We start from the raw sequence: 132,587 nt of genomic DNA on the forward strand, positions 1-132,587 counted from the left end.
TCACCTGAAAAATCCACTGCACAGGCCAGAAGGACACACCCACGTGGGCAGAGTCCTTCCCAAATCTTTGTTCACAAAGCCTAGCCACGATGACGATGACTTGGAGGATAAAATTATTCTTGTATTGCATGTGTTAGTGTCCTCTTGTGACATGGACATACATTGGAATCAGATCATATGCCATCTTTATGGTAATTTTTAAATTTTCAACAATTGCAAATGGCTTAAAATATATGGCAGTGAATTTATTTTTCTTGCTTATTGTTAGCAGTATAAAGGCATAAGATGTTGCTTGTTGCATTATTATATTGCAGCCCTTGTCTTTTTCAAAAATGATACTTCAAAATTGTCTGAACATTCCAGTATTTTTTTCCATGCTAAGAAGAACTGTTTCAATTATCTTGGTTAATTTTCCTCATAGTCCAGAACACCTGGTGGATGGCAGTAGCGTTGAAATAGAGCAGTCAATTTTAAGAGTTCTTAGGAATGAAGAGGCTGCCGTATTTCTCCCAAACCAACTCTCCCAACAGCTACATCATCCTCAGCACGTTTTCCTTTCCTACACTCACCTACCCACTGTAGGATAACACCATGCATTTATTGACCTCCCAAAGACAGTCAGCTTCAAGATAATTTATGCAGATACAAATTTTGGCCTTTTTTTCCTGCTGTGGTGTAGTCCATAGGCTTTTATTGTGATTCATCCTTTCCACCTTTCAGCATGACTCTGACACAAAATTTAATTTTTTTTTTCAAGATGGGCCAGAAGTGTACCAGAAGTATGTCATATTTTCATGAATACCATATTCTGTGTCTTGGAAAGGGCCATGATGACACCTCGGCGTGCAGAACCTACTTAAGAATATTACCTTGAGTTGTTAGAACTCAGCAGGAGGGACTGTGTAACCTTTTAGCTTACCCTGAAAAGCAGAAGGTTGTTTCTTCCCAGTAGTCTAGGGTCAAATGTTTGCTCAGGAGGGAGCAAGACATTTTCTGTATATTCTCCAGCTTCAAAAGAGAATTGGTTTGAGGCTTTGGAAATTTCTCCTGATAGACTAAGGGCCACAGTTTATCTCAAATTATTGTCAAGAGAGGGCAGAGATTCATAAGGGAAGTCTTGATAAGAAGTTCAAATTTAGGAACTGTGTCAAATCCTTAGGAATAGGTGTTTGGAAACATGTGTTGAGAACAGGGGAGGAATTTCTTCATTTAGCAAGTCTGCTGTTTGCTTAGGATAAACTTGGATTTTTATGCCTTCTGGACTGAGAGATGGGAGTATCTTCTGAAGGGTGTTTTGAAAGTGACAGAGCAAGTGGTACCTAGACATATAATTTCCAGGAATATAGAGGGTAAAATGAAAATCTGCGTTTTGTGTTAGGTTGTAGATTGCTTAGCATTAATTCGTAATGTATTTTAGTGTTCTAAGACTGCATCTATGTAAGGGTTGCAAGTTGAATGTCTGACAAAAAGAGAAGACTGATAGATATGAAAAATTGTTGATTTATGAGCATCAAGAAGATTATTGGGAAAATAGACAACCTGGAGCAACTGCGGGAGTGGTTTTTGAATTTTAACAGGAACTATCTTCAACCTATGTGTGTTGTAATAATAATAATAAGAGAAAGAGGAAAAAAGTTTTATTGCTATATTGATTATTGGACATTGTTGCTGCATTTGTAACCTTTATCCATTATTATAAGGTATGGACATCCTATTCTTAAAGTTTTGTGTTATCAGTGATGGGAGGCAACAAAGACATGTTGCCAAATTTTAACTCTTCAGATTTAATTTTTTTGTATTTACTGTCAGCTTCAGACAGAGTTCCAGCTGCAGCAGTCATGCTGCTTCTGAAAAGGGTCAGGGAAAACATCTTTGCTTGGCAAATGCGGGAAGACTGAGACTATTTCTTTGAGAAACACTGGTGCTCCCTGAGACTCGGGACTAGATCGCAAGCAGGATTTATGTCTCTATCCAGGATTTGCCTTTTGACAGAGTCCTGAACTTCCTCCTGAGTAAGAAATAATCAGTGCTTAGAGAATGATTAGGCAGCTAAACTCTTGGAGCTCCCTCCCTTGCATCCCCCAGAGCCTCCATCCCTGGGGCTGCCTGCCCAGGCAGTGCCGCAGTGGTGCAGGGCTGGCAGCCCACGGACTTGGGGCATATTAAGGTAGTATCTTATTATAGTTGTGAAGGACAGAGGAGGCTGAAGATGCTGCACAAGCACAGAAGCAACACAGGAAGTTACAGAGCTTCAGATCTGTTGCTACTCCTCTCCACTAGCTGAGACCTGGTCACATTTTCCCTTTCACCACACATCACCCAAATGCACAGAATTCCTTGCAGTGGTGTGCGTCAGACAGTTATGTGTTGTTATTGAGAGCTGAATTAACAGAAATGTTCCTCTTGATGTGGTCTATTCAAGTTAACCTTTGTATTTGATAGCATGTGGGGATTTTCCCCCTTGTTCTGAGCATAGGAAGGATGACAGTGTGTTACTTTCCCAATAAAAAGTTCAACTTGATAAAACTAGTAATACTAGGGAGTAGTAGGGAGAAGCTAGATCCAAGAGCTAGGAAAGAAGCAATTCACAAGAGAAAGAAGAGCGTATAAAATTCAGAAATGGATGTAAAGACTGCTGATGGCTTTTCAGCAGGACAAAGCACAATTTAGACAGTACCACAGAAAATGATCTGCTACAGTACTGGATAGAGTTTATAAACTCTTTCATGCTTTTGTTTAGATGCTTGGCAAATAAGTGGTCCTCTGAATGTGTTTGGGATGGCTCACTGGAAGTCAGACACTGAAATTTTTGTCAGGCTGAAGTGTTGTCCTCCAGCTTTTAAATCAGATTTAGTTACAAGGAAGCTTGCTGTTGCAGTCACGTTCAGTGCAAGCAAGAAGAAATTCAGCTTCTGTACAGCAAAGCATTTGAACACAGAAAAAGTTACATGTAAAGTGGTTAAATCTGAGTCTGGCTTTAACCCTAAGCATAGACTTAAGTACTTTGTCAGGTTCTATATATAATGCTTGAATCCTTTGCTTTGTCAGAAAGAAATCAGCTGAATTGTGTTGTGGTTTTTTTCCTTGCATCTAACATAAATTTTGAATGTAGCCAGTGTTTCTAATTATTATCCGGTTACTTTACACAGGTATGCATCTGATTTATAGAAAGCCCACTTAGCAGTATGACTGTCATTCAGGATTTGGCAGGAGCAGCCTTCTATTATTTGGTAGTGATTTGGTTTCTGAAGGGCAGGCTGTAGACACAAACAAGAGATGTAGCCCTCAGAAACATTCATGCAGCATCCTTCAGGAAGAGAGGGGAGGTTATCCAAGTCTCCATGCTGCTGTACTCATATAAATGCTCCCTTCTTTTGTTGCTGCTGGACTCCAAAGAATAAAACCAAAACACAAAGCGCAGGCAGCACCACTGAGCAAATGCCACAGTGTTCCCTTAATCCATGTGGATCAAAAAACATGAACGTTTTGATTCTGTAAAGAATCTTCCTCAGCATGCTGGATTAATCACATGGATTAATAAAACACTGTTGCACTCACTCAGTGGTGCCTCTTCTGCTTTGTGTTTTCTTTTATTATTCTTTGGAGCCCCAAAGGAACAAAAGACGGCGTGTTTATAAGAGTACCATAGGCACTGGGAATTCTATAAACCTCTCCCTCTATAAGGTATGCTGCTTGAATTTTTCCCCATGGATCAGATCATACACTGGATTTGTCTGCATACTAAGTCCTCTGCTAGTGCTCCTATCTGCCTGAAATACACAGAGTTTAAAACTGGTGCTTTTTTCTTTCACTGTGTTTCTCTTTAGTTCTGCAATGAGTGTGGCAGGGAGCACATGTGGAATGCTCTCATCTAGCTGCTTTTGTGTAGCAAATACTTTTGTGTATCATTTCAGTCACTGGCTGGAGAGTAAAGCCGGTGGGCAGGGGCCAACTTCAGAGAAATGTGTCACTCTAGCATCTTTCATGCACAGAAGTGACTTCGGAGTTACAGACTCACACTTTTCATTAATGTATACTCACACATGAAGATATATCCTAATGTCTGCCTTTGAGAAGCCATGTGATACACTGCCAGCATCTGGCACCTAGCTGTTCAACTCTCTCTCTGTACACTGATTCCAGCTCTCTATATTTTTTTATAACACTTGCTTTCTAAAAACCATTCTTTTATGCCTTGTAGATGAAGGCTGACCCCTTCCTCTGCTGCAGGCCCTCACTTCTTTTCATCAGTGCAGACAGTACTATGAATAGTGACCAGTCTTATAGCTAAGTTAAACATTTGAAATTCAGGGTTTAGCAGAGCTCATTTTGAAGATTTAACCCTTGCAAAGAATATACATTAGGGTCCCTGGATTCAAAGATGGTAAATAACTTCTTTTCCATTAGTAGAATGTGCTTGAAGATTTTTGATGTTTTTATGTTTATCAGCCATAAGGTTGGGTATACAGTAATAATAAAAAAAGTCCTAATGAAAATTAAAAAAATCTTGAAGACTTTCTAAAATATTCTGCTCATGACTTGCATATGCATGTTTTGTCTACATGCATGCCTGTGTTTATTGTTATCCACTGTAATTAGAGATTCCGGCCTTTGTCTGTTCGTTCAGTCTCAGTCACTCTGCCTTTCAGGACACCTGGGTTACATTGAACCTAACAAATTACAGTGTCATGGTCTGTTTTAGTAACTTAGCATGCATATGCACTGATATCCTCTATGCTAGGCCTTCTGAACACTGTTATCTATTCTGTAGATGAAGATCTGTTATAAAGGATGTAGGTGCCATAGCAAATCAGTCCAGGAGAGTAATTTTCTCAAACAGTGAGTTTCTGTATCCTCATGGAGATGGGCGTTTTTTCACATGGCTAGGGCAAACACCTTTCTTGCTAAATGCCTCATGATTTCTCAGGCTTTCGGAATTCTTTCTGTTCCTGCCTTCCTACCCACACCTTTGTCCCAACATGCTACGCAGTCATTGCTGCAGTGCTGGTTGGTGCCATGTTGCACCCACCACTTACAGAATGCTCCAGGGTCCAGCCACACTGATTTCAGTCCTGCAGCATCCCTTGAACTTCACAGGACACAGGCCTTCAGATTCCTTTTCTTTCTGTGCTGTTTGTGTTTGCCAAAACCAGCTTTCCTCCCCTCTGCCAGAGATGGGTACTTGATTGACTGTAGCATTAAACAACCAGTGACCTGACTTTTTCGTTTCAAATGCTGCTCCAAAAATGAATCTCTTTCAGGCTGATAAGGCCAATTTCAAGCAGCAGGACATCCTGCAGTGAGCTCCTCCTTTACTTTCATAGTATTTCTGATTTTCCTAGGATTCCCTTTTTTAAAGCCTACTTTATTCTTTGAGTTTGAGAAATTCTCCTGTGCCTCATATTGTACAATTGATTCATACTACTTCATATTCATTTTATGTATGGCAGAAATTGTGGCACTTTATTCTGTGATTTTAATTGTGCTGAACACTTTCTTCTGCTATCATGTTTTGTAGCCAATAGTGTTAAAATATTGAGACTATTATCTATTGATGATGAGTGATCCAGGGTTGTGCAGCATAATTTTCTATAGAAATTCTGAAAGGAAAAAGGGTAACAACATGGGAAGTATTGCTCAATAAACAGCATTTTAAACACATGGGCTATAAGCTCTTGCACGCTGTGGTAAATGCCTTTCATTAAAGATGAATGTAGAAAAATTTCCTCCTACAGGCTGGTATCATATAAGTATCCACTATAAAGCTTCTTACATCTTCCTTTCATCTCTTAGGTGCTGCCCAAGTCCTGTGGTGAAGGGAGAAGCAACATCCTTGACAATACGGTAAGGCTTACTGACATATCTGCTGTGTTGGAAGGGAATCACATGATATCCCAGTATGTGCTTTACTACTAGTGCCAACATGAACAACTGTAGAGTTACAGTTCCTGAAAGTGGGAGCAGTGACTTCCAGGTACTGCATTAATGTTTCTTTGTTTCAAGACATTTTTTGTCCACCAAAATTAAAAAAAACCCACTTCCTTCCCCCAGCTGTTTGTGTCATAAATGAAATGTGTATATTCCTTCCTATTGCCAGATGAGGAGTGTTGAGCTTTAGAGAGCACCTGATGTGACACTGTCCTGAGCAACTAGAGAATTATAGCCGAGGTTACTCAAGGATGGACTGGGTGCAAAACTGACTCCATGGCAACTGAGCCAGCTGAGCAGCTACAGTTTGAAGCGGTGGAGAGGATGACTTGATAATGTGGCAAACACTGGGCGGAGACTGTCTATATTACTCAGCCTTGGTCTCTAGAGTGTTTTGTTGACTTGGGTTGCAGATCTCAGAAGAGATATAGTACCTGCTTTGGAGCAGAAAAGATGATAAGACTCTTGGTGTATCAGGGAAGAGACTTCCAGAACATGAAAGGTTTTCGAAAAGAAGGAAGTAATATTTTTCTCCCTGTCCATGAATGATAGGGGAAGATACAGTAGTTTAAAACTACAGCTTCAGAATTTAGTTTGATTTTTTTAAATTGCAAGGATCTATACTTTGCGTGCTCATAATTTCTCAAAATAATTTTGATAGAAATCAGGACTAGGACATGTAAAGCTGGTCCTGCCTTGCAGCAGAGGATGGAATAAATGATGTCTGTCCTCCTGTGATCCTCTACAGATGCATTTAGCAGTGTTTCTCTTAATACTGTTGTCACATTTCCCACCAGTAATGGAGTAGGCATTCTGCCTGTCATCAGGCAAAGCCTCATAAATCCAAGGTTTAATGCTTTGTTAAACTAGGACTTCTTTAAGGACATGGGGTCTAAATAAAGTTACTTTCTTAAGTGACTGCCTTGGGTTAGGTTTTAAATCCATATTTCATCATCTGACTAAGACATCTTTCATAACTGTTGAGCGTTTACTAGTTAGTTCATATAGAGAAGACACAAAAGTTTTATTCTAACATCAAATATGTTTCTGGGTGAGCTGGCCAGTGGAGTGGTGAGATAATTTTGTTCAGTTTTTTTAATACTACTTTGATTCATCACTATAGCTGAAAGACCCAATAACAAAATCATTGCACCAGTGCATTTTTGTAGCATTTTAATTTGTTCTTCTTGCCTGAAGTTAAATGTTAATGTGATCAAGAACAGAAGGAACAATGCAAGCCAGCTTTAGCTCAGTTTAATCTCACAGAACTGAAAGGACAGTAAGTTTAGGCTGGCTTCACAGGTTTTCAAATTATTTCCTTAGTCTCAGACATATTACCTCCTAAATTTTAGATTTGAGGATCTTTTTTTTGTGTACTGCAGGGTTTTTCTCTGCTGGTCCAGGACATTTACATAGGGGTTATTTGTGCATTTTTAGTGTCCGTATGGTGAACATACAGATTTTGTACATAGTGACTAGAACCAAGGTTTGATCTGGCTATCCTGGTTACTTGTAAATGGAAGGATAACAACATATGTGCTTTTCATTCTGGCTGGGAAGGATTTGTGGAGCACCTTGTGGCAGAGAAGGAGCTGCTCCAGAGCTTAGGGCACTTGGGTCAGCAAAGGGAGAGCCCCAATGTACACTGCAGCAGCCCTGGCACACCGCCTTGCTCCACAGAAGACACAGCAAAAACACCAGTCCAACAAGGGGAGAAAAAAACCCAAGGAACTGTCTGTCTGCACAGGTATATCCAACAGTTGCAGGACACCAGTGTGGGTATGTGCCTATTCTTAGAGGAGTCCCACAGGAAAATGGGATAGCAGAAATTGGTAGTTGCTCTGTCTTGTTCCAGTAATTTCTCTAGATATTTTCTCTCTATGGATTTTAGCTGTCTAAAAGTCAGGCAATTAATTTGAACTAATCTACTTGTCCAAACTCTTTATATTACAGGCAGGAGAGAGAATGATATACACCTTCTCAGGTCATCCCAGCTCTCTGCTTTAGAAACCTACCTTAGAAGCAGGAGTACTGCTCTCTGACCCTACATGGCTGTCTTGTGCTTCACCATTGGGTCGGTTCTGAAATTACAGAAAAGTAGCAATGACTCTTGCAAGTAAACAAAGATTTGGATATCTGGTTAGGGGTAGATTAAAGCGATTGCAGATTGGAATATGGGAAAAAAGTAAGAAGATAGAGTGAAGAGCCTCAATCCAAGTCAGGGGTAAGAGAAGTGTTCCTGTAATAGAGAAGCCTCACACTCTCTGTAATACATGACAGAAAGTGTAAAATTGAGCATACTATAAATTACCCCCCTCTCTGGAGCAGCTACTGTTTTCAGTGTAACAGCCAGCTCTAGAAAAGATAATTGCAGCCAGGAAAGGAAGGGAAGAGCATGATTTTGTTGGGACTTTGCTCTGAGACAATGTGTGCTACAGGAGTAAGGAACCAACAAAACCTTTTGAAGGGAGGTAGCAAGTACAAACTGGCAATAAATAGAACTGGCTGATAATGGCAGTTCTGGTCACTCAGAATCACAGCCTGTGTCCTGCATTTGAGATTGTGTATGTAACTCTTGTGATATACTTGTGAGGGTTTTTGTATTTCTGGCAGTCAACCCACTATGGTGTGGGATGAGGCATAAGATGAAAACCTACTGCAAAGTGTCTTACATTGCAAGTCATAACAATACTACTTGAGTTATTAAAATGAGAAAGTATGTTAACACAGCAGTTAGACATCTTTTAGAAATCTTGAGAACAACATCAAGAGATTTTTTTATATGAAGAGCACGAAATTCTGTATGATCAAGCTAATAATAAACTGATGCACTATTTCAAGAGTGGTCCAGAGAAGACGTGCAAGGATCCTGTATCCAGCTTCATTGATTTATGTGGTCCTGAGCCATACTGCCATGTGTTGATGGTGAAAATAAGGAATGACTGGGAGGAGTTTTTTGACGCCCTGACTAAAGAATTTCTAAGTGCTTTTAAGGATGTGTTGAGTTGTATTCTTTTCCAGGGAAGTATTTGAACGGGATTTAATCCTATGCTCAAGCACTTTTTCTGAAAGTGGTTGTCTTCTGGAATCAACTTTCATTTCCATTTGTGGCCTAGTGACAGCCCCCACCTAGGTTTGCAGTGAGGTCATTTGGCCTAAAAGGTGGGGGTAAAGGTATCTAAGTAGCCTTCATAGAGACTTATTCTGTTGCCTATAGCTACTTTCATCTGAAATAAGGAAGTGTGGCATGTTTGTATTCACAAATCCTGTTGTGCAATATTCTGTCTCAATTGGGGCTGTCTGTGTCTCCATATTAATTCTCAGGGCAGCTGCAATTTCCTCCATTTCATGCAAATTAGCTTCAGCCTTAAAGCTTCTGGCAGGTCGCCAATAGAGCCCTCTTTGGCAAAATTTGGATTCATCGGTGGAAAGGTATTAGCCTTTTTTCTTAAAAGACCTTTGTTTAGGCAAATATTTCAGTATTTTAAAGACAAATACGCAAGAAAAATCTCCCTTTTAGACAGATGCATTCTTTAACCACTAGAATAGTCCTAAAGATAGATAAATAAAGCACAAATAACTAAAATAATGGTATACATTCTTGCTGCTTATCTTGAACATTACTATAAATGCCACTGCACCAGTGCCATTAAAATACATGTCAGGAATTTTCCTTGGCTGCTTCTATGCGGCCTTTTAAGATCATTTAACTACATAATGACTTTTAAAGATATGCTTTTTGAAATGGAAGGACTTTTTTCACAGCCTAGCTAAAAAAGGTATTCCACAGATTTCAAATGCAATATCTTAATTTCATCTCTCTGATTCTTTGAAAATAGTTAAACTTCCTAGACTGCAAAAATTATTTTTTATTTTTGTGTTTCCTGCAATTGTTCTGAGAGTATTTTTACCTTTTGCATCATTATGAATACTCTAGCAATTTTTTGGTTTATTCTGGGTATACGCTATTCTTTTTAAAAATTCAGATTTAATATTTTTTTTCTTTAAAGATAATAAAGGTACTTAATTCTTCCTCCATCTATTCTCTTCAGAAGGATGGCATTTCATATATTTCCCAGGAACCCAAAGTTTAAATTCTACTTCTACCTGTACGGTGCCGATAAAATAGCACAAGAGGTTCTGTGTTCATGGTGTCACATGGATTTTGAATTTAATTAGGTAGAAAATAAGATTTATCTTTTCCAGATATCACTGCCATCTAGTTCCTTGGCTGTTAAGAATCAAGATTTGTTTCTCCTGTATCATCAATAGAAGTAGAAATCCCGCAGGAGAAAAATGGATCTGTGGTTCCACTTGTGTAAAAGTGTCGTTTTTACCTGATAATCCATGTCTGTGAACCCTCTAAAGCACAGTGGAGCTCCACAGATATTGCTGAAACCACATCTCAAGACTCTGTTTGTCATTGTAATGAATAACTTTTCTCTTTCCTATTGCTATTGACATGCAAGATGATAAGACTCCAGGCTGTTTGTGGCATCTAAAATGTTTTCCAAAGCTGGTATTTAGAAAAGTATCACTATATGTGCATAGAGTAACGGGAGAAACTTTATGGTCTCCTTGTTCCTGTAGGTATGGAGCACACATTTGTAAAATCTCCCAGTTACTTTTATCTCCTTTCAGAGATAAACTATGCCAATCACTTCAGTTTTAAGAGCTCTTCTGTGGCCTTCTCTGGGTCTCTGTAGTTTCTCTCAGTGCTGGGTTAGCCATGGAGATCCCCCTGAGCACAGAGAGGTGAAGGCACATGGTCTGCCAAGAGGCTTTCCAGGGTGATACAAGGATTATTATTATGATGATGAATATATATTCATTCTTCAGGAGTAGATTGAAAAATTGAGAGTAATGCAGGAAAGCATTGGGTTTTGTTCAGCAAAGTATGGTTAGCTTTTGTAGCTGCTGTATCTGGTCTCCTGTTTAGATGCTTTTGGTGATTAGATATTTAGAAATATTTCTCTGACAGTGGACAGATAGATAGTAGTCTACTGTTTTATTCATGCTGGAAAATTGACAGTGTTACAAAGTGAAGAGATACCAGATTTTTAGGGACACTGAAATATCCACTGTGACCAGTCACAGCCAGTAGATGTGACATCCTCAAGGTGATGGATATCTCTCCTTGAACAATCTATAAAAAGCTGCAAATTTTTTTGTGATATTCAAAATCTTGTAACTCTGGGAAGCATACTTTTGCATGAACAAAAGATTGATTGGAACTTTGATTGGAAGTACTATCTCAACCACAGTTGTTCACCTTCTTTTAATAATAATGGGTATTTTAAAATGGACATTTGTTTACCTGGCAAAAAAACGTTACAGGGACTTAAGCAGTTGCATGAGTACAAACAGAATCACTTTGAACACAGAGAACCAAATTTTCATTTTAATAGCTTACAAAAGTTCTCAAACCTCACAAAGATATCTGTTGACATATTTTCACCATGTATTTTGTGTATGTAAAAATCCTGCTAACGCAAAGAATTGAATAATTGCCTAATGTTTGGCCAAATGTTGTCATTAGGCACGTGTATTGGTACAGCTAACCTTTATTTTGGATGCCAATAATTTCCATAGTGCAACTCTTTCCCCAGCAAATTACTGATTGGGGTGGAGTTCCAAGGCATTTTGGGGTTTTTGAAATTACTTTTTTAACACAGAGAAATTCTGTGATCAGGCACAGGAGAGGAAGTGGTAGAAGCACTTTGAAGGCAGTAGCACAGACAAGCACTGAGGACAGGAAAGTTTTAAACCAGATTTGCCTGCAAGTTTGAGAGTCACAAAACTGTATCCTGGAGTTATCAAACTTGATCTCAAACTGGACTGGCAACTGGACAAGAGTCCTGGCACTCCACTTCTTGTTTTGTAGAGGTAATTCTACTCAGTGCTCTTTGTATGTCATTGCTACCTGTTAGTCAGAATTAAAATACTGCCTTCAGAATGTTCAAACCACTCAGAAAGGTCCACTGAAAGAAGCTGGTCATGTCTGAATTAGGTGAGTGCTACATTGAGGTGCTACCAAGGATCTTATGGCATCAGATTAACTTTATAATTCTGCAGTCCTTTTCTCCTGTAAGCTTTAACTCCCACAGGTATTGAAGGAAAGAGAATGAAAAAGAATAATATAAAAAGAATGGGTACAGATGAGATCCACTTTTCAATAGGCAATGCTACTATTTGAACTAAACAGGGTGAACTCCTGCTTGTGCTTATGACTGTTATCAGCAAGATTTACTGAAGCATTCAGGTGTCAGATGATAATTTCTCCATTTGGTATTCTCACACAAATTAAACAGGACAATTGGTGCTCACACCAAATAAAGTTAAATGTGCAACCACCTTCTGTTAACAAAAATGTAAGAAAAACCCAAACCCGTCAGCACTGCCCATGAATGTTAGCTGTGTTCAAAATCTGGGAGAGCATTGGGAAAAAAAAATCTGACTAGTGGACAGGTTTAACACATGATAAAATAACAAGTGCAGATACAGATTCCAAGACCTGCCTGCTAGTCAGATCTGGAAGGTGAGGTCAGAACATGTGTACGGCTGCCCTCTGTGGTCCAAATGATTTCTGTTTGCTTCCAAGTTATTCATATAGCCAAAAAGATGCTTTGGGGAGACAGTTGGGCACCCTTAGTACAGTGGGCCAGCTGGGTCATGTGGTGCAGAAAGGGTGAATGACTTGCACAAAGTTTGCCAGTGACAGCAACAGGATCTGAACAGGGATCATGCTGTACACCTGGCTCTGTGCCTTTCACTACTGAATTTCCATGAAGGAAGCTGAGATGTCTTAGCTAGCTTACTGTCCCCTATCTTCTGAAGACAGGCTTTTGTCTAATATACCATAATTGCGATGCATATTAAAACAGCTGTATGATACAAAAAAGGTATATGCCAGTATGGCAGTTAAATGCCACCTTGAGTCCCAGTCCCATCAGATCTCGGAAGCTCAGCAGGGTCAGCCCCAGTTAGTACTTGGATGGGAGACCTCCTGGCAATACCGGTGGCTGTATGTTCCAGTCCTGAGGACTTCACTGACACCATCCAAGCTTTCTCGGCCGTGGCAGATGAACCTCGGGGGTTAAAGGGTGGGGCCAGTTCTGTGCACGCTGTGCCTCCTCTAAAAAATCCACTGTGCAGGCTCGAAGGACACACCCACATGGGGAGAGCCCTTCCCAGATCTTCGTTGGTGAAGCCTAGTCATGATGGTGATACGCCAGAGTTGTAGCTGTTTTCTAACAGGTCTGTTTCTAACTAGTCACTTTTATTTCAAAATATCTCTGGGCTACATTTGGTACTCTTGTAATGACAGCCAAGAGCCAACACCATCAGCTTTCCTGAGTGTGATCATCAGTTCACTATGCCTCCACAATATGGGGATATTTCATCCTGCACAAGAATGTAGGGAAGATCTCTTTTTAATTAGAGGGCTAGGAAAAAAAATCACTTCAGGGAGCAAAGTGTACTTAGAGGTCTTAGCTGAGCTTTTAAGTCCATTTGATGGAACCATCAGACATATTTACCAGCCTTGGTCCTTGGAGGTGAGTGTTTGCTCAGAGGACTGGGACTGACTCCTCGAGGGGCTTGCACACTGCAGGTATTCAGTATAAATTCATATGCATCAAGCCCTCAGACAAAAAGAAGTGTGGAGGAACCTGTGTCCCAGGTGTTTACACAATGCACCTCAATTGCCTGAGAACAGAAGTGGTCTGTTTGAGAGCTTTGCTTTGCCAATCTTTTACGTGGCTTGACTTGATCATTTTAAGAAAGGGAACAGCAAGATGAGAGGATTGGTGTGGTTTATTTCAAAGTTCCTGTAGTGTTTGAGAAATGAAGAAAATTGAATGAATTGTGTTTTTCAGCCATGACTTGCTGCCATCCATCTCTGAGTTCCTTAAGAGTAACTGGGATTTTTTGCAGTGAGTGCAGCTTACTGCCAGAAAACCTCAACTTTTGTTAATGTATAGGCATTCATCATCTGCTGTTCATTAACACACATATTGCTAATGCCTGGCAATGGGGCGAACATTTTTCTAGAGTGGGGTCGAAAAACTAATTATTCACCATATGGTGGCTGGCTCAGCAACAATTGCTGAAGCCATGGAAGCAAAAGGAAGTTGGCTGGTTGATTTCTTTGGACAGTTTGCACAGTGAAGACTCTCTTGACACATGCCATTCATGTGGCCGCTGCATAACAGATGGGCTAAGGCTGGGAACTGTGGAAAAATCATGGCAGAGATCTGGTGGCAGCCTCTGTCTTTTTATCCTTCAGAATGACTTTGGGTCACATGGACTGTGAAAATAACAAGTAGGGGATTGTGCTCTGAGGATTTCCCTGCTTCTTTCATAAAGTCAGAGCGTAATTTTGACTGCCTTTTCGTATTTTGTTTATTAAAGGGATCAGGGGTTTAGATGAAAGAGATTACTTGGTTTGTGGTAGGGGGCTGTGCTGTGCCCATGACACTCGGCTCATTGTTAGCAGGAAAAATGCTGGCAGTTTGATAAGGGATAAGAAAATGGAGGGGTTTTAAATTAAAATTTAAATTACTCCTTATTTGTTCTTTTCTCATTTGTAAATCTCACATAAGCAAGTTTAGATAAGAGCTGGTTTAGATTCAGAATACTCAAACCTGAAATGAGTTAGTGTTTTTTCCAGAGGAGCTTAGTAAGGGAGGGTAAGATTAATTTGAGCATGTTGCCTTTGCAACTTGTATGCTTTCTGGATTTCTTATCAACCTGACAGTGCCTGAATAGGGAAGGCACTGAAAGTTTTCAAGCAGAGATTTGTTGAGCTTTAGTGCCATTCAAAATTAAATCAGGTTGGTTTGAACTATCTGCAAATTAAATTTGAATTGATTACAGCAAATTGTGGCAGTTGAGAATTTTCTCATGTCTTTTTTCACAGGAGTTAGAAGAGTGGACAAGCAATGAAGGTATTGCCAGATCACTTCTGAAGCTGTGCAGCCTTCCCAGAGGGGTGCTGGTGAGACTGGATTCAGCAGACATAGAATGGAAAAGGAAAGGTGAAGTGAAAGCAGGACTGTGCATGAAGTTGCCCTGCAGAAGGGAGAACTTGCAGGTGAATGATTCACAATCATTTCAATTTGGGTCCTTCCTGTCAGGAACAGCACACTAAGTTTCTTAGGTGAAATGTGATGTGAGGTTCTGATTCAGAATTATAATTATTATTATTATTCCTTATTGTTGTATTTTGTCTAAACATACACAAGACCTCCCCCCCTGAGCCTTCCCTAAAAAAAAAAAAAACCAGAAAGAAATTAAAACAACTTACAAAGCAAACTTCAAGCAACAATTCACTGTTTTTGAAATTTCTCTTTATAAGCAAACAGGCACTTGTGGCTTGTTGTGGCATTACACTGTTGGCTGTTCACAAGCAGCACTGTCTTTTCTGTATCTGTGTGCCACAGAGATAGCATAGTGACATAGTGCAAGCTGTCAGCTGAAAGATCCTCACATCACACCTCATTTTTCAGTCTTACATCAAGACCAAGCCTGTGGATTTCAGAGGTGGGATCTGCTACTCTTGTGATTGTGCTCACAGGGAGCCTTTTCATGGTCGATGTAACAAGAGAGACTGTGTTTTTATCTTGGGTTCTCCTATTGCTATTTTCTGCAAGTGAGGGAACAAATAGCACTAGTTTTCATTAGGGCATGATGCTTTTCCCTAGGTGATCAGGGGAACAATTTTATTGGCTCTCTCTCCTCTGTGTGGAAGAAGTTCACTACCCCATAATGCTGCCAGCAGTGATTATTTCGTCTGGAGAAGGAGTAAACTGGTATGTTTTATTTGATGAACTTCCTAATCAGCTTTTTTCCCTGAGGTGATCTGAGCAAGCACAATGTGACGATATGCTGCATTCCCCTTAGTCCTGCTTCATCTGCATTTCTGAGCTCTTGTGATCAACTTGGTTCTTGATGGCTGATCTTTTGCTCAATCAGTGCATATCCCACCTTTACTCTGGTTTTCCTGTCAATGTTAAAGAGAGGAATACCTCTGTTTTTAGCAAGAAAGTCCAGCAGAAGATTAGGACCATTATCCAGCAGATACTGCAGAAAATCTATGTGCCTCTGTGCACTGCCAGAGTTAGACTGCTAGAGAGAGAGCTGGATTTTGAGATCACTTCTCTTTAGCCTTAGGAGGTAATGCCAAACCCAGTGCTTTTTCAGGTGTTCCTCCTTGTGTGCTCCACCTGCTGCTCATCTGAGGCCTCAGACTTCTCTGCTTATGTGGCTGGTAAATGTCCCTCAGATTTTGTGTAGAGATTTGAAAAGAATTCTACTAGTTGCAATTTATAAACTTGAATGCCTGCCAGATGTGATGGCTGTCTTTTTTCATGAGAAAATTCCAGAAGACGGTAAATAATTCTTAGGATAATTCAACAGAATTCTTAAGGCCTCAGGTTAGGTGTAAAGGCATTTTGCAGAACTGAAGAGAGGAGGAGGTGGCATGAAGGTGTGTCTGTATATACAATTATACTTAAAAAACAATGCATACACACTGCCATGACATTTTTCAAGACACATACATATACAGGAATAGCAAAATAATTTATTTCAAAAATAAAAGGTGCATGTTAAAAACACCATGTCACAAAGAGCAAACCAAAGAACCTGAATGTAAAGAGCAGTCTATTTTTGGAACATCAGATGTGGTCTTAAGACACTGATGGAAAAACATTGCAAACCAATTTCTTCATGAAGTGCTTCTAATCCAAAAGATGATTTTGAAGTGATTTCACTATAAGCAACTATTCCTGTCTTTGTCTGCTCTTAGACTCTTGTCTGAGTATTTTATTAAATGTATATAGTTTTTTTTAAAGTTCAATTTGGAAATTGTAATCTGTTCCTTGTCTGCTTTTGAAATACATTAAGATGCAAGGCAATATTTAGACTATAAAGTCTAAAAAAAGGTTTTGCAGGAAAGGGGTAAATAACCCAAGTTTCTGTGTCCTTCATTACATTTTGTCTTTTGTAATCAGCTGGAATACCACACATTGTGGAAAAGACAGGACTTAATATTTTGACTGTTTTGCTTGAAGTGCTTGAAAGACTGAAATTTGGCAGAATTGTTTCTCAAATCAAAATTCCCTATTGATTGCTCAGGTTCCCACATGAACTAGAGATGGGAAGGGGTTGTACAATGTTACTTTGTGTGAAAATTCATCTGTTGCTCTGTTTTGACCCTTCTGCTGATGGAACAGTTTTGGTTTTGAAGTTTGCCTCAAAAGAACCTTATCAAAGTGGTCAGATGATGCTAGATGAGCATAGTGGGGGTTTTTTATGAATGAAGATGAGTTGTAGGAAAATTTTTGTTTGGGGATTTATTTTTTTTGTTTTCAATTGAACTAAATTCCAAACATCCAGACATTGAAATGTAGGGTTTAAATTTAGATTTTGATTAGCTCCCCTTTATACAACTAACAAGAGAAGAGCTTTGAAGGCCCAGATATAATGAAAAGTTTTCTTATTGTGTCGAGGCACAAGATCTGCCAAAACCTTCATATTGCGATCTGGTGAATACTTGCCTGGAAAAAAAAAAAGTCTCTGTAAAGTGTCAGAAATTGTAGTTACAGAGCAATGCAGACAATTCTGGCTAAGCCCTGGAGCCCAGACTTTTCTACTTTATCCAGTTCTCCTAAACCATAGCACAGTCCTTTCCTGAGCTCATGGACTTTCCCATTTGGATAGGATATACTGTTTATTCTGTTGCTAGGATGAAATGCATTGTACTTTAAGAACAGCTGAATTGAGTTGCCCTCATCCTTGTTTGTAACCCATCTTATGTAGATTATATGAACCAAATTGGTTTAAATGGGAAATTAAGGGGGGGATGTGTGGTGGCTGTATGTGCCTCTAAGTGTTACGTTGGGTATTTAAACTTTTGCTGCACATATTTTTTCTAAGCCCATTAACATAGAGAGAAATAAGAATTCCCTACTCAGATTACAGGGATTTTTTTCAAAGAAGAGCATCTTACCTACTTTTTCAATTAGCCTTTTTTCAGCTTTGTCAAGCTTGTTTGCTGAATCATCACAAATGTTTACTGGATGTTTTGGCTGTGCTAACATCTCTAACTGGCTGAAGTGGGCCATTAACTCAATAGAGTTTGAGGAATACTCTACTGCCATTCTGTCACACCTTAGCAGTCTCAGGGTCACAAACACTGAAAACAGAAAAAAAGAACATGGTTATTTCTGTATTTCCCTTTATTTTATTTACAGTGTAAGATTTTTTTTCTCCAACAGTTACCTTCAAGCAGTTGGTTCAAATGGGAGATTAAGCAAAGACCGCACAGCCCCCTTTTTTTCCGAATCTGAGAAAAAAATTGTGTCCATCTCCCAGGAAGTAATTCAACCTGAATTTTATTTCAGTTAGATTAGGGTTGAGAGCAAACCTTCCTGCTGTTAGCTATCCTTATTCTCAGAAGAAAATTTATTGCAAAACTGATACTAACCACACCCTAAGGTCAGAGGGGAACTTAGGGTGTCTGGGAGCCCCCAACAAAGCAAGGATCAGCTATAGTTGTGTATGTTATTATATATATATATACACACACGCATTATATACACATATCATATGTAATATATTATGTATATAGTTGTATATTAGTCCTGAATAGTTTGTCTCACAGGCTTGTGAAGGCCTGCAGAGGTGGGGTCTCTGCAATCCCCTCAGGCGAAGTGACCCAGTTCCACGTGCCCTTCTTGGATGGGACTGTTTCATGGGTTGGCTGCTGCCCTTGAAAGTGGTTTAACCTGGAGTCCTGCAAGACTTTTGGGTTGCAGGCAGCAGTGTCTGGTGGTCAGAGTTCAAAGCAGGTTGCTTCAGATTAGCTGTAAATGGCCTAGCACAGTGGGGATGGTTTCTTTCAACACAAATAAGGTTAATCCCATTACCGTGCTGTCAATACTTCTGTGGTCTCATAAACCTATGCTCACCCTAATGCCAACAAATCACTTGCTTGTTATTTGAACTGGTCACCTTTGCACATATTTCATTTGATTTCTTTGTCAGCCTCAGCTTTTTGTATCACCTGGCAAATGTACCTAAAAAAGATTGATTGTGAACAGGTCTTGTAGTGCCATTCAATTTACAGTAACATTACCTGCATTTTACAAAGACTGTATGATGAATTATCTATGGATATGAGACCAACTTGTGCCATATGATGCTTTGTGATCATGTGATTTCACTGTTGCTGAAAGTTGGCAAAAACAAACAGGAAGACTGAGGAGCAGATTATTTTAGGATAAGAGAGAGAGATGTCAGAAAAAATGTCAAATGCTTGTAGAGATTGTAGGAGTCTAAATTATTCACCAATTAAATAGAAGAGACATTTATGGTAGGTTGATTTTATTGTGTGTATAAACTTGCTAAACACATAGTGGACACTGGGATTGACAAAAATGACAGAAGTGATAGTAATGACAAAACCAGAGGTGTATGAAGGGTCATAGTTTCCTAATGGTTTAAATGACAGTGGCACCTGTATGGCTCAGGAGAAAGAGAATATAAGTATTTGTTGTCTGCACATTTTCCATAGAAAAATGCAAAAAACCCCCTTGGTTTTGGTCCATCACAGTTCAGCCAAGAAACACTTTTTTTTCCTTCTTCATGTAGCTCTGTTCTTATACATACCTATAATAATCAGTCCTATAAACTTTACATGCATGGACACACACATGCATATAGTTACTATAAATCTCAATAAATTCTGAGCTTATTTGCATAACTCTGTGATATGGCTGTAGTTACAAGACAGGAATCTTATTTTCTCTGGTCACTTAGTGCAGTGACAGTTTTCCATAATCAAAAAGTGTATACTGTAGAAAAAAAATGAAGCAGAAGTTTAAAGAAAACCATGATTTTGAAGGGAGAAAGTACTTCTTCCCTATCCTACTAATGAAAACTTTACGTGTGTTTGGTTTTTGGTGTTTTGTTGCCTCCCCCCACCCCCATCCCCCCAAAACATGTGACTTTTTGGAATGGAGAAACTGATCTTTCTGAAGAACTTAGGATATTTATATTTATATTTATATTTTTATATTTATGCATATATATATGTTTGTGTATATATATATGTAGTGACAGCCTCAGAATTTGAACAAGAGCTGTTTTGCGGTCAATGCAGAAGCTGACCCCATTATTCTAATAATAATGAAAATATTTGTTGTGTGGAATGTCTGGGTTTGCATTGGGGTTTTCATTAATGGGACCTGAAACAAAACCTCTTATATGATTCTATGGTTGTAATTTGATTGGCAGAGGGGCGCTCACCTGAAATGGGAGCCGTGGTTGGTATGGCAGGGACTGATTGCTTGCTGATGTCCCCTGAATCTGTGGGTGCCCCTGAATCTCTCAGGGGCTGCCTGCTTGTAAGACAACACTGATCTTTAGCATTGACGCCCTTGTGGGGTCCACAGCAGAGGGTCTTTCCCACTTTGAGCAGGATCAGCGACACATATTGGCAGAGCTGCTGCTATTGCAGTAGGTTTACCTCCCACACACCAGTCCTTTCCCTGTGCCCCTCCAGTGGGGTAGTGCTGGTGCCCACCGACCTCTGCTTGCAGCCATGGAGCATGGGATGAGCTGTCACCAATGGTGGATTGAGAGGTTTATGACCAAACCTGTCCTTTGCTCCTGACAGGCACCTGGGGAGATAAGAACAGTAATGATCATGAGCAACATATCTGCCACTGGGTTTTAGGAGAGAGTTTTTGTGAGCAGAGAGCCATAAGAAAAGTCTCCGAGAAGCATTTCTGCACTCAGGGATCTCAGTCATGCTGCCAGGGGCTTTGTCACAAAGTAACAGCTTCTCTGCTGCTGCTGCCTCCAGGAGGGATGTGTTGTCTGTTGGCTGTGACCCCAGATCCTGCTGCATCTCCCTTGCTGGAGGGGCTCAGGGCATCAGTCAGTGTCAGCCCTGCTGAGGACACAGTGAAACCAAACTGGACTATCCTCAGAGCCAGAGTCTGCAGCTGAACAGGCACAAAAATGCTCTGTCAACCTCCAGTCAGAGAGCTTCTCGTGTTTTGGGGAATGGAACTTGAGAATCAATAGCTGTCTGCTCATCTTAAGGAATGTAGAGCTAAGAGGTGTATTTCTTGAGAATGTCTCAGGAAATTAATTCCCAATTTGTTCTGCTGTGGCTGTTGCCATTAAATTTTGCTTTCCTGTGGATGGTGGACTCCTTGCCCTTGTATTACAAGTATGAGAAAATACTATCTGTCAAATACTATTGTGCTTGGCATGCTGTCTGAATTTCATTACAAAATTCACTAACACTTGCTGAAAGAAGAAATTAACCAAAAATCTTGTTAACATGATTATGAACAGCATATAGGCTTGCAGTTGAGACAAGAAGACATAGAAATTGAATTATGATTAGGTTGTCTTCCAGACTCTGAGGTATGTAATACTTTTCTTAGTTCATATTCTTTCTGAATAAGCTGTGTATTTATGGTAAGTTAGGGCAGAGTTATAAGAGTTTTAATTGCCTATTAATCTCTGAACACAGGGATTAATTCAGCTAGACATCCCCTGAATATGAATCTCCTATTTGTAACATTTTGCTTAGACCTGCACTTTGCCTTTTTTGGGAGCACTGTTCCCTCAGAGCATATACTGAAATATTAGAGCAGAGGGCACCCACTTGAGAAGAGCCTTGATCAAAATTGCATGTACTCTCATGCCTGAGAAGGGACAAGCTGGGGCTGAATCTTTACTGTGGCAAGAAGGAAAGCAGTTTCCATCCAGTCCTCAGTCTCTCTGTGTGCTGCCAGAGGCACAACTGTGTGTTTTGCTGGGTGTGAGGCTGATGGAAACCCAACTGTGTCATTCTTGGTACCTGCCCAGGAACCCTCCTGGGCTGCCTGGTGTAAGGCTGTAAAACTGATCTGGAAGCAGAGCATTCCAGTGTCGTTCCTCTTCATTTTTTCATTGTTCGGTTAAACACCTTCCCAAATTTAAAAAGAAGAGGGAAAAAAAGAACACTTTACAGAAATGTGATATATTCAAATTTTTTCTTTTAGATATGTATCTGCTGTACATTGAAGAGCTGTTAGAACCAAAGTGACCAATAAATATTTCTGGCTTCTAGCTGTTTAGTGGGGCGGAAAATGATTGGGAAGCCAGTATTTGTTCAGTGAACAAAGGAGTCAAACTATTTAATTTAACTAAATGAATGAACACTGATAATGGAAAATTTTCCTGTTATCTATTAGTTTTACTAAAGAGACCTCTAAAATTATTGTAATGGTTTTGTCCCTTCCATGCCATCTGAGGGGCAGACTGTGAATGCCATCTATTGAAAACAGTTGCTGATATAAGTAATATAACTGACATTTAATTTGTGTAACCTCATTGGCATTATTTTCATGACTACTAAGGGATTAGTCAGAGATATTAGCCTGCTGCATTGTCTTTTTTATTTGGATTTGCACAAGTGAAAAGTGTAATAGAGAACCTCAAAACCAGATCATTGCTGCTGACTACTAGTTAGTCAATATGAGAGCTATTGTGGAACTCTAACTTACAGGAAGAACTGCTGTTAGACCTAATTATTGCAGATTATTGGATTAATTTTTTAATTGAGTAGTCTAATTAAAGTAGCCCCCCTACTAGCCAGTAGGAAGAATATATCTATTATCTTGTGCTCTTTCTCCACTGCTGCTGTGCATTCAGCCCCTTGGAGAATTGCCTCTGAGGAGGAGGAGAGGGAGGGGGAGGACTGTTCAAAGCGGTCACTGCACTTGTATTGGTTGCCAACTTTGAGACATATTCTGAAAATAACATGTTCTGACAGATTTTTTAAAGCATTTTGCTCCCCCTGTTCCAGGGCGATGATGAATGTGCCATACAGATGACCTGTACACAAGGCCACATGCTAATATTCAGAACGGTGCTTTTGTTGGGCTGCAACAATGGCTGTCAATAAAAAAGCTGAGTTGGCCAATATGCCCCCCTGTTCCGGCACCGCACCCTTCCTGATTGGGCACCGGGAGGCATCATGTGCCTTTGAGTGAAATGACACGTAAGATGTATGGTCTGAGTGCTGTCCTCAGCACCACTGCTGTGATGCGAAGAAAACCACGCTGACCCAAACAGACCCGTACTCAAACAATGGCACACCAAACCAAGACAACGTATTGGGAAGAAAAATGCTTGTAAATTCTGTGTGCTGGAAGATGTATTGGTCAGCCGGCCATAGGGCAATCTTTGAACTATTGAAATCTTTAGAAATATTGTTTAGTTCTTGAAGAATACTTACAAACCTAATTAATCAAGCATAGATGTTTATTTTCACTCTTTACATACTGCATCATTTTGGGACAAGAATAGGGCTGTCACATTTATTTTGCTGACCACTTCCCAGGTGCTTGCTGGCAAAACTAGAATTTGAACATACATTTCCACAGCAATCCCCAATTAACAGCTTTAAGAGAGTTCCTGGCCTTCTGCTAACCCTTAATATGATTCAAAACTTCCAGAGAGTTTCCATTTTTCTGTTCCTGCATGTCTTGGGCTACAACCTTTCATTATTTTCCAGTTTGACATCTCCAGAACAGTATTTTAAACGTGACATGAACTTAATGAATGATGGAGCAGCTAATGTTGTAATTTTAATGTCAATTCAGTTGAATATGTTCCTCTCAAGAGATGTGTGGATAAGAAGTTCAATATAAGACCTGTTATTACCTTTTTTTTTTCTTACTGCTTTTACTACAGTCTTGTAGGAGCTTTTGGAAAATACTCATGACATGAATTCCTCTTGAACTGCACATAAGCTGAGGACTTCAATCTCTAACCAAAACTCTGATTCTTTGGATCCATTGTCCTACTGATTTCCATGTTCTAGTATCTCTAATTTAGATTATTGTTATTGTAATAAATATTTACTTGTTTCAATTATTTTACATACACCATGTGGCCAAAAGTCTTCTGGGCTACTGAAAGTAAATAAGTTGTTATTTGTAATTACTTTAAAAAGTTATCATCGTGTTTAGTAAGGATTGAAACTAATTTGTACAGTAGGCAGTAAACAATTTATGAAAACATTAAGCTAAAAGAGCCATAAAATATTGTATCTTGCTCTAATTAAAATCACAGAAATAGCATTTTAATAGTTTAGTTCAATTGATTTATATCAATTTAATAGCAGTTATTAATCTATATGTATTATAATGTAATATATAGCAATGTATTTTATTGTATTGCAATATATTGTAGTAGCATTTTGTATCATATTAATCATGGTGTTATTTTTGGGGTTGTCCTGTGCAGGCCAAAGAAGTGGACTTTGATGATTCTTGTGAGTCACTTCCAGGTCAGGATATTATATGATTCTATCTAATGTATATTATTCTATATAATATAATTTAATATTAATTATTATTTTATATTCATTGTAATGTACTAATGACACTAATGTGTTCAGGTGGTCTGCTAAAATAAGCTATCATTCTAAAGAAAAGACGTTTTAAATCACTCTAATCTTGGACTTGACTTTAAATAAACAGTCAGTTAGAAGCATGTGTTTGAACTGCCTTCAGAGGCAATACTTTACTATAGGAATGGGAATCCTTAAGCACATGCCTCATTGTATGTGAAGGCATTGCAGGGAGATATGCCCAGAAAATATGGAACTGTTGAATGCACTCAGGAACTTTTCTGCAGTTCTAAGTGCACATATTAAAGAATATAAAGTGCATGTTTGCTACTCCCTTTTTTCAAAGCACTGTTTTTAGCCTAAGTCCCCAGTAACATCATATTTGTATATTTAATATAATAAACTATCCATAGAAGAGCATGTTCCTCCCAATCAGGCTTGAGGTGGTGTGGGAAAACGTTCAGCCGTTGATTTTCAAGATCTACTACACGGGAAACAGGCGGGTTCACTGCTAGAAATCTTCCTGTTTGTAGAAATGAAGTAAGCTGTACAAACCCCTTGTTTGAGTCAGGCTAGAAACACTGAACTCATGCAAAATTAAAAGCAATTAGAAGAAGAGATAGACTGGGCGGGGAATTAAACTATTGGCAGCAAAATGTCTGAATGAGAAGAAGGGAACTAAGTGAAGAATATACGTAATCTGTGATTCTTTGTGGATCTTCAGGATTTCTGCATACAACCTGATTATGAAGAAAGGGTAGCTGTGTGGATATATGGGCTAAGTTTAAGGATTATGAGCTGCTGGATTGAAGCCGATAGCACTTCTGTCTCCCAACACTAAGAAATCATGAGCTAAATTGTGTCTTAACTTTGCATTTAGAAATTCAGGATCTTTGGCTTTATTCTACAAGTATTGGAAAGGCAGTGTTTTCATGGAAAAGGAAAGAGAGTTGGTGGGTTAATATCTTTCGCTTGGTGCTTTCTGCCTCACTGTATAGTGTTTTACTTTTTTTTTTTCCCTCCATTTGTGTCAGTCTGTTTTAGAGAAGAGGAAGAATGGGTTGTGCCATCACAGCATTTCCAAGTCACCCATCATAGGAGGTCTTCCCTACCAGGCTGAGGGCAAGGAATGACCCAAATCTGCTTATATTTTGTAGGCCAACACAGGCATTGGATAAAAATTCTGCTATGCTAGGTGCACTAGCAAAGCTTCAGGAGACTGTGGCTTGACGAGAGAAGAGGTGAGCTGCTCCCTGTGGCTGTGGCAGGGCATTGCAGGGCAGCACTCACCTGTATGAGAGCATCTGCTGGGCCAGGGAGATACTACCTTTGTTGCACTTTCTCCTACCCTCTATGGACTCATTCCCTCAGTTTTTGTTTCATCTTTAGCAGCATCAAATCAAACCTGTTTGAGATTTCTTAATTTCAGCTAATATTCTGTAACATATTTCAGAAAACAGTTGCCCCATTCATCACATTTTAAATGCAAATATAAAAACTATCTTTAGCGTGCATTTTCCATAGCTTGGAGTTCCTCTCCCTTTCCTTCAAGACCAATCTAAATACTGATTACAGTGGAAAATGGGAATTTCTATTATAAGGAAGCTTATATTGAGGTTATGCAAAAGAAGAGGAACTGAGCCATAAACTTAAACAATTTAATTGTCAGACATTATTCTGATTGTTCAGTGACATAACATGTTTGGGTCTCTGATGACCTTATGGTGTTTTGGTCACTGTTTCAGTGACTTTCTGGCCCCACTATGGTAGGAAGGTAGTTTGCCTGTGTGTCAGGTGATCAACAGGCACCATTTCATCCACCTCCATCACTCACAAACCTTCTGCCAGTCCCAGAGGCACAGGTTTCATGTATTTCTGAACGCATACAGTGAGAATAATAAGTAAGTCTTTCTTTTTGTGTGTCTATATGTCCCAGCGGCTGAGTGAAATGCTCACTTATGGGTTTTTTTGTCCCATAAATTTGCTGAGCTTTTTCCACATCCACTAGTGTCCTCTCAGCCACATGCGAGGAAGGAGGCAGGAGCAACATCCGAACATGCCACTGTGCCCCCTATGCAGGCTGATGTGTCTGGGTGGCCAAGGGTGGTGGCAAGTCCTGGCAGCTCCAGAAGCCCCAGTTACCATGGCACTGAAGACATTCTCCAGGCTTTTCATATTCCACAAAAAAATGCTCGGGGCAAACACCTTCTTTTGCAGAAATTTGGCATGGCCATCTCTTTCGCTGCTGGCCTGTTCTTCCACCCATCTTCCCACAAAGAGGTTAATAAATGTTTACTTTTTGTCTTGTTTCCATATGGTTTGTTCACAGGCTTTTGCTTGTGTGTATGTGAATGCTCACTTGCATTGACTGCTGTGAGGGAATTGTTCTACTAATGCTGGCCATCTTCAAATCAATGCCTGCACATAACAACAGAAAGTGCCTCAGATGTAGTGGTTTCCACAGGACTATTGTTAGGCCTTTGTTAAGCATTTTTGAACCTAATAAATAATGTCAAAAGTCTCTATCCTAGCCAAAAATGTTCCCTTTGAAACAGTTCTAATAGTATTTTTGCTCTGCAATGTCTCCCAGTGTTGTGAAGAATTTGTGCCTCACAATAGGAATCTGGTATATCGCGTGCCGTTTTACTTGTTTGTTTTTTGTTTTTTGTTTTGGTGTTTTGATTTTTTTTAATGTATTTTAAGATGTGAACCTTTCTTTTCTGGGCAGGCATTCCTGTTCCTATTTATTTACATAAATGTTTTTTCTTGAATAACTGTATCTCTTGGAACTTCAGTGCTGTAAATGCTACTAAATTTCACAAACTACAGGAGGAAGAAATCTTAATAATGATGGAATGAAGGGGAGGAAGGCAAATCATTGAACATAATTATAGGCTATTTCAGTGAACCTCCTTTGTGTTTTGTTGCATAACTCATAATTAAATTATGTCTAAAGTAAGGTTTTAACAATTGATTTATGCACTGAAAAGCAATGATAACAATGGTCAAAGATGATCACAATAGTCCCCTCTGGCTGTAATATCTATTAATCTACACCATAATGACTATTTACTCTGGAAAAAGATTTAATTGGAGGCTGTGATTCATTATGCCTGATATAGTACATACTAACAATACATTTCCTATGCACATTATATGAAGTTTAATTTGTGGATAATATTCCCATTTCTGTGGTGCAATAGGGTGTAGCAAATCAAGCTAGGATGAAACATATTTGCTGGGCATATTTTATTTCTGTGCATTTTACTTCACTTAATTGGACTTTGGGGAAAAATGTTTAATCCCACATATGTGTGCATTCATTTTCTCAGTGGCACCAAAGCTGTTGGATGCTATCTGTATTTAAAAAGCTGTTTATACTGTGGGGTTTCATGTAGTTATTTCAGCTTAGAGCTAAAAGAGATATTGTAGCATGTTTTCTGGCTACAGTAGAAATAAATATTAGATCTACAGCTGGAACTGCTTGTTTACAGTGTTATGTGGAAGGGTCTAAACCAAATTTTGCTACTGCAATCATAGTAGAGAATGAAACTCCACTTGGGACTTGATAAATCAAGCTTTTAAAACTCCCAGTTATAGTTCAGTGGCCTTATGTCTGTGTGTAATGTCTTTTACACAGACATCAGCAGAACAGCTACCTTGGAGTTCCAGAGGGCAGTCTGTCCTGTTTAGGAGCCACACGCCTTTGAGAGGCAGTCATAGGACTCCAGGAAGGATGGACATTCTCCAAGAAGGAGATCCTAAAGTACATGAGCATGTCCCCGTGTGCTGGAAGACAAGCAGATGGGGAAAAAGACCAGCCTGGTTAACAGAAAGCTCTGGCTGGAACTGAGGGGAAAAAAGGAGAGTTCATGACTTTAGAAGAAAGGGTGGATAACTCAGCGGGACAACAGGGATGTTGTGAGGTTATACAGGGAGAAAATTAGAAGAATCAAAGCCCAAATAGAACTTAATCTGACTATTGCCATGAAAGATAATAAAAATGTTTGTATAAATGCATTAGCAACAAAAAGAGGACTAAAGAGAATCTCCATCCTTTATGGGTTGTGGGAGGAAACATAGTGGCAAAAGATGATGAAAAGCCAGAGGTACTTAATGTTCTCTTTCCCTTAGTCCTTAAGAGTAAGACCAATTGTTTGCTAGATTGTCCCACACTGCTCTGCACTGGTGTGGTCTCATCTTGAGCACTGTGTGCAGTTTTGGGCAGCACAACATAAAAAAGGCATTAGGCTATCAGAGAGCATCCAAAGGATGGCAATGAGGAAGGTGAAGGATCTGGAAGGGAAGCTGTATGGGAAGTGGCTGAGGTCACTTGCTTTGTTCAGCCTGGAGGAGACTGAGGGGAAACCTCATTTCAGTTACAACTTCCTCATGAGAGGAGAGGAGGGGCAGGCACTGATCTCTTCTCTCTTGTGACCAGTGACAGGACTCAAGGGAATGGCCTGAAGTCATGTCAGGGAAGATTTAGGTTGGATTTTAGAGAAAGGTTCTTCACACAGAGGGTGGTTGGGCACTGGAACAGCCTGCTTGAGGAATGGTCACAGCATCAAGCCTGACAGAGTTCAAGAAGCATTTGGACAATGCTTGCAGGCACATAGTGTGATTCTTGGGGTGTACAGGAGTTGGACTCAGTGATCCCATGGGATCCCTTCCAACTCAGAATCACATTCTATGATTCTCGGAAGGGGAAATGATCTGTGACTTGCCATCCCACTTAGAAACACACAAGTCTGTGGGGCCAGATGGAATCTACTCAAGGGTACTAAAGGAGCTGGTGGAATAGATCACCAAGCCATTTTGCATCATTTACCAGCAGTCCTGACTAACTGGGGAGGTTCCAGGTGACTGGAAGTTAGCTGATGTGATGCCAGCCTGCAAGAAGAGCTGGAGGGAGAATCTGGGAAACTATAAACCTGTCAGCCTGACCTTGGTTTTGGGGAAGGTCATGGAGCAGATTATCTTGAGTGCCATCACACACCATATATAGAACAAGCAGGGGATTAGGCCCACCCAGAGTGGGTTTGTGAAAGGCAGGTCCTGCAGTCCTGCTTAACTAACCTGATCTTTTATGACAGGTTGACCTGCTTAGTAGATGAGGGAAAGGCTGTGAATGTCATCTATGTGGACTTTAGTAAACCCTTGACACTGTTTCCCATCACTTTCTCCTGGAGAAACTGGGTGCTTGTGACTTGGATGGGTGCCCTGTCCACTGGGTAGAAAACTGTCTGGATGGCTGGGCCCAGAGAGTGATAGTGAACAGAATTATGTCCAGCTGCTTGCCAGTGACTTGTGGTATTTCTAAAGGCTCAGTACTGGGGTCAATTCTGTTTATTACCTTCATTGATGACCTGGATGAGAGGATAAAGTGTACCATTAGTCACTTTGCAGATGACACCAAGATGGGAGGGAACTTTTATCTGCTGGAGGGCAGGAAGGCTCTTCAGGGGGATCTAACAACTGTATTGATGGGCCAAGGCCCGTTGTATGAGGTTCAACAAGACAAAGTGTCCTGTACTTGGGTCAAAACAACCCTGGCAGCAATACATGCTGGGGAGAGAGTGGGTGGAAAGCAGCCCACTGGAAAAGGACCTGAGGGTGTTGGTTGACAGCAGCTGAACATAAACCATCAGTGTGCCCAGGTGGCCAAGAAGGCCAATGGCATCCTGGCCTGTATCAGAAATAGTGTGGCCAGTAGGACCAGGGCAGTGATCATCCCCCTGTACTTGGCACTGGCGAGGCTGCATCTTGAATTCTGTATTCAGTTTTGAGCCCCTCACTACAGGAAAGACATTGACGTGCTGAAGTGTGTCCAGAGAAGGGCAACAGAGTCACTGAAGGGTCTAGTGCACAAGTCCAATGAGAAGCAGTAGAGAGAGCTGGAGTTGTTCAGCCTGGTGAAAAGGAGGCTCAGGGGAGACCTTATCACAGTCTATAACTACTTGGAAGGAGGCTGTAGACAGGTAGGGGTCAGTGACTTTTAACAAGTAATAAGTCAATAGGATGAGGAGAAGTGGCCTCAGTTGCACCAGAAGAGGTTTTGACTGGATATTAGAATAAATTTCTTCATGGAAAGAGTTGTCAAGCACTGGAACAGGCTGCCCAGGAAGTGGTAGAGTCACCACCCCTGAAGGTGTTTAAAAGTCATGCACATGTGGTGCTTAAGGATGCAGTTTAGTGGTGCTGGGTTAATGGTTGGACTCGATAATCTTAGAGGTCTTTTCCAACCAAAATGATTCCATTATTTATTAAAAATAAAAAAAGAGAGAGAAAAGTCCTTGCACATGGTTGCAGTATTCCTGGCCCCTGAACTATGGCAATGGTGAAGTAGCAGGAGGTGGAAGCAAGGACCACCAATTGCCATGGCTTCTTCAGGGAACAGGAGATGCTGTTGGTCCCAACTGTTGGGACACTGAAGTGCAGGATAGCACATGGTAGTCCCTTGAAGTGGGAAAAGAATGGGTGCTGTCAGTGCAATTTTATAGTGATGATAAATTCTGGGATATCTTTGTTTCGTCTGTTGATGTATGAAAAGGGGATGAATTTTGGGGTGCGGCAAAAACACCTGAAGACAGTCCTCTGAAAATGGAGATGCGTGTTATATCTATGTAGGAAATAATTTCAACAGAATCTTTAGTAATAGAATTTTAGTAGGTTTTTTCTCTTAACTGCTGTCTTTCATATTTAACTTGTAAGCTTAAACCAGAATAAAAGAAGATTTTAACCACTAATAATGGTTTATTTTCAGAATTTAAATAGCAATATTATCAAAGTGTCTGCCAGAAAAGAAAGGAAATAAGTATACCTTAAAAGATATGTGAAAATTTAAAAAGAATTTTGGTGGCTAGTGCTCCAGGGGTAGACAAATTCCTGTAATTTGAATAGTGCGAAGACAATAGAGATCTTATCCTAACTGGTGCCAGAGGGTGCTCCTGTTATTGAAAAATTGAATAAAAATGGTAATAATCAGCTAATGGCATTGTCCTTTCTTTCTTCAGACTACCTGCAGCCATTCAAGGTGGACACTTGCTGGGCATTGCTCTTACTAGTGCCTTGGGCAAGAGGAATAGAGTGGTCCCCAGCCTGCTGTCAAACCGACCTGACCCAGTGTCTCTGCCTTTCCCATGTAGCATACAGGAGCTGTAGCCTGCTGAGGTCTCTGATCTCAAAAGGAGGAAGGCACTAAACCACAATTCACCTGGAGGCACAGGGGATGGTGTGCATGAGCTTGCTTTAATGTAGTCAGCTTTCACTGTAAAATGGGTCCCAGTAGGTGTTTGGGCAGGTAGCCCATGCTGAAGCTGGGGTTTCATTGGTACCTGAGGTGGCTATCTCATCACATGAGTGTGTCTATATGCATAGTGATTAATCCCCAAGGTTACCTTAAGTCTCTGCTGCCTTCTTGCTCAGTTACATGGCTAACAGTTATTGTTTTCTGTGTTCACATTTAGGTACTGTAAGAAGTAGCCAAAGAGGTCAGAGTTTGAGTAATTTTTTTTTCTTAGAAATTATCATGTTTTTTCAAAGTATGGAAATTTAAAATAATTTTCATCTAGTATTTTTAGTACAGCTGAAAAAAAAAAGAAGTTTCATATGGTATGTACTGAGACTGTGTCTAATAAAATATGTGTACTCTTCTGAGAACTCATTTAAGAATCCTGGGAAGGATTCAAAGACCCTCATAGCGTAGACTGACTGATGCACTTCTAATACCTTCATTTACAGGGCAGTTGTCCATATAAAATACACTGTATAGTTTGAAATTGGTGCTTCAAGAGGTAAAGTGATCTCTTAAAGATCCTAGGTAATTAGAATACATATGAGCTTTTTTTCCATTCACATATGATTGATGGAATTGCTGTATTGCTGGAAGGAACTCAAAAGTACTTCTTACCCATGAAACATCTTTCTTTTGACTTGAGACATCTGTAGATTCCACCTCCCTATCCCCAAAACAACCTTACCATTTGTGTTCAGAGAAGAGCACCTGTAGAACAGATAATAGATGCAGAACAGTCCTTCTGCAATGGGCAGAGGCCTGGACTGGACCTACAAGTGTGGTTTAGCTCACTAAATAAAAAACCAGTGGGTTGGAAAAATGAGAGGTTCAACAGAGGACTGGAAAAAATTCTGTTCACTGCTGTCAGGCTTTGGAAACAAGTGGAAAAGAGCAATAGATCTGAACAACCTGCTTAACTTCCAGCATGAGGAGTGTGGCATCATCGGGTGTGCTGAACAGTAGCCTTCGGCACTGCTGAGCTGTTGACAGTGCTGTGGGTGTCCTGAATGTCATATGCCAAAACTCCAGCTGTGACTACTGATATGTCTCTGTGTGTGCACCACTTGAAAATATAAATATTTGATTTGAACTGAGACACGCTGTCTTTCAGATGCAAACATGATATTGTATTTCCAAGGTCAAGATTAAACATTTCACAGTAGTTTTTCTTTATATGAAATATAATTCCTGTGGGGAGTCTTCCCTGGTTTTGAAGACATTTTTTTTTCTTTCAGACTGTGTTTTATTAAAGCATAAAACCCAGAGGAAAAAGAATGACGATTGTAAAAAATACAACTGCTGCTGGTGAGAAGAAGGTAACCTTAGTATTAAGTTGACTGTTAGAATCTACAGGTAAGGAATTTTGGAGATGGGTGTTCTTTGCGGTAGATATTTGCCATTTCTTTTGCTGTGCCTTTTTCTGCAATTTGTAGTTAATTTTTTTCCTGGAGACTGTGGATCTTCTCAGTAGAAATCTACTACTGATCTCTTCTTGCCTCCCCTAATTTATCTGCTCCTGTAGAATCAATACATTTGAATGTTGCATTAAGCAGCATGGCTGTTAATCTGTTGTTCATGCCTGCTCTCTTCCCTGCTTGCACTGCATTGCCAGTGACCTCTTCAGTTCTGGTTTTGAGAGCCTTTGCCTTGCTGTGATGGTTATTAGCACCGCTTGATGGCAGAGCCCCAAGGAGGCGCAGCCAATGCTGCTGGGGCTCCTGCTCCTGAGCTGGCCAGGCAGGTGGCCAGAGCTCTTCTCTGACAGCAGAATGGAAGCCACATGAAACTCAGCCAGGGGTTTGGCTGGTGTTGTGCATCTGCTCTTGACTGTGTGCTTTTCACACTCCTGCTGCTGTGGCTTGGCTGGCAAGAATCTGTGGTGTGCACCTGGCCTTGCTGCTTTTGGACCTTGCTCTTAGTGGGGAATTGTTTGGAAAAACAAGGAGGAGACTGTATCTGATTCCTTGTTCTCTTTGGTGGACTGAAACAAAAAAAATCTAAAAAATCCTGAAATATTTATTTAGCTAATCAGTTTTATGGTGACATATGAAAAGAGGACAAAGCTATATTTTTTATTCTAATGGCAGAAGTGAATTGCCCTCTGTCAGTCAGTTACACACTCCTGAAATCAGAGGAAACTGGCTTTTTTTAGTAGAGAAAACCCCTGATGTCTTAGGAAAACCCTGAAAACAACTATCCAAAGGAGATTCTTTGGGTTTTTAGTTTGTTTGTTTGTTTGTTTGTGGTTCTTTTTCAGTTGTCATCCTCTGAAATGCACCAGTTGGCTGATTCATCACAAATACATTATCAAGTGGACTTACCACTTTTGTTCTTCAGTCATTAATTAAAAGACTTTGAATATACTTACTACCTGCAGCAATATTAAGTTTAATTCAGAAAACTACACCTGTGCTTCATGTAAACTGCTCCTTCTAATCCGAGTCATTATTCATGGAGTATAAGTGCTTTTCTAAAGTCACATGTGACTGTCTCCTTCCCCTGAGTTGAGGACTGGGTCTTTCTGTAAAGAAGGGTAATGAGCTGTGATTAAAAATTGTTCTTGGTCACAAATTCATACCTGAATACAGGAGCATGGTCAATATTGGAGAGGATGTCTGCCTTTACACTGCACTGACGTATATGAAAAGCACATGATTGTGGCCAAGTGAAAAAACAAACCCCAAAAGATGAATTTGCTTCTTGTCAGCTGCCTTTTACAGAGTCACACCAGCAGAAAATTTGATGCAGCATTTTTGTGTAAGTCTACAGACTGCTATCAATCACAGGGAAACTTAAATCCTAAATATATTCCAATTATTAAAAAGTGTAATAAACTCCAACTCACATTTTTCATGAGAAGCCTTTGTAATTGATACTGCATTTTCAGTTTGTTCAGTTTATGGTGCTATTAGTGATATATACACACACTCATCATCACCAAACTTGTTTCATTTCTGCCAGCTGATTTATCTTTTGCCAGGTGTCAATGCTAGGATAAAACCTTTTTGGACAATTTCAGCAGGTATTATTTACTAATGTCCTATAATAGAAATAGATATAGGCAGTATATTGGTTTTTTCTAACACAGAAATATGTACCTGATCATGATAATAAATATAAAAAGGGAATAAAAGGTTGTGCCTGTTTTTATAGTGGGAATTTAGTACAGAATGTGAGTTTAGATTGTCTTAGATCATGAAAGCAGGATTTTCACATGTGCACTGTAGCTCTGTTAAGAGTTAACTTTTGATTCTCCTGAGATGCCACTGACCCTGAACATTCACAGGTTTCATATATCCTGAGAAGACACTGTGTATGTTGCACATCATGATCATTCCATAATCTCAAACATTGCTTTCCTTCTCTTTCGCCTCTGACTGTGGCAGTCTGCTCTCATCCTCAACATCAAAACCCATGATGAGGACAATGGCTCCCTTATTCTCTGGACGCTGAGTGTTCTGCGACTCATGAGCCATGGAGGGGAAGAGGTTGCCTGAAGGAAATGCACAGCATGGGAAACACAGAGTTGTGCGGGATAGAGAAAGAATACGAGAGGAAATGGAGGATGGTGGAGGAAAACCAGAATAATGACATAACCTGAGTTGCCCCACACTGCTGTTGTGGAATGTTTTGTACTTTGGCCACTGTCAAGGTATTTCTTGTGAAGCTGGTTTAGTTATATATGTCTAAATAGCAGAGGAGGTCAGCTGCTGTGTAACAATCATTTTCATCATTGTTTTGAGTGGTCTATTTTGAGGCAGCTTTTGCAGGAAGTCTAAAAATCACAAATACTTTTGCAAATAGTTAGTTCTGAAAGAGGCACTGATAATATTATTGTGACTCCCATTACATATTAGTACTGGATAATCATATCAATAAGCCTCCAAAAGGCTTGTGCAAAAACAAGTTCCAAATTCAGGGTCAAAGGGTGTAATGTACCGAAGATAAGTCTATGGGGCCTTCAACTTTACCTTCATAGACATCACTGGTGCAGGCTGGACACTGAGACATCAATATTTTTGAGTATTTAATTTTATTCTTTTGTACTCCTGTGTATGAGCTTGAAGTAAAGAAATTGAGCAGATAAAACAAGAATATCATCATGTCTCTAAAAACTGACCAGGGCTTCCTACAAGTTTCCAGTGTTATCTGAGATAAAATTCATTGTCATAAAGGTGGTTGAAATAGATTTTGTACCTAAAAGTTGACTTGCAAACTCTTGAAAAAATTGAGTTTCAATTAACATTTTAGGAATAGCTGGGTTTGATTTAAAGAAAATACAAGGGAGAAAACATTATAGAAGTTAGAAGTGATTGAAATTGTTTTGTAATGGGAGGGAAGATAGTGGTAAATTGTATTCTGTTCAGTATTTCTTACTCTTGTAGAAATGGTCCTGGGGTGCCACTAACACAGCATCACCAGCCAGTCAAGGGAGGGGATTGTCCTGTTCTGCCCTGCACTGGTGCAGCCTCACCTTGAATATGATGTGCAGTTTTGGGTGAAACAATATAAAAAAGATATTAAGCTGTTAGAGAGAGTTCAAAGGAGGGGAAGAAGAGGGTGAAGGGCCTTGAGGGGAAGCCATATGAGGAGCAGCTCAGGTCACTTGGCCTGTTCAGCCAGGAGAAGGGGAGACCTCATTGCAGTCTACAATTTCCTCATGGGGGGAAGCAGAGAAGCTGACACTGATCTCTTCTCTCTTGTAACTGGTGACAGGTCCTGAGGGAATGGCCTGAAGTTGTGTCAACGGAGTTTTAAGTTGGATTTTAGGAAAGGGTTTTTCCCCCAGAGGAGGGTGTTTGGGCGCTGGAACAGGCTCCCCCAGGGAAGTGGTTAAACCTCCAGCCAGTCTGAGTTCAGGAAGCATTTGGATGTGGGAGAATACCAGAGCTATAAACAACGGAAAGCATATTATAAGACATGGATTTATGATGGTGATGACAGGCTGGGGACCTCCGCACCAGAAGATGACAGGAATGACAACATAACAACAGTTTAAGGACATTAAATATTAATGATGGAATTATAATAAAGTTAACATGGTGTTCCAGTTGTTTTTTTCCTTAGTCATCCCCATCCAGGTTCTTGTTCCCATAATCCCCTTAGGGCTCTTTTCCCACCTTTTTAGTCTGTTGTGTCCCTATTGGCTGTTAAGCATGGTTTCCTATTGGTTGTTTTATGGTTATTTCTGTGTTGTGATTGGTGCGTTTCTCAATCCTCTCTTCATCCAATGAGGATTGGGGTACCACCTCTTTTTCTGGAAAGTTCCACCCCAAGTCTATATAAGTGAGCCTCTCGGTTCAGTTAATTGCTTCTGCTGCTCTTTGTCTCATTGGCAGTGTCATGTCATCTCTCTCGTCATGGCGTGCACTGGGCTGGGGAAGTGGGAGCTGCTCCCTCATTTCCCAGTGACCAAGGGAAAGCTTGTGTAATGGCAGCCCGCATTTGGACAATGCTCTCAGGCCCATGATGTGATTCTTGGACTGTCACATGCAGGGCCAGGAGTTGGAATTTGATGATTTTGTGGATCCCTTCTGACTCAGACTATTCTATGATTCTATCTATGATCACTGACCTGATTCAGAAGTACAAGTGTGTGAAAACAGAACTGACTTCTTGCCTCCTGAGTAGTTGCTGGAAGTTTTGCCACTAACTTCAGCAGACTTGAAATTTCAGGTATTTTTCCTGTCTGAAGCTGTTCATAATGGAATGTCCCTTTGCTGCAAATGCAGATGCAAATGAACACACTTCAGGACTAGTTCTGCTGAACTGAGGCTTTTTCAGACTTGGTGCCTATTTTCCTATGCAATGCTACATTTAAGAATCATAAACAAGTCGAAATTTGATTAACAGAGAAAGCAGACTTCTAAAACTAAAAATAAGGATTAGATTTAGATAAATAAGTGGCCTTAGATGAATCTTTTATTTCATGGAAGGTTTAGCTTAGAAATTAGATTTGTTTAAATTAAATCTGGGATCTTTTATAAAATAGTAACTTCTATCTTTCACATATGCATGAAGAGAACATGGGTGCACAAAGAAGTTTCAGTAGGCTCTAGAAGTATTGATTTAGATAATCTGCAGGAAAGCAAAAAGATTTTTGCAATTTTCCATTTTTTTCCTTTCCAAGGGTTGTATACAAATGAGTAAGTCCATTTCAATGCATCCATTGCATCTAGCTGTGCAACACATAGTAATTGCCAGAGAATGCCATGAGAATTGGAAGCAGGCAAATGAATAGTTATGGAAAAACAACATCTAATTCTCTCAGACTTGCAATTGTTTTTCTCTCTGTTAGTCAACTTGTGTGTCTGTCACCTTTACTGTGCTTTAAATGAATGTTGCTAAGAACTGCCATAACTACTGAAATTCAGTTTTACCACTTGTACTGCTAGGAGTATTTTGTCTCCATTTCACTATAACATTACATCAGCATTTTGTGTCTGTGTCCCCCGTACTTCCCAAGTTTAAAGATGTGCCCTTTTAGATTTTTTTGTCTGTGATTTTAACAATGTTCTGTTCACATTTCCTTGGATAGATTCAACAATTGCTTGTTGACCCATTTTAACCCCTTTTGAGCATCATCTTCAAAGTGTAACTGTCCTTGACAATGAAAGAGACCTTCCTATTGTCTGGTCCTTCCAGGCAATCTTTAGCATTGAGTTAAATGGCTTTCAGATGGAGGAGTTGGCTGGAAGGAAGGAGACAAAGTGGCCTGTTGTTTCTGAGTGACTTTGCTAGAGTTTCCCTTTTTTCTTTTAGAATGGTGCATTTCTATAGAAGATGACAGACATTTTGACAGGTGCAATATGCTTTGAACTGTTGTGTCAGATAATTCTTTTGTCTTGGTTTTTCCCAGCAGAGTGGTACATCTCCTTAGGATGCTGATATGCATATTGTTTGCTTTTCATTTAGTGTGGTGAAGCCTTCCATCCTCTTTTTCTCTCTCCCTATCTAACTTTTTAAATAACTCGTTGCATATATGTAGCTAACCCAGATGGGAAGGGGCAGTGACTGTGACTTAAACCTCTCTCTCCAAACTTTTGATCGTGGTAACTGACACTTATAACTCAGGAAATTATAATGGTAATAGAGAAAGAGCTGGTAAAGAGACTGAAAAGCACGACCTCAAGTAAAACTATGTTAGAATCTCATCTCTGACTGCAATGAACTATGCTTGAGTAAAACCCCCTGGTTTCAGGGATCTTACTTCACAGCAGGAAAGATTTAACTTTGTTCATCTGAGCGCTGGCCTAGGTGAAAACAAACTGTAGTCCTATCACATAATCAAAATTGGTTTGAGGGGTAAAGAACTCCAAGCTAAAGTTTTATTCCTCATAAAATTTTGTCTTGCTTCTAGTAAGGATGTTTTATTTCTGTCTTAATATTCTCAAAATTACCACATAAAGTATTTCTCAAGCAGGCAGATTCATTTATTTGGAGTGTGTAGAGCACATTCTGTGTTTGTGGTCAATGTTTTTGAAGTGTCAAGTCTGAGTGTTCTTAGTCCTGCTATGAGTTATTGTATTGCAAAGAGTAGCAGTGGTGAACTGGTTATGCAGAGAAAATGTTGGGATTTATGCCTGATACTATCTTTCAATATCAGTTTCTGTTTCTGCTTGCCTGCCTGTTTTTGACTTAAACAGACTTTTTTTAAAATTACCTTTGATGTTTTCTTTTTATTTTCGAGTTAACATCCCTTCTTTTGGTGGCCTGAGTACGACTCATTCATTGTGTCATGAATGACATCCATGTTACTGAAAGACAATCTGACCCTGAAAAATTGAAAACAAGATCTTCTTTTGCAGTTGCTTCACATGGCACAAACTCAATGGGGAAGAAAGATTTAAAGGCTGCCAATCAAACAGAGGAATGGACAACATAATTTACTGTAACAAGGAGAGGTGAATTAGAAAGCTTTGCTTTATTAATCCTTCCAGAACATCTGAGAAATCAGTTTAATAGGTCATGGAAAAAATATTTATACCATATTAATATTTTTTTAAATGAGGGACTAGCAGCTAAATCTCTGTAAGCCATTGTTGGGTGACCTGCTGGCCTGATTTCCTAAAATGGCAGGAACCCATCAAACTGTGTTTTTCACATTCATCCACTCCACTCTAAGAAATGCTTTAGAATACCTCACTCTAGCATTTTAGCCTACAAGGCAATTTTAAAACTGTGTTATTATGGTATATAGTGGGTAATTTTGCATTTAAAAATATAATTAATTGCTCTAAATTCTAATATTTGTGGGAAGCTTTTGACTAGTTCTATGACACATCAAACAGTGAATATCTCTATTTGTCTCTCTACCAGTAGATGCCTCAGTGCTGCAGAGAGTTCTACAGCATTGCTTAAGCATGTGAGATCATGGATCTGAAATAGATTGGTAAAATACTTTTTGAACTGCTGTCTGCTGCCATAAAAGGGCACTAGTAATTATTATACATGACTGTAAAAGTACTTCTTTGGAATCATCAAGATTTTTCATCTCTACAGCTGCTTTTCGTTCAAATAAATCCTGTTTATATTGTCACTCCTACTTTGTATGTCAGTCATGCAAACAAGATACAAAATATCTCCATTTTATTAGCTATTCTTCATGGCTGAATTTACAGTATTTTTGCCATCTCCATTCTATGCTTACCTATTGCCACTAGTCTCTGGTTGTAGATTTGTTCAGTTATCAGACTGATAACTGGTTGAAACTCCTTATCTCCAAGCAGTAGAAAATGTGTTTGCAACACTGGAAATTTCAACACCACTTGTTGTAGTTGTATGCTGTAGGCAGCTGAAAACAGGTCCTTATGAAGATTGTTGGATGGTTTCAACAAGAGGCCTATTTACTGACACCATCTCTAATTACTGTGTGTCATGGGAAGATCTCATCTTAAGAGATCTGATATTGTTCGGAGAAGAACCAAATGGATCAGATGTTAAATTGCTTCAGGCTCTTTGCAAAGTAGAGCATTTCTGAAGCTGGGAGAATTTTGCCAAGGGACTCATAGGGCATGAATTTGTTGGGATGATGTGCATCACATTCAGTTTTATGGTTTCCCTTTCACTGTTTGAGGACATTGCATTGCTAAATAGATGGAAGGAGAACCCACGCCTTTTTCACAGGAGCCCAGTGTAAGCATGGCAGAGTCCTTGTCATGGTCATCAGTGAGATGGTTATTTATCACTTGATCGGTATCTGAAATTTCCATAGGGTTCTCATCAACAAAATGAAGGTAGTTGCTCTTTTGATCAGGTCTAGTAGGAAAATATGCAAACAGTTCTCTCAGGCTGCTGGTGTCTCAAAATATGTCCACTGTAACAATTCACAGGCTATACAAACTTCATGGTTGTCAAGTGTTCTGCTTGCCCTTGCCATGTAGACGTCATGGTTGTCACTGGAGATAGAGCACTGTACCTTCTGCTCCAAACACATAGGCTCCTACTGTCAGCACTGGTATCATGTGGTGAGCATGGGCAGACTATGCAAATTGGATAACATAATGCTGCTCATATGGGAGCTGACTGTGCTAATTCCCACATTAATCCTGTGAGCGAATGCAATATGAACAAGACTTGCACGCCCAAGGCTGGCTAAGGCCAAGCTCTGTGTTCCCACCACTGTGGAAAAGGACATGCCCAACATGGCTTTCCTGCTAATGCTGTGATCCAAATTTTAGCAAATTGATGGATAGGTTCACAGCTGATTTAAAATGCCTTTTCCTCAGTGGATTCCTCAGAGATTATTCCTCACTCAGCACTTCAAGGATAATAGAAAATGGTATCAGGTTGCAGGTGCGTCTTTCAGTGAGAATTTAAGAGTCTGACTGATTACCTGAAGAGGAGCCACTGTTTTTGTCAGTGGTCCACTGAGAAGAGGAGGGAAGAGGAGGGGGTCCTTGATGGTTTATGACACCTTCTAAGACATGATAGCTTCCTCTCACCTCAGCTTAGTTGAGCCAGTTATGCCACCCCAGAAGAAATGAATACCTTCAGGCCTGGGAGTGAATCTGAATGTCCCGATAACTCTCCCAGAAGGGTGAAGTTTTCACACCTGAGCCAGTTGTGTAAGGAAGAGTGTTGGCATGATAAAAAGTAATATTCCACCACTGCAGGGCCTGCTTCTTATTGGCTTGCTTAAAAATGCAGTTTGAAGCCTCTGGTGGTGAGTGTGCACCCCCTCTGGATCTTGTAAATCATCAGCAAAGCAGCCCCTGCTTTTGTAAATGGCCAATTGTTTGAATGATTAACCCTTAACATTTCAGTCTCTCACAATGACTTTAACTGAAATGCATTTGCTGATGGTAACTGTAGAGAAAAGGATCACAGAAGGCATTTGAGTACTACATTGCAAGAGGAATATTGCAATTACTGCTAGAAAGAAGAATACACATGCAGAAAGGCACTCGAGAATCTGGATACAATATTCATTCTTTAGCCCCTGGTTTGCTGTAATTTAATATTGTGGCATTTTCTTCTTTTGAAGCCAGAACAGAAAGGACATTTCTTAGGAATTCTCTTAACTATTCATAACAAAATCAGCAAATCACTTTGAATGCATTTTTAGCCCTTCAGAAAATTTCAGTGTGATTTGAACAGAGTTTTGAGTATTGGTCGTGTATGCAAAAATGAATGAATGAGGGGCAGGTATCAAACTTTCTCTGCTGGAGGACCAGAAATAGGAGAAGATACATCACAAAAGCATAATTAAAATTATTCAGGAAGAAAGCAAAATTTCCAAAGATATTGCAGGATATAAGAGGCAAAATATTATTGAACTTACTACCTACAACCTATTGTTGAACATAAATGGTAGGAAAACTCATGAATAGGACTTTACTTTGGAGGAACTCTAATCTTTCACTTGGACAGTAATTAATGTATTTGCCTGTAAATATGTTAAATCCAATGAACTAAGGCAGTCTCATTGAGAATTTTTTTTCAGCCAAAGGAAAGAGTGAGGAGGGGAAAGAGATGGAGAGATAATCCCAAATTGTCACCCAGTGACTGTGCTCTGGGTTTGAAACTGATTCCAGTATGTAATAAACAGGTTTTACGGGTTACCAAACACATAGAAGGCACCCCTGAATAGAGACTGAAAGGTTGCTGTGGCCAGGCTACAGAAATTGGGGAGAAAAGGGACAGAATAGTGGAATCCAAGCCCTCTCCAGTGAGGGTATGCATGTCATCTGTACCAATCTATAGAGATCAAGAATGTATTCACTGAGCTCAGATATATCTTCCTTTTAGCAAAGCTCTCACAAGACCAGTCCTGAAGGCCATGCTGTTATTCCCTTGTATAGTCCCTCTGGTCAAGGATAATACCATATTGGCTGAGGATGTAAAATCATTAATGTTTTTTAGGAATACATATTTGTATTCATTCTAACTATCATTGCCTATTGGCAAGGCTCATAAATTGGAAATTCTGAGCCTGAAAACTCCTCCTTCCTCCAGAAATGCTGAAGTGCTAACCCATAATTTGGGTTCTCAAGAACCAGTGCTTTCCTGGGTTGTGTATATGCTGATAACATCATGAAGATATTTGAGTATGACTCAGAAAGGAGGCACTTGTGCCTCTCCTGTGGTGATGAGTTACCTCTTTTATGGTACCATCACAGTTCCCAGGCATCTGTTCATTACATTAACTTCAGGTGCACTTGTCCTCAGATTTTGCCACAGCCTCCTCTAGAATGTGTCATATTGGCTTGAGATGTATTTTGGAAGCTTTTGCTGTCTTTGATTGGCTATTATGTATGTTTTGGGAGAAACTGAACTAATTATGGCATAGTCACATCTGCAAAGAGGAAATTTGCCCCTGGTGAAATAAACTGAGACACAGGCAGACAGACAGCATGTGTAACAAGCAAAGTTGGACATAGTCTACAGTTGCTAATGAATTGTTTCAGGGAGATGTACCACTTGAAAAATCAACACCTAAGTGGTGATCTGTCTTCCTCTGTCCCAGCATTGCTTTGTCTTGGTGGTATGACGTATGGTTCTGGAGGAACTATAGATGAGATTAAATAGCACAGAGCTTTTCAGCTTCCCTTCTGAACATCATGCACTTTTCTGGATATAATACTAATGAGAATATAGATCCTATGCAAGCTTTGAAAAAAATGTTTCTTAAATGGTCTTCATCTTGATAGCTTTAAGGTAGGTTTTCTATGTCAAGATGAAGATTTCTGAAGAGGAAGTGTTTGATTTACGGCCCAATTTCAAAATATAGAGATTACTGTAAATTATTGTGGTGCAAGAAGAAGAATGACATTGATCACGTCTTGTTCAATTTAGTTTTAATCTTTCTGATGGATGATCATTGAAAACAGCCCTAGTAATTTTTATGTGTCAGTATTCCAGTAAAATGCTGATGTGGGTTTCCCTAGTACCTACTGATTTGGGTGATTTGGATTGGATGCTCCAAAGTGATATCTGTGTTTATATTTTAATTATGTGAAAGGGAGAAAGGAAACCTGAGATCTGTATTTTCCATAGTTGGCAAAACACAGATTATTTTTAAAACCCCTGGCTTGAACAGTTTCTTCTTTAACTGGGTCTATATGAACAGGATTAGTTTGGTCTCTGGTTACACATATAGACCTGATCCTGCACCACTGCCCAGATCAAATAGATCAGTGATCTTTCCAAGGCCAAGCCTTCTAGTTATCTTCCAGAATACCTATGACCTGGTTACCTAGTAAAGAATAGACCAAAACAGATGAGTTGCTTCAACCTGCAAGGAACATTCTTATTCCTGTCAGAGTTTTATTCCTGAGAGGCAAAATGCCAGCAGAACATCACTGCCTGTCTCTTTGACTATAACTTCCCCTTAGCTGCCTCAGAACTCAAAGCTTTTAGGATATAGTGTTTGTAAACTTGTATTTCCCCCACACACTCTATTGTAGCTACAAAGGAGAAATAAGACATATATTTCTTTGCTTTCATTTGATGGCTTAGGAAAGTGGAAAGTTTGTCTTTAGAACCAATTTTTCATAAAAAAATTTTCATAATTTTTGGTCAACATGAATGGCAAGCTTCTCACTCAACTGACATGTTGTGGGGTATTTAACTCACTTATGGGTATCCAATTGCAATTTTGCTACACAACCTCTCTTTTTTTTCCTCATGTAAACTAAGGCCAACCACATGAAATTCTTTTTCAATTTATCTCATATTACTCCAAATTCAGTGAAGTAAGGGATAAACAGTAGACAAAGAAACTTGGGACATTCTGGATCCTCTGTCACTTCGAACTACACCACCATCTACTTACTGAATGAGCCCATTGAGCCAGGGAGTGACACTTGCCGAAGTGGGTAGGGCTTTCAAAATCTAGGCCATACTTCATTCCAATTGTTTTTCTTTATAATTTTATTCTAACTTGTTAGCTTCAAGATCACTCCTGTAGCAGAAAAGCAACTGGTATCATTACTATATAGTTGCACAGCTTGTCAGTTATAGAATGTTTTCCAGTCCTATTATATTTTACTTGTAATGAGGCAATGACAATGTTTTGGTTACGATGTACTAGAAATTACAATGGATAAAGAAAATGGAGCCAATCTGTTTAAGGGGGAAGAGAAGTTATTTTCTTCCTAGTTTCTTATTACTCTACTGCTTTAATTCCTGGCAGCATTGCATTAATGTTAAGCACTGGTCCCCAGCACCAAGTGGCAATTTATCATCTATCTTGGCAGGCTTCCTGCTTCATCCTGCACCTGCCTCCTTGAAAGAAAACAAGACATCAGATACTTATTCAAATAATGCAGTTGCTGATCAGCAGAGTATCTACACAATGGTAAGCTATCCATGATAAAAGGACAACTTTTTCATGCATTATATGTGACATATGTGTCCTTTCTCTTAAGATTTATGACATTCATGACGGTTGCTATTGTTACCATAATCAAATCTTTTACAGCCTCGCTGCAAAGGTTCAACTTATTGTCAATAGATTTCTATATGAGTCAATCATGCAATTTCATAAATGCTTTGAAACACCTGCACTCTCCTTGGAAGTATAGAAATAGCAGTATCATGATCTCATCTTTCAAGTCATGAAACTACTTTGTCTTAGTAATTCCCTACTGGGAAACAAAGTGGGAGAAGAGTCAAAACTATATGTTCGTATGCATTTGTTCCATATGATACATACACCTGTTATATATATATATATATCTATATCTATATCTATATATATCTATATATATATCTATGTGAGTGTGTATATTTATATATGTATTTGCACCAATGTACATAAATGTGGGTGTATATGTACATAAACTTTCTGAAGAATAGGTTATAACCTTAACACACAAATAAAGAAGATATCAAAGGAAAGCTGTATCTATGAGTCAGGATGTGAAGAGAATGGCAGGAACTATTCATAAAAGGGATATGTAAAATCTTATTCACAAATATGAAAGGAAAGGTCATGTGTTTTTTTCCAGGAATTTGCATTTTACAAGCCTCACTGGAAATGAAATGCATGACTGCTAGAACGCAGGATGTCATGTTCCTGCTGGCATGGAAAGTGGGTCCTTTTCTTAAGGCATTAATTAGCCTGAGGTGTGTAAACCAGTTCTCTGTGGTGCCACTGATTCCCTGGGACTGTCTTCTGGCTTCTCTGAGCCTCACTTCCCGTCTGTAAAATGGCTAAATGTAGCCCTTCCTTCTGCACTGTCTGTATGCATAGTTATCAAAGATACACACAGGCACCAGTTAGTTTCTTGTATTGGCTAGAGCATTTAGAATGCAGCTGCATATGGCAGCAGGGTGATTAATAAAGCCAACTTATATTCCATTAGGAAATACTGGACTATCTGTGATTGTTAAGAATCCATATCAACAACCCACTGTGTTAGGAGCTGTAACTAAGGATAATTCTTTCTTAAGAGCTCTCAATTTAAAGTGAAAAACAAAGAAAGGGTAGAAACACTCAGTGAAAATGGAGCAATTAAAGAAAAGTGACAGGAGTATGAGCATATGTAGGCAAGTGGTGCAAAGGTATCTTGTGTAAGTATTTTGTACAGTGAAGCTGCTCAATACATTGCTCAATACATTAAAAGACAAAAAGCTTCTTTTAGGTACCCATCTCAGGGCAGAAACTTGAATTTAGGAATCCCTGTGCCAGGCAAATGCCCTGAGGCTGGGAAATGGCTCATCTCCCTCTTTCGTCTCAGAGCTGCTGCAGTTGTACATAAAACTTTTGAATGTGGCAAGACAGAAGGACTACAATGGTGACAACAAAATACTTTAAAGCAAGCTGTTTATTATGCTCATATTGTGAGAGATTTAGCACAAAGCATCATATTTGCCTACTGAAAGACCACCTGCAAGAGCTGTTTGATCTAGAGGCTGTATCTGGTCTCTATCTCTGAAGGAATTCTTCATACTGATATTATGATTAGGATTTTTTTTATAGCCTGGTCTTCAGCTGAGGTGCTGTTTTATTTTCTGCCCAAAAGGAAAATTTTCTAGTTTTATGCAAAAGTAATTCTCTAGCTATTACATAAAAGGGTTTCTAATTTGTCGTGGAGTGATGAGCATTAGAAATAATTCTTACCTCCCAAATTCCCACAGATCTGGTTCTCCCCTTATCCCCAGCGTTCTGAGAGTGTGCATGTATATTTGGCAGGCTTGAGAGATTTTTTCCTGTTGTAGTGTCTGCAGAGGTGAAAACAGCAGTGCCAAAAAGCTTATGAAGGGCTGTCTTGCTGTTGCAATATGAGAATTTTTCTGATATGTTAAATATGATCCTTTTTATTGCTTACTCAGTTTTCACTACCAAGTTGGTTTTCATTCTCCCAGCCTGGAATTTTGCTACATTCATGTGACCTTGCTGTTTGCAAGAGGCCACTACTTTTTCTCCCAATACGACAGAAAAGAGAAAACCAAAGCATGTTAATCAGAATCAGAATCATGGAATATTCTGAGTTGAAAAAAACTCAAAAGGCTGAGTCCAGCTCTTAAGTTAATGGCCCATACAGGAATCAAACCCCCAGCCTTGGTTTTATTTCTACCATGCTCTGAATTGCACAGTAACAGTGCTCTTGACTTCTGAAACCATCCTTTAATAAGAGCCAGGTCCAAGTACTGTGAACTCCTGGAAGCTGACAGACAGCACCAATATAATACTTAGACAGAACCACCAAAGTTCATGTGTCTCCTAGGTGGTAATGCTCAGTGATTTTTTTAATATTCTGCTGTTCTTGCCATAGTGCTGGTGCAGCTCAGTGACAATGGGCAGTTTTGGTAGCAAAGGCTTTGTGTAGTAGTGTATCATCCCTGCACAAGTCAGAGCACTCTGCTCCTCCAGCATGACCTCGGTCTGTGCTACTGTTGTTCAGCACTTTGCAGCTGGGGCTGGCCTGGGGAAGCGATTCTAGCTGTTGGATCTCAGGATCAAGAACTACTGGAAATGAACATGAGCTTTTTTTTTTTAATCCTACTGTATATGTGGCTATTTGATTTCTCAAGTTTCCTTACATGTTTGGATACCCTAATATTGCTAATGAGTCCTCGTGTGCAACTGCTTAGTAAATACCAATCTTAATGCTTGGGACTTAGAAGCTTTGTTCAGTAGCCACAAAGGCAGAATAAATGCATAAGGCTTTTTGTATCTGGTTGCTTGGGCAAGTTGCCTTACTTAGCAAATGCAAAGATATTAAATTTCTATTCAGATGATTAAAAAAGAGCTTCTTCATCTTTTACAGCATGACTTGCTCAGTTTACGGTGCATTAGGTGTTTACTATAGAGACAGAAAAATGGCACCTTCTCTATCTCCTTCTCTTCTCCTTTGTAACAGATGTTTCTTCAGAAGGACTTGCTGATCACCCGTGTCTCCAACAGCACCTAACAACATTTCATTAAAAAAAGTAATATGTATGCTTGCCTTTATTTTGTTAAGTTTTGATTTCTGAAGGTAACAGCTAGTGTTAGGTTTCTCTGACTGCTCCTTCTATTTCTTGTTTTCAATTGAAACAGTGTGCTGTGTCAGCAAAACCCACAGCTCGCTGCCACGCTCTCTTTTGTGTGGCAGTTGTTTGACACATGAAACTCGCAGCTGCTCTTAAAGGATCCTGCAAATCAACCGTATTAAACATACAAAACACAGAGGGGTTCTTTTCCATGACAGTGGGAAGCTTTCTTAACTACATTTAGTTCAGGGGTAAACCTTTACTACCATAATTAAAAAGGGTAGTGAAATAAGAGAATGTGTTACATACAACAGGATTGTCGACACTGAAAAGATGGGATAAGATGAGATCAGAAGAGTCCGTGGAGGGGTTATAGGCTCGGTTCCTCCAACAATTATCCTGACACCTGAGCTGTAGCTGCATGCACCTTTTGAGAGTAAGCGACTGTGTTCTCTGCCTGCTGTCATCACAGATATTTGGGTTGTGTTCAGATCATATGTGTAATTGTCACTAGTGTGAGAGCCTTTGGGAAGAGTGTGATGGTGTTGAAAACAGTCTTGCATCCCTTGGGGCATTGCTGTTTTTCAGTGATGTTGCACAGGACCTGTGAGCCTGCATGGTCCATAAGCAGTGCAATCTGTGCAATGCACTGGATCTGAAAGACCAAAACAGAACCTAGCAATAAGCACTTGAAAAATTATTTTGCTTGGTTTGTCTTCTCCAAAAATGTATCCAAACCTGGAAAAGGTAGCTTTCAATGATTTTGGCAATTTTGGGAGGGCAATTGTTTTTATCTGAGGAGAAGGAAAAGACCCCAAAAGGTGAGAGAGGCAGGGTCTTTTTGAGGCATAAAATGCAGCTTTTTACACTTGAGTTTCTGTGAGGAAAACTCACCATGGTTTAAGTCAGTGCTGTCCAATCTGTGCTTCAACAATCTCAGGGCAGTGATGTGAGGCAACATGGCCTGAGGAGAGGAAGTAACCCTGAGATCATTTTCTAGAGGAGAAAAGACAAACCGGGAGCATGGGTACCACTAGGAAGTTATGGCTACCCATTCCCACTGCAAAAGCTTCGCACTGTAGCAGTGGTCAGATTTCTCCTCTGTGCTTAGATCTGGACCAGACTAAGACAGATGATGAGAGCTTCCCATAGTCCAAAAGGAGAAAAGCTGCAGAGTCCTCAAAACTTACTAAGGACTTGACTATTGCCAAACTGTTCTATCCTGCAGATTCACAAGTTTCACTGCATTTGTGGGCAGTGGGCTCAAGCTTCAAAGCAACCACTATGTCATGTTGCCAGAACCACATATGTGACCCCTCACAGAGGCAAATGGGCTTAAAGTAAGCATCCTTCCTTAAGCAATTCCAAATCAATGTGAAAGTTTTGATAAATATTACAGACTTCAAATGAAAATGTGAGAATGCAGAGAATTCATTACTATATTGTGCATTGTTTTTAGCAAGTGCTCCACCTCCCAGAATTAAAACCTAAAGAGGACAAAAGCCTTGTGCTGTGTTTCTTCAGAACATTGAAAAATGTTGAAGATCCATACTGAATTTTTTAAAATTTGTATGAGAGTTAGTTTGTCCCTGTTCTACTGATCTTCTACTGGGGAAGATATTCTGATGTTTCAGTTATTTTATGGTCTGGACCTCTAATTTTGATAAATATTTACTGATCCAGTATTTTATCAGAGACCTTAAGGGGTTTAGTCGCTCAGTATCCCAGCAACCTCTCATTTTAATGTGCATGGAACATTCATCTGTCATCAGAAGTTCATAAAGCAGTTTGTTAATTTGTAGCAGAAGATTTTTGTCAACCCGACACACTTAATTTGACTCTGTCGTATGAATGATGCCAACCATCCAGCGTTCAGTTGGAAAATCCTACTGAAGGTCTGTTTCATGAGTGGAGTTTACAAGTACGGCATGTATGGCTTGAAGTTGTCAGGCAAGGTTTAGGTTAGACACTATGGAAAGATTCTTCACCCAGAGGGTGGCTGGGCACTGGAACAGGCTCCGCAGGGAAGTGGTCACAGCACCACACCTGACAGAGTTCAAGAAGTGTCTGGACAATACTTCCAGACCCATAATGGGATTCTTGGAGCTGCTCTGTGCAGGACCAAAGGGTTGGACTTTGATATTCCTTGTGGGCCGCTCCCAACTCAGGATATTCTGATTCTTTGATTCTAAGTACTCAGTAAAGCCAAGATGTTCTTATAAAGGAATTTATACTTGCAAGGGAAAGAGGGAAAATGGTGTAGCCCCGTCATGAGATCCCAGCAAAGCCTCTCTCCCAGTAGTATGAGCAGCAAGAACCCAGGGGCAGGAGGAACAGATGTGTCTGGGCAGATCCCAAAGGACTGACAACAATTATACACTGGAAATGGAAAATACAGAGATTTAGGGCTACACTATCTTCCACACAAAGGTTCAAGGGTAGCCTAAGAAATGCCTTTGAGATATTTCAGGCAGTGCTAATAGGCCCCATCGGCCTGGAAGGCACTGAATGTCTGGAACATGAAGAAATAGAAACAGGACTTGATCCCCTAAATCATCAGAGATCTATGGAATGTGTCAATGTTAATGTTGTCATTAGGAAGGCTGAGGGGAGCTTGTGGATAGTCTGAGTGTGATGTACATGTCAGGTCAGGGTTGGTGATGTGACAGCACCAGGTTTGATAGGGACTCTGAAAATAACTGCTTTCTCTTTTTCCAGAAAGATCTGAGAAGAGTCTGCCTTCCTGTACTGGACAGGCTTGGAAATCAGGTTTCAAAGCTGAAGCAGTCCCTTAAAACAGCAATTTCATTGTGTGTTGGGATATAAAAGTTGCAAATTCTGGCTACTTTTTCCAGTTAGAGCAGCGTAATGATGTTTTTTTCTGTTTCTCACTAATGGAATTGCAGAAGGAATGACCAATATGCAGGTTTGGCTTCATCCAGAAGTGATGCAAATCAGCACCTTTTCCTTTGTCTTCAGTGGCCTTTTATCTGGCCATTAGTACTTTTTGAGAAATGACATACAAGTTAAATGATTCATACAAATGAACACACAGTTAAAAGTTTAGATTGGCTTTGGTGCACTAGTATCTAAAGTAACTATGCAAATGATGAACCAGATGTTCAACTGGAATATCAACAGGTAAACAATTTGCAAATCTGAAAATATTTGGTGAAAACATTTGTGATTAGATTTGAATAATTTTTTTATAAGTTGAGTACTTTCCCAGTCTGTCCACAGTTATCAAGTAGAAATACAGGTGAAATTAATCAAATATATTGCTAACTGCAGGCTGTTCTTTTGATAATTTTAAATGAGGCCAGCCACTGTTAAGTGCTTTTGTTTAGTGATAGAAAAAAATGAAGGAGCCCTCCAGTGGTCAAAATACATGTCTCCAGTTAAATCATATTCCTTTTAATGCTTTTTAACTGACAAAAAACTTTATTCTTGTTACTGTATTTATTGCAAGCTATTTTAAAGGATGTTTTAAAATTATTACCACTTCTCTCGTCCTGCAAGACAATTGTTTTGAAAATTTCCACATCAAAATCAAGAAAAGCCATCACCACCAAAATGAAATAAATAAATCAAAGCTAGGAAAAGAGATTACCTGAATCCCCAGTGTTGTGTGCTACACATCCTACCTGAGTATGAAAGGAGTCTAATGTAAGAATAATAAGCTCCAGGTGACATTCTCCATAGGCATGTGTGTCCCAGTGCAATGAGATCTTGATCCATGCCTAGAGACCTCAGACATTGCACAAAGCAAATAACTACTGATAACAGTACTTTGGCATATATTTGACAACAAAGCGAATGACCCTTGGGCACTGTGACTGTGAACTGGGGCTCTGATGGTTCTGTGGGAATAAGGACTGGGTTTGGTCAATAGTTAATACATACACTTCTGCATTACTGCAGTGTTTTATAAGCCATAAAGAGAGAGATGGGGAAAAAAAAGACACCACAGCAAATTGTGGGTATCATGGCTATAAAATGAGACAGTAAAAAATTATTTCCTACTCATATTAACAAACTGCTTGGTTTCAGAATTCGGGACTCCCACAGTGACGATTTATATCAGCACGGTGTGAGGGTTATTACTTTATTCTCACTGAAGCGGTCTGACACCTAACACACATGTGAGGTAAGTAACTGGCACAGACATTGCAGCACAGAATGCATATAAAACATCATTTTGCTTAGGGTGGATGCGAAGAAGCAAAGAGGAAACTGCTCTCTTGCTCATATATGGCTGATCCCCAAAGCATGATCAGGCAGTCTCTTTTTGCACTCATCAGCACTGTGAGGGCATAAGTCAGCCTCAGTTTTGAAACCTCCTTCCTGCCTGCCTTTGAGCATGGCTGGTCTGCTTGATGACCATGCCCTGGTTTGGGCACTCCTGGAGCTGAGTCCTGAACTGAGCTCTCCACCTGGCCCTCCTCTTGCTGTCTGCTGAGTGGTTCAGTACATACAGACTGGTTCATGGATTGTTGTAGGTGTTTACATGCTGGTCCATGACCAGAGCACTCAGCACCTTGTGTAATCAAATCTTCAGTCTGAGTGTCCTTATGTGTGGTGCAGAGTGCCTCCATAGCACCTCCTCATAACCATTAAGAAGGATGATAATGGCACTGTATGTCTGATTTATTGTACTGGCATCAGTGTGAAAGATCTTGTTTTCTACATTAGGGTGGAGCCGGGTCTAACAGAGCTTCCTTATCAGGAGATAATTGTAAGATTTAGTGTACTTCTGAAAGAAAATTATTCCTTATTGCACTTTTATTTACAGTCTTCTGGAATAAAATCCCCAAGTGCCCTCAGAAATGCTTTATCTTCTCCTGAAATACATTGAAATGCATAGTTTGCAATAAAAATATCTGAATCTGCTTTGGTTAAAGATACTGTGTAAGTAGGAGACAGAAGCAGGTAAACTGTTAATTACCTGAATGACTTAAACTGAACTAGAGATGAATTTTCCAACTGGATGGGCAAAGACATTAGAAACAGCTTGTTTTCTGGACTGCATTAAACCAGAAATAATTTTCATGTGATCCTGTAAGGGTCTGACTGAGCTGTTCACAGTATTTTAACACTGGACATATTCCCTTCAGTAAGTGCTGTAATATCCCACACCATATTGAATTATTATAAATTTAAAGTAATTTTCAATGTAAAATAGTTAATGGAAGTATGACCATGGTCATTTTCCCTCTCTGAGGACATATTTCAATGCATACAATAAGATGTTTATATTTAGACTAATCAGACATAAAAAAGCTGTCAGCTGTTACATCACAGGCAAACAATTACATGTCCTGAATTCACTATTAAAGATGTACACAGGAAAACAAGCACTATTTGAGGACTTGATCTCTCGGTAATGGTGCAGGAATACCCACAAATAGAGCAGGTTTGGGATCAGCCCTGCAAGTACCAATGCGGGCAAAATTGCTGGAGTCATGATATGTTGCTGCTTAATTAAAATGGTGAGGGAACAAGGAAAGAAGGGACAGTCCTGGGGCAGGATGGCTCTACCCATAGTCTGTGGGGTGCTCAGTAGGCATCTGTGAGGAACACCTTCTCAGCCCCCATCAAGTCTTTCAACTCATGTTGAGTCTTAGGGAAGCAGTTCCTGTCCCTCAACTGCCATGAGACACACTGAAGATCGTACAGAAAGCAACCACTCAGATCTTTTTATGTCCTTTAACAGCTCTTGAATGTTTATGCCTTAGTCAAGTGAATATCTAGTATGTGCATTTTGTCTCTCCTACTGCATCCAAACATGCAGAGCTGTGTTGTTGTCCACCTGCATGCAGCAGGGCTGAGCTTTACTTCAGTCCATAGCCAGCCACCGGCTCTAGAGTGAGCCAGACTTGGGCTGCTTTAGCAGGTAATAGAGGAAAAGAAGCAACGGAGAGTGGCAATCCTGTGTCTGCAGCTCATGATCTGCAAAATATCCCTGAAAATAACCAAATATCAATGCTATTGCCAGAAGCAGCCTTCAGTCTTCACTCTCTCTTTCAAAGTTGCCCAACACTGAACACCAGAAATAACAGCATGACAGTTTCCTCTGTCTGGTATCTTATATTTTAGTATGTGAGCCTGTTCAAATTACTCCTTTCAAACTGAGTGCTTAGCAGGGGCTGTCTAGCTAGGAAATGTGATCGTGTTTGTCACAGGGTCTATCAGCCCGTGAATGGAACTGCTAAACTGATTTACAATGTTTTAGCACAGCTACTCCTGGACATGCGAGGCTGGAATTACAGAACAATTGGAGTGAAGACATCAGTGCAATTTTTTTATGAAAGATATGTTTATGTTCTGTAATTAGGCCAATCTAACCACAATAGTTTATGAGCGGAAGTTGGCAAAAATTAGTTTCAAAAAGTTAATTACAAGGAAACAACCAAGAAAACTCTGATCTGTGAATGTTTTCCAGCTGAACCACTGTCACTTATGCAGATACTTGTATCAAGAACTTTGTATATTCTCCCTATTTCTCGTATAGGACATGCTCAGTGAGCATATATATGGGAGATGATGCTCTTCACACATCTTGAAGGTCGTAGCCTCAAAACAGGTTTAAAACCTCCCTTAAGATTATTAAGTTTGCCCTTTTTCTTTCGGTTTGCCATGGAGCAAAGGGGTTTACATGTACTTCCAGCAAACAGGCCACTTGTGTTATCTCACTTTTTACAGATAAGGTCTTTATACCTTCTTCCTGATTCTTTGAGAAGTTTTGTATGTCTGAAGACTAACCAATCAATTGCAACTTGAACATGAACTCTTCTAAGATGCCCCAGCAGTGGAACAAGGTACATGTTATAATTTTTTCTTCCGATATCCCTCTGGAGTTGTCACATTCAGAAGTACAGCATTTTCAGTTCCCTGCATTATTACCTGCATAAAATGACTTCAAGGTACAGCTTACTTTGCAGATGATGGTATTTGCTGCTGTTTATCAGTTTGGTATTTAATTACTTTTTAAGATTTCAGAGTTACCAAATGATAATAGGTATCTGTTCCCAGTGTCTTGTACTGTGGGTGTATAATGACCCCTTCTCTGTGTCTCAGTTTTTTTAAAGGCTAAAGGATCTTCTAATGCTGTTATTGTCTATTATTTCTTGCAGTAGCTTTGACTGGAATAATTTGAAAAGCAAAGGCCATTATGGTAAAATAAGAGCTTAGTGACCTTTGCTGATAAACATATTAATATTTACAAAATTATAAAAATCTATCAATCCTTGCTCAGTCTCATTTATTGTAACACTTTTGACAGTTTTGCATGAAACTGAATCCACTCTGGAAAACTGAGACACTCTCTTTGGTGCACAATTACCTAATGCTCAGGATGGTACAGGTAAGCTGAGGATTGTTTTCTTGAGGCCTCCTTCATTTTTATATATTGTGTTTACATCCTCATTAAAGTGCACCGGCCCATATATCTGATAAAGAACAGTACTGATTCCCTTAATAAACTACTGGTTTTTCTCCTGGGTTTTAGTCCCTTCTTGTGTCTGATCTCTGCTCATACATGTTGTTGAGTCTTATTCCTCTGATCTCTCAGTTTGTTTTTATTACAGATCTCATGGGTTCCTGAAGGAAGGTTGGTCTCAAACAGAACTTGCTTTTGAAAGTTTGGTTGCTTGATTTAGGGACCTAAAAGCTCTTGGATGGTTTATGATTCAATGATTGGGTTTTTCTTTTCTCCAATATTACAGACATTTGTGTACATTCTTTCTCTGGCCTGAAGTATACTGATATATTTACACAGATAGTATACCTTGTAAACTCTATCATGGGCAAATTTGGATGAATCTTATAAGATACTGGACATGGATCCATGCATTTGTGTGTATTTTTACAACTTCTAGATCACTCAAAAATTTCCAAAAGTTTCCTGGGTATGAGTTTTATTTTTCTCTCAGTGAAAAGACACATATGAATAGCTGCTGAACTTTCGTATCTCCACATTGTTGCTACTGGTGAAAGCTTTAAAATAATTAAAGATCTGAAATTAAGAGCAACTGGAAACCTTGCTCAGCTGTCAGTTATATCAGAAGCTGTACTAGTGGTATTTTCTGGGCAATTTCACATAGAAATTTGAATAAGAAGGATTTTTACCTGGTAATAACAGGCAGGAGCAGTTTGGTGCAGAGGAAGGCAGTGATTCGATAATTCATGTTGGGTCTGTCACTTCCTACATCAAGTAAATGTGAGAAGACAATGGCAGCAGTTGTCAGAGACATGAACAAAGAGGAGCCAGGTCTAGTATTTCTGATGGTGCTTGATGGGTAGGAAACAATGTCAGGTAAGAGAAAAACACTGCCAGCACTGGTAAAGTCTTTGAAATTGATTACAAAACCCTTGAATTTGATGTGGAAAGATAAGATGGGGCAAGAGAGTAAAAAGATGATCTTCTTTGCTTTGGGCATCATACAAGAACTTCCTGGCACTGGCCTTGCTAAAGCATAAGGTGATGTAAATAGGTGCAATTTCACCATCAAGGGACTTCAGACAAACTTCCTCTCCTCTTCTGCTCATTTTTACTTCTTTTATGACCTATTACATGTAAATCTCTGCAATATACACTTCATTTCACATGGTCTGGGCAGATGCAATGCTGGTTTAAGAAAGCTTACTGGAGTCTAGAGATGTCTCCTTGCTTTAAGTGGCCTGATCCTTGTACATCCTCTTGAAATTAGTGCAGTGTTGAGTATTTCCCCTCTTTAAATCTGATCCACATATTTGCATGATTTGTTGAGCAACTTTATATAATTTTCTACCGAATACATTTCCACAAATGTTAAGGTGCACAAACTCTTTCTGAATCCAGTGCAACTGCTGTGCAAATGGGTGCAGAATTCAGACTCTTTGACAAATATCTGAAGATTAATTTTTATCCTGATCTGATGAGGTTACTGTGAATCTGATTATAATAATACTGAATTACTGGAGTAGTACCCCTGAAAACACATGTTAACAATGCAGGTCCACGGTCACTGTCTTCTATTGTATCCCAGTTTTTTATGCCAAGGCTGACAATGCAATTGTAAGACTATGTGGGTATAGTTTATGTTGTGATTAAACAAACTCTTGCTGGATCTTTTTGACATTCAGCTGTTGCTGAAGATGTTAAAGCAAAAGTAAATGTACTAATCATTGGTAACAAAGCAGCCTAATCCACACTGACCTACAATTTGTTTAGGATCCTTTGGAGCAACAAAGAGATTAAAGTATATAAAAAAAAAGATGTAAACAGTGGGTCAGAGATTAGAAGTGAAAAAGGAAAAGGCTGCCTTTCCCCAGACCACACACTGATAGTGGACTTTTGGTCACTGATTGTTAGAAAATGTTTCATGTTTCACTTTCCCTCCCGAACCTTAGAAACAGAAGGTTTGATTGGCACTTGTCATGACTGATAGAGAGACGAGGATGCTTTGGTAAAAGGGAGAGGGAGGCAGCCATGTCAAAAGCAGAAGTAGTCAAAGGATGATTCCTCCTTTCTGTGGTTTTGTCTCTTTCTAAATTATTCAAATCTGGGTGGCATCTTAGGATAACTGGCATTTTGACACAGCTTAAAGGATTGTCTCACTAACTCTATTGAACTAAGGCTACCATCCCTTTTAGGAAAAATTATAAAGAGGCAGATCTTCTATAATCTGATATGTATACAAACCAAAGGCAGCTTGATGCAGACGTCTTAAATATTTTGAAGGGAGGGCAGCAATTTCATCCATTTTGTGACTGATTGTCTTCTACATCCATCTGCAAGAATGATATTTATTGGTTTAAAAAAGCTTTTATTTGATTTTCCTTACAATACCCGTAGCTGTTTGCAATGCATCTGGTGGTTACAAATCCAAGTCAGGCCAGCTGGATCAGAATCAACAAACAGGGAATTTTCTCAGTCGAAAGAAGGTACCTCACCAACAGGGAATCTCCTCTATTGATGGTCATCCTGATTATGGATTTTTCTTTTAGAGGCAATTTTCTTTCTTTCTTTTCAGAAAGGGACTGTGTCCCCTCTTAGTGCTTTGTCTGAACCATGCTGGCTGGAGTAAATGGGCTCCCCAGGGTTAGGAGCTCCTCTGTCATTCTAAGCTGCCATTTTATACTTTGGGGTCTTCTTCACTTATCCATAACCAAAGCCAAATCCTGCTCACTTTATTCAAGGGAATCACCCACTGAAATAAATAATTGCATAAATTTTGGATTAGAAGGATTAGATGTCCAATGGCATTCTGTGCTTAACTTTGTAAAATCATTCAGCAAAGCACATGATTCTCACACAGTTACAACCATTGCACTTGGCTGTACTTAGCAGGAAAGATATCATCTTGGTCCCTGTATTGCTGTGTTTGCTTTGAGCACCGAGCAAGCCAGCCATCAACCTTCATTGTCTGGCTCAGTATTTTTAATGCCTAATGAAGAAAATCTTTGGTTGTCTGAAAGGAACAGCTATACTGGGCTGACTCCTTACATGCAGAGTTTCCAGGGTGTTTCAGAGGTCCTTTATCTCCACCCAAAAATGGTCACTAAGCTGAAGGCTTCCTAATGGGTAGATTGAAGTGTTAAACAAAACCAACTGGATAAACACAACTTTTAATGACAAAAGAGTGAAGTCCAGGGAGAATTGTCTGATGGGTTTTTTTTTCCTAGCAGCCAGTTTAGCTCCTAAGATGAATCCTCTAGACTTTTCTGAACAGGACATGCACATTTATTAGTCCAATAACAGTGACCAAGATACCTGTACAAAATTTCTGAGGAGACAGCTGAAATGAGAGTACTCACAACACTTCACAAGAGAAGGATGAACACATAGCTCTTTGAACTATTAACATCTTGATTTTGTTAACTGTTAACCAGGGAAGGGTCAAATGACATGCACCCCCAGTCTCTAATACTTTTTCCCCCCAATTTGAAACAGTTCTGTACCTTTATATCTGATTTACCTTTTTACCTTTTGTCCTCTAGTGGTATAAGAACCAGTTGAAGATTCACATGAAGAGATAGTTTTTGCAGAAGGCCTGCATGAGACTCTTCATGTGAACTTTGGTGGATCTCCCAGTCTGGATTACAGAAGCCCCCAAGATGTAGAGCGCTGATAGGAAGAGGAAGAAGAAGAAACACAAGTCTTTCATCATCCTGTGTAGGGCCAGGAGTTGGACTTGAGGATCCTGATGGGTCCTTTCCAACTTAGCCTATTCTATGATTTTATGATTCATATTAATTCATAACTCAAGTGGTTCCCATCTCACCCTGGCATCCCCCTTGCCAAGGTATTGAAAATATGACCATCTCCAGCTTCCAAGATGGTGAGTTTTTATATTTAAGCTTGTACTTGATTCCAGAGATCAAATAAGAACAGGGTAGCTGCACCATAAGAATCAAATTCCTGCCTGCACCATTTTCTGTTATGCTGCTCTATTTCAGATATGATCACAATTATCAAATAACACTTAATCATCATGAATAGCTTTCTGAAGATTATGCCCTCTTTAAAGTGATATCTTTCATGACACCAGAAGAGAGACAGGAGGTCTATTTTCAAAAGTAAATAATACACTCAAAACCTGAGCAAGTCTTCCTTTGACACAATTGAACTTATTTGTATCTATGAAATAATTACATTGTCAAGTACAATTGCCCAGAAGAAATTTAGATTCGGTGCCAGTGACATGCATGACAGTTGTGATATTTTTGCATTTGCAGTTTGAGCTGCTCTGCTGCTCCTGGCCCAAGGAATTTTCAAATGTACTGTTCCATCTGATTAGAACTGAAAACATTCTTGTTGATGTCACCATGTGATTGGCAAATATGACTTACACCTTGCAATGTGTAAACCTTCACAGATTCTGTAATTAGGTCTCAGGTTTAAATGAAACAGGAACAAATAAAGCAAAATGCTGAATGGCCAGAATACCTTAAATTGGAATTATTTGTCCAGATTGCTGCAATCATTGGCCTTAAAGTACCAGCTATGTGATGTGTATTTCACTCAAATTGTGACATTAGATTCCTTTTCTGGATTCATCGTGGTAGCATTGAGCCATTAGATACACCATCCTACCCTTGTCAGCCAGCCTGCCCTGTTCCTTGGGACTGGAAAGCGTATTAAGAGGACAGTAGTAATGCCCTTCAGGGTGATTGTGTTGTCACCTCTGTGTCCCACAAGCAGCAGAAATCCGGGCCCACTGTGCTCCAGGTGATGCCAGTCATGTTTCTTTCTCTTCTACCATTGAGTTTTCTTCCAGTTCTTTCTACCTATGAAAGTCAGCACAGATACCAGGTCTTTAGACAGTCATGCTTCATCTTGCATTGCCAGTTCCTAGAAAGAGGCTGAAATGTGCTGGCAAGCTGCAGAGTCACAATGCTGAGTGAAAAGAGAGTTCAAACAACATCTAATGGACTTAATCCCCACTTCCTGCCCTTTCAGGATAACAACCAAGTTTCAAAAGCAGTGCAAACTAATATACAATTCCTAGGAACAGTCTGACAAAGTTAAAATATCCATCAGACTGAAACTGGTGGCAAATAAAAGTCTCTCAAGAGTCTAGAAAGGTGAAAGACAAATTTCTTTTGTGAGTGTTTCAATCTACCCAATGACCTGTAGCCTGGCCATTGCCAGACATGAAAAAACAGACTGCCCACAGCAGTCCGGCCCTCCTGGCCTTGGCAGTCCCATTTCCTTTCTGTGTATGCCCAGCCTTGGGTGGCTTTGGAGTTGTTTTGGTGCCTTGCAGGGAAAATTGCATCTAAGTCCTGTAGATAAACGTTTAAGTTAAGTGGGAATAAACACACATCCAACTGTATTTCCTGTTTCAAGTCAATAGGTATTTCAGTGGTCGGTCTCAGGTTTATCCTTCTTATATTTACCTTTTCTGGTAGCTGGTCCCTCCATTTGGTTGTATCTGTACAAGAAAACAACCCACAGCCCGAACCCCACTGAGATGTGTTCCCTGTTGCTTCTCTGGAAAATCCCTCCAAAGGCATTGGGTGGATGACAGAATACCACTGACTTCATGCCTCCTTTAAATGGGTCAGTTTTGTACTTGCCAATTTTATGTGTCAGGTCTGTTTTACACTCTTTCTGGTGGCATGGGGACTGGCTTCATGTTACACCTTTCTGGCTGTCTTGACAGAAATACAACTACATGTGCCTGGTTTGGATCCCATCTGTAGACCTGCAAACCTACTGGAGCCTGTTTTGCTGTTAGTGATCGTAATCATGTCGTACATCGTTTGAGGTGCCAGCATGAATTTGAGCTTTTCTGCCACTACAGGGATACACGTGAGTCCAAATGAGTCGAGGGATTTCTTGCCCCATTGTCAGCCCTGCACATTGTGCCAGTGCTCCTCCTCTGGGCTGGGGTTTCCTCCTGAATTGCTGCTGTCAGCTCCTAACAACTCAAGTGGTGGCCCTGGAGCCACTTTTCCCCTCCACACTTGCTGTCTGCAAGATTCACACTGAAAATGCCAACAAAGCAAATTCTATACTATTGTAGAGTCATGCTAGAATCATTTCTGTAGGAAATATGCCTTTAATAAGTGCATTGCAAGAAGTTCCCTTCTCCTTTGTGTCTAGCATAATGAACCTTCAGACAGCAGTTTGAAGAAAGCATAGCAGTCACTGAGCTCCTATTTCTGTGTTTATTTATCCAGCAATTTACATTAAGCAACAAGTATAATTATCTTTTCTGGATAAATACTAAGCAAACAGAGTATTTTAAAAACATAACAGGGCACCCTGCTGGGTTATATTTTTTTTAATACTTTACTCAGAAAAGATATTCCCAGATGCCACAGATTCTCCTGTTTGGCATTGGTTAATAGCTGGTGTTCTAAGATCCTTTCTGAGTCTTGTCTGCAGGCACATGTCTGCCCTCAGGAGTCATTAGGAAGCCTTATCTAGCAAAGGATTTGAAGGTGTGCTGCTTGATAGTCTGGCTGAATTAGTATTTTCTAACAGTGTAATCGAAGCAAAGCAGCTGGGCCTTGACTCAGTCCCATCGGGAGGAGGATTAAGAAGGTGGAGCCCACAGCAGAGGTGCGAATACCAAGGGAGGGCTGGACGCTGGTGTTTTCCAGGTTTGTATGGACAGCTGGTGCTCCTGGCCCTCTTTGCCTGACCCTGGGGAGTAAACTTCAGGTGTGGAGCTGGTGTCTGGAATCCTGACACGTACTGATCAAAGACTTTTTTCCCTGCTCAGTGTGTTATAGATCATTTTTATAATGCTGAATACAGTACTTTCTCCTTGTGGTTCCTCAGTGCTGTTCTGAGCTTCTAGATGAGAGACAAAATGTATCTGTCCTCTCACTCCTGACACGTTCCTCCTCCTAGTAGAGCCCAGAGCTGTAAAACAGTGGTTTCTCTGTGATCTTCTATGCCATCTGAAGATGACAGGACCATTCATCCCTTGAGACCCTGTGTAGCCTCTGCACTGCTGTCTCTGCCCAGGTACATGTAGAGGGAGGTCAGCAAACAGGAGACCTCCTTTGCCTGTGAAACTCTAAACTGGAACAGAGTCTGTTCTAGGCTGTTTCTAGTCAGTAGGGGCACAACTTGTACTACCCATCTGGAAAAGTATATTTCTCTGTCACAGAGGGAACCTGAAATGTCCTAATTCAGGCTGACTACTAACATTTAGGTAATAAGAAGTGTCTTCCGCCTTTGGTGGGCTGCAGAGAAGCTGTGCCCGCTGGCTGGCAGCTACTGCTTTGCCCTGGCAGCAATACCGGTTGGAGCTGTGTGCTCTCTGGCAGAGCAGCAGCGTAAGCTCCTCAGTTTTGGAGGCTTGTAAGGAGACACTGGCAGCTCCTTTCACCAGAATAATAGCAAGGGGAAGTAAGAGGGAGAAACTGTATTTAAGCATCAGGCCTTTTCTCTTTCACACCTCCATAGTGAACAGTTGGATGTTGCTTATTTTTGGAACAAACAAAATTCAGTAAACACCATCTGCTTCTGATGAAATGAGCAACACTCGCTAAAACAGAAACAACAATATGCATTAAAATACCTCTGAAATGACAACAGCCTCCCTAAAAAATATAACAAAAGCTGAGGTTTCCTTCAGTGCCAAAAGTGTTGATAGAATGAAATGTTTGCATTAAGTCTAAAATAGAGCTGTACCTAACAGAATACTAAAATAAAGCAGAAAAGTTAGTATCAATTTATTTTCTGCATGAAGTCCAAGTCAGAAATTTAGCAACTGCCTATAAATCTGTTTCCATCATGAGGCATCTGGGATACCACGCAGTAGTTACAATAATATTTGGAGTGCAACTTCACTTTTGTGGTGTCAGGAGCCTGTTCTGCCCTTACATATAAGAGAAAGCCATTCAATGTGACAGGCAAATTCCAAAAGTTGTCACCTCAGATGTTGTGTCTTGTCCAGCTTTGGCTTTCTGAAAGTCAGTGAATGCTCTGTCCTAATCCTTGCCCTAGTGAAAAAAGTCGCTAAATGAAGACTCTTGAAGCAGCCTCTATATTCATGCTGGGAGGGTGCTTTGATATCTCATCCTCACTCCTACTTATCCATGTGAAGCTGTATTAGAGCTGTTGGCAGTGGGACTGAGCTGAAACTCCATGTTCAGCAGATTATTCATTATGACTCTCAGATCTTTTTATCTTTTCTCTCCTTACATCTGGTCACTTCAAAGCTCATACCAGTTTCTGGTTTTCAGCTAGCTAAATGATCTCAGTTACTCTGAATCAGCCGCAAAGCTGCTCAATAATAAATCATCCTCCTGAGCAACTGGTCCTCCGTGCTCTTTAGTGACAAGTTTTCCTTCTGCGCTACAGACAAAGATGTTAAATAGGAATGGTCCACGATACAGCTCAATAAATGTTCTTCATTTGTAATGACGTTTTTAGACCTGCCAGCCAGTTTTTAACTCACTGAATAAGTAGCAAGATAGTTTGGTGCCATTCCAGTGTCTTAATCAAATTTTCATGTGCTACCAAGTGAAATGCACTCTACAAGTCCTAAGGCTATTACCTGTATCAACCAACCCAGTAATCTTACCCAGAAAACAAATCAGGTTAGTTTGACAAGATCTATTCTCATAAACCCATGTTGACTGGCATTAATTCTGTTTCCCTCCTTCCATTCTTTATTAATCAGATCCCTTATCAGCGGCTGCTCTGTTTGGCCTGCCTTTGATGTGAAGCTAACAGGTCTCTAATTCCCTGGGTCGTGTCATTTACCCTTTGAAGCAGTGGCACAATATTCTCTTTCTTGCCAGCTCTGGTGCTTCCTCAGTGTTTGGGAAATGGGGACCCAAAGAACTGCTTCCATTTCTGTTAAAACTCATGGAAAGAATTTTCCTGGTTGGCTGATACTGAACTTTTGTGTTTGCTTTTTATTACCCCTGTAAGTCACTATTACCATGGAAAGCATGTCATGATCACGCTCTGATTTCATTTCCATCACTGAACTCAGAGTAGCAATTTGGTGGTTTTTCAGTCCCACCAAAGGCTGTATATTGGACAGATCTGCTGTTGCTTGTTTGCCATTGTTGGCACTTAAAGCTCTTCTTCTGACTGTCAGCAGGTTCATGCCATGGGGAGGAGTTCTCTGGTTTCTGATATAGTTTAAATGTTCCATTAAGTTCATTTACCTCGAAGTACTTTATAAGCTTCAGGTGAACAGGCTTACAAAGATAGGCTGAGCCTTGCCAAACCTGGCCTAGCCTGATCTAGCCTAGCCTTGCTTGGCCTGGCCTGGCTTGGCGTGGCCTGGGCTAGGCTAGGCTAGGCTAGACTGGGCTAGGCTAGGCCAGGCCAGGCCAGGCCAGGCCAAACCAGACCAGACCAGACCAGACCAGACCAGACCAGGCCAGGCTAGGCTAGGGTAAGGTAGGCTGGGTTCATCTAGGCTGGGTTAGGATACTGTTTTCATGCTTAATGCCATACTGTGTGGTTCCCACAGGAGAGCCTGAGCAGTCACATCTTTGCAGGCTCAGCCCATGGTGGTTTGAGCTGTGCCCCTTTGCTGAGGGTGAGCCAGTGGCAGTGCTAGGGCTGATGGACTGTGCTGCTCCCTGACTGAGCCAGGGACCAAACCTGGCTTTCCATGGGGTCCCTGCAGGACACCCATTATAAATATATTCACAGACTTCAGAAGATAAAAGGAAGGCCAGTGTATACAATAATGGAGTGGAGAAAACTCTCACATGTTAAAAAGGGGACAAAAAATTGATTTCCTCATCTCAGTGGTGTAGGTGGGAGATGTGAGAAAACACGGCATAAATCTCTGCTCACATTCCTCCTGTTTTGATGAGGAATATTTTGGTTTCACTGCATTTAAACATTAAATATGACTTTTTTGGGAAACCAAGAAGATAATGCTTTTCTGGACAGGTTTCTGCCGTAGATTACCATTTCAAGCTACACTGCATAGAGGAAAGGAACCTGTGTCCTATAAAGGGTGGTGAGGGGTGGGCAGAGGCCAGGGAAGGGCAGGAAGCGCTTGGTATGCAGTGAGACACAGCTGTCTGGCATCAGCGCATTGGCTCTGTCCAAGCTCCAGTACCTTCCCTGGGCCACAGTACACTCTTCATTTGTCACCCCAGTGCACCTTTTGTGACCATCATTTCCCGTTGGAATTACCCAGCACATGGAGGCGGTAGCTGGACCAGCCTCTTTGCTTGTACTATTATTTCCAGCAAGCTTCATACATCTGCAGTAAATCCAGGAGGATTTGCAAGTGGGCTGAGGAACTCTGAGTGACAGAATGAGCTGATAAGGCCTGAGTCCCACAGAAACAAAAGGCTTCCCATTTGGTCCTGACAAGACAGGCACTGCCTTGGAATTGATTTGATTTGATCAAGTTTTTGCCAGCTGACTCTAAAAGTTCATGCAAGTCAAGAATTAAGCACCCAGACTCTCTCGTGCCCACTAGTAAACCTTCCTCCCAGTGCCAAGGATGAGAGTATCTGTTGTGAGTTGGGTTGCCTGTTTGTTTTTATAAAGCAAAACTACTGAAGCTTTTCCTGCTGATACATTTTTGATGTTAAGAAACTGAAAAGTGTCTATTGACCCACAGACCTGTGGACAGAGCATATGCAAAGAAAACTTAGTTGCAAAGCCAGGCATCAAACTACAATACTATTGAAGTTTAATATACTTCTGAAAGGTTAAGACCTAATGAAGTAAAACATACTTGATTCCCTGGCAGGCTTTGTTTGCTGCTCCTTCAGCTATCAGCAGGTGACTCAGAGGGGAGTTGGAGGCGGGGCTTGCTCGTTAGCAGGAGAGTGAGAAGGCTTTAAAAACATCTCTAGGGAGCGCAAGCGACCCGGAGCGCGGCGAACAGGAGCGGGCAAACAGGGGCGTGGCACGTCAGTGAGGGCGTGGCACGGCAGTTTGCACGGCAGTTCGCACAGGCAGGGCGAACAGGCAGGGCAGAAGCCTAGGTATTTCTGCAGCTTTTTTTTTTTTTTTTCTCTCCTCTGTTCATTTGTTTCTTTGTCTCTTTCTACCTTTCCCCACAGCTTACGGCAGTCATGCCTCACAGAAAAATGAAAGCTGTTGCTAATGTTACCAGTAGAGGGGTGTCAATACAGACAGAACCCTCTAAAAAGGATGCAGCCACTCAGGCCTCTGGCTGCATAGACTGTCTGAGCCTGGACCTACTACCAGAGGACAGTATGAGAAGCGCCTGCATACGATGTGAGCAGGTGAACGATTTGCTGGGTCTGGTGGCAGAGCTAAAGGAAGAGGTCGATAGGCTCAGAAACATAAGGGAGAGTGAAAGGGAAATTGACTGGTGGAGTCACACCCTTTCCACTCCTAAGGAAGCCCAGCAGGAGGTGGTGAAGCCCAGCCCCTCCTGCCATCAGGCAGACGGAACAAACCATAGGGTTGGGGATGAATGGAAACAGGTGCATGGTCATAGAGGCAAAAACACCCCCTCTCGACCCCTTTCACCTGCCCGGGTGCCCTTAAAAAACAGGTATATGGCCCTGGACTCGAGCAGTCTGTTGGAGGACAGTCAGGAGGAGGATCTATCTACAAGATCTTCTGGTTACCCCCAGCCTACCGGACGGGTTACGACTACAGGTAAGAGAAAAAAGAGAAGGGTTGTTGTAATCGGTGATTCCCTTCTGAGAGGAACTGAGGGCCCTATATGTCGGCCAGACCCATCCCACAGGGAAGTTTGCTGCCTTCCTGGGGCCAGGGTGAGGGATATTACCAAAAAACTTCCTAAACTTATCCAACTCTCAGACTATTACCCACTGTTGGTTGTCCAGGTTGGAAGTGATGACATTAATAAAAGGAGTACCAGAGTAATTAAAAAAGATTTCAAGGCACTGACCCGATCTCTTCAGGGGACAGGAGCACAGGTAGTAATTGCCTTAGTTCCTGTGCTAGCTGGGATGAATGAGGAGAGGTTTAGGAAAGCCCAGCTTACCAATAGGTGGCTTAGGGGATGGTGCTATCGTCAAAATTTTGGGTTTTTTGATCATGGCGCAAACTCTGTGTTGCCCAGTCTCATCAAAGCAGATGGGCTTCATTTATCTAGGAAGGGCAAAAGAACTGTAGCCCATAAGTTGGCAGGGTTAGTTAGGAGGGCTTTAAACTAGGTTTGAAGGGGGAAGGGACGGCAACTGGGCTCTCCGGAGATAGGCCTAAGGGCATAGAGCCCGAGTTGAGAATGAAATCAATGGCCCAGCTGAAGTGCATGTACACCAATGCACGCAGTATGGGAAACAAACAAGAGGAGCTGGAAGCCATAGTGCAGCAGGAAAACTATGACATAGTTGCTGTCACAGAAATGTGGTGGGATGAATCACATGACTGGAGTGCTGCTATGGGGGGCTACAAGCTCTTCAGAAAAGACAGGCAGGGAAGGAGAGGTGGAGGGGTGGCTTTATATGTTAGAGTCTCTTGACTCTGTTGAAGTTGAGGTCAGCAGTGACAAGGTTGAGTGCCTGTGGGCCAGAATCAGGGGCAAGGCCAACAAGGCTGACACCCTTGTGGGTGTCTGTTACAGACCACCCAACCAGGATGATGAAGGGGATGAATTATTCTACAAGCAGCTGGCAGATGTCTCAAAATCTCCAGCCCTTGTTCTTGTGGGTGACTTTAACCTGCCAGATATCTGCTGGGAGCTTCATACTGCAGAGAAGAGGCAGTCAAGGAGGTTCCTGGAGTGTATAGAGGACAATTTCCTTCATGAACTGGTAAATGAGCCTACCAGGGGGAAGGCCCTGCTAGACCTACTATTTACAAACAGAGAGGGGCTGGTAGATGATGTAGTGGCTGGAGGCCGCCTGGGGCATAGTGACCATGAAATAATAGAATTTTCAGTCCTCAGGGATGTAAGGAGAGTCACCATTAAAATCTCTACCTTGGACTTTCGGAGAGCAGATTTTGGCCTATTCAAAGAACTGATTCAGAGCATACCCTAGGAAACAACCCTTAAAGGTAAGGGGGTCCAGGAGGGATGGACATGTTTTAAGAGGGAGATTTTGAATGCACAGCAACAGGCTGTCCCAGTGTGCCGAAAGGCCAGCCGGAGGGGAGGACAGCCAGCTTGGTTAAATAGGGAGATTCTGCAAGAAATCAGGGATAAAAAGAAAGTTTACAGACTATGGTAAAAAGGGCTGGCTACTTATGAAGAATTTACAGATAGAGCTAGGTCATGCAGGAAAAAAATTAGGGAAAGAAAAGTGGAATTTGAAGTAAATTTGGCTATTTCAGTTAGGGATAACAAAAAGTCCTTTTATAAATACATTAATAACAAAAAGAGGGGCAAGGAAAACCTCCATTCTCTGTTGGACTTGGAGGGAAATATAGTTAAGGAAGATGAGGAGAAGGCTGAGGTACTTAACACCTACTTTGCCTCAGTTTTCACCAGTAAGACAGGTGGCCCTCAAGACAACTGGCCTCTGGAGCTGGTGGACAGGGAGAGGGAGCTGAATACCCCTCCTGTATTCCAGGAGGAAATAGTGACCGACTTACTGAGCCAGCTGGATCCTAACAAGTCTATGGGACCAGATGGGATCCATCCCAGGGTGATGAAGGAGCTGGCAGAAGAGCTTGCCAAACCGCTCTCCATCATCTTCCAACAGTCCTGGCTCTCTGGGGAGGTCCCAGATGATTGGAGGTTGGCCAATGTCACCCCAATCCACAGAAAGGGCTGCAAGCAGGACCCTGGCAACTACAGGCCTGTCAGCCTGACCTCCGTGCCTGGCAGGGTTATGGAGCAGTTCATCCTGAGTGCAATCACACAGCACCTTCAGGGTGGACAAGGGATTAGACCCGGCCAGCATGGGTTTAGGAGGGGCAGGTCCTGTCTGACCAACCTGATCTCTTTCTACGATCAGGTGACCCACCTGGTGGATGAGGGGAAGGCTGTGGATGTGGTCTATCTGGACTTCAGCAAGGCCTTTGATACTGTCTCCCATAATATACTCCTGAAAAAGCTGGTAGCCCATGGCTTGGACAAGTGTACCCTCTCCTGGATTAAGAGCTGGCTGGAGGGTCGGGCCCAGAGAGTGCTGGTGAACGGAGCTGCATCCAGCTGGCGGCCAGTCACCAGTGGTGTTCCCCAGGGGTCTGTATTGGGTCCAGTCCTGTTTAACATCTTTATTGATGATTTAGATGTGGGGATTGAGTCCATCATCAGCAAATTTGCTGATGACACCAAGTTGGGAGGGAGTGTCGACCTGCTGGAAGGCAGGAGGGCTCTGCAGAGGGATCTGGATAGACTTGAGAGATGGGCTGATTCCAATGGGATGAAGTTCAACAAGGCCAAGTGCCGGGTCCTGCACTTTGGCCACAACAACCCCCTGCAGTGCTACAGGCTGGGCACAGAGTGGCTGGAGAGCAGCCAGGCAGAAAGGGACCTTGGAGTACTAATTGACAGGAAGCTCAACATGAGTCAACAGTGTGCCCAGGTGGCCAAGAAGGCCAATGGGATCCTGTCCTGTATCAAAAATAGCGTGACCAGCAGGACCAGGGCAGTGATCCTTCCCCTGTACTCTGCATTGGTGAGGCCACACCTTGAGTACTGTGTTCAGTTCTGGGCCCCTCAGTTCAGAAAGGATATTGAGATGCTGGAGCGGGTCCAGAGAAGAGCAACAAGGCTGGTGAAGGGACTGGAGCACAAGTCCTATGGGGAGAGGCTGAGGGAGCTGGGGTTGTTTAGCCTGGAGAAGAGGAGGCTCAGAGGTGACCTCATCACTGTCTATAACTACCTGAAGGGAAGTTATAGCCAGATGGGGGCTGGTCTCTTCTCCCAGGCACTCAGCAATAGAACAAGGGGGCACGGGCTTAAGCTCTGCCAGGGGAAATTTAAGTTGGATATCAGAAAAAAATTTTTTACAGAGAGAGTAATCAGGCATTGGAATGGGCTGCCCAGAGAGGTGGTGGATTCACCATCCCTAGAGATCTTTAAATGCAGATTGGACGTGGCGCTGGGTGCCATGATCTAGTAAATGAACTAGAGTTGGACCAAGAGTTGGACTCGATGATCTTGGAGGTCTTTTCCAACCCAATCGATTCTATGATTCTATGATTCTATGACTCTATACTGACTTTCTGTAAATCCTTGTTCTTGAACTTGTTTCTAACCAGGAAAGCATGAGACAGGAGCAGCATGAAGCAGGCCTGCCTAACATTATAGGGCCAGACAATTTTGAAAGTCAGAGGGAAATCTTTAGTATGGTGTAAAAATGTGCAGATCTACTACTTTGGCAAAAGTGAAGACAAAGTATGGAAGTAAAGCATGACTGGATTTGGCAGCAGGGCTAGCAAAGATAAAAACTGATGTTAAAAATTCAACCTTTTCAAAAGAATGAGATCTTGAGAGAAGTGCATTTTTTCATAACAGATGTCATTGTTCCATACAATATGGTAATGTGTAAGTTTTATCGAGGGCTGCAGGTCCTGTGAAATAGATTGTCCTGTCTATCTATTGGGCATGTAGGAGGGCTACGTGTACACCTTCTTCAGTTTCATTCCACTTTGCTGAGAAACTTCTCTTACCTTTGCAATCTTTATCAAAGTGATTGCAGTTATTTATTTATTGCTCAAGGAGGCTCAGTCTGATGATATACAGCTCAATTTTCCCTCTCTTGGCCTTTCCTACTACATGGCAGAGCTTTAGGAATTGCAGACTGGCTGCCTCTTGCTGTTAAAATAGCATTCACACCCTTATTTGCAAAGACTAGGTAACATTTGTGTAACCTAGGGAGAGGTATCCAAAATAGAAGGGTTTCTGTGTTTATGTATACCAGTGAGAGAGAGAAGAAAGGGGGAGAGGTGTAGAGAAACTAGTTTCAGATCAAAGTCTCAATCTTACATTTATAAGGTGTATTTCTTTTTAAGGGGGAATAAAGAGTTATTTACAATGCCTCATGGATTCCACACCTGGGAGTTACAGGGCTGTCTGTTGGGGATGCCTGTAAAAGGAGGTGCCCTTTGGACCCCCTTTCCCTAGAGAAAGGTCTCCTGTTTCATATTAAAGTGTTTCTGTGTACCTCAATTTGCTTTTACTTTTGTAGCCCAGGAGTACAAACTTTACAGATTCCTGAACCTATTCTATGCTTTTATCTATTAGTGGTGGTGTGTTAAGTCTAACTCTGCCCACAGTTCATGGCAAACGTTGAAAGCCTGTAAAAGTGTTGGAAAGCCCCACTTAAGAAACATTTTTTTGATTGAATATATTGGCATGTTTTTCTTGCAACAGGGTACATAAAAATAATTTATTTTCATTAAAAATGCTAACATGGATTTTTTAAGTCAGTCAAATACAGATAAGCAAAGAATCCCCTTGCATTTACAAAATATCGTTGAACTTTATTGAAAGGGGTTGATGTTTGGGAAGAGATGTGCATGCCTGCACTTATACTTTTGACATTCAATTTATATCTTTACACAATATTATTCTGCCTTCTGGTATCATATGAGATGCTTGGTCTGAAAAGCAAGTGTATTAAATAACTGCATGGGCAAATACAACAAATTGCACAGTGGTAAATCAGACTTATTGCTAGGAACCTGAAAGTTCGTGTTGACAACCCTGATGTTTTTTTAATAGTCAAGCCTCAATATAGGTTAGTTTTCACTCCAGCAATGTTTCTTCAGCTTCTTGTAAGTGGTATACCGGTTTTAGACTTTAATTGAGCCCCTGGTTTTTCTTCCCCTAGTAGTTTCCTTTCTATCTGTTTCATAAACATCTATGATTGCCCAGTCAACAGCATTACTTAACTGGCTGAAGATCCTAATCCAGCTTTCCTGAAAGGAAAAGCATCCTAGACACAGTTGCCAATTATTCCATTATCTCTATTGACAGCCTGGTGTAGTTTGATGTCCTTCAAAGCTCTGACACAGATATCCTATGGGAGACCATTGTCTCCAGTTAAAGCACAGGGCTGAAGAGCAGTGATTTTCTATGTCTGTTACCACTGTGTTCTCTGGCTTTGGAAATATTACTTCATCTCTTGATTTTCCTATCTGTAAAATGGGAATAATGCATTATTCAGGGAAGGTTAAGAGTGTTAATCTTTTCATGTTCATAAAACATTACAAGATCTTCTTTATAGTTTTAAGAACAGACCACAAAGGTAATAAAACACTAAGTGAAGGTCATGGAGCTGGACAGGAGGAGAGGTTGCTACTGAGTTCATGTTATGGCTGCCTCAGTTTTTCTTGTTTTGAAATGTGAAAGTTAAAGTTTCCAGTGTAGTTTGACTTCTGCCCTCCTTCTTGCATCATGAAATGGCTTCTCAGAATGTAGTGCTTTACTATTTTCTCTAATGTCCTAGACTTTAAGTACTTGACTTTTCAATTTTAATATTCTTTTAATATGAGAAGCTTACTGTGAGTATGAGAGTTTTAGTTTACCTAAGCAAAGCCACTTTCTCTTCCTCAGAAACGGGATGTGTTCCCAAAGCTGATGTGGCCCGTGAACTCTGCATGGCCATGAGATATCCATGCAAATGTCCCCTAAGTCTGGGTGCTCCCCGGAGTGTGTTTGGAATCCTCTTGTATTTCCCTGGCCTTTTCCTTCACTACCATTGTTTGTACCCACTTGCTGAGCCCTCTTCTCTGCAAACTTATGCCTGTTTCTGTGAGACATCCCCTGTGTATTCTGCAAAGCACACAGGGGTTCAGAAAGCAGGTTTTACAGGGATGACTGTGTGTATGGAGTAAATGCTACAGGTGGTGCCCAGCCTGTGAACAAAGAAAGAAAGACTAATTTTCCTGTTACACTGCACAGTGATATACCTTGTTTTTCACTCAAGTGACTTTTTGAGGTAGTGTCTTAGAAATACTGGACTAAAAAGGTGTTCTAGTATTAGATATTTTTTGTTTTCTTTTAAGGGATTTGATTTCAGTTTTCCAATCCTCTTTGAAATATTTTTTAGAATTATTTCTGATTTCAATAAAACCAGCCTTTTTAATCCTCAACATTAGATAGAAGTACCTTATTCTATCTGTACCTAAGGAGTGAATAGCCTTGCAACTGTGCTTCTGCAAATCTAGAATATTTACATGCTTTGGAGTCAAGACTTGGGGTTGTCCTGTGCAGGGCCAGTATCAGGACTCAATTATCCTTGTGAGTCCCTTTCAACTTAGGATATGCTATGATTTATGACTTGGCATTTGGCACAGGGTGACTAACTAGTCCAGCCTGAGGGATGCACCCTCTCCCTGTCCCATAAATCCAGGCTGTTCATGGCACTCTTTCAATACTGACATACTCAGTACAGATTTATTTAGTTTGACAGCTGATTTTTCTTAGGCTTTCCTCAGCTCTGTGCAAACTGAATAGCTGCGGAGCGAGGGCGTGTGCATGACTTTGGATGCAGCCATTTCTGTCTCCAGCTCTGGGCTGTCCCCGAAGTCAGGGAGAGGAGACAGAGCCTGATGGTGGGAGGGCAGAAGAGTGTGCCTGGCTATAAAGTGCTGAGGAACAGCAGGACGAATATGGCAGACCCACATCTGGGTCTGCCCAAGCCCAGAGACCTCTGGCAGCCTTTTAGGGGTATATATTATGAGAGGTACAATGCATGTGGGGCCCAGTTTCCCCTGACCTCAGTCTCCATGACTCCTACTGGGAGCACTGCAAGCAAGCTTATATTGAAAGCTATGGAGCTGTTTTTAAATGGTTCTTTACAGCAGAGAATAATTAATTAAACAGGTGGTTCCACGAGCAGTGCTACTAATGATGGCTGCTTTCCAGGGCTTCTCTCTCGTGTGGATTTCCAGGCTGTAACAAAGGTTGAGCTCATGCTGAGGTTTTCCCTCAATGGGGGAATTAATAGGGCCTCCCTCCCTCTCTCTACTCTGCTGCCTATTTTCATGGAACTTGTAGGTACTTAATTCCTGTCAACCCTCTTTGCCTCTGTCGCACTTGGTCAAAATTGATTGACGATTTTGAAACTTCCTGGGGATGGGGAAGAATAAACAAAGAGAGAGAAACAGATGCATGAGGAACATGGCTGGAGAAAATCCATTTCCTTAAGTTGAAATTATTGCCCAAGATTGGAATGGCAAACTGGTCTTTGTTTGCCCTTTGACCATACTGTAGGAAAATAGTAAATAAGTGGAGATCAATAGTGCTGTTGAGGCTGTCTATACAGTTTTGGTGTCAATGTTTTGAATAGATATCAACCTTTTTAGAGGGTACAAGAATCACTGAAAAATCCTTTAAGGAATGGTGAAAATTTCTGACAGAAAAACTCATAGAGCTTCATTTAATTTTCTCTGAGCATGAGCTTTACTGCATCAGCGGAGTAATTTTACAGGGAGAATATACTGGATACTAAAAAGTTCCTTAAGCTTGCAGAAACTGCTTTAGTTGAGAATTAACACAAGTTCAAGTGTCCTGTAAGCCACACATCGATCTCAGACATAATGTACCGTCCATCAGCATGGGATTCTCCATCTTCTGACAACTTCAGATCAACACAGGACAGTCTTCTGGAAAATTGTGCTTTGGCTAGGTACAAATAATTGGACAGATTACAAAGGGATATAAGAACTAAAATTAACCTTCCTGATCCTCTGTTTCTGGTAGAAAGCTGACCCTTCGTCTTCCCCTTCCTAAAACTGTTACAGGGCTATTTGGTTAACCACTCAGTTGCAAGGGAAGTTGTAACGTTATGAAATACTTGGTGAGAAGAAACATCAAGATTTTGATAATAGGAAAATGACAGATTTCCTTTCACGGTTTGATATTATCCAGAATCACCAGATGGCACCAATGCAGATCATCCTGGAAGTGATGCTTCACAGAGGGTTGGAACATCTGCATCTCCCAAGCCCATGTCAGTGTGCCGACAAAAAAAGGCAACTTCTGAAAATTTTTGTCATACAGAACAGGTATTATGTCCTGGGGAAGTGCTCAGAAGTAAGAATGGTGCTAATCTTTCCCAGATCCTTTGGCACTAGAGCGTTGGTACTCTTTGATTTAAACCTTTCTGAAATGCTGACAGTAAGATAGAACTGTGCAAAACCAATTTTGTCAGAAATTAGTTTTCTCATTCCTTTCAGTATCATAGCTCCATTTGGAATTTAAAAGCACATCATGTGATAACAACAGTCTTGGAGCATCTGTCAAACTGTGCTTGAAATAGAAACTGCTGTTGCTGTTTTGACATGGAAAGCCAAGATATTTTTGTTGTTTTTATCACACAGATTTGGTTCATCTGGAGTATATAGGATAAGAAACAATGACATTTAGGCATCTTTATTTGTCCTTTTGTACTGTTTTGGATACAGCTATAAACAAACAATGAGCATTCCCTCCCAATAGGAACCTTTCTTGCACATGGCCCAAAACACAACCCGAAGACAAATGTGCTCTTTTAAAAAGAAACAGGAGATTTATGCTGCAAGTTTGTTTAGATACCAGTCAGAATGTTGCATTGCCACAACAGTGTGAATAACTCCTTTTTTCTTTAAAGGAAAATCATATTGCTGATAATGATGATGATAATTCAGATTTTTTTTTTCTGGCACCCTTTTGCAAATTATTACCTCTATTTTCAGTTCTCACTCTAAATTAGCAGGAAATTAGAAGAGCTGAGTCCCATCACTTTTTCTCCATCAGGTCCTGTATTTGTTGGCAGTTTCCCTTTACATGAAAACAGAGTCTCTTTTCTATGAATGTGATGATAAGGTGATAGAAATAGCAGTCTAGGGACACAGAGAAAGACATTAGAAAAGAAGTAATAAGTCGTAGGAGGAGTTTGAATGTAGAGGTAACATACCTGGTACCATCCACAGAAATCATGAGCTCAGTCTGTGTTTGTAGTATGACCTGACTTCCCTCCAATTTCCTTACCCCAGTCCCAAGTTTTTCTCTTGCCATCTTAGGTGTGAGGAAGCAAGGTCAGCTTCATACAGCCCGATAACTCAAGGTCTTTGTCTTCTTGGATGATAGGCCTGGAAACAAAAAAAAAACTTAGGAGAGGGAATCCCTATATATAATTTTTTAATAGTCCAGTGTGTCCTATTTGATCTTATTCAGGAGAGAGAAATAGGAAAAAGTGTGTCATTTCTTTGATTTAGCTACTCAATACTGAAAGAGAAAAGTTTTTCTTGATATACCTGTCTCTTCTGACTAGAACCGACCAAAGGAATTTCATTTCTATTGGTATCTTTGGGAGTATCTATGGAGGATGCTGCTCTGTAGAGCTGAAGTCTGAAGAGGGTCTTTTCTTTAACATTTAAAACAAACAACAACAAGCCCTTGCCACGCTCCCAGACTACTGCCTGACCAGGATGAAGCTCTCATGCTTTACACATGTTAAACATCTCGTATTGACAGCCAACTTTGACTTTGTGCCCTGGGCCAGGTGAAAAGACTTTTCCAAGTAAGAAAGAGTAAGGAAAATAAAACAAACCCACAACAAAAAAACCACCAAAACACAAGAAGCAAACCATAAATTGGAATTTCTGTGAGAGGGAGTTCCTGTAGCCAGTGTGGTTGTACATTTAAAAAAATAGTTTTCTTTATGACAATTTACAAAAATGCTTAAGGAAAAGTGTGGAGAAGAGTTCTTTTATGAACTATTTTATCCTTTTTTTGTCTGCTCTTGCAGTCAACTTTTTGGCAAAATACTGCATCTTCAGCCAGGAGAAGTTGGCGAAGCACAAAAGGGCTTTTGAAGCAGTAAGTGTAAATTCAGACTTCTTTTCTTTTCTTTCTTTCTTTTTTTCCCCCTCTCCCTCTCCTCCTGTGTCTGTAGACAGTTAAGCAGAAATAATAAGTGCCATTGCTTGCTGTACACGTCCCATGAATTACGCTGCCATCAAATGTAACTTTAGAATGGAGGCACGCTTTATTCTTTGCGACGAACTGTTCCCCTATCCATTCTTTATTTACATGGCGTGAGCCTGAGCGCTGCACAGCCAGTCAGAACACACACACAAGAGGGGGGAGAAAAAAGGAGGCCATTAAACAAATTAAAAGGGATGGGGATGACTAATACAGTACTCTTGGAATCTGCAATTTGATTAGTCTGAGTTTAATACACAAAAGCAGCGCCGAAGCAGGAGGGGAGTCGAAGTGCTCTTTAATAACCTTCTACAATTAAATTATGGTGATGAATTTAACTATTCTCTGCTTCTAAAGGGGTCTTATTATCTGATTGACTCTGAAAGAAAGTCAGTATTTAACCAGGGTTCTTGAGTCCAGCTATTGGAAGTCATACAGTAGTTTTATGCATTAACAACTATTTTTTTTGTTGTTGCATGCCTTGTCCCATTTGAATTCATCTGTGATTTGAGCAAGATGGCTCTTAAGGTTATTCCTACTGCTTTTGATGGGAATGTGTGCTGGCCCTTCTACTGTACTGCCCAAAGGGTTAAAATCAAAATCGTGTGGTTGGGTTTGTCTCCTGTTCTGTACTTTTTCTTGTAAGTTGTAATTTTCATTTATAATTTTCAACTACTTTCCTCTGCTGGTCCTCTCCATTTTCTGACAATGCATCATTCAAATGTAGACACTTTGTAAAGCATGGTGGGATCTTTGAAACAGACAGTAATATAAACCCACAGTTTATGCTGACTTCTGTTTTCCTCTCTGTCCTTCCCCTTACATGCTTTTTCATATGCCGAATATAGAGTACAATGCTGCATGCACAAAATATTACTAGATAGGGGAACTGAATGCATTGCTTAAAAATTTTATATTCCTTTTCTTTTTTACTAGTTGGTATGTATCTTTCAGCTCTTTGATCTTTGACAGAAAAAAAGGGACAGGGACTTCATAACTAACCTGACAGCAAAATCAGAGAGCTGATTTTATTCAAATAGAGGGATATGATGGAGATAGAATCCAAGTGTTCCAGCTTTTACTTTTAAAGGCGAAAATGCTGGAACTCTTTTGTAAATTTTGATCTGAATATTTGGAGAGGATCTAGGCTGTGGGGATGAAAAGAGAGAATTATGCAGAGTACTGACTATTCAGCTAGGGCCTTATTCTGATACCTATTTTCATGCTAAGTTGTATCTTTCTCTGCCAGTAGTTTCACTGGGAAAAAAAAAAGTTACTATTTCTGGTGCTAAAATACTGTGCCATTTGAATGAGGGTGCTAAATGCAGCCCTCATTTTGTTCATGTCCTCAGTGCCTGAGCAGGAGACTCAGTGCCTCTGCGCCATGCACTGTGCCAGCTGATGGCTCCGGAGCCAGTGCCCTGGCAGGGCTGAGGGGCAGTGTTGGCCCCACTGTCCACTCTACACCCTCCCGTGGCGCTGGCCTTGCAGAGCTTCGTTCAGCTTTTGCGCAACTGGCTGGGTGTGCTGGAGGAGGGTTCAGCACAGTTCAGGGCTCTGCTGTTGCATGGAGGAGGGAAGGGGCTCTCACCCTGAGCTCCCCACAGTGTCCCCTGCTCCATGGCAGATGAGAAGCAGTGGGTCCAAGGGGCTGCTTGCCCTTGCTTTGTGGCATTCTTTTGGTGCTGTTGTTACACCAAAACATGTGAGAACAAAGTACAGTGGTACACAGCTCAGGGATAGCTTGCCATGGGTAGCAAAGGAGCAGATAATTCAGCTGAGGAGTGCTTAAGCCAGCAGTGAGTGAAAAGTGCACACTACTACTCTGGCAGTCCAGTGCTGGGTGCACTGAATGTCTTAGAGAGGGTTCAAAATTGCTCTGACTTATGTTATCTGCCCCCAGCAAGTGCAAAGACATCTGAAGATAATCACTACAGCAAAGAGGAGACACAGTTGTACACTTAGTGCCATGATCTAGTAATTAACGTGGGGTTGGATCAAGGTTTGGACTTTATGATCTCAAAGGTCTCTTCCAACCAAGCTGATTCTATGATTCTGTGATTGTATGATCTTTTTTCCTGAAAGAATGTGAGTGCCTGTGCTGTGCTGCTGGCAGGATAATTCCCTCCATCCCCTATGCCTCTTTGTTCACCCTGAGGGCTCCCCCGGCCTGTGCTGGACACTGAGGGTCTCAGCATGGTCAGTCTGTGTGCTCAGGTGCCCCCTTCTTGCTACTGTTCTCAGCTTTTGAGCTGTTTAACTGTTGTGAGCAGAATTTCTGGACAGTGGTGGTCTCTTCAAGTCTGTTAATCAGGATGGAGCTCTGGACAGTTCACATGCATTCAGAGGCTCTGCTCTGTATTTTTTTTTTATGCATGGTTTTTACTTACTATGATCTATCTTTATCTCTGGAAAGGGTCAGTAAAGACCAAATAGTTTAGTCCAAAGGCACTGGAGCAAAATTGTATTAGTGTTTTGATATTGCAGTTTATTCTTTTGTCTTAACAGTAAAATCCTTCCTCCTGCTTATTAAATCGTGGCAGAAACTTCCTCATGAGCCAACGATGACAGGCAAACATGATGTCAGTTTTTAACAAGATGCCAGCCAGAGGTTTAAGGTTTCTAATTTTTTATCAGAAGCTTTTATATTACTTGACTAGTAAAAAGATACATTGTGAGTAGCATCCATGGCTCATGCATGGTGCAAAGGGCATCATGCTGCATGAAACCTGGGGATGCTGGGCTGAGCAGCACTTCTTTTGAAGAAGATTGTGCTCCCAAATTAACTTGTTCTTATGCTGAGCATAGCAGAAACAGAGCTGCTGCTAAGCAGAACAATTGCTTTTCCTTTGTAGTCTGCCTGCTGGTTTGTTCAGGCCTGCTTTATGCTCAGCCTTGGCTGGGTCTAGGACACTGGGTCAGTAACTCTGAAGCTCTGTGTTCAAATCCCAGCCAAATCAGTGACACACAAAATCAGGGCAGGCAGTGAATCCTCCAGTGTGCCAGGTTTAGGAAATCAGCCCTCTACATAAATTAGCCAATATCCTGTATTTATTTTGCTGTTTTCTGTACCCATTTCTCTTGCATCTGGATATTTAATACATGTTTTCAACCAGCAACACATCAGCCTTAAATTAAATTCCCTACTATGGATATCAAAAAGCAGGCCCTTCCTTTTCTGTCCTGTTCCAGCTCTGCAGCAGTCACCAAATAAAAGACCACAGTCCTCTCAAGACCACTCCCTCTTTTCTCCCTACCAAAAGCACTTGTAAATTGCTTGACTGAAAGCAGTATCTGAATGAGGATTTCAAATATAAGCTCAGACTTTCTCTTTAGCTCATCATGAGAGAACAGTGCAAAGGGCTGACTGCAGTGAGTTGACTATAATTAACTTGAGTTATTCACTAGCTAAAGAATCAAGGAATGAATCAGGCACACCCAAAATAAGCATGGTAACACTAATATTAAAAAAATAAATGAAGAGGTGAGACATTTTTACCTAAAGGTAAGTGGGGACTTCTACCTCCTTCCTGTTAGCCAGATGTGTTGAAGTCACAATGCCAGGAATATGCAGTGAGAAGGAAACAGGGAAACAAAGCACAAATGTTGTGGTGAAAATACAAACAAGAACAAGTTTGTTTTCCTCGGATATCCCACTTTCCCCAGCCTGCTGCCAGCCCAGGAGTGTGCTGAGCATCGCCGTGCTTGTTGCACAAAAAAGACCTTGGATCTGGCCCTTGCTCTCCCTGTTATAATCTCTTCTGTGAGCTGCTCAAGCTCCATCTGAAAGTTGTTGTGCCTGTTTCCTCTGCACTCAGTAACAGGCCTTTAAGGGTGTGGACTGCTTTGGTGGTAAAAAATCTGTGTCTAATCTGCAAATGACGTTTGTTTTCATGCTAACATTGCAGCTTGTTTAGCTTCCTTTTTCACCTGCTTACTTTAGAGATGCTTAGTGAGACATTTGTGCCCTAGCTTGGCTGGGGTATTGCAAGGCTGACTAAAGCAAGTCCTGTCAGTGTCCCTTGAGTTCATCACCCTGAAACTGCTCCAGGCTGGCTACCTCCTGTGTGAGGGCACTGCAAGGGCAGGGCAGTCAGGAGTGAGAGCAGGACAGGGGTGGACAGGGCAGTGGGCTCACTGGTGAGCCCCATGGTGCTGAAGAGAGATGAGTAGGGCATGTTCACCAGCAGTCACCAGTGAGGGTCAGGTGTGGCCCAAAGGCTGCAGATACATCCATAGCAATGAGGCAGGTCTGAGGCCAAGCCAAGAAGTCAGTCCACAGGCCGTGGTCAACAATGTCACTCATGCAGGGTCCAAGGGCAAGTATTGGATCTTAAATGCATCTCCTGAGCCAACAGGTAGAGGCCCCAATGAGGCTCCATGCAGTCCAATCAGGAAGTTTGGTCAATGGGGACACATCAAGGCTGACCCTGCAGCTCAGCCCTCAGGAGAAGAGGAACAGCAGCAGAGTCCTTTGGGGTGATCAGAGAGGGCTCTGGCAGTCTGGAAAGGAGGGAAGCAGACCTACAGCCATCAGCACAAATAGTCTTTCCACTGCTGCTTACTAGGGATTCTCTACTGGAAATATCCCTCTTGACAGACCTTACATCATGTTTTTGACATCTGCATCCTATTTGTAGCTCATAGTTCTCTCTTACTTGGTCAATCTCATGAACTTCAGTCTCCTCTGTCACCTTTATTTGTCATGTCCCTGACTAACACACAAAATCCTATTCTTAATCCTGAATTATGTGCCTTCAGACATTCACCTGAACTTCACCCCTCTAGTCCTCAGTAACTTCCAATTCCATGAGAGACTCTGACCCTTGTCCTTTTTAACCTTCTGCTAATTGAATGATTGCTTCTTCTGCTATGTGTTTGCTCACCTGAGTGTAGTGTTGCTGACCAGGAAGAGAAAAGGGACTACAAGATTCTTTAATCCTGTAAATATCACTGAATTTCACAAATTCGTGGCTCACTATGACATTGATGTCCTTTTTCTCTTTCCTTCTCTTTCCTTCCATGCCCTTCTTTACCTCTTGTTTTCTCAACCTACCTTTTTAAAGATGTAATAATAATAGTCCTAGGAGTCTCTTTTAATTCAGAATATTGAGTCTGGAATTAAATTTAGATGTTGATTCATATAATTTGGGCTGTGCTTTTGAGGAAGTGAACTGACTTGTGAGAGTTCTCTCTCTTATATCATGATGAAGACACTTTGTTAGGTTGTGCTTTGACTGATGAAGGTGTTTTAGCCTTGCTGCAGAAGTGAAGTCATTTTACAGGACTGCAACAATATTAAGAATTAGCTTAAGAAAAACAGTCTGCCCTTTCAAGAAAACAAGTCTGGTCTTGAAATTTTGGTTGGATCACTGCTTATGGAAGGTTTTCATCTGGCAGGTTTGAAGTTTTGAATCCAATGAATTTCTTAGGTGCTAACATTTACTTCCATGTTTCTGATCCTTTGAAAGTTTCAGGTGAGATGAAGTTGGGCACTGACATTTTTCTCAGGTCAGGCACCACTGTGTATCTGCTGGAACCTTCTGTTTCTTGGGACCTCTTGCAAGAAGTAGAAATACTTGCTTTCTCAGGATAAATGTTTGTGCAACATGAGAAAATTCATATTGTATATCACATAAACTCTGAAAGGTGTGTATTTGTGTGTGTGTCTAAAAGAATGGGAAGTTGAATCCCTGAAACTTAACCCAGCAATACACCAACACTTCTACCTTCCCCCCCCCACTCCCAGCACTACAAAACCATAACATTTTCACAGGACTTCAGATTTTGGAGGATCTGCTTTAAGATATTTGAATGTTTGGGGTTGACAAGCTGATCATAGTGGTTTCCTAAGTCCACTTTACTCTCTTTTCATGATATTTTGCTGAAAAAAATAGTTTTTTCCATGACAATGAAAGGCAGCGTAGTGACTGGGTATAATGAAGGGACTATGTTTTTTAATCACTCAGTTACATCAGTTTCCACGCTGTCAACTGAGGTTGCTCAAGCAACTTGCAAACAACAACATCTTTGTGGCAGAGTGTAACAAAAGCCTTAGTTGCTAATGTGCTGCCAGACCTCGATTGTCTGTGTGCAAATGATTCTGTGGTACTGTCAGTGTCAGTAAGACCTGTGTCAACCTGTGGTCCAAGGGCTGTTTGCACAAGTTTTGTCTAGCTGGAGAGGGCATTTCTGTACGGTTGGCTTCCCTTTCAAAATGTCTAAGATGATTGTCCTTATGCTGATGTTGAAAGCTCCTCTTTTCTTTGAAGTCCTGTGCTATTCCCTGCATATCTCCAGGTACATGGAGAGCAGGCAGAGTCCCATGGGGGCACTAGTGGTCCCCAAGCATCTGCTGGAGTAGGGCACCTGCATTGTTTGCCTCAAGTTTTGCTGAATGGAAAGCTCTGGAGAATTTTGGTTTCTCACCTTTTAAAGATGGAAACTTACTGGAGCTAAGGGTGACCTATGCAACAGTGCCAGAGCTGTATATCAGACTGGCTGTGTAAGGCATTCTTTCCCCTGTGTTGCTGAACACTTACTACATAATGAATTCATCGGCAGAGGGGAAGGATACAAACGTGTAGTGAGAACCTGAGATCATTAACTGTGAGTAATTATGGCATATTTTCCTTTCTGCTGCTGTACTTTCTCTGCTGAGAGTTTGTGAAATGCATTGATATTCAGCCTTCGAAGTATTTATTGATGTGAACAGAGAGATACTGGCCATGTATTGCAGGTTCTCAAGGCAGCGAAAGAAGGAAATGATGGGATGTAATGTGTCAGATTCTTTCTTCATTGTTGATTTTCAGTACTGAACCTAAAGCGAAAACTGCTGCCTGGAAAGATGTTGAATGTGGGGCAGAGATCAATAGCCCAGTTATGCTCCCAAAACAGAGCAAGATACAAATTCCCAGTTTGTATGATGGCAGAGCAGGTATTTGCTACTTGCATATATGACTTACTGCTTTTTTCCCCCTAATTTTTTCTCTGTATTACGTTACTCTGCACCAAAATTAAAGTGAACTTTAATAGTCAGAGATATCCTTTCAAAATAGGAAGTCCACTCCATTAAGGATACTTCATGGAGATCTTTAAAGCTGACAATAGGCTATTAGCATCCGTTGGTAAAATTGAATGGGAGTGATTTCAATCTGGATGGGGTCTTGTCCTGACAGCTTCATTCTCATTCTCACATGTGAAGAAAAGTTGCGTGTTGCTGGAGATGGGTATCCCTGTTCATCTCTGCTGCAAATCACTGTTCCCTGGTGATTTTCTCCTGATGCCTTGACACATCTATACTTTGACATGCCTGATGATGTTTCTTCTGTTTGTATTAAATGAAAAAACTCCTTGTTGCCAAGCTACCAACCTCCAGAAGACAAACTTTAACCAAAGGTTGCAACCTTCTGTTTAGCAAAGCTCCGGCTTTGAAACTCCATCACTCCAACACTTTCTTCCAGCTCCCTCTGATCATTTCCTCCTCAAAATATCTGTCACTGCCTGCACAAGACTGTTCACCCCAGTGGTAAGGCCACAGCTGGCTGCCTTTGGGGCTGCCTGCTGAGGACGGGCTGAGAACAGGCAGCATGGAGGGCTGATTAGAGCAAAGTGGTCACCTCCCTCCCTCCTGCCTCTCTTCTTGCTGCCTTTCACTCTCCTTAGAGGGGAGGCACAAAAGGAAACTCCACTTTTCAAGACTGTTCAGTTTGCACCAGGCCGAAATGTGTTTTCGACTGAACAATCACTTTCTGTGCAGACAGTGACAGCTCAATTGGTCCAAGGAGGGGGGAAGGAGGGGGTGCTAAGGTTTTCTTTCACTTCTTGTAGCCTTAGACCATGTCAAATGAGACAGTTGAAACAACACCCGGTTTGTTTGTCTTGTGGCATGGTCTGGGATGTGAAATATTAGGACAGCAGCAATATGTTGACATCTCTCCACAGCTGAACACCTCCCACACAGCTTCAGCCCTTCTCCTCATTCAGTAGGGACCTGAAGACCACCTTTCTCTAGATTAAAAACTACCTTGGGTGCCAGTTTTTTGGCCATGGACTCTCTGTTGAGCACCTGAACAAATCAAAGGCATATTTAAAGAGCTTTGCTAAGCTCTCACCCTTACAAGTTCCTTACTTGGGATAAAAAATTTTTTGAAGTAGGATGCTCAAGTTTCAGGTTATGCCTAAGATTACTTTTTCATTTGTGTTTTCCTTTCCGTGTGTCATTTCCTGAATGCTCTTACTTCATTATCAACTTGATTGAAGTACAAGTATAAACCAGCACAGGTAGTGAACTTGAGAGCAGGGGAGCGAATCAACAAATTTGGGGTCATAAGAAGCAAATGGAATGTCTCCATGTTACCTTTTCAGTTTCTCTCCCAACAAAACACAAACTGTGCTCTTTTTGCCCAGTCCCTGCCTTACAGCATTAGTGTTTATATGTTTTTCCTGCAAAAGATCTTTCTTGTTTGTAAGCAAGATTTGCTTTAAGATAAAGTAAGGTTGGTTTGGTTTTTTTTAAATTGTCATTACTAATTATTTCTGGAGGTTCTAAACACCATCAGAGGTTGATAAAAGTCTCTAAGAGATTAGTCCTGCCTCTACTTAACCTCTTCTTTGGGAAAGTCTTTCCCTCTATCCCTACAATGACAGAGATCTGAACTCACTTCTCCACCTCCTGGAGAACCAGGAAACAGAGGATTGAACATAAAGTTGTAAGAGAGCTCACAATCCTAGGCCATGTCCTATGTGGGTTGTTGAATCTGAAGAGGAAATGTTTTAATAGTGATCCTATGAGGAACATGTATAAGTCAGTCTGCCAGTCTGACTGAGACAGATGAGACTGGTAAGTCTTCAAGTGTAATAAGCAAACATGCTCTCAGTGTGAATGGATTTTCTCCACTGACCACACTTACCTTAATTCCTGCAAAACTCTAAGCAGATGTGTAAGGATCTGTGGTCCAGAGAGAGCCAACCCAGCTGGGTGTGAGGCAAAGTGGGCCCAGAAGCTCAGCAACTGTGTCAAAAGGTGCACAGCCTAATGTGTCCTTTTGAGGATGAGGTGTGTGGATTCATGGAAAGCACTTCTCTGACTGTGGATAAGTTAGCAATTGGTGTAGGCTGTGGTGCACTGGAAGATGTGGGTGTAGCAGGTCAGGTCTCCATTCAGCTGAAGGAGACAATGCAGGCATGACAGACATCTCTTGTGCGACTTTGATCTTCCAAATTTAGTAAATGTGCAGTAGATTATTGTAATAACTTTACCATTCAAAATCTGAGTGCTTCTTATAATTAGACAGGTAATCACTGAAGCTCTATGATAGTAGTCAGGCTGTTTATTTCAGGATGCCCTGAGTTCTTCTAGACCATCAGATACCAGGGAATTGCACAGTTTCTTCCTCTGCTAGGTGCTAGGTGTCCAGGCTCATTAGAATTAGAGAAAACCTTAGAAGTTTGGTTCAAAAGGGGTTGGCACTTTCTGAAGATTAAGGAGGCTTCTTTAGGCTACAGACAGAGGAGGGGAGGGGAGAGAAGGGGGTGGGAGGGGAGAAGATTCGTACAGAAAAACATCACTGGATGCACAGGAGACCTCTCTGACTTGTTGCTTGAAAGGAGTACACTATGAGAGACAGCTGAGGCAACAAGAAAAAGAAAGTCTTGTGTGTGAATTACTTTTAAGTTAGAAGTAAAGTAAAAAAAGAAGTTAAAAACCACATAAATTCTTGCCTGTTCAGGTCTTTTCTTCTCAGTCTACATGGCTTCTCCAGAAGATCATAAAGCAGTTTAGACTGTGCAGTGCCTGTAAATGTCTGATGTATCATCTCACTGAGAAACTTAATGAACATTAGTGTCTCTGTAGAAAGACTGTAGTGTTTATAGTGTATTTTAGCTCAGTATAATGAAAAGTCATAGAGAGACTTTCTTCCAGAATTTCTGTATATCCATAAGATTTTGAATTTTACAGTGTTGTACCTCTTCTTGTCCTAACTCTACTTTAGTATAGGTATTGGGAAATGACTAATTGGTGAAGTGGGTGGAGTCAAAAAAGCTAAAATACTGTACTTTTGTGCTCAGTGAAGGGGAAGAGTAAGAGGTGTTGAGAGTTTCCCTCAAACTGAAAAATGAAAGCAGAGCTTAACTAGACGTTGTCAAAGCCACAAGCTGAGACTCTGGAGTTCTTCCCAGAGGCCACAGTCTAATTTCCTGAAAACTAGTATTCTAAGTATCCTTCAGGCTGATACTGATAAGATGGGTACTCGAACCTCTAGTAAGTTTTGATGGTCTTGAAGGAAGTTGCCCCTCCAGAAGCATTGACTTACAGTGTAAGTAAAATGAACAGATCCATTCCTGGGAAAGTGTGAGAAGGGATGGCAAACATTTCTGGTATTCATGCTTTCATTGTTTATTTGTAATATTTGTTTGGTCAATCCTCCCCTTAAATAAAGAAAAGCAACCTGACCAGCAGCAACACTGGCACATGGATGAGGTATTTATTTATTACATAATTTTATACATAACCCAATTATCAAATTAAATAACACATCTTTATTTTTCTTCAGTTTCTGGAATTAACAATATTCTGTAATTAACCAGGTTTGATAGACCTGGAGAGAAATCAGAGCTCTGAAGGAAAGGGAAGGTCAGAGGTCAGCAGTGGAAATGGAGTGTATGCCTTCATTCTTGTAAAGGTAATTCTGGCCAAGTAGTTGGGGTAGAACCAAGAGAAAACAGTAAGTCTACAGTCTACTTGTGCTACTCAATGTTATGTCTTTGCACAGATTTTTTTCTTTTTTCAATTGTTAGTTACATTTTCGAAAGTGACAGGGGATTTGGGATCTGTCCCATTTTGGTCAGCCAACTTGGCATAATGTAGAGGAGTCTAAATATAGCTGTAGGAGATGTTGCTCATTAGGCAACTGAAATCACTAGACAGATAAAAATATGTCAGATACTCTGTGGATTTAATTTCAGTCCGAGCTAGTCTCCCTGTACGGAAACTACACCTCTGTGGTAGTTGCTTTTATTTACTTCCTACAACACAGACATTTGATTTTATCTAAATGTTTTATATGTGCTCAAGTATTTGCAAATTTTCCAAAGTATTAGCAAATTTTCCAAGTATCATGGTACTGCTTGAAAGTTTTTCATGTCCAGCATTAAAACATTTGGCTCCTCAAATGCTGCTGGTTTGTAGCTGACACACATCAATGGAGATGTGCCTGCTTCCTCCAGCTGAGACTTTGGCCCTTCACTGCTGGCCTCTTTGCAGTTCTCTTATCATGATCCTGTTTGAACCATCCAGACATACAGCACAAACTCTGTTAATGCAGAAAACCGGTACTAGGAAATACAGAAAAAGAAGTATAAAACCCTCCATGATTTAATCCAAACCTTACAAAGGCGTTGTTTCTTTGGGCACTGTCTTTGAAAAGACCACCATCTCACACAAAACAGAAGGAAATTAGTAGGAAGTGATTATGGAGACAGGAAATCTGAAAGCCATGAAACTGTAAATAAAGTGTTATTTGTACTACTGTACTTGGTGTCCTGCTTTGCATTCCCAGCACGAAATGTTAGACAAGGCTTTAGCACTGGAGCAGGGACCAAGTTATTTGGATGCTTTTTAAAAAAAAAGAAAAAAAGAAAAAAGGGTTCAACCATGTATTTCATACAATTAAACGAAGAAAGTCTTTTGCACAATTATTTTGTATGGAATTCTTCTGGGCAGATTTTTATGTGAAACTAGGAGCCTTGCAGCCAGTCCCCATTGCTATTTGTTCCTTTCAGCAAAGGATGTGACTTGTTTAGACATCAAACACGTATCAAGTGGCTTGATGTTAGTATTCTGAGGCATCAGCTCTAAGGCAGGCGCCAGAGCTAACCTCATTACACAACTCATGTTGCACTATGATAATCCAGGTCAGCAGCACCTGCATTTATTGTTTATTTTTATCAGACCTGTAACACTCATCTTTTCCATCTGTCAGCATTATCTTATGTGATCCATTAATACAGCTAAGAGGGATGCATTACACTAGGGACTTGGATCTCAATTAATGAACCACCTTACCCTATAGAAACAACAATGAATGGATGAATGAACACAGATTTTAATTGCTTCCATTATGAAGTTTTTGCATTGGCAGCGATTACTCTCATATGAAAAGTTAACCAGCAAAGTTATCCCTACATCTTTTTCTGTTTATATATGTGCATTCAGAAAAATCCCTTTACTCTCTCTTCCTCAACAGTTATGTATTGTGTTTACTGCTATAGTTTAGAAGTGATTTGCTCAGCAGGATGATAAAGCAGAGCACATGCAACTCCAGCTTGGTCTGAAGAGCAATGAACTTTACAAGAGTTGGGATTATGTGTTTTCATGACGTGAAAGGCCACTGAAGTCCTGGAGTCAAGAACTAGTTCTCGAAAGACAGAGGGCTGACAGAACCAAAACTGAGAGTCTTACTGTTGTTTCACGTTGCTGTTTGAGCAGAAACAACTGCCTCAAACTGCCTTTGACTGCCAGTGGTATTTCATGTTAAGAGAGTGTGGAGGCAAAATTTGGACCTTGATGTAGAATAGACATCCATTTGGAGAAAGTTCCAAGGAGTCTCATGGTGAAACTTGCAGTGCATTTAGTCTGGCACATCCACATATGCCAAGAAAATCAAGAAGACACCAGCATTATGCTTATAGCTGGTAGAGTAGCTCTGCAAGCATTAGCAAGAGGTATAGAAGTAGTTAGAGAAGTATAAGACCAGAGAGAACTAGGCAGAACAGACTAGAAGTCAGCGCATATTAGGAGAGTTTTAATACAGCTGTGTGGCTCACTATTTCAGTGGCAGTTACATGGATAATATGTCTCCTGAAAGCATTTTGCACCAGATAGAATCAGTCTTGTTAAAAATGTGGACATGTAGCAAGAAAAATATGAGGTAGCTGAGTCCTACTTTCAAGTTGTCACGATTCTGATGCCTTAAAAATCAGCAAACACCTCCATTACAAAGAGAGAGGGAAAGGAGGAAGAGGAAAGGGTGAATGAAAATACTGCACTTACTTTCCTGTGGTGCAGCAGATAGTGTCTTCTGTAATACTGAGACACATAAATATTTGGAGTGGGCTTCGTTACTGATTTAGAAAGGATGTTCTCAAAGTATCTTCAGTGCCTAGTTGTGTGTAGCAATGCCTAAATTATAGTAATTTTTGGGGGCCTCCTTCAGTTTTACTACCCCAAAGCATTTTTCCCCACCAGTCTGGTGTCCTCTCAACTTCCTTGGAGAAAGCATTAATATTTTGGGGGGATTGTTTTGCTGGCTGCGCTAGTCGAGTTTGTCTCTGCTTATTATTGGGCTTATTATCCAGTGCTCCCCCCTTCCCCCTGCCTCCCTCCCCTCCAAGCAAGGCAGCAATCTGTTCTCTTTAAACCCTTCATCATCTTTGCTCTCTCCATCTCAGTTTCCCCAGATTTTCAAGATTGTTGACTATTATGTAACAGATGGCCTGACAGACCTCCGACTCTTTGCGGTGATGGCTAGCTTGGCGCAGAAAATAGCAGCACTGGAGTAAGCATTCAGCAGCATAGACGCTCATGAATTTTAACTCCTCGGTGACAAAGGAATTCAAGGGGGTAAGAGCCAATCTATCAGTGGCAGAAGTAATTAGAAGACTTAGATGGCTCTCTAGTGCAGAGTATCCCTTCGCTGCTACAGGCTGTTCATAGTAGATTAGGATAGTCTATGTCCCATTGATCTCTAAACCATAACTATGCTCCAAAACAATGGGACAGCTTAATCCAGAAATTGAGACATTCAAGTGAGCATAAGTGAGGGCTGTTCTTTTGGTTTGTAAGGAAACATATTTTGCAGCATCAAGCTAGGACAGTGCATATTGAGCAGAGTTAAACTTTTTGTTTCTATCACATTCCTAGTTAGCAGGGGAAATCAATGATCAATATTTTGTCTCTAAACATTTAATACTTGGGAAATGAGTCTTCCTGACCTCTTTAACTCTTCTGTTTTCTTTATTCTTTGTCATTCTTGGTTTTGTATATATGTTAAAAGAGTTCTTGTAAGTGACCACAGTTTTGGCATCCTCATGTATTTTTTGTAATTTCTAAGAAGTTTCTGAATATATCATTCCCTTTCCCAGAAATCTAGCTGCCTGCCTTTCAGAAATATGAAATCTGAAATGGAAGCTTTTTCTTGTAAATGGAAGCTTTTTCTTGTAAACTAGGGGAAATGGTCAAAAGGATAGTTGGTTCAGAAGAGCAAAGAGCATCTTTAAAGCAAATCAATCAGGTATTCAAACCAGAGCTTGTTCATATATTGTTTTTAAGATTAGGCTAGTATAACATAACTGGACTAAAGTACTTCAGAAGCAAAAGAGCACAAAAGTAAAGAAAAGACGAAATGAGCCTCCACTGAACTGAAAGAAAAGGTAGTCTGTTGATTTATATGTCAGTCTGTGTAGTCTGACTAAAATCTTATCAAGGAGTATAAGAGAGCAGGCAATCTGTCTGAACAGGCATTGTACAGCTGAGATAAGTGCTGTGTGTCTCCCATAATGAGGTCACCAGTTCCACTGGGCAGGTCCAGGGGTATTATGTCCTCATACCTATGCTCACAGTAGGGACTTCAGGACTTCTTTTACCCCAGAAATATTTGATTTACCTTGGATAACTTTCATTTTCAGTAAAAGCCTTAGCAAGTTATCAGCAGAGGGGAAAATCCAGGAGTGCTAAGCCAACAAGTATCTCCCCTTTGCTCTCTTAGATGTGATCTGACTCCTCTAAAGGTGAGGAATGGGCTTTCCTTACATACCCCTGTAGTTTAGGGATGCTTGTCTCATTGAAAGTCAATTGTGGAAAAGTTTAATTCTAGCCCACAAAGTCTACAAAGAATAACTATGCTGTATATCACTCAGCAAAATATGTGTTTAGCCACAGTTTGCACTGGGCCCTGGCCTAGAGCTAGCTCACAGCCCCAAACACTGGTAAATGGTACAGACTATCCCAGAGGGACAAAATTCTCATTGAAGGGCTTGATTACCTCTTGTCCACTGCCCCTGTCCATCTGCAGATGCACACAGACACGTAAACACAGACACACATACAGACAGACACCCCTCCCCCCACTTCCCTCAGCACATCTCCAGCCTGAAGTAAGTACTATAATACAAGCAGACCCCAGAGACTGTCCATTTTACCTTTGGGACATAGAAACCCACCTCTCTTCCTGCCAGATCTCTGTGGTTCTGTGCAAGTGTTGAGTTTCCCAAGGATGGTGTATCAAGGAGAGGTTGCACATAGAGGTCAGCCAGAGGCTCCAGGCTCAGCAAGAGGTAACAATGTGCTTAGGCTATATGAACACTAGTAATGTCATTTAGCAGCAGTAAGTCTCATTTTTAATTAGAGTGACAGTGTCCCAAATGGCCATTTTAATAAGGTTTAGAGATTCTGGACACAGAGTAAGGTCAAACAGCGATACCTTCAGCAAAGTCTTCATTTTACAAAATAGCTTAGAATGGGATGAGCCAGTGGTATGACTGTTACAAAATTGGCTTCTCCTTCTCTGCCTATTGTTTAGCCAGGTGTCACAGCTATGAAACAATTTCCACAAAAAGACCATCAGCATCCAGTCTTGGGCAGAAGAAACCTTGGTATATGTTCCAGCTGGCTGGAGATACCGAGCAGTGACATGATCATTTTGCTCATTCTGTGTAGAAAGAGAGATGTGAAACATGATTTTTTTTTCAATCATTAGGAATAAATATTTTGTTCTTAGGTCACAACTGTTTCTGAGTGCAGAGTACAACAAGGCTGAGATGGAGGGAGAGAGAGAGGGATGCTCTTCCCACCCTGCTGCCAGCACATGGGCTAATCCCACCTACAGCCCAATAAAATGACCGCTGCAGGTGCCAGTGGTCAGTACTGGCTTTCCCGAGTGAAAAAGGGCAAACTTACCTCAACATCTTTGGACAGCAGATGAAAATGGGTAGTGGACATGCTTCAGTTACTTGTATTTTTAGTAGGGGCCTATAAGAGGGCACAGGAATACAAACACAAAGAAACAGGTTTAGGGGGCTGTTGCTTGGACAGTGTGCATGGTCCACGCTTCTGTAGTTGCCGTTCCTCTGCATGTGTAACCTGTTCTTTGTAGTGTCTCAGAGGACAGAGACAGTTTAGGGTGTTTTTCATCTCCACTTAACTAATCTGAGGCTGCCAAGGTCATGCTTCACCAAAAGTCATGATGGTGTGGTAGCTGTTGGATGGTCTGTATAAACTGAGTTTAGTTTCAGCCCAGATGTTGAAGGAGAGCCCACTGCTCTACTGGGCATGCTGGGTGCCTTGCAGAGCCATCTGAAGCCAACTGTTGCAGGGACAGGAGGACCTGATTCTGGCAGGAGTGTTGGTCCTTCATTTTCATGGTTGAGATCCCTCTTTTAGCAGTGAGAACAAGGATGGCCGTGATTTGGGGGATGCTGCCAAGATCCAGGAGGCCAGGAGTTCTGCACCATGGGGCACATGCTGAGCTCTCCTCTGGTGAGGACTCCTAGATGCAAAGCTGAGAGTGGTGGCACTTAGTCCTTCAGGTGGGTGTCATCTGGGAACTATAAGGTGTTTGAGAAGAAAATCCAACACACATAAGTTTACTCATGAGTAAAACCTACAGTGTGACTAACTTTAATGGGTCCTTCTACAACTCTAGTGAAATAGCATCTTTGAATCATAATCAGAAATAGATGGCTTCTGTCTCCAACTATAATATGCAAGTATTTTTCATGCAACTTTGTACTGTTTCATTTTGGTTTTTTTCCTGTACTAATACCTCCAAAACTCTTTCCATGTAATGTTTAGGTAAATGTACTTTGCTTTTCTTTTTGCTAATACCGGGCAGTTCACTGAGAAACACAGTGAAATAGAAATCTCCTGTTGAAATCATATCAGGCATCCCAGGATTTCTCCGACAGGAACCATGCTGCTCTGTTTTATTTTTGCTGGGCTGATGTTTACACTGTCATGTAACAGCAATAATAATAATTTTTTAAAAAATTTTTTTGCATTATATATTGTTGAATTTATCTTGTTTAGGCGAGCCACTTTCTGAACTTTAGTCAAGTAAACAGATAGGAATAACTGGCATCTAAAAATCAATAAAAGAAAAGTGCAGTGCAATTCATTACTTGTTAGTCAAATGTGGCAGCCCCAAAATAAACATCTGCAAAAAAAAACCCCAAAACGTCATTTTAATAGGGTGTAACATGTGAGAACTACCTGAGGACAAATAAATGTGGGGATCAGATCCGTATCACCTCTTTCTGATAATAATAGCCTGGTCACTGGGGACAGTCTGTTAGTGTTGGCCCACTGGGTCACATAACAATCCCGAGTCTCTCCCTCTTTCCCCGCTGTGACCTGGCCCATCTGCTTCTCTCTGGCCATATGGTACAGAAGTATGTGGGACTGAAGACATTAGAGTTTTGTGCATCTCAATGCTCCTTGCTTTCATTGAAGTTTTGCTGACATGACATTCCTTTGAATATTCCTTGACAAAAGTGGCATTTGTTTTGGGTTTGGTTTTCATTTCAGACAGAGTATAAATGCATACCAAGGTTTATAATGACAAAGAAATGTAAGAGATATAGCAGGTGGGTAGAAAAGCTGGCTGTACATTGCCTCCCAGTTTACCTAAATGCAGTGTTATTTATCCTGCTCTTAACAATTATAACAGAGCCCAGGATATGCAAAAGAGCTGGGTTTGTTTGTTTTTGTCATAAATAAGCCCAGCCTAACAGGCTGCCTGAGTGCCAAGGACAAAGCACAGTCCAAGCTGAAAGCTGTAGCACTGCTTTATAAAGAGTGAAGAATTAAACCCATTGGGGCAAACTGTGCTTAGACCAGGCATCATTCCTCTTCTCCAGACCAGGCAAGGAGACTTCTGGCATGTTGCAGTTCTCTGCCCTGCTGTTGCTGAGATCTCAACCCTGGCCACTGCTCACAGGGTACTGGCACTGGTCTCAGAGGTCTTCATCCAGCCAGCACAATGTGGCCCCAAAGCCTCCCTGAAGGAGCCACCCCATTTCCCAGGGGGTCCTTGGGCACGGAAAACACACAGGTATATCCTCCACTGAGGGCAAATGTCCAATTAGGCCTAATGAGAGCTCAGCCCAGGCATCAAAGGAGGGAGAGACAATAGCAAATGCACAATATTCCTCTTCAATGGTCCCTTTGCCAAGAGGAAGATGTAATTATTGTGTGGGCTTTAACATAATAAAGCCTGTATGTTCATCCTGGGGCCTCTCTTGCTGGGACCTCTGGACAGCATGGCAACCACCTGTGTGAAGGAGGCCTGAATTGGAAAAGTAAAATAGGTATTACTACACAAATATTACCACAACAAACTGATCTACAAATTCTCTGAGGTAAGTGCCCAGTGACACAGTTGTCTTTCAGTTTTCTGTAAAAAATTTAAATAGCAATAAACCCCTAAACAGTCAAATCTGTATCTATGTCACTCCCTCCCCTCATATTTCTCACAGAGTTCCTCATATTTACACCTGCCTTGTGGAAAGTCCCACAGAATATGTCATGTAAAGCTCCAGAGAATTATAAAATCAGTGAATCTCTTTAGAATAATGCAAGGTTTGGGGCTATGTTTTCACTTTGTCAATCAATCCTGTTATTTCACCGTTTCAGGGAGGTGCCTAAAATTTCTTCATTAAAAAAAAATAGTGTCATGACAGGTTCAACAAATCTAGAGATTTACTATCTCAGGCTATGTCTAATGCCTAGAAGTCAGAAATTGATGAACAGATTTTCTTGGTATATCTGAAAATTCAGATGTGATTGAGAATTTAAATGCTGGAATTTGATGTAGATAGGCTGTCTTTCCTGCCAGACAAAGAGCCTGACCACCTGCTGCCTCTGTAAAATAGACCCCCCAACCTCATGATGTCAGAGAGAGTTTTGCCATGTCTTGGGATCAAACTGGGTAAGTCTATCAACCTCTGCCACCAAGTCTGTGTGTATGTGCTGGAAGGGAGACTGGCAGCACTGCTGAGGGAGAAAGGGGAAATAAAGAGGGAGGTAGGGAGACAGCTTTGTCCTCCTCTCCCCTCATCCTATTGATCAGTGAAACATTATAAGATTCACGTTACCTGAAAAGTAGTACTATCCTTTGCATTAGTACCTTTCCAATTCCTCTTTGACTGGGAAAATTTTATGCTTAGGAAGTGAGATTGGGAACTTATTAAGCAGTATGCCATTTCACAAGTTGTTTTGCACCTCAATAGTGATTGTAGAGCAAGACTTACTGCCCTGATCTAAAGGAAAACCATATTCCTCCCATAATTCCAGGTCATTTGACTGTCATTTTCCTCCTTTCCTTTCAGAGAAACTAATACTCTGAATCTGAATTGCATGTCCTGGAGGAGGCAGAGATGTCTGAAAAGTCACTACCATTATTGTGTCCATATTCACAGTTTGAAAGGGATATAGCTTTGTGATGAAACTAAATGCGTTTGGGGTTATTTTCTTCTTTTCCTGTTATTACAGGAGCACATCCCTTTTAATAACAAGGCTTACAAAGATGTATATTCAACTGCATGCACATGTGCACACACACACACACAGACACATACACACCCCACATGCAGAACCTGCATGTGAAGAAGCTGGTGGCTGTATAGTGCTAGAACTGGCAGTCTACAGTTGTAACAACAATAGTCACTGAGATGGCTCACACCGTAAGATCTTTCATTTAGAGCAAAGGATCCTTCTCTCTTTACTTAAGCTTTCACTGCCTAATTTGCAAAGGAAAAGAAGAAAAAATACCCCAGAAAATTTGCCACAAAAAAATTTCCTTGGATGATATGATAGCACTTACCATGACATGGTTATTTCCTTTAAAAAAGCTACTCTCTTCAACAGAAATGAGGAGGGAAGAGATGAAAGCAAAAACTTGTTTACTTGACAGTTGCATTCAGTGATGTCTCAGAAACCCTCTGGACCAGGGACTTCTTGTATTAGAGGCTATATTGAGATATTTTAATTGAGATGTTTTAAGAGACATAGAGTGTAATCATATTATATGGTATGCATCATATCACAGAATTTCATATGAAGTATGAATAATTACTAAAGTGAGTTTCTCAACAATCTGCAACCATCTCATCATAGGCATGATCTACTTCTCTCTTTACAGTATGTTTGTTTATTAAAATGTGCAAATAGAGTTATAAAATGTTTCAGAACAATTCACCAGTAAGAGTTTATGTAATCGTATGTTTCAATCAAGAAACTTACTCTTAGTTTGCAGTATCACATACATATATATGTTCCTACACAACCTGTTGAGAAACTGCAGTGGCTATTGCAGTATACTTTTCACAGTTTAAGAATACATTCTGAGTTAAGAAACAATCAAATCCAATAGATTAGAACAAAATCCTTCCTTTTATTCAATGCTGGGAATATGGGGGATAATTCCGCCAAAGACATGTTCAAGGAGACTTTTGTGTTTCCAGGTTTATATACTTAGTTACAACTGAAAACTCCTCCCCAAAGTTAAGCAGTATATTTTAAGTGACTCTTAACAACTCTAATGGGCTGCTCTTATCTCTGCAGCTCTGTATTTCCTTTTAACTAAACAGTTCAAGCCTCTAACCTAGATAGCTTTTCTGATTTACCTCTTACTGCTCAGCTTCTAATCTAAACATGGTTTTTGCTTTATTTCTTAAAGCTCATCTTACAGCTACAGAGTTAAATTCCTCCTTGTCTAAAGCTATACATGATTAAGATAACTGACAAACTTGGCTACAAGCTAAAATCAAAATTTAATATAAAACAAAGACCATATGGAGAAGGAATAATGTCTATTTTCTTGAGGGGTCTCTGTATAAATTCTAACAAAAACTACAACGCCAAATAAAAGTTCACTGCCAAATACTGTTCTTTACTATTCTAGTCACAAATACATATTATTTGTTTCACTACTTTGTTCCCTGATGGGAGAACTTGCACAAGTGCCCTAGGCCTGTTAGTCTTTAGGAATCATACCATGAATTTTTGAACCACTTTATACTATATTATATGGTATCTATATACTAAACTATATATAGTCAACAATAATCTTCAGGGAACAGGATTCCTTGTAGAAAATCAGGCTTGTGCTAATCCAGTATCCTGTTGCAAGAAGGGGCCATACATGTTGTTTCACAGAATGATGCTAAAATCCCAGAAGCTGGTGATTAGGACATAATGTGCTCTTGAGGAAAGGTTCTTCCCAAAGGAGGGATGGGGATGATGCCCTCAAGCCAGAGAGGTCATTTTTCATTCTGACTTTTTGCTTCTAATGTTTGATACTTTGGTGCAGTATTCTCTTATTTTTCCAGATTCGGCAACTGATCAAGCAAACCAGGGATTTGATTTGTAAGTCTGGAGTGAATTTGGATGAATAGAGTATGTTAAGTACTGGGGAGAGAGGCTGATGAAAGAGCACATAAACAGGGTGAGTGGTGGCTTCATTATGGATTCATTTTGAAACATGTTAATAAAAGAGTGATTCTTTTTACTGCTCTCTTTTCCATTTTCTAATGTGAGCTTTTCTGCACAAAATCTATTTTTAACACAGATTTATTTTCATTTTTATATATAAAAATCTCTATTACTTACTCAGAGGCAGAATTTCATATAGTTTGTGAATATATGAATGAAACCAAAATCAACTTGACACCCGTCTGTACAGCACAAAGACCAAGATGGGGCGCAAGCTTGAACTTGCGCAAAGCTGAGTAATACTGAACTGTTATCTTGTCATTAAGAATTGCTTTGAGTCCCTATCTGTTCAGCAACTCTAATTAATGATCATTTAACTGGACTGTCAGCCCCATTTAAATCTGAGTGTTGCCAGTTGCTTCCTTCATGAGGGCAGCCAATGGGTGCTGGGGGAGTCGTTCATGCATAGCGTTGTCCCAGTGGTGCTGGGCCTATAGCATCCCAGTTTAATAGGGCATTCAGGGCTCATTAGGGAGGAAACACATCAGGAGTGACCGCTCCACTGCCACACGTTGCAACTAATAGCCTCGACGAACAGAATCGTTTCTGTTTCTGCTCACTTGTTTTTGAATCCTTTCAATGTCAACAAGTGGTCATGTCGGCAGGAGCCCGCCATTCTCCCCAACAGTTTTATCCGTTGCTCTCCTGAGCCAGACTTGTGTCCTCCTCCATTGTTGCAGTCACAATGGAGCCTGAGCAATCACAAAGGCTTCACAGCTATTCATCATCAGCTCACGAATTCTGGGGTTGAGATTACCCGCCACAGTTTTGGGCCATCGTTTTGGCATAATGTGTCAATGCCCATGAAGTACAAATAGTTTCTGAAGTTTACATTTTTATTGTAAATGCACAGGATGATGGAGGGGGAGGAGGGGCTATGGTGAGGGTGACTGGATGGAAGGAAAGAAGAGGAAATTAATCCCAACATTGCTCTGGCTAAAAATAGAAAAGATCCTGTGGAGGGGAGATAAGAGACAATGAGATTTCTGCTGGAACAAGAGGTGTAGAAAGGAGCAACCAGGGAAATGGAGGTGTGTCCAAAAACTTTTGGCTCATAGTTTTGGCTCATAGTTTTGGAAACAATCTCTTGGCTTTGGCAAGGAGATACAGGCAGCTCTTGTGTTGCTGGAATCCAGCAGGTGTGGGGATAGGGTGCCCCTGAGTGAGCTCCCCTCTTTCCATTCATGGGAATAATCAGCATTTTTTCCTAGTTACTGGAAACATGACTAGCAAAAGGCTGTCTGTAAGCATACATCTGCTGCTTCTTATTTATTTTAGGTTAACATTTAGCCTCTGTTGTGCTAAATGGAGAATGAATGGTTGTTTTACACCTGAAAACATGAGATCTGAAGATGTAGTGACTTTACCACGGTCATACTGTAAAAGTGAGAGATGAGAATCAAAGCTAAAGTGTATGCATGTGTGTGTGTTAGTTTATTTTGTGTACTACTTCTACAGTGCCATGCTCTGCCCTACATCTGAGGTCACTGGGCTGAATCCTGCCGGCTTGAATGCTGGGCAAAACAGACGTTCATTTATTGTGTGCTGGCTACTGCCTGGACATGCTCATTGTACCTCAAGCCTCCTCCAAATGATCCACTTCTGATGATACAGAAATACATGGCATAACAATGCCATCAGATGTTGGCTTGGCACATGGCAGAGAGCTTGCTGTTCTCCTCCACCTCTCCCTTACCATGTGCTGTTTCATGGAGTTTATTCTGTGTTGATTTTGCCTGAATAAAGACTAATGACTAAATCTCAGTCAAAGGGATTTGATTTAGAAATTTTTGGAAACATTTGGAAATCCCTGTGAGTAGCCGACAGTCTCTTCCAGGTCATATTAACATGTCAGGAAGTTACATGGTGACAAAAATGTTCATAAGAAGGTGATTTTTTTTTGTTTATCCCTGGAGGATTGTGTTTTTCATAAATTGTAATCGTAGCCAAAGATGTTTTCTTGGTACAAGCACCTAGAAATGGTCTCCTATTCCACTGTATACTCTATATTGACTAGAGACTTCTCTTTTTACCTGTTGAAATAATCAGAATGGGAAAAATATTTAACTGCTTTACTCTTTTTTTCCTACAGGTTAGTATCCACTGTATGGCCAGGCTACTATAAAGGTACTGAGATACAATGTGTATGTATCTCCTGACAAAAGTTTTGGGTGTAGATCTACAGCAGCCTCCACTGTCAAAGGTAATAAAAATATTATGGACATTTTTAGGCCATGTTTTATGTGATCATTGCCATTTGAAAACAGTCACAAACCACTTATTTTGTAAATATTGTGTTTCCTGTTATCATTAAGATCTGCAGCAATCATAAAAGACTAACTTTGGAAAGTGGGCTGTGTGTAATTCCTAATTATGTATTGTGTATTTACACCCAGTCAATACTGCAGCAGGGCAGGTGGTTCTTTGAGCCTCCTATGGTGAAAATCAGGAATGTTCAAAGTAAAACAGCTGCCTGCAGCATGCTCCAGTGCTGTTTATGGTTTGGGTACAACTTAATGAGTCTGATCTGGTCTTACTTTGAAACTAGGCTGGAATAATCCCACTTGTTTCATTCCTGTGTGGTACATATACCTGTCAGAAGTCAACTCCCTGCGTGAAAACCTTGAATACCAATTGTCCTAATAATTACCATGTGTAACTCTTGGCTGAATCATCACTGGTGGTAAAGTCTTCACGAAGCACAATGAATTCAATACCATCAAGTTAAAGTCCCAACTACAGTAGGCCTCCTCTCTGTGGGATTTGTTAAGTGACAGATTCGCAACTTTGTCAGTAAACAGTACCTTCAAGGGCCCAGAGCATCTCCAGCTCCAAGTGGAGTGCTGAAGCTGCAAAGACTTAACTGTAGGCATCTGCCTAAACATAAACTACTTATTTGCTTAAAAGTCTGCACATTGTGATGAGTATTTGTTATTCTGACATTCAGTGAAAATTATGTGAATGCCCAAATCTGTGGATTTGGAGCATGTGTGTGGACAACGCAGTAAACTGAGATATATACTTGCCTTTCAAAGTGAAGCTTTCTCATTAAAAAATGCTTTTTATTCATAGCTTCTAAAATCACAACTGGACACCGTGTTTCACTATACAGGGAGTTGATGACTGGAAGTTGGGGGGTTATAATGTAATTTAGGAAGAAAGTAGCTTGTAGGGAAATATTCTGAACTATATGGAGGCACTGACCGGGAGCAAGCTTTGTCTCTGATACCAACCACATCAGTACAGGACATTGATTTCTTGTATCAGATACCATCTTGGTATTTCAAAATGTCAAATCTGCATCACATCTTTTTTTTCTCATCATCAGCAGATAAATTTTTCAGTGGTAAGTAAGTTGGGCACCTGAGATGCAACGTAGACATATAAGAACTCAAGTCCTATGTTGCTCTAAGTCATGCTTTGCATTCTGCATTTGGCTGCAAGTGCTATTTTTAGACCAAAAAGTTATATCTAGCTCTACTTAAACCAAAAATCTCCCTTATCTTTATAATGATGCAGAAGTTTGTTCTACCTTCTTTCATTTCACACATCACATCTGAAAATTCTGGATTTAAATAGCATTATTTATGCAGTAGGGGTAACCTTAGATTCAACAGTAGTAAGATGGCTAAAGAGTGGTGGTTAGAGGGAAAGCTTAGACATCAGTAAGAGTCCTGATGAAAGGGTTAATATGATGATCAAGCATTAGCCAACGCACTTTTCATTGCTGCATGCTCCTCTGAACATGGGACATTGCCTTTGGTGCAGAGTTTTTATGGCCACAAAAGTGAAAATCCTTTCTAGGGGTGTGATTTTTGTGACTTGAGAATAATTCTGATAATCTGGTGAAAAACCAAGTGAAAAAACCAAACCTTATGTTCCAGTGCAAACTTTGTGGCATAGCTGTTAGTTTGGTTTTGTTTTTTTTCCTTAGGGCAAGTCACTTAAAGAATAGCCTTTCCTTGTTGATTGCTCTACCATTCATCCAACAGCATATGGTTTTTGTCTTGGGAATCATCCAACATGTCACAAAGGCAGTGATACTGGACAGTTACTAGGCAGCTTTTGTATACTTTGGGGATAGGGGAAGATGGTATTTTAATAGATTTCCTTGGGGAACTCTTAGAAGGATAATTTAATTGTTGAAATCAAATTTTGGACCCCTGTCACAAATCATTACCTTATCTTTCATCCATCTATTCCCTTGTTGTTCAAACTAATAAAACATGCACACTGCTCTCCATTCATGTGACCCCCTTCATACATTTTTAACTGGTAACCCCGGTTAGTAATGGGTAGGTGGTCTGTTTCTGCTTGAGGATTTTTTAAAAGGAATGGATAGTTTCTCTAGCTACCACATCAACAAGGCTGGCAACACTCAGAATGAAAAGCCACAGAACCACATGAGTGTTGGTGAAATTCAGGCAGGAAAATGACTCAAAGAGAAGGATGCAACCTGGGACATCCCCTCAAATACTCACATTCTGAACAATGGCAGGCAAATTCTGGGCTAGTGAGTCATTGGTGAAGTGATCTGGAGACACTTCTCAGTGAAGCTGTTAGTCACCATTGCTACAGTAATGCTCAGTAATGCTTTCACTCAGTAATGCTCTCAGAAGAGAATGCTGAATTTTGTTTCAGCTGTTTGATGGAAGCACCTAAGATGAGGTGCACTAAGATGGTGGGAAGCAGTTTTTGGCCCCACTGCTTCAGCTGCTCCTCACCTGATGCTCCTCACAAACCATGTGCCTCCTGCAGCAATACATTCAGGCAGCACCTGCATCTATCCTGCCCCAGTCTCTCCATCCTGTGTAGCTTCTCTCATTCCAGCAATTCAGACAGTAAAGAGACAAGGACAAGGGATAAGGAGCTCTGAGCTGACAGAGGTCAGTTAAGGCAGGAAAAAGTCAGTAAGCAGCAGAGTCAGGGCGGTACATGCTATGAGGTTAGTGGTATGGTCTCAGAGCATCCATAACCATTTGCAAAAGCTCAGCTGACCTTCACACTTCTTGAATTTGATCCAAAGGCTGCTTCAGCCTTCTGGCCACCACTTGACTTTAGGAATGGAGAAGAGAATTATGTGTAGACTGCTTATTTCTCACTGTTCAACCACATTGTTCAGATACCTCTGATCATGTGAGTGATTGAGTTAAAGTGATTGTGATTGTTTATAGGTAGGGTTTCTGACCTTGGCCCAGCTCTACTTGCGTGGAGATAACCAGGGTTTTTAAAAAAGAGATCATGGCACCACTGAAGAACCCAAAGTCCTCTTTGAGGCACTGTGTTCACTTTGCAGGCACTGAACAAGCAGCACCCATCCCTACTGTTAAGTATTTACCATCGAAAAATAGCAGAAAACAAAATACTGGGGAGCATCAGGACCAAAGATAAAAATGTGTGTGTATGTTCAGACCACTGCACGCTGTTTGCTCACTCATTTATTGGCTGCAATTCTATGGTTTCTTCTCATTTTTCAGCACAACATCCCATCAAATTCTGTTCCCTTTCACCTTAAAAATATTCTTCTAGATCTTGTGAGCTCAGAAAAATTGTATTTAGAAACACAATGAATGACTTAAATAATAACAGCCTTTAGAAACTGTTTCTACAAAAATGTAGCTACAAGCCCTATCATCCTAGAGTGGGAATCATTATGCAAGTTAATATGTGGGCTTCTAAAATAAAGGGATTTTTTCCTTGTTAATTCTGTGAAAACAGGATCAAATCTAGTGCTTCATGCAGGAGCTGATACGTGCTAAGTGCAATTTTTACAAACTTCTTTATTCACAATGCTAAGAAAACCCTAGCCTTTTTTTATGTTTCATCAAAAATGTTTTTGTGGAACAAACCAAAACAAACAGAACCCAACCGGTCTTTTGTTGGTAGCTCCACTTCCCAAAAGGGTCCAGGGCACTTAGTGACACAGCATCTGTCTCAGATGCTATTGAAGGCATTCAGCCCCTAAATGCTCTTCCAGTGACATTCTTTTACGCTGTGGTATTTGACAAACTCATACAACTGGACTAGAGAGAAGGAAAAAGGCATCTTTTGAATAGGATGGAAAATGTTTAATCTCCTCTCCACCTGATTAACACTTAAGTTCTCAGAAACTTTTCTGTGGTGTTTCTAGCTACTTTCTACTTTAGGGAAAGGCAAGTATCCATGTATCTTTATTATTAAAATTATTGTTCTTTTTGCTATTAACAACAGGTTATTGAAATAATCCCTGCAGGATTTTAAATTGAAAGCTGTCCAAAGTCTTCAGGTCCCAGTGTTCTTTTATTACATGTGCTCCAGATTAGACCCTAGATTTGTACTTCTAATTTCAAATTATATGTTCAAAAATTTTAAAGGAGAAAATGAATTAATACAATTTCTTCCATAGCAAAGCCTGTGGACTAATGTTGATCTTTTGAAGACTGTTCCTTTAAAACATCTGAAGTGTTTATTTTGTGTATGAAGAAATATTTTACTGCTCTGACTAATGTAATCCTGGCTGTGTGTAGAAATAGAGGGGCTATGTGTGTGGAAAGAGGAAGGCCAATTGTTCTTTTTGTTCCTAAAAAACAATGTTCTTTTTTATAAAGAGATTTTAGTGTAGCCCTCTGTAATCTTCCTTGCTATAGAGAAATCCAGTGAAATAGTATCTATTTCCTCATATTGCTCTCCTAGATACCATAACACCACATGGGTGTAGATGTGCTAAATTAGAGGGGATTTTTTTAATCACCTTTGTGGAAGTGTTTGTTCTTGTATCCTTTTTTTTTCTTCATAAAAAGGGAAAAAAATAAGAAAGAAAAAGAAAAACTTCACAGAACAGTAAACCTGAGACACGGATTCGAATGCCAGACAGTTGAATGAACAGGATAATCGGGGTATTTTTTTTGACAGGTGCGACAGGCTGCCTATGACTGGCATTATAATCATTACCATTTTAATAAGGCTCTAATAGGGGGGCCGATAATTCAATGGGGTGTGAGGATCCTAATTCAACTCCCAATCCCACATGAATGTGCTAGAATTTGTGGGCTTTGTTTTCCTCTTTTGTACCCCTGAATGCAAATAATTACTGGCTATAGATTCAAAAATTCTTAGAACTGGAAGCTAAATTAGCTCTCCTAATACTGCACAAGAATGTCAATACTCAGGGGAGAAAAAAAGGAAGTAAGTGGTTTTTGGTTGCTTTTTTTGTATTACACTTGTGGTACTGCAAAGGTTCTGTAGCTTAAGTGGTTTGGTTGGCAATGTGAATAATACCAGCACTGTTTCTAAAGGCCGTGCAGCTCGTTTTCCCCCCCTCACTCTCCAAAAGGAAAAGAAAATGTATTTTTCTGAAAATCGTTTCTGGAAAATCATGTGGTGCTTTCTACCTACTGGTTTTTTTGATGTTGTCTCTATCTGCTCTGGATGTGTCTGTCCAGTCTGTGTTGTTTCAGCAGTGGCATGTGGTAGACTCAGCATCTGCAGCCACATTTTCACAGGAGTCCTGTGGGCACTCGTGTAGTCAGTTTATCCTGTTCAGATGATCTTACAAGACAATTTCAAATCCTGAGGCAGTGCCCCCACTGCAGTTTGATGCTGGGTGCTGGGGGCACCCTGAGGGTGCAGGAGTTGCTCTGCACCTGAAAAGAGTGTTTCTGAAAGGGAAGACACCAATTTCTGCTTGGGACACCACTTAGATTTGTGCTCAGTGAGCATTTGAATAGCTATTTCAAAACCTAGGAGGCTAAGGAGTAAGTAGCCCTTTTTCCCTGCTGCTACTGACTCCCACCTTGTGTCTGACTTTCAGGACACAGGACTGGGTGAGGGGGAATGGACCTCTCTGGGCCCCTCTCTCCCTTAACAACCAGAACAAAAAACTTTTCTTTTTTGTCTCAACTGACCTTTGCAATGAATTTCTTTATTCATTTTTTATCAATAATACATATTATTATTTCTAGCTAATGACCAAAAGTGCTACATGGGACAAGACTTTAGAAAATTGAGAGGGATATTTCCATATAACCCCTTGCAGCTGGAATCAGCTTCTCCCGCCCACTGTTTTTGATCCTAAATTAGCTGTGGGCTCTTGCCATGGTTTCAGGCCTCTTTCTCTTTCTGCACACGTGTTGCCTGATGTATAAGGAGTATGAGCAGCACTGAGTGTATAAGGGAGTGAAAGATAAGCAGATGCACTTTACAGCATGTTAGAGTGGGAAATAAGTAAGGTAGACAGACTGTTCTGTGAAAACCAGCCTGAACCTTTACCCCAAACTGAAATGCAGAGTTCTGGAGATTGGCCAAAATCTGGTTAATCTTTCTCCCTCTCTGTCTTTTAATGGTATTTATGATTTCCCAGCACTTCCTGGTTTCATCTGGGTCCAAAAACAGGAGACTGAAATATCATTGAAGAGGCTATTCACAGTGTTTCCAGCTGGCAAGGACCAGGGAACGAATGATCTCACACAATCAGGTCTGTTCTAGGAGGACTTTTTCCAAATTTCTATCCTGATGAGATTCCAAACTGTTATGAAATTATCCTAATTATATAGAAACTTTGAAAAGCCCATCCACAAAATAACTGACATCCTTCACCTGAGTAGTCTGTGTACAGAGAATTCATGAAGTTTCTCTCTTGCCTCTCTGTGCAGAAGATGCTATTTTTTCTTGACCTTGGAAGGCTCTTCATGGAATTGATATGTACACAGGCTATTTGTGTTCCTTTTGAGATGACGTTTTTGATGCATTTCAAGTTTTCATGGACACTAAACTGCAAACCTGGATGGGTTCTGTCTTGATTCAGACATTGAAATTCATTCTCAATCCCATGGTTAATGTAAGAGTGAATCAAATGAATGTTTCATCTCTCATGTTGAGGGCCTGTCACTCAAGACTACCACTCAACACCTGATCTTACAGGCTGTCTTGGTCAGGTAATGACATTTGAGTTACCTTAGACAGTTCTAGGGGAGCATCTTCAAATTTACTCAGAACTACCGTATGAAAATTTTTTGGTTTTTGCTCTCATTGAAGATCCTCTGGGCATTCTCTTCATCTTCTGAAAGTACTGAGTCGGGAAAGGTTTCTTATCATCTCCACAAAGTTCATCCAGAGGTGGAAGTGCTCTTCCAGACTTCAGCAAATTAGAGGACTGGGTAATCACCAACCATATGAAGTTCAACAAGGGAAAGTGCCAGGTTCTGCACCTGGGACAGGCAACCCTGGACTTACATACAGACTGGGGAATGAGATGCTGGAAAGCAGCACTGCAGAAAGTGACCTGGGGGTCCTGCTTGATGGCAAATTGAATATGAGTCAGCAGTGCCCTGGCAGCCAGGAGGGCCAACCGTGTCCTGGGGGGCATCAGGCAAAGCATTGCCAGCCAGACGAGGAAGGGAGTTGTCCTGCCCTGCTCTGCACTGGGGCGGCCTCACCTTGGATATTGTGTGCAGGTTTGGGCACTGTAGTATTAAATAAATATTAAGCCATTAGAGAATGTCCATAGGAGAGCAACAAAGATGATGAAGGGTCTTGAGGGGAAGCTGTATGAGAAGCAGCTAAGGGCACTTGGTCTATTCAGCCCAGGGGAGACTGAGGGGAGACCTCATTGCAGTTACAACTTCCTTGTGAGAGGAAGAGGAGGGGCAGGCACTGATCTCTTCTCTGTGGTGACCAGTGACAGGACCCAGGGAAATATCCTGAAGTCATGTCAAGGGAGGTTTAGGTTGGATATTAGAAAAGGTTCTTCAACCACAGGGTGGTTGGGCACAGCAAAAGACTCCCCAGGGAAGTGGTCACAGCACCAAACCTGACAGAGTTCAAGAGGTGTTTGGATGATACTCTCAGGCACAGGATGTGACTCTTAGGGATGGTCCTGTGCAGGGCCAGGAGTTGGACTCTGATCTTTTTGCTTCCCTTCCAATTCAGCATATTCTGTGATACTGTGATTGGCTCATAAATGTGTTGTAAATATTATTTTAAGTATTGTGCTGTAGATACACATAAGAAAAAATAATTTAAATTTTATTTATCCATAGCTGTCACCCACAAACTCTTGATCAGCAGATTTGATCTGAACATTGGCATCTTTGTTAGACCAGATTAGCTGATACCAAACAGCTGTCATTGTGAGGAAATACCTTGTTTTCTCAGGAAGAAAATGACAGGATTTGGAAATGCTCACTGCCTTTCTGCAAGTATTAGAAAGAATATTTGGAAACTGTTCACCAATGCACAGTTTGATTTAGGCTGGACATTGTTACAAGGCAATCTGAGATGTTGTGATGGGCTGTGAAGAATAAAACCCAGAGCTGGAGAGGTTAATCTTTCCCCGTCTTGTCTTACATTTTGCTGACAATATGGCTAATTGTGGTTCCTCTCAAATTATAGGACAGGTTTTCTATTTTGGCTAAAAAGATTGTTGAGGAGTTTGTGAAGAAGCAACTCAATATATCCTTTTTCTCTTTAGGCCTTATTTAGTTCTCTAGGAGACAAGGTACTATCTGGTAGTTTGGGAGATGACCATGAGAGTACACAGAGCTCTTCTTGCTGTCTTGAACCACATGATGTGGTTGACTTGCTTCTAGGCACTGATAAATAACTCTATTCTTCTGACTCAGAGATCACAGGAGGCGGTACTAGGCTGACTCCTGTCTGGCAAGCACTGTCCTTGGTGACTTTCTGCCTCTTTTTGTCACCCTTTTGGCTCAGTGTGTCCAAAGAGTTGTTAGATGAGAGAGTCAGGGGTGAAGGGTAACTCTACTGGTTATCCTTGGTTCTCAGTCTTGGATCCATTAGCTATAGTCAGGGCAGATAAAAATCACACTTTTTGTGAGCCACCAAGTTTGAGGGAGTGTCAGGTATGGGTGATAAGAATTTGACTATGTTTGCATAGAAGTAAAACCAGGCAAACTGTATGTTGTTATGACTGAGCAAAGGTTCCAGAAAAATTCACAAGTATTTTAAGATTCACAGAGGATGTGTACCTATTTGTGATTCAGTGGAGCAGGAGGTTGGAGTCCGATCTGAGCTGCTGCCAGGTGCTCTTGTGTGAGAGTGCAATGCTTTCAGATAAACTCCCCACCCAAGAAATGGAGGCTATTCCTCTTGCTGGTCAAATTATCTACTGTTGTCATCACCACAAAATCACCATATCCAGCTGCGGGCCCAGAGCTAAGCATGGATATAAAACTGCTGCCCTGCCCCAAATAGCCCGGCAGTCTGAGAAAAAGAAAACAACATGCCAGAGAAATGTAAGGGAACACCATTTGTCTATCCTGTGGTGGAAAAAAACTGGTTCTAAAATTAGGTGATTTGTTTAGGCTATCAAAATGAGAGCACAGGGTAATTTATCTTGTTTTTATAGCCCTCCACATGCTCCCTATTGCCTACCTGTTTGAATGAGGTTTCTTCTTGGGTCATGTTTCATCCATTGCACCCACATAAGATATTCATGCAAATTCTCCTGTGAGTTTAACAGAAGTGACCACCAGTCTGGAGTTCATGAGGAGAGACTCAAGCCACCAGGACTCTTCCCCCTTGTTACCAACCCAAATGAGTCCAAGCCTGCTCTGAGACACGACAGAGCAAATATTGGCCCCTCATGCTGAGGGACAAAGTGGGATGGAAAAAAGGATGTGAAGATGCTGAGTTTCCCTATCCTTGATCAGGGAACTAGGCAGGATTTAATTGCCTTTTTAAGCTTTCCACATATTTAGTGGGTAGCAAATGCTCTTGCAGGAGGAAGATTAGATACAGTTGTCTGAAAAATACCAAAACAACCAATACCCAAGTCACAAATTTCAGTGATGTCACCCAGGCCCAAAGGATTATGTTGCAGCAATTAAAGGTATTGTTTCTGCCTGGCCACTGGCTCACTGCCTGACCCCAGCGTTTCATTTCCCTCTGCTGTATCTTCCCCTTGACAAAGTAAGATCGAATACTGAACTGTCCCTGGGCACGTCCGTTCAAGGTTCATAAAGGTTTTTTGAGAAGGGGCTGCTTTTAAAGGAGCTGCTGTAGAAGTTTTGACCATTAGCATTAACTTTGATTTGTCAAAAGTAACCATCTTTCCCCAAGGTGCTGGAAGTTTCATTGTGTGAAGAGTTTAGTTGAACATTAAATACAGAAGGTTTTAGAAGTCATTCACCTTGAAAACTGACAAAATTGACATAGTCACAGCAGAAGTGAAAGACGTGTTTTATCTGTGTTGTCATTTGTAATTATGCTGCTGAATTACAGGAGTATTATCACACCAGGACTGGTGCCAGAGGATTACCCTAGGTTTTTCAAATGGGATGGTAAAGTGGGGCAAACAGGTGAATAGACAAAGAGCAAAAAGAGGGAGAAAAGTGAGAGAAAGAAAGCTGAGGCCTTCTAGTTTCAGCCACATAGCAAAATTAGTGGTTTCTCTAACTGAATAGCATAGCTAGATTACTATTGAGGCTGTAAAATTAGAGGAATGGCTCAGATTCTGCATTTCACTCCTGTTTTAATGTAAGCAAAGGAGGCCATTTTAATTGTGATTTACTTAAAAAAAAATCTTAATTTTGCAGCAGAGAAAGTGACTCCTAAGAAGACTGTGGTTCCTAATAGCTCCCTTTGCAAGCTGGATCCTGCAAACCAGGACTTCTTTTTGAATGTTCTGTGTTGTGTATCTAGAAAGATAGAGGGAAGAATTTCTAAGTGAAGTTAAAATGTCTTTACAAGCAAAAGAGTAAATGTAAACACATGCTCATTATTATTATGGTTTTGGTGTTGCCTTTTTAATCTATTTTGTATATTTATTCCTTTGTGTACATTAGAGCTACATGGATATTTCTTAATCTCTTCTGCTCAGAAAATAGTTATGTACTCTTGCACAGTTCCTTTGCAAGATTAAACTATGAGAAAGTTGTTGGTGCCACTTTTGAGTATGAAATGATATCAAGAGATGCATTTCAGTATTTACTGTCACTTACCACAAACTGAGCTGTTAAATGTAAAGGTTTTGAATATAGTCACCTAGGATAATTTGGGGAGGGAGAGAAGGGGACATTAGAGTCTTCCTCATGGGAAGCTCTCTCTGGAATGGTAGCTTTGGGAACCTTTTATTGTGGAAGGAAGCAGTACCTCAGGGATTTGTGTTGCTGTGAAAAAAGTGGCTCATCCCGCCAACTTCTGTGTCACCTCTGTGTGTTGTCTGCCACTGAGAGCAGAAGAAGATTTTAGATAACTCATTGCCCTGTATTTGAGGTAAGACTCCAGGTAACTATAGACTTGTTACTACCACTTTAGTCCTCACTATGCCATGAAGCTGTAGAAGCTCTGTATGAGAGAATAATGGAGGAGGGGTAGAACATGTCTAGATGACACATTGATGTACCCCCTGACTAATGCCCTGCTGTGGGACTGCTATGATTCTAAGCAAGACTTTGAAAGCATCTATAGCTTTGTTTTGTAATTAGAATGTGACAGTCCCTGAAAAAAGATCTCCTTAGAATACTTGCTATAAAGAATCATCAGTATAAAAATCTGTAATTTCTGTTCCCTGAATCACGTGGTATGGGCAAATCATGGGCTTCATGTCTATGCAAATAAACAGCAGCCTTGCAATGCCCCATCACCTCTGTTTTCCTGTCGGTTCTGTTCTTGTGCATCACTGAAGGGCATTGAAATTGCACAAGTCAGTCCTCTCAGTGGGTTGAGTGCCCTGCTGGCTCACAAGAAAAGGGACAGCAGGGAGTTTAGGGGCAACAGAGTACACATGTATGTGCTCACTCCACATGCAGGCCCTGCCTGTCATCTCAGCAAGACTCATCACCCTTCTGATTGTCATTTTGATCTTACTTCTTCAGCTGACATGCTTTGAGTCCTCCAGCCAGGGCTGTGAAGGATTGACACTTTCCTGTCCCAGAAAGAGCCCTGACATAACACACAGTAGACTTTGTAGTGAATCAGACTTGGTTTCTATCTGAATTTAAAGTGGTGGTGTTGACTTGATGACAGTAACTAAACATTGTTGTCTTATTTTGTCTGTGTCATAACATAGCCAAAAGGGGACATTTGAGATCATATCTAGGTCAGAGGAACTCAAAAGTCAGAAATTCATTCCCTTTTTCATTTCTGTGTATGCATGTGAATAAATAGCAGTCTTTTATGTTTTGGAACAACTGTACTGAAACAGAATGCTTTGGTATTGTCAAAATAAACTTTTTTTTTTTAATTCTTGGAAGAAAAACAGTAAACTCAGTGGTTTTTCATTTGACAGGGACTGTATTGCCTAACGAGAAAGCATTTAATTTGAAAATCCAGGTTAAGTCTAGTTACAGGGTTCTCAGGACAGCTTTCAGTAGGTGAAATTTTGATGTTCCTTGAAGTCAAGCTCTGCATGAAAATTCATATCTCCTGTGTGATAATGCAGTAGCTGGGATCAGCTGAGTTGTCCAAGAGAAGACATCCCTTCATTAAATACAGCTGACAGCAGAGCTTGCCAAGTGAAGTATTTCTGCCTTACTGGTTTGCCAGAAGCTTGATGCATGGATATGGGTATAGTGAGGTTCTTTTGTAGTCCTCCTTTTTAGTCCTGGTCCCCAGGAACTGATATCTGATTAAACTGTCTCCAGGTCTCAATTTTTTGAACTTTTCTGCTTGGCTAGAGGAGAAGCAGACAGATGACTGTCTCTTACTGGAAAAAAGCCTGAAACCTAATCTGAGCCATACTATTAATAGCAGAGGATTGGTGTGGAGGTGAGGAAAAAGCGGATGCAGGTCTCCTCCTGGGACAGCACCTTCTTTCTTTGACCACTTCTCTTCTAAAGATGTCAAAGCAAAATGGGGTTTGTTGTTAGCCCGAGAAAGTAATTCCTAGTATTTTATGAAATATCTTTAAACCACACTATTTTATCTCATTTTGTGTAACCCAGATTGCTAGGGAACACAAATCAGTTGTTCTTCATGGATGACTCCAGTTTTCCATTGGCAATGGATCTGGCCATGGAACTTGCTTAGATATTGGATTAGTGTGTTGTACGATTGGCCAAACAAATTTAAAAAAAGTGAAGACTCTGTAGAGAAGACTTCCAGAAGCAAACCACTCCAAGCTGTTGAATATTGAAGTTGTAATTGAGGTTCAGACGCATTGACCATATTATTACCCATTTAGCGCATGAAAAATTTCTCATAAATAAAGATGACTTGAACAAGTGGGTTGGGATGTGCTCCTTCCACAGCAAGTAAAAACTTCAGGTAGATTGTATTTTATAAAAGTGCTGTACACCAGGGATAAGTATTGGGTATACAGCACAGCACTTTACACTTTAGCAAGCAAAACTTTGTCCTGAAGTAATGTGAGAGCCCAGGAAAATATGGCTAATGAAAAAATGGGTCCTTGCAAAAAAGAAACACTGGTTTATTTTCCAGGTGTAATGGAGTTAAGAGAATGAGAGAAGTGCTGTCTGTCACATTGACTTACTTGTGTGACACAAAAAGGAAGGTGTTCCAGCAACTGGGAAGTGTCATGCAGTGTTGCTGGTGCAGTGTGCAGCTTGTCAGCCTTGCTGGCAGACAGCTGGCTCTGGTTATCATTTCTGTGGTCTGTTCAGAACCACAGTGTGCTCTTTGATCACTATGTGCAGGGAATAATCTGCAAACCCATAGGGATTTGGTTTTCAAGCCTCAGAATGAAGCAAAACTTTCACTCTTTCATAGCAAGGGAAGAAGCTTACAAAGGAGACAGGCCGACTTTAGTCTTGTTTTATTGGCTTCTTTTGTTTGTTGAGTTGGGTTTTTTTTAAATAACTACTCTTCACTTGAATACTTTTTTCTGGAGTCTTTTTAAAGAATTTGAATATTTCTTGCCTCTGTGTTTGTTTTAGAGGGACAAAATCTAGAAAAAGTGATATTCTCATGGTCATCTTTACCTTTCCAACTGGCTGGAGCAGAGGTCTCTGCTCAAGCCCTAGGGAAATGAGCCAGACAATTGCTTTTCCCACCTGAACAAGGTCAGCTGTGATGGTTCCTAAGTGGGCCTGCAAGCAAGATGGAGTGGGACTTTTGGAAAGGGCATGTCATGATAGGAAAGAGGAAATGGCTCTAAACTGAAAGAGAGTGGGTTTAGATTAGATGTTAGGAAGAAATCATTTACTGTGAGTGTGGTGAGACACTGGAACAGGTTGCCCAGACAAGTTGTGGGTATTCTATTCCTGGAAGTGTTCAAGGCCAGGTTGGATTGGGCTTCAAGCAACCTTGTCTGGTGGAAGGTGTCCCTCCCCATGGCAGGGAGATTGGAACTAGATGATCCTTAAGGTCCCTTCCATCACAAAGTGTTCCATGATTCCATGGTGTTGCACCATGGGCAGTTTGGGTGTTGTCTCTGTGTGAGATGTGATACCTGGTGCTGATTGCACATGTAACGTGTGTGCCTGGCTCTGCCAAGAGCTGTGCCAGGCTGTGCCACAGGGTGCTCAGCAGCTATAATTGGTGTTCACTTATCCAAGAGAGACTGAGATTCAGGGATAACACCTACTCTGTGTGACTGCACATTTTTGGAGAGATAAAGTGCTCCTAGAAAAGGGGTGCTGTACATTCCTACTTCTGAAAATACACCCAGGAACATGTCTGTGAAGGCATCCAAAAGAGAGGAGTTTTGTACCAGACTGGAGATTTCCAAAAGAGCTAGAAAATTGTTCTCAGTCTGTATATTTTATTTGCATGATTTCATAGAAATGTCCTAAGCTCTTAAAAAAAATGTATTTCTGCCACTATCATACATGCAAACAAACAAACAAGCTGCTATTGTACAGGAGGATGATAATGCCAGGAACTGACATCTTCCTTCTACTCCATTTATCTCAGCAATGCACCCTTAGTCTGGAGACTGTGATATTGAGTATTGTTAGGTTGGGTTTCCACTAATTAATGAAAAACAGGCTGCAAGCACAAAGGATTAATTTGGCCTATTCAATCTGATCACAAACATTTTGAGAATCTGTTTAGCTTTTTTCAATGGTGTGAGGTAAACCAAGGGAGAAAAACATCTTGTTTCAGCTAGTCAGCCAGAAAAGAAACCCATATGGATTTACCTAATGGGGTCAAAGCTAAGAAAAGCAGAGCATTTTCCCGGGAGTCAGACAAGGCAGTTATCTTATGGAGAAGGCTGATTCTGAGGCTCTAAAAACTTTAGAGCTAAACAACCCTGCAAATTTAAGAAGGGAGCTTTGCTCTGCCTTCAGAAGGAGTTTTACACTCCCACTATCAGGTGGATCTAACAACAACCCCTGTACTTCCTAGCAGCCAAGGCCCTTTTACAAAGGTTTTGCCATCAGTGTAATATGAAGCATCTGAGTCAGGTTCCCAGCTGGTGAAATCACTGTACTTGGTTAGCGAAGAGCTTATATTCAGGTCCCACTTGAGCAGTACTGAGTGTCTTTGATTAAACCATAATCAGAAATCATCAAGGATATAACTGGCATGTGTATTACTCGAAAACATGCGTAAAACAATTCTGCTAAGCTTAGGCTGTAAACATGTACCTAGGCTGGTGTGCTAGCAATGAGCTACTTGCTTGCTCCTAGCACTTAATTATACCAATCGATGGAAGATTAAAACAGTTGAATAAGTATTTTATTGCATTTCTGAAAACTGTGGTTATAGCATATTAGACTACAAGTGACTGACAAGTTTAAAAGCATGTGACTGAATCGAAGTCTGAGTAAGTGTTGTGTGTGCAATTTAGAAACAGTTAATACCTTCCAATTGAGAGGATTTGTTTCTAATTAATATAAAAGCTGTTTATTTAAATCCTAGGCAGACGGTATTTAAATATGCAACAAGTCACCTGGGAATTCCATCTAAACCACTTTGTGGAAAGCTGTTATGTTGTGCTGAAATAAATCCAGCATGAAGTAACTGTACTCTCTTCATTAAGTGTATAGAGCTGTTCTCTGCATGCTGTTTTCTTTTTTCTTCTTCTTCTTCCTGAACATGTTAAAATATTCTTGGCCTTGTTGCTGATTGAGGAATTATGTATGTTACAATGTTGCTGCAGTTTCCTGTACTTTTATTACCTGCACATCCCCGAGGAATCACCTACTAGCAGCACTTGTTTTGAAGAGGTATCGTGTATGTACAAAATGAAAGATAATCCCTGCCAAAAGACTCTCACAATATCAATAAGCCAGAGAGATGCATAGAGATACATAGAGTGCTGACCAACATTTGTAGAGCTGACCAACTAGTTTCTAGAGCTCTTAGAAAACATGAGACCATGGTTTTGTTTCCTTGATGGGGCTTTTCAAGTGGACTTGTTAAGATATTTTTAATATTTTTGTGATGTTTGAAGGCATTGCAGATAGTGATAGTAGCATCAGGAGATCTTATAGCCTTGTCAGCAGAACAGTTGCTGATTTCTTTCTTTTTAATTCTTTTATTTTTTCCCCTTACTTGAAAGAGTGAGGTGGAATAGATAATGCTTTGATTAAAAAGAAACAAAAACACTTAAAAATATTTTGCACCATCTGGAAAGAGTATGAAAAACTTCAAAACTTCGTGCTAGTCCATCTTTTACCAGCAGTACATTTCCATCATTAATTTTCAACAGATAGCTTAATTTTTCCCCCTTCATTTTTTCCCCCTTCATTTTTCCCCCCATTTCATCTAATTTTTATATGTCCTATATATGTACATTGTGGTGACAATGAAACCTGCAGCTCATCCCAGACCATATAAAAGAAGAAGCAAACAGCACCGTTAAAGGTGGTATTGGTCGCTCTGTGCTTTACCTGCAGTTCCTGCACCAGATTGAGTTTTAGCAGTTTCCTGACTGGTGGTGGAGGGGGGAAGTTGGATAGTTTGGGCTAGATTTTGACAGATTTTGTAGAGTTAGGTCCATGTAAGAATCAGCAATGATCAGTTCACTTACTGTCTCATTTTAATCATATCCATCGTATGATGAACAAGTTTGTCCCTTGCAAACTCGCCGAAGCCAATGCCTTTGTTTTATTTGCTACTCTTTCTTAATTGTGTGCTAATGAGGGGTTTACTGAGTATTTCTTCCTTCACAGATCCTCTTTCAATCCCCTCAGCTGAGCTCAGACTCCAGCACTGCTCGCACAGTCCCACCTATCCGTAGCCCAGGGATGGCTGCCCTGCAGGAAAGTGAGAGTGATGTAAACAGGGGTTTAGCCAGCAGGTCTTTCTATGGAATGTAGCATATTCCTCTGAAAGGAATAAATGAACCAGCAGGTTAAACATGGGATTCATTGCCACAGATGTTTTTCCTCATGTGTTTTGTGGCACCTCTGCAATGTACAGCTTTAAAACATCTCGGAAGAGTAAAGCCTGGTATTTCAATCAGCGGGGAGAAATGACATCATATCAGGACAGGGGTGTAAAGAATGTTTGCCATGTAGACAGTTGTAATTCACAGGCAATAAATGAATCAATTTAGATAACAGAAGAACGAGGCCAAGCCTCATCTGTTCTTTTTTCTTTATTTTATCTTGCGCAAGAGAAATTGCACTGCCTCCTAGCAAACTTACTTCTGCACATTTCTTCATTTTTCTGTCTGCTGTGCCTCTTGGCAGCCAACTCACCCTGTGTACTTTAGGATGGATGTGTCACTACATGGGGGAAAGTCATTTATCATAAAAATGATAAATCCCACTGTAAATTAAGGGTCACTCTCTGCAAAGCTTATGGATTTTGACTACTGACAGTAGCAACATTCCATGGCTTGGACCGTGCCTTGGTTCTAATCACAGGTTGTGTGGCTGGTGGCATTAAGGTTATAGGAAAGTTAGGTGTCATCTTCAACAATGCTTTGAACAGGTCCTCTGTAAACCACAGGTGCATTATCTTGGCTTAGGCTATTTCAGGTTGGGCTGCATGCCTTGAGATGCATCCAGAAGAAATCACTGTCAGTGATCAAATATTGATATACTGTCATACCCACTGATGTTAGTGTAATTTGAGTCATTTATGAGTCTTTACTTAGCAGAGACTTAGAACTACACTTAGTGCCTGAATTATCTCTGTGTCTGAAGAGCAGGTGGCCAGTCAATGCTCAGGTGGGGATTATTGCTGCCAACGGTGTTAGAAAGCTTGCTGTGCACCTGCCTCCTCCTTATAACAAGTACACAGATGAAAAGAGTCCGATTCCCAGACACTGCCAACCAACTCCTCCAGTCTTTCAAAGGCAATATGCAACTTTGTAAAATAAAATAGAAAATAAGAGTTACCACTACCTCCTATTACCTGTTGATTGACCTGAGCACTCTCTAACAGCAAACAGAAAAGATTAGATATAACTTTCCATACAGGTGTATGCAAACCATTTTTCATCTTACCAGGAGATGAATTGTTCAAAGTTCTGGAAAATGTCTGTGTGCAGTTTTACAAGTGTACTTAGCAAAAGGAAGGCATTGGCTTATGCTTTCAAAGGTGGTGATTTACAATGTCCTGTCTAGTGTTTCCAGTATCAAGAGTTTTGTTTAAGCTTAGTATAATGTACTCAAAGGAGATTTCTGATGCGGTGTGTGTATTTACAGTGCAAATACAGGGACAGGCTTTTTGGAAATCAATTACACAAAATGATCTTGCAGAAGAAAGAGCCAGCACTGCAAAGGATGGACAGGAAGAGTCTTCTCCTTCTTAGGTACTGATGTAAGCAGAGAGAAACTTCAAAAAGAGTGGGTTTCATGTGGTAAAGTCAGTCTTGGGTGGGATGAGGACATCAGGGAGAAGACATTACTTCTGCTTGGAGGAGATGGGCAGCATCCTTGAGTGTCATAATGGTTTTGAATCCCAAATACACTGATTGTCTTTAATAAAAAAAGCTATGAGGTTGGGTTTTTTTTCAAAGGAGAGAGACACAGACAGAAAGAGTCTGAATTTCTGGCAAGAAAAACAATCCTCAAACTTAGTAACAACGTTACTAAGCTCATGAAAATTTTAAGATCAATTTTCAGCAAGCACTGATGATTTCTTTCATTAAAGACTCTTCTACATCCTTCTTTAAAAAAAGGTGAACAATGATTTCTGACTTGTTTCTTGAATGGTTTGCTATTCCCCAAAATATAGGGTTCTGCAATTTCTCCTTCAGTGCTACTGAAAGCAGTCTTTTGCAAGAATTAGAAATGGAATTTTTGTCCCATAGTGATAGGTCATCATGGAACAGATATTACTACAGGTGAATTGCAGTGACAGAGAAACTGTACTTGGACAAGTAAAGCTTCTAAACTGACATTGAAGAATTACGAAAAAAAGATGGACCTGGCTTCAGCCCTCAGCTTCCAAGGGAAATGACACAATTTATTAATAAGTGATGGGCCTGCAAGAAAAGGCCCACCTTTGCAGCAGTTAGTTCAGCAAGGAGAAAGAGTAGGTCTCTCTTTTTCCTCTCTGCAATAATTAGTTATTTCAGAATCTAAGTGTCCTAGTCTGAAAGCATTTATTCATCCAACAGCTGGTAGAAAAAAACTAAGCTGACATTTCTGCCTGACTTTTTTCCTACTTGAGAGAGACTGTCCGTTGGCTGTTGCTGCTGTGATCTATATCCTTGTGGCTACTTAAGGGCAAGGTTTTTCTTTTCTTCACCAGTGTGTTCACATAGTGTCCCATGATACAGAGCAGCCACTGAGGAGATGCTGTGTTTTAGTTGCTGATGTTTAGGGCATGGCCTTGATATGGTCAGAGTACAGTGGAAGCTGTTGAACACAGTGTGATCAACACAAGGTTAGGTCCACACTACTTGGTGAGGGTCTCTGCCTGAACATTCTTGAGGCCTGACAGACCACACAGCTGAAGACATGTACAGTGGGTCTGGGCCAGGTGTGAGCTCTGAAGAGCTGGCCCTGACTCTTCCACATTTGCCTGGCTGTGTGCAGTCACCCTGCATCCATGTGGGGATAAGCTGAGTGGGCAGCACACACCACAATAACAGCTAGTATGGCAAACACTTTTACTTACAATATAAACAAGAAATTTGATCTAGTCCTTTTTTCCAGATTCATTTCAGATGGTTCTACCTAAGATTGCATTTCCTCTATTTCATGTAATCCCTTCCTATCTTACTTTGGAGAACAATATTTCTAATACTTAGCAGGACATTAATTCTAGAAGGACTCACCTTTTTTCCACAATTATTTTGAAAATTTTTTTTTATGATTATTCCTTTTGTAGCAAGTTTCTTGACTAATAATTTGGGCTGAAAGATGATCTTATGTCTTTTAAGGCCTTTATCCTTGTTCATCTCACAATTTTCCTTTCAACGAGCCCTACAAATCACAACTGCCTAGCCACCCTTAAGAGAAAAGTATTAAATTCTGTTCTGTATTTAGACAAAACTTCAAACCTGAAATATATTTGCTGTGTGATGACCAGCTGTGAACTTTACCCCATTGTTGTGTTTTACCTTTTAGACAGTATCTATACCACAGGCCACTGTTAGCACCAGCCAACAAAATAATTTATTGTTTGTGATTATGCTGTTTTAATTGTCAGTGGCTTATCTGAATAGGAATAGATGGGCTCAAATCAGGGTAGCCTTTTCCCACTCTTCAGGCTGTATTATTCAGGATGTTCATGTCCAGCAAGGGGATTCAAACTGTAATTGAGAGCCTTGCTCACCAGACTGCATAGGATCTGTACTCATTTCCTGAACATGTCAGCTGCATCACTAACCAGCTACTCACCAGAGTAGAGTGATGCTGACCTCCAAGTATGTTTGTCCATTTGCTCCTTTGCCTGTGTGTTCAATTCTCCTTTCTAAGAATGCGGATCAGAGATCTTCCTCTTCAGTTTCTTACTTTTCAGCTGAACATCCTAACCCTTTCACGTAGTCCAAAATGTCTCTGCATCATCAGGCAGGGACTGGAGTCCTTACTGCACCATATTCCCCTCTGCAGCAGCAGAGAGAAGGAGATAAGCTGCTTAAGGGATTGGGCTACTGCAAACTTGCTTCCTCTCTGAGCAAAGGCCAGCTTAGGCTTTTCAAGCACATGCTGCATCCCTGGCTGCCCAGATCTGAACTGCCTGGCCTGCATTCAGCCTGTGCATGGATGCCATGAGTAGGACCCAAATGATAGATGACAGCCGCAAGCCTGAAAATAAAAATGCAGTAATAAAGTCAGTACTTTACTACAGTACTATACACAGTATCTAGTACTGTGTTTGTCATGAAGGATGATTCCAAAGAAATCCAAAATGTTAGGATTGGTCATAGATGATAGTGTCTTTCCCTGCCTCACACAGTACTTCAAAAAGCAACCAAAAGGCGCAAAGCAGGATGGACAGTCTTTTACTCTGCATGCTTGGCTGAGTCTCAGACAGGATGAGAGAGATCATGGCTGCATTGTGAGGGAGCTCAGTGAAAAGACATCCTGTTGTCTCTGAACTTGCTAGTATGTGTTGACAGAGTGCTGAGCCCAAGTGAATGCTCCTGGCTGAGAGGAAAAGCCTCTGTGTGTGTGTCAGATTGATAAAGCTGCTGATCCTGCTGTAAGTGTGTCTGCATGGCAGTGTGCTCTCCACAGGGAGGTACAGCCCCATGGGCACTGCAGTCCCCTGGGCTCTGCCCCTATTTCAAACTGATGTGGGGAATGGGCAGTTGGCTTGTTACAAAAGGATGGCTGCAAAGCTTTCTTTGTCCCACCTAGAGACCATTTAAACTGTCAGATCTCTTAGCTGCAAAGGGGTTGTGTCTGGCACATATACACCCATATTTCTCATGAGCATCGCTGATTCAAGAGTTTCCAGAGGTGTTTATGGATGACAACCACAGGAAGAGTCATTTTGTCAGTGTACAAAATCCATGCTCTGCCACAGTATGTTCAAAGACTCAGGACACCATTCCTCTTAAACATATTTTGAAGATCCCAAAGGAGTGACCAGACAGGGTATCTTAGAATCAATTTAACTATGTGTTTAGTCCCACATCCCTTTCTCTACTAATCTCAAGGCTTGGCTGGGTGAATACTGCTGTGAAGCACCCAAAATCTGTTTCCTCTGATGCCATGAAAAGAGGTGTCGTATAGAAGAGTGTCTGTTTGGTTGATCAATGAAGATACTGACTGAGTACTTGAATTTTAAGATATTAGGTTAAAATTTTCACCACAACTCTGTGAACCCTGCAGTACATCTAGACCAATGCAGCATTAGCACACCCTACAGCCAGTCATTCTCAGTTTGCTGATGCCTCTCAGACCCGCATGCCAGTCATGGAGTTAATTTCCGCACATAAACTGCATGCCCTCCTTTTAACACACATGAATCTGCTTTTCTAACCATCACCAGCAGGGTCAGTTCACTTAATCATACTGCTGAAACAATCTCTTTTTGGCCCAACACTGAGCACTAAGACCTGTTGAACTCCACCATTGTGCCCTGATAATGCCAAATGTGCTTTAACCATTATATGTTCAGCAAGAACCACAGCCACATTCACCTGAAAGCTGGGGGTGTCATTTCAACCAGGCCATCACTTCTGAAGTCTAAGGGAGAAACTATTTTGTAGCTTATTGCTGAAGCATAAGGAAATTCACTGTTGTTATGGCTTTTTTCACTGTGCTGCACCCCAGGTATTAGAAATATACATAGAAATACATGGCCACTGCAGGGAAAATACCTGTGCTTTTGCTGACCTGAGGTGCAGTGTGGAAATAAAGCTCTTCTTGATGTGCTTAGCTGTAGGAATGGTTTCCAGGTAGGTAGGTTTCTTCTGTGTATAAACCTGGTGATTCTAAAAATATTCCCTTTGAAGCCAAAGGAAGTAGGCAGGCATTTTATCTTTGCTGGGAAATGGAAGCATTTCCACCGTGGCTTTTCCTCTCAGTGCCAGAAGAACTCCCGTGCTTTTCAGGCACGGCTGGAAGCCCACTGACGATGGGCACTCCGGAGCCAGCGGAGGGGCTGGCAGGGCGGGTCGGGGCGCGGTGGGTGCGGTGCAGCCGTCGGGCGCTGTCCGTGGTGCTGCCCCGGAGGCGGGGCGGGGGTACCCGTGTGCGAGGGGCGTGAGTGTGCGTGTGTCTGTGCATGCCTGTGTGTCGACATGTATGAGTGTGAGTGGGTGTATAGGTGTGGGCATATGCGGTCGTGTGTATGGTTATGTGCAAAGGTGCGTCATAGAATCACGGAATTAAAAAAAAAATTTGGTTTGGAAGGGGCCTTAAAGGTGATCTAATTCTCACCCCACTACCATGGGCAGGGACACTGTCCCCTAGACCAGGTAGCTCAGTGCCCCATCCAGCCTGGCCTTGAACACTGCCAGGGATGGGGCAGCCACAATCTCTCCAGACAACCAGTTCCAGTGCCTCACCACTCTCATAGTAAAGAATTCCTTCCTGTGTGGGTGGTGAGGCGTCAGTGTGTGTGCATGTGTTTTTGCATATGTGCTCATGTACATAAGTATCTGTGTGTGTATGTATGCACATACACGTGTGGGCATTCATACATGTATGGAAGTTCACATTTGTTTGTACATGTCAGCTTACACAGGTGTGCATATGGGGTGTGCTCAAGTGTGAATGGGTGCAAGTGAGTGCTTCTGTGGGTGTGTGCACAAACATAGATGTCTATCTGTGTGTGCATTTGGCTGTGTATGTGTGCCTGCAAGTGCGTGAGCACCCACAGAGGTGTGTATGGGTGAGTGCATATTGCAAGGTGTACTTTTTTATTTTGATCTTAGAGCAGCCTTCCAGTACCAAAAGAAAAGCTGGAGACAGCCTTCTGACAAGAACAGGTAGTGACAGGACAAGGGGGGATGGCTCTAATCTTAAAGAGGATGGATTTAGATTAGATATTAGGAAGAAATTATTTTTTTAAAATTTTATCATTTTGATATTTTGTAATTATACATAGACTCTCAATGCAACTCTGGCAAGTTCTTTACAGGTCTGCTCTTTTCAAACCCTGCTCGGGATATAAATCAGTATGAACCAGGGAAAACTGTATGAGTTACAATTGTCTTCATATCCCTTTACTTCCACTGTTAGAAATACCACACAGAGACTGTTTTAAAATAGGTTGAAATATTTCAGAAATCTCTGAGTAATTCTGGTTTTTCCTCTGCTTGGTTCCGCTAGAGAGAAGAATATATGTCATTAGTTGTAGTATTTCAGTCATAGAATAGCAAGACTGTTGGTTATTTAACAACTTGCTGAAAAAACTTCACCTGTTACATCCTGCTGAGCTTGATTCATTCATGTGAATTTGGGCACAGACACCTCTGTCAGCTGCAGCCCAGGTATAGGACTGAATATTTAATATTTCTGGGGTAGCAGAGAAACCAGTGAAGTTTTTCAGCAAAAACTGTCTTGCAGCTGATGAGATGTGTCCCATTGCTTCACCCCTGGGCAGCATTTCTTCTGCTGTCCATCCCCTAGAAAACCAATCTGGATCTCTATTCAAGAGGCATGGCCTGCTCATTCTGTCGTATTCTGCTGGTAGCAAGCACTTCTTGATACTCATGCTCTCTTACAAATAGGTAGCCTGTGAAGAATCACCTTTAGCCCAACACTCTTTTCAGTGACAGCAGAATATACCTCCCACTGCCAGAATATACTAATGTGGGTCTGAAATTCCATCCCTCCTAGGGGTGCTGGGAAGATTCTTCACAGAGGACTCATCATTCACAATGCTCATTTACAACTTGCTCCAGGTAAGAGTGTTACCCAAATGCAGTCTGAGCTAAGCTACAGTGAAGAAGCCAAAAGCTTTTTTCTGTGTGTCTTTCCATGTGTTGTGGTGGTGTCCTATGGGGCAACAAGCCCTTTCACAAGATCTTAGTGTAGGGAACGTGACAGAGCCACTGGGGACTCTTTTGGCTCGCAGGATGCCCACAGCAGCTGCTCTGGCCAGCTCTGGAGCACCAAAAAGGCAGCTGCTAGTGGGCTTTGCACTCACTGAGGATCTGGGGATGTTGTTTCCATTGCCTCATGCTCTCAGTTTGAACCTTTCAGTGTCTGCATGCTGACCTTTACGTACTTACCATCCTCTTACTGGAGTGAAAGGGACGAGTAGTTCTTGCCCCTTTGTTTCAGAGAGCAGTTCATTGTCTTTTCTGTTTTCTAACACAAAATAAATAAGGAAATCATTTCATCATTATTTGTTAGTTTGGCTGTTTTTTAATAGGGAGACAGGGCAGCTGCATGGAGCTCTGAATGTTTCCTTAGAAAACCCCAAGCCTTAAATACGGAAGCAAAGTCTTGGAGAGGGCAGAGAATGACAATGTACTTTGTTCTCTGTGTTTGGCAAGACTGGAAAGTGGGTATATAATGTGTTGCCTAACCACAAAGAAATCTACCATATGATCTTTAATGATTCCTTAATTCCATCACTTTACTAATATGTCATTTTGGATTTGTGACACAGTCAGACAATATGTATGACCAGTGCAGGGGATTTGGCTCATCTCAGTGAAGAGCATCTGCTCAGCCCCATGCCTGCATGCAGTATCTGAGAAGTAGAGGTGCCTGAGGGAAGATGGAAGCTTAACTTCCCTCCCTTGATCAGCAGATCCATGTTTCTAGGCTGAAAATAGGTACAGGACGTAAGGTAAATTATACAAAACTGAAAAAATGCTCTGATTTACAATTTAATTCAGTTGTTAGGGGTTTTGTTTTGATTTTGGTTTCTTTTTGTAGGAACCATAAAACAAGAGAACTAAAAAAAAACAAAAAACCAAACCAACTAACCAAAAAACAACAACAAAAAAAATCTCAGCCCTTCTAGGACCCCCTGAATACAGGAAAGGTATTAATTTAGCTACTTATCTGGCCCATTGCCTGGTAACCTCACTCTCTAATATTTTCTTCTCCACCACAGACAGAATGCAAAATGGGTGATTACCCTTACTTTACAGATGGAATCTGAAATACAAGCAGGCAAGCTGTAGGGTCAAATTGTAGGCCAAGCCCCCATCTACTTGGCTTTTCCAGCTTGCCTTTCACTGTAACACACCTCAGTTTGTGCCGGCAGGACTCTCAGCTTCCCTCTTGTCCCCTTCCAGCTGCAACTTTTGACAAAGGTTAGTAATCAGGGTATGAAAGGTAAATAACGCTTTCCACCAAAGGATCTCTGTCAAGATAAATGCCACTCCATGAATCAGACTGACATCAGGAAAACAGCTGAAGACACATTCTGAAGCCTCAGCCCCACAGGATTGTTAGGACTATTACTGTCCCGACCTAATGAGCTACCACTGATCCTAAACAATGTCTAGGACAAAAGACTGGAGGGGGATTGGCTCCCCTCACCCCGCTGCCTGCAGACTTCTGACAACCCATTAAGGTTATAGCTATTCAGCCCCGTTCAGACAGCCCTTTTTTCCTTCTTTTTTCCCCCCTAACTACTTCCAGCTAATGAGCAGACAGCGTTACTTTTATTTTGTGCAGGCAATGTATGGCTAAATAGGCGTCTGTGCATGGCTCTGGAAATGGAATGAGGTGAGGAAAGCAGAGGGAGACTAGACATCTTTTTGAAATGTTTCCCTCACCTTCATCTGTCAGACAGAGACCCTTGCCTGAGGAGGGATGGGTGAGGATTTGAGGCTGAACCTGTGGGATATTAGGTTAGCAGAGCGCCAGCAGCCTGGCCCTGCTGCTTTCTTGGTTTTGCAGAAATGGGCAGGGTAGGCAAAGCCAAGTCCCATCTTGGCATTTGCCTTCGGCTCTAGACACTCCTTGGACGCTGCCCTTGCCGTGTGACTCCATCCACTTTTACTATAAAACTCCCAAACGTCCCAGTCTCTCTCTCTCTCCCCCCTTGTGCCTGTCCCCGCTTTCCCTCGTACTTTACTAAGTGATTGGAGTTGCCCTCTTCCTTTTGCGCATTCCCACCTCCTTCAAGCTCCCTCTTCAACGACAAGCAGCATCACTAATTGCTTTTTAGGGTCTCTTTTCTGCTCTCTGTTCAAAATTCATGGGGCATTCCCTGGCCCCATTATGCTCCTTTCTGAACCTTTTCAGCTTCTTTTACAAACTTAGCACTTTCTGTGCTTCTCTTAGGCTTTGAAAAAAAAAAAAGAAAGTTTGGATTTCTTTTTTTTTTTAAGGGGGGTGGGGGGGGGAGGGGGGCGCGAGGAGGGCAAGAAGGCCTCCTCCCTCTGCAATCCCCCTCCCTGCCAGAAAAGCACACGCACGGCCCCACCTCCCATTGAATGCCAGGCTTTGTGCAGGGAATTTCCGGAACACAGCCCAGGGCTGGAGGCGCAGTGTGAGTGGAGGGGCTTTGGGCAAGGAGCCTCCCTTAAGCCCACCCCATTACCACGGTCACTGTTTGCCCTGGGCTCTCTAAAAGGACTATTGTTGCCTGTTGCCAGGTATTCCCTAGCAACACTTAAGCCAAACTGCCTTCTCTATTTATGGCAGAAACTTTTCAATGGTCTCCAAAACACGTGCTTGTCAACCTCAGAGAATACCTTCAAACAGACTCAGAGGGGGAAAAATAATCCCAAGTGCTTGCTTTAGTTGAAATATGTGTGTTGGGGGTGTTTTTTGATTTCTTGTCATTTACCTTGGATCAGAAACCCAAACAATTGCAATCTGAAAAAAAAAGATCCCTTTCCATCACCTTCACCCAGCTCCTGTCCCCTGAACTGCTGAGCCTTTCCACTGGCAGGTGGTTTGGGGAGCATTTATTAGATGGATGGGCCTTTGCTACGCTTGGAAACCTTTTGCACAAAAGATTGATTAATTATTTTGAGGCAGATTTTGATTTCTTTGTGTGTGCCAGAGCCCTTACAAGAACCACCACACTTCTTGTGTTGTCTGCTTGCAAATGACCTGTTACCAAGAGGGGTATAGGGTTGGGAAGGGGGACAGTAATAACACCTGTACAGCATAGACATAGCACCACTAAGTTACATCCCCAAACAGCTGTGGTAATCAAGTGTGGTGGTTGCTGGGTTTCAATACGCACATGTGTATTTATTCCAGGAAGGACATATATCCATGCTTGCATTTCTGCAGCCAGTTTGTCAGCTATAGACAGTCAGTGGTCCAGTCAAGTTCAAAAAAGGAATCTACACTTTGGTGATTGAGTGTAATAACATGACAGAAAAGCTCTTTACAGCAAGTCTCCCTTGACAGAAATAATCTTTGTTCTTTGTGCGACATGTCACACAAAGGGTTCCAGCATATACCAGTGTTTTTGCTTACTATCATCATATTACTTGCAAACTGTTACTGTTTGGAAAATCTTGTCAGAAAACCAGAAACTGTAAGCAAGGCCAGTAGTTATAGAGACAGTTAAAGCAATGTGGTACTCAACTTACAGTGAATTTCAAGGGACCTTGAAAATTGCTGAGCTGCCCACCCATGCATCCATGATATCCCCTGCTATGGAGGACAACACACTGATGGAGTGTCAGCATCATGTCTGGAGTAATAATCTGAAGTTTTTCTGTCTGCAAATTCACACTGTTTTTCCTCATACGTCCTTTAAAGCTTCAGTATATTAACATGATGTCCTGGCCAAGGGACTAATTTCGTAGCTGTACCCTCCAAGCTGCTGTGATGGGCCCCAGAGCTGAGCTTCACAGAACCAGCCTGAGGCAGCTGCCTGTGGTGTGAGCACCATGGAGCCTTTCAGAGCTGAAGCAAAGCCCCAGGGGCGAAATGCAACTAGTGCTTTCAAATAGCCTCAGGTCTGACTCTCAGGGAAATACCGTGCTGCCTTTTGCTACCCTCTCTCTCCACAGTAGATGGCCAAGGTCAGAGTTGCCTCTCTTGTTTTGAGCAAGAAACTGAACATATTGCATAGATCATATTCATTCTGTGTACGATTTTGGGTTGTGACTCTCTGATGAACTCTGTCAAGGTTGTAGGAAGATCAGAGCATATAAAAACATAGTAGTTCTCTTTTATGACCTGTAAGTATGGAAGCTACTTGGTCAATGAAAGTGGCTCTTCTTTCAAAATGACATGCACATTTTATGATAATACAGCTGTTCCCAAACATGTGTGCCAGTGTCTCCCCAGAGAAGTAAAATACAACATACCTGTCTGTCTGCCACTGGCCTTGGTGCATCTGCATTCACATCTGCTATGGAATAGTTCCTGCTCTCAGCTCAGCCTTCAAAACTCAGTTTTGTTTCTGTTTCATAGAAGTACTGTGATTAGAAGATGCTAAATTTCCTCTGTGAACATATTCCCCTGTAGAACTTGATGTTATAGTGAATGTAAGTGATTTCATGAAGTGCAAGACTAGGGCTCTTAAAATAATTGTTGTAATTGAAAATATGTGTATTATTGTCTCTCAAGATGTTTTAGATTAAATTAATGAAGTTCACATCTGGAGAAGCAGATATTAACCCTTTATGTGATTCTGATTCCTTAATTAGTCTAACCTCTATAACACAACTGTTCTTTGAAAAATACTTTGTCTTAGCCCCTGATATTTATTCTATTAATCTGGATTACAGTTGTTGGCTTAAAGCAAATACAGCAAAACCTGTCAGCTTGATCTGTGGAATGTCAGTCTATAGTTCCTATTACAGCCAAGAGAGTATACAAGGCATAACGGAGATTTCTGTCTTGTCTTGCATTTAGTTAGCAACCATATTTCAGAAGGCCAAGATTCCTGGAACATAGACTGTTGTGCTTCTGCATGATGAGGCAGTGTAGAAAACAGGCATTCTTATTCCTGCAAAGTCTCCCCCAAGTTCTTAGCTATTTTAGCCCTATGACCCCATTTAACCTATCTTTAGCATATAAAGGTGCTCAAATAACTTTAAAAAAGGCATAGAGAAAAGGCTTCTCTATAGAGGAACTGATCACTCAATACTTTCTATTTATTTACAAGAGTTAACTTCTAATTCCTGTCTTTGCAATTGACTGGCATTCATCCTAAATGTGATTCTGTAAGCCGGTCAAAAATGATCATTCCCAAGTGACCAGAGTGATACAACTCAAGTGAACAGAGTGATACAACTCTAGGCAAGCTGTTCTTCTGTGAACAGACTTACCTAGAAAGAGATGTGATCATCTCTGCTTGCCTGTGTCAAATTATACAATCTTGACTTTCAAAAAAACCCCATGAAAACAGTGTTGCAACTGTCAGCCACTGTTTGCCAACAGCCACCGTGACTGTTTATTACACCTATTTTGAATAAATGATCTGTTAGCTGAGATAGTCACTGCGTGTTGTTTGACAACTAGTCACTGATATATATGCCAATGCTTCAAGTAATTCTAGGGCAGATTTTTCAGCTTCTGATGGAATTGGTCTCATCTCAATGACATGTGGAAAACTGTACACTTGTTCACATTCTTGAAGTTACAAAATTCATTTTCCCTCTCATCAGAGGAGAGGTCTGGCTTAAGTAATGCTCAGATTCCAAAACGCACTAGCATGTGCCTTGCAGATACATGTAAAAGTCTCTAACTTCCCTAAAACTTGAATCCCAGCACTTGAACTCTGGCCCTCCAGGAGTGCTGAGCCATCACTGAAAACTGTTTCTTCCTGGAACACCTGGACTACAAAAAGCTGCCATGAGAGAAGCTGGAGTGATTCTTATCCCTCCTATGTTGATATGGCAGTCTTTCTTGGAACATAAACTGCTTACCAGTTAAATTTATTATGTATGCAAACTGATGGTGACCTCAGTATGGCATGTCCATATAAACGTAGCTTCTGTCTCTTTCATACTGCCAAGTCACCTGGTTTCAATGAGAAGGACTCATTTTCTTAATATTTTCTTTAGTGTTCATCCTTATGGTTGTTGCACACAGACCACAAACACAGGTAGACTAGCACTACCTAGGAACTTACAGTGTATGAAATGCCTTGGCACTCTGATAAATCAAAGGAAAGAAACCTGACCTTTCCCTGGCAATAATCAATGGCAATATCTGAGCTGCACCTCAGTCAAACCTTTTCTGAAGGTTGAAACAGTATAAATTATCTCCCCATCTTTCCTGTTTCTTCTCCCTTCTCTGATTTGGAAAGAAAGTTGCCAAAGTACTTCAAAAGACCTTGTTCTAGCATACTTCCAATTTGTCTGGATCAAAGGTAATGTGCTAAGAAACCTAATAGACAACTCATCTTCTCATCTGTATTCCCATTTGATTTGTAGATGTACATGCTTCATGTCAAATGTGAAGCTGACTCACTCAGATAACTGGGAATATGACAAAATTTGTGAAAGAACTTTTCAAAAACTGCCTGGTAATTCTGTGTGTTGAGGGAGAGATACCTTGAAGGAGCTTGGCTTTTGGAAAGCATTGAAAATCTCCTTCAAGAAAATGAAACTCTTGGATACCCAGA

At 41.0% G+C, this 132,587-nt stretch overlaps 1 long non-coding RNA gene across 1 annotated transcript; it reads left to right on the forward strand.

Moving 5' to 3' along the window:
- The first annotated feature begins 62,604 nt into the window (after positions 1 to 62,604).
- On the forward strand, positions 62,605 to 101,541 carry LOC139669307 (uncharacterized). Its single transcript, XR_011697233.1, has 3 exons — positions 62,605 to 62,666; positions 99,206 to 99,321; positions 101,461 to 101,541. It is a non-coding gene; the product is annotated as an uncharacterized lncRNA (long non-coding RNA).
- Positions 101,542 to 132,587: the final 31,046 nt, after the last annotated feature.

Source organism: Pithys albifrons, chromosome 3, assembly GCF_047495875.1.
Source record: "Pithys albifrons albifrons isolate INPA30051 chromosome 3, PitAlb_v1, whole genome shotgun sequence".
NCBI lineage: Eukaryota > Metazoa > Chordata > Aves > Passeriformes > Thamnophilidae > Pithys > Pithys albifrons.